Source organism: Crotalus tigris, unplaced genomic scaffold, assembly GCF_016545835.1.
Source record: "Crotalus tigris isolate CLP2741 ecotype Arizona unplaced genomic scaffold, ASM1654583v1 scf7180000024369.3102671, whole genome shotgun sequence".
Classification (NCBI taxonomy): domain Eukaryota; kingdom Metazoa; phylum Chordata; class Lepidosauria; order Squamata; family Viperidae; genus Crotalus; species Crotalus tigris.
Genome location: NW_024100539.1, coordinates 2,051,817 through 2,195,995, shown reverse-complemented (window position 1 = coordinate 2,195,995; position 144,179 = coordinate 2,051,817). Strand labels below are relative to the sequence as shown.

The 144,179-nt window shown below is 39.6% G+C and overlaps 1 protein-coding gene and 1 long non-coding RNA gene across 3 annotated transcripts; both read left to right on the top strand.

Annotated features, from left to right (window-relative positions):
• The first annotated feature begins 63,305 nt into the window (after positions 1 to 63,305).
• On the top strand, positions 63,306 to 135,119 carry ACVR2A (activin A receptor type 2A). 2 transcript variants are annotated; one of them, XM_039327897.1, is made up of 12 exons: positions 63,306 to 65,196; positions 104,106 to 104,313; positions 105,305 to 105,414; positions 107,129 to 107,283; positions 114,863 to 114,886; positions 117,683 to 117,826; positions 121,351 to 121,494; positions 122,929 to 123,074; positions 124,640 to 124,754; positions 127,119 to 127,257; positions 128,980 to 129,110; positions 133,430 to 135,119. In XM_039327897.1, the coding sequence occupies exons 1-12, from the start codon at positions 65,142 to 65,144 to the stop codon at positions 133,622 to 133,624; spliced, it is 1,566 nt and encodes a 521-aa protein (XP_039183831.1). In that variant the 5' UTR covers positions 63,306 to 65,141; the 3' UTR covers positions 133,625 to 135,119. The 2 variants fall into 2 exon arrangements, with proteins under 2 accessions (XP_039183831.1, XP_039183833.1); XM_039327899.1 differs by lacking the exon at positions 114,863 to 114,886 and having other exon boundaries at positions 63,307 to 65,196.
• Positions 135,120 to 135,332: 213 nt separating this feature from the next.
• Positions 135,333 to 137,682, top strand: LOC120301135. The gene is made up of 2 exons (XR_005554813.1): positions 135,333 to 135,391; positions 135,535 to 137,682. It is a non-coding gene; the product is annotated as an uncharacterized LOC120301135 (long non-coding RNA).
• Positions 137,683 to 144,179: the final 6,497 nt, after the last annotated feature.

Here is a 144,179-nt window from a genome sequence, read left to right as displayed (position 1 = left end):
AAGATAGATGTGGCATGGTTGCATTAGTAATTGTGCAAGCAGTAATGGAAGAGTTAGCAAGCCAACACAAGCAACAACCTCTGTAACCCAGTGAAATCATAATGAATTGTGAAAGTGCTTGTGCAGCAGGTAACAGGAGGCTGCATAACAGGATGGAAACCCTGGATCTTAGCTCTGTTGCAAGGTTGAGGTAGAAGCAGAAGGATATGATTTGCATTCATATCTGTATCATGGATGTTTAGTTACACTTCTTAGTCATTAGAGTTTTCCTTGTGGGCAGCAATTGCTAGGCAGATTCCCATTTCCTTATGAAGCTTTTTGGTTTGATTTCTGCAGTTGTGAATTATTTCTGCTCATGCATCCACATGATATTGTGCATGCAAACAGAAACTTTTTTTCTTCCAGAGCAGTGTCAAACATCTAAATGTGCAAGGAAAAAGACACTAAGCTGTTGATACAAATAATTAGTAGTACTTCTATTACAAGATATGACATCAGCTCATGAGAATATTTCCAGATGTAAGTTAACTCAGAATTTAATCTACATATTTAATTCACCTTTACTTTCCATACGTTATGTTCCTATTATGAAAATATCATTGTACATTTCTTCCTGGTTTTGTTGCTTATTATTAATTCACTTTTTATACTGGCCTTCCTCTTTATAAAAAGCCCTGAATAGTACACAAAACAATTAGAATTCAACGCTGTATTACACCAGCTAAAAATTTCAGCTAGGAAAAGTATACATAACTAAACATTTATCCACTCACTATTTAATATCCTCATATTTTTTAGTCTTATTGGTGCCTGTTCGTGAAGTTTTCTTTATGGTTAACTCTGCATGACAAACTTATACAGTAAATCAAGAAGTAAATATACTGTAGTATAATATTACTCATGTATACACGCGCAAACACACAGAGAGTGGAAAAATGCATAGTCTTCTGCTATAAGAATAATAGAAAGCTGTGCTGAAGTAAAAGCATGGGCTCACATTTGTCAGGAAAAAAAATGCACGAACAGTCAAGACAAACTTGATCAGACTAATTATTTCAATAGAAAAACCTGGCCTGATATAGTTAAGTGAAAAATTGACATATCGTGATGGTGTCCTGTGGATTTTAAATCTAATAAATAAATAAATGCAAGCAAGCTGGCTCAGCCTACTCTGTTAAACAACAGGTGTGTTTACAGATTAGATCGTGTTTCTCAACCTTGGCAACTTGAGGAGGTATGGACTTCAACTCCCAGAATTCCCTAGCCAGCTGGCTAGGGAATTCTGGGAGTTGAAGTCCATACCTCTTCAAGTTGCCAAGGTTGAGAAACACTGGATTAGATGTAATTCACTTCTTCAGTTCAGAGCTGAAGAAGCTTCTTGGATGGGAAGCAAAACATCTTCAAAGAAAAACAAGAAAATCTAGTTGCCTCATGAAAAAGCAACTTGGGGACACAGAGAGGATCATGAAGCCTCACAAAGTTTCACACTCCCTATTTATTTATTTTTTCCTGGAACAGGCCAACCACAGGATGATTGAGACAGCTTCTGATTCATAATTAAGCCCAAAACTGGCCTGAAATCGATCGAGAAATTTTTTTAGAGTTGATCAACTATTACTCACTCAAGTAACTTGCCTAGGAAAGGAATATTAGCCACCGGCTTAAACTGGGTTCCACGTTCTGGGTCCAGATTTGGCTTTTTCAGAAGCAACCTGATGACTGATTCTTTGAAAAGGGGTGGGAACACCTTTTGACAAGGTGTTCCCACCCTTGGGAATGAGGAATTTATGTCCTCCTGAACCCATTCAAATAGCCTCCCCGCTAGATTTGATAAGCCAAGAAGGGAAGACCAAACATATCCAAGTATCTTTATTCTGCTGCAGTGATATTTTTAAAAAAGGCTAGAATAACCAAAGGCTATTCCTTTTACTAATTAATTATTCATAGCATTGTTTCCTGTTCTCTGGAAAGCTCCATGCCTTTTTGATATATACATAGATATAAAAAATGAAAATTGTTCCTTATTATTCCTTAATCAGTGGAACAGCCTGCCTCCAGAAGAAGTAAATGCTCAAACACTGGAAGTTTTTAAGAAGAGACTGGACAGCCATTTGTCCGAAATGGTGTAGGGTTTCCTGCCTGAGCAGGGGGTTGGACTAGATGACCTCCAAGGTCCCTTCCAACTTTACTACTATTACTATTTATGTTTCTTCTTTTTTGGGCCTACCTTCTGCTTAGTTTTCACCAATAAAGTATTGTTTACCTTTGTTGATATTTAATAAATAAACATCATGCTTTATTTTTTTGCTAGCTGAAGTGAGTGATGTGTTTGCTTGCTCTGATCTGAATATAGGAGTTGATTGAGAGAGTGTTGGGTGCAAATAAGCTGGAAGTTACCCCTCATTTCCCAACAAAAAGTGGTTATGGGTCTAGCAGGGAACCAGAAACAAACTCTGAGTGCATGGGGGCACCTCAAAGCATGCCAGTCACAAAAAAAAAAAAAAAATTCCCTCTTTATTTCCAGGTGTGTGTGATAGATAAGATTTATGGTAATTCAGTGTGTTCTATAGTTTCATAGATATTAGAAAGTAGTTTGGTAACTTAAATCCTTATGAAGGTCACTTCAACAATCTCATTTCACAGATGTTAGCTCTAGGAGCTGATTGGTAGAGATCTGGTGATACATCAGGGAATGTGTGGAGATACATTCCCTGGGATGATCTTTTTACTGAGCTAACTAGATAGTAATCCCATTAGCGAGATAAAAATGCATAAAAAGTATAACTTTTTACCTCCAGAGAGATTTTTTTAAAACTTACAAAATGGGATGGTAACAACTAAAATGTGAAAAATCCTCTTTTAAAATGAAAAATGGAAGTAAGAGAGATTCATTATGATTTCAAATGACCGTTTTTCTTTCTTTGAAAGAATCAGGGATGTTTTAATTTGATCAGACGTGGGGGGCTTTTCATTTTTTTTCTCCTTTTTTTCTTATTCCCCCAGTCCAAATCACTTCCTTCTAATCTAACCAGTCCTGGTGCAAGAAGACAGAAATTAGAAAGGGTTTAAGATCAGTAGATATTGTAGCCCTCCTGCTCTCTATAAAGGCAGTTTTCCAATCAAATTAGCTGTCCCCTGAATCAAATTTTATATTACATCAGTTTTAATGATAGCAAATTCTTGTAATGTGGACAACTGAAGAAAAAATGTGGGTTTTGAAGAACCCACATTTTACTTCTCTCCAACTATATGACCCTTGTCTCTGAACATTTATTTTTGATTTTTTAAAAAAAAAAAGGAAGGAAGGAAAAGCGAAGTACTGCAACCATTTCTGATATATAGTACTTTGTAGATAAAATTGTTTTTATTGGGTTTTTTTTTCTACAAAGGAGAGAAAGAGAACTATCATTAAATCTGCAGGCATAACCTCTACCATTGTTAATTCTTCTACTGTTCCCCTGGCATGAAGTTAAATGCATTCCATTGTTGAGAAAATGTCGGGGAGTTGTTTGCCCAAGACTTACAAAGGCAGATGTACAAAAAAAAATCATGGAAGCGCTTGAGAAACATATGCCCTCTTCAGTTCAAATTATACATTGTGCCAGACAATAATTTCTTATACCTACTTGACTACATTGAAACGGAAGAATGAAGTCTGTGTTGTGTGAGCTGAATTCTTGTGCTTGTATGGCCATTGGCAACAAAAGAAGACCGTTATAAGAAGAAACTCTTCCTGCCGTTAACATGTTTGAGAGAAATAGGCTCACCCAAATATCCACTCTCCCTCCTGGATGAAATATCTGTTGAAATATAGGACGGGAAGCTATGTGCATTATCTAATCAAATGTCTGTGAAATCTCTTCCTTAGTTTTGCCTTTCCAATGTGGCAGAGATAACAGGGATTCTGGACAGGAACTCTGGACAGGAACTTTGCTTTCTCTCATTCTGGATTTTGACAAAACAGAAGAGGCAAGACAGACATAAGATGCTTGTTTTCCCCTCTGCTCCTAGATAAAATTGTCGGAAATTCCCCAGATAATGCCATGAGCAAGACCCATTGACGTCACAAAGTTGCCAACTTTTGTGGGGCCATCTCTTGCTAGGGGCAGAATCTAATGGGGAAAAAATGTCAGTGATGGAAAACTTGAGAAACTTAGGGGAAGGAGGAACATCATGAACTATTCCTTTCCCTAGGCTTGGAAATTAATCTTTGAAGTCTTTTTAGGGAATATCATTACAGCAAATTACATTGCTGGAATAACAGCAGCCTTTCTTGACCTGGTGATGTTCAGTTTGTGGACCTTTGGACCACATGTTCCAGAATTTCTAACCAGCATGGCGGGAATATGGTAATCCAATATACTGTTATGTGGAGAACACCAATTGGGGATTCAAAGTCGATAATGTAAATAACAATAATTTTGATGGCATATTTGCTTAGTTTATTAAACTCTATGCACCTGAATTTCACAGAGAATTGATGTAATATTTTGATGATCTTTGCTTAAACTTCCCAGTCTTCCATCATTTGCTTGAGTGTTCTCCAGTCTAAGTCCCTTCCATAGTGAGTGGACTTTATTTTTTCAGAATTCCCAAAAATGGTCATGCTGCCTGAGGAATTCTAAAAGCTGAGGTCCACTCATATGGAGGATCTCCAGGGTTAGAAGCTTAGTTCATTCTGCATGTTCTAGAACATATTTCCTTGACACAATTGGCAGTGTTGCATTGGACTAGTGTAAAATGTGACTTACTGCATAGTATATGAACCCAGCCAATATATCACTTTATGGTTTGGTGAGTTATACAGGCTCAGACAACCAGATTAACTGAGCAACAGTGACTAAGTAAACCATGGGTTTGCGTGCTGTAAGAAGACCAAAGCCTCACAATGATTTAGGTTGCAGCCTTCTGCCAACGTAGCAGAAACTTTCACAGTATGTGCAGAATGTTTTAGCCATCCCAGTTTCTTGTTATGTCTTTGTTTCACATCTTTTACCAAATTATATTTTTTGAGGTCAAGAAACGTGCAAGTCCTAAGAATTTCCAGCTGGAGATTGCTGGAAAGGCCCAAGGCCTAATGGTGTAATGTTTATCCCCATTTTGCAGCCTACAATTGATGGGACAATGTATTTGACCTATCCAAGAATACAGTTGGCTTCTGTCTTAATTTTTAAATTATTTAATGTAGCATTGGGACCGTGAAGATTAATATTTTATCTTGTTAATTAGTGTTGCTATTGGTATTCGCTATTGTAGCTATAGTACTGTACTATATTGTATAGCTGTTATAAATCTGTTTATAACATTAATCTGAAAACTACTCAGTATTTCCTTTTTGTATCTCAGCCTGGCTGTCAATAGCTCGAGAGAAGGGTGGTCTATAGATACTGCAGGGGCTTTCCTTTATGCATTTTCAGAGTAAAGAACTACTAGGTCTTGTAATAGAGTCTCCCTCAAGGTGGGTTCTTAAAGCTAAGGTGACCAATCGCCCTCCTTTAGGGAGGACACTCCTTTTATAAGTTCTGCCCTCTCTCAAAAAGTGTCCTCCTACATGTCCTCCTTTTCTATATTTGAAGACTAATTTGTAAATCTCCGTATTCGATTGATATTGAGCCGATCCATTGCGTGTGATATGACGTATTTGTATTTGACATGACGATTCGTCAAGGCTCGGTACAGTGCGGCAAGACGCGATTATGAGATGCATGTGCTCCGCACAGGAGAATTGTTTTGAGAGAGTGCGCCACGCACAAGAGTGCGCTGCGCGCAAGTGCTTTGTTTACTTCTTACCGAAACACGACACAGCATACACGCACGCATTAGACTCACTTCTTTCTCAGTGAATATTCAATCATAAATAGGTGAGCACAATAATTCACATCTTATTAATTCATTATCTATTTAATAATTTCCAAATATGTATAATTTTATTTACAAGTTTATTCGTTTATGTTATTGTTTCAGTTTTAATAATTAATTTTATTTATTCGTATTTTTTTTCCTTCAATTTATTTGTGTCCTCCTTCTCCTTGTAAAAAAGTTGGTCACTTTATTAAAGCTTGTAGTCAGAGACCCAATCTCTCTCTCCTCTAAGTGTACATAAAGGAAGAGAACCTTCTATAGCACCAATTATATATTTATTGGTTCAAGTATGGTTTGATATGTAGTATATCTAGATCTCTAGATAGTAATCACTTTGGATATCCTCCTTCTCCCCCGCTTCCCTGGGCTGTGATTGTTTTAAGCACTGACTCTGACTTTTTAAAATTTTATTTGCATTAATCAGACATCTCTTTACCCTTTTCTAGAAGTTGGTCATTGGCCTGATTTGATCACACAATTTATTTCTGACCTTACTAACCCGAGCACACCACAGCATATTATCAATAAAGCTGGTATCTTATACCTACTTGCCTGAGAGTTCATGTACTTAAACTTGGTGGAATTTATTTCTAAGTCGGCCTTCAGGGGATTGCATTATTATATCCACTTTCAGAAAAAGCAAGCCTGATTGAACTTATTGGAACTTTATCTCTGAGAAGACAAGCATGGGATTGCATTATGCCTTCATTTCCATATATTCTTAATTAGAATATAAATTCATTAAGGGGAAAACCCTCGCCCTTTCCAGGCATTCTAATCATGATTTGGGCTTTTCGCAAGAACAGGCCTCCTTTTGCCAGACAAAGGCTGAACTTCACAGTTTCGGAGGATGAGCTTAGAAGAATGTTCTTGACATTTTTAAAATTCTGACTGCATTCAGAAGCTCTGGTATTAGAGCTTATGTTACAGTTTTCATTTATTTCTTAATTCAGAGCATCCAGAAACTGTCCTGTCAATTTTCAGCTGTCATGGTGAGGAGAGAGCTCTGATTCAAAGAAGACTTTGAAGCTGCAGGCTGTTCATCTGGAGAATACCTTATTCTTCCTGTAATCAGTATATTTCTTTTCCTTTTGTTTTAGCTATGGCTGTTCTTAAGAGAGGATTTGCTACTTGATAGCTTAATTTAAATATGAATGTTTTACTATGAATTGCCCCTTTGCCCAAACCAAAGTCATAAAGACACTCTATGTCATTTGTATTGCAAGGAGATACCCTGCCATATAAAGTAGTTAGAACCAAACTACAACAGCTGTCCACTGTCTCCAAAAAGAATTATGGGGTATGTCCTGAATGTGTGGCATTGCTTTGTGAGGATTTGCTGAACTACAGTTTAGTCACAACAAAGAATGCTGAGAGTTATCTGTACAACTAGTTGCTCTACAGGCCAAGATTTCTGCCCACAGTCAATATACTTTCTTCTTCTCCCTGACTGTTCAGATCCGGTTTAATTCCTCACCTACGTTATATAAATAATTATTTTTGCCTACCATATAGGAAAGACATTTATTTACTCCTATATTTAAGAAACAATTACACACAGTAAAACTGAAAACCCAATCTGTCAGAATTGCCAGATTGTTCTCCAAAAATTTACATGCAGACAGACAAAAACATATAATCATTTAACTCTAAAAAGAGCAGTACTCGAGAGTATTTTATTGTTTATAGGATGCATCACAGTTAAAAACAGTGCCAAATTGAACAGCGTAGCAAATGTCATAGTGGTGAACATAATGCATTAATTTTTTAAAAAAAATGAAAATACAATTAGTGGATTATTACAAAGCATACAGTGTATTTAATGCTTGAAAATTATTACAGGCTAGGGCTGGACATATGGGTTCTAATATCTAGAGATACTGAATGATAGTTTAGCTTCCTACCAATTTAAAACCTAAAATGATTCCATGTATCTCTGATGCCCCAAACAGGCACCTGAGACAGATTTACCTTGGGCTTGCTACAAACATATTTGTGCCAGTCACTGTAGAACTGTACTAGAAACTCAAGGTATTCAGAGCCAATGGAGTGTTGGTTGAAGGTATCGGGCTTCCAACCCTCGACTTGAACTTGCTTTTTATTTGACTTGAGATCAGTTTTCTTCCTCCGTTCTGAGGAAGAAATTAGAGGTCCTTAATTTATTATTATTAAATTTGTTTGCCACCCATCTCACTGCAAGGCAACTCTATGCTACTCTAAACGCTGAGAAAAAAAAACTCAGAATATTCATGGACTAGATCAGACATGTCAAACACAAGGCCCGGGGGCTGAATGAGGCCTGCGAAGTGGTTTCATCTGGCCCGCGAAGCCATCCTGAAAATAGTGAGGGAACAGCCCCTCTGCTTTGGCCCTGGCCCAGGCCAGCCGGCCGGGAGCCAATGTACAATTTTGTGGTGGCCATCTATGCTGAAACGCATTCAGACTCCCTCTGACTTTGCCCTGGTACCCATCATGAACAACCTGGCTAAGGAGAGCAAACACAGCAGCAGCAGCCTTGAGGAGGAGGTAAGTGCAGCTGGGCACCCCCTTGGGGAAGTGAGGCTGGGCTTGGTGCCACGGGTGCTCAAGGGCCAGGCTGGGCATTTGACCTCTGCTGTCCTGGGCTCCAGGCAGCCCGCACCACCATCCAACCTCCCCCCCCCCACATGGCCTGAGAGGAACAGTCAGGTTCCTCCAGTGGGCCATGCCTTGGCACTTGCCCTGGCCCCACCCCCTTCTGCCAGAGACCCTCAGATCTGTCCCATTTCTGCCCAGGCCCCCACAGGCACCATTGACATGAACAATGTAGAGCTGGCCATGCCCACCCAGTAGGCCACACCCACTCCCTCCACGCCCACCCAGTAGGCCACACTCACCCTGGCCATACCCACCCAGCCCCCCAAGGGCAACTGCAATGCTGATGCAGCCCTCAGTGAAATTGAGTTTGACACCCCTGGACTAGATTAATTAACCCCAGTATTCTCATTCCTTATCACAACTAATTTGTTGGAATTCTCATCCTCACAGAATCTCTATACTTATGTACACTATATAGAACCTTAAAAATGGAATACTCATGGCATTTTGTATGCAGTTGCCGCCTTTTTCTCCCACAACGCAAAGTAGTATTTCCGCACTGAACAACAACTGGCAACTGTTCTCCAGTGAGGGATCATTAAGACCAGCAAGACTACTGTACTAAGTTGTTTTCTTTCTGGTTCTCTAGTAGCAATTATTTTTGCAATGATGCAAAATAAGAGTATAAACCCTGACTAATCACTGCATGCAGGATGGGAGTGAGACAGGTGGAGAGAAGTAACAAACCTGCTAGTTGATATGACTGTGGAAGGTAGGGAGATGCCACCTTGCCTTCTGGCAGGAGGAGAGAAACCATGGGTGATGGGAGGACTCCTAGCAATATCTCCACAATGTTTCCTCTGGAATGGAAGCTTAGCCTATGCTGAAGGAGCTCAGCTTCCTGAACTACTCAAAAACCCAGCAGTGCTTGTGTGTGGAAATTGCTTTTGTTTGTGAAACAAGTTTACATGTACTGTGAACAGATGATACAGGGAGATGATGGTGAAGATTCTGTATGGCTTTTCAGATATTGTTGAGCTGCAGCTCGCAGCCGCCTGAAACCCAAAGTATTTCCTCCGGGAAATAAATCTTATGTTTGGAAATGTCAACTAGAATGCAACTGAAGGAGGAGATTTCTACGGAGTCTGTGATGGCAAAAAAATCTGATAACACTTTTCCCTCCCAACAACTTTTATGAAAAGACATAAGCTTTTGTGAGCCACAGCTCAGTTCATCACATATTGTATGTATATATGTATGTATGTCTGTGTGTGTGTGTGTGTGTGTGTGTATGATTCTGTTAGTTGCTTCATAATTATTAATGAAGCAAGAATATATGCCTTAATGAGTTCAATCAAATTTCAAATACCTGAAGAAATGCAAAATCTATCTGCATGCATTTCAAAATGTCTGCCTATGTACACGTTAGAATAGAACTGTTATACTTTTTTTTACAACAGGGTTGGACTTTGATATTCCACAGTTATAATTCATGTATTATATGTCTTGCACTGTCCAATATGCCAGAAAAAAGTGTTGAGTTTTATTTTATTTTTTTTTAAAAAAAGAAAGAGATAGAATTAATCTGAAATATGACCCCTTAGTATATCCAGGAAACCAACAATGGATATAAACTTTAGCTGAGAACTTGGGTGCTTTGACTGTCACATAACATTGCTTAGATGATGCTGGACAAGGCATCTAATTGTATAAATTACGGTAGCTCCAAAATTTTGTTTTAGATTGAAATCCAAAGCAGGTGGTAGAGATGTTTGGCTGTTTAGTGTTGTTTTTTCCCTCTCATGTCTGACACTTTTCTGAAATGTAAGATAATAAGAAACACAGACTGACGCATTGCAGTCAACAAAGGACCAATGTTTGCTTACAAAGATTGCATTCATTAATGTCCTAAAATAATGGAGATACTATTTCCAACCACTTAAAAATAACTCATGGAGCAGTTTTTTCTTGTTCCTGTTGTTGAACAAATATAGACTCTCAAAGGAAAGCTTGTCATCAGACCAGTATGCTACATTATTTTTAAAATTCATGACAAACCTGTCCAGGTCATCTGAAGGAAACTTCAGCAACCCAAGAAAATGACTACCAGTGCACAATAGGGAAGATACCTATTTCTATTAATAGTATTAAAATTCACATCAGACTTCCAAGAAGAAGCTTGATCATCTGAGAAATGCTTGTGATAAGGATGAAAGATAAGTACATAGATACAAATACCAAATTACTAATCAAATAGAACTTAAACATTCAAATTCAGTACAAAAGCAAAGAGAGAGAAGGAGAGAGAGCAATTTGCTGTGTTTAAATAACGTCCTATCAAACAGGGCCAGTTTTAGGCTAAGGCCCAGCAGGCACTAGCCAAGGGCACAAAGCTTAGGAGACACCAATGCCATCCCTCCTTCTGAAAGCAAAGGCTATTCTATAAATGTAAATCATTGCATTAACAGGTGGTGGTTCCATCAGTCAATGTGGCCTAGTGCACCATGTACCCATGAGCTGACACCACCTTAAGGTACAGACTTCGTAGTCTACAGCTCTTTCACTGAAAGCACATAGTGGTTAAACTCTTGTAGGATTTAAATTGGGATTAGGTAGGGAGAGAAGGAAGAAGACAGGAAGGTTATGCAAGTTACATGTGATCCAGATTGCAAGTATGTTATCAATTAAACTTATTCGTCAATAGCTCTAATGCAGACATGTCAAACTTGCGACATCACGTGATGTCGCACAATGTATCGGGCCGGTTTTGCCATTGCCAGCAATGGGGTGGGCATGGCTTCCACATGACACGTCCGGCCCATGGGCCGGCAGTTTGACACCCCCTGCTCTAATGTATTAAAAACCCATTGTGCTTGCTGATCTTTTGAGATGGCCTGAAACCTTTTGATATATATGAGTTCAGCAATGTCTTGCTCAATTGGGCTGGTAAAATTTCTCTGTTCCCAAATAGCTACTCTGAGATTGATAATAGAATATATAGTATAGTATAGTATAGTATAGTATAGTATAGTATAGTATAGTATAGTATAGTATAGTATAGTATAGTATAGTATAGTATTGGTATAGTACAGTACACTACAGTACAGTAATATAATGTAATATAACATAATGTAACATAATGTAAAATATAAAATAAATATCAGTTTGGTGTAGTGGTTAAAGTGCTGATTAGAAAATGAGAGATCATGAATCCTAGTCCCCTTATAGACTTGGAAGCCAGCTGGTTGATTTAGGGGCAGTCACTTTCTTAGCCAGCTAGCCAACCACCCTCACAGGTGTGTTGCTGTGGGAAAAGAGAAGGAGGTAGCATTATGCACACCTTGAATCATACAAAATAAAAGTGGCACCAGACATCTTCTGATATCTGGCAATCACCCACTAATCAGCTTGTCTCCTACAATGTCTTTAAAGTGTTTTCATATGTTGCTGTGCCCTATTTTCAATTGTATTCAATGAATTTTCAACACATTTCAGTTTTATTTTTGCATTTGAATACTGTATTGACATTTGCAGGTAAGATGCCAATGCTTCAAAGAACTCCAAACATCTCGCTTTTAAAAAGTCACATCCACAATTTAATTATTTAACTGAGTTATTGCCTTGCATCACAGGAGATATTACAGAGTTAGTTGAGCATCGTTAAATCTTGTTGAATTCCTAGTGAATTTATGCACAGATCCTCATCACCTTTAGCATTACAATAAGTGGCAGCTCTGCTATTATTTAGTTTTTCTAAAACAATGTTATAGGGCAGTGGTTCTCAACCTGTGGGTCAGGACCCCATTTGAGGTCGAACGACCATTTCACGGGGGTCACCAAACAACACAGTCTGCCATTTTTTTCCCCTTTTCCTTAGCTGTGCTACTCCCTTTTATTCTATTGGCTTTTGAAAGCCAATAGAATAGACTCTCTTGAATAGAGTCTAATTCTATTGGCTTTCAAAAGCCAATAGGAATTGTCCAGGCTGTCTCTGCCCTGCTGAGCCCGGCAAAAGTCCCGTTCTGCAAACGGTGCTGCACCAGTTGAGTAGTCCTCGACTTACGACCAGTTGAGTAGTCCTCGACTTACGACCGGTTGGGGGGTTGCGGCATTAAAAAGGTTGAGAACCACTGTTATAGGGTAAAATGATAGCCACTCTACTTTTTAACAGAATAATAGAGTTCTGTAAAATCGCAGATATTTCGTAAGTAGGGGATGGATGGATGGATGGATGGATGAACAGATAATTTTCTACTGGTTGAGACTCCTATTAATCAGCCATGAAAATCCCATCTTAATGATAATGATGCTCCCCTGAGTGACTGCTGGCCGTCATTCATTCACTCCATTTTTGGAGGGTTCTGTTTGTGTCTATGAGATAAATAGCATAGTATGCACAATTTAAACTCTCTTCTTGGGTTAAAGGATTTAAACTAGGACAGCAGCAAAATGCAGTAAACAACCGATCACATGGCGGCACACTGTAAACTCAGAGGTCATTTCTAGAGGGAGAGTGCAAAGCTTTAAAAAGATCTGAGAAGAAATGAGAGACTGAACCAATCTCAAATGCAAGGATGATCTCATCCCTCATTTTGAGCCACCGACTGTAGTAGAGGGGGAAAAAAGGAGCATGGAGACTATTTTGGCTGCAGGTATGCTCACATGATTGGCTCCCTGTCTATAGAGGAATGTGCTTCTTTTATAAATGGCCACCCGGCTTTTGAAGTGAAATTATATCATAGGCAGCAAGTGACTAGGCTTACCCAGATCCCATATTTCAGGTTTCTGAGCTTCCACTCCACATTGTATTTGAAATGGAGCACATGCCAAGCATTTATGAGCAGGCAAGTGACTTGGAAAGGCGTGTGTCTCTTCACTCTAGCAAAGGGTCCAACTAGTTGCAAAATACTGTAGCCCAGGGATGCAGCTAAACAATTTTGAAAATTGGACTTGATATAACTTGGATGTGTATACATACAAGCACACACTCTTGAGTTGCTTAATTCACACAACTTTCATTTCTTGCTTGTCCCGTGCCCCTATGATCCCATTTTATAACTGGTTCACATACCCACAGGATTGCATGCCCTAGTTTAAAGCAAAAAGGAAACATTCAGAAGAAAAAATATATACAGCAGAATAGGATAAATAGGGCAGTTCTTAATTCATCATCTGTGGAACTTCAGCAGAAAAGACACTCAAGATGCTGACAGTTTTAAGGTTGCAAGACTGAACCACAACTGGTTGGTGTTCATACCACATAACTCCAATTTATATATTCAGAAATATATTTCAGACTTTTTGTTCATTATTAAAGATATACCTTCACTCCTCTGCATGCATTTATCAGATGCACTCAAGGTCAGACTACCTTAATTCAAAACTATTATATCCGTCCCCTTTCTCTTAGGTTCATCGACATGCAACATATCTATTTTTATTTCATTGATTATTTTCTGCTTTTTCCCACTTCCCACTCCTATAGTCCAAGTCACAATATCCCATGTGCCATAGTGGGTACCAAATGAACCATATAGATTTCCTTATACCTCCCATCATGGCTTTGGTTAATTGTGGGTTTTACATTATACATTTTAATAAGAATATAGAGCAGACTTGGTTTCTGGCATCAGTAACACTTTGTAATCAGTAATCTCTGCTAATGGTATCAACAGTATTTATGTATTTATTTAATATGGCCAGCATCTATCTACTGAAACTCTGGGCCAAGGGCCTATCAGATGTCACTGTTTCAGCAAAGAGACTTTGAACATGCCCACTATGCCAGATCCGGTGGGACACTAGTACCAATCTCCTTTAATACATTTTGACCAGTATGGTGAAACACAACCAAAGTCCTATGTTTCCCCCCCAGCATGCTTTCTTGCTATTCTATACAAGATACAATCTCCAATTTGAAGATGGTCTTGCAGATCTACATCTACGTACTGTCTGATCAACTAACCAGTACGTGCAATGTATTAACACACATCTTTGCTAATGGAGGCTTTTCTGCTGTAGTTGAATCCAATCCTAACATTAAAAAAGAAATGAAATGATGGCCGTTCTCAAAAGAAAATATATATATCCCCATACACATAAATGCATGTACATATACAGTATATATGTGTGTGTGTGTAGATATAGAGATACACGCACGCGCGCGCACACACACACACACACACACATGTAAATCAATCTGTTCTGAATACATAGCAGAAAAAAGGGTCTTGAGAGTTAACAAGATTGATAGTACATGGTACAAAGCTATTACAGAATCAATCCATTTTGCTTCGGATACTGTGAAGCCACCTCCCAGAAGGTAACAAACGATGAGTCTGTATTTGTATGTCTGTGTGTATGTGTAAGGTGACCAACTTTTTTACAATGAAAAGGAGGACACAAATAAATTGAAGAAAAAAATATCGTAAAAGTTGGCTTGGCCCACGGAAGGTCAACCGCCCGCCGCGCCCCCGCCCGCAGCTGCCCTGCCAGCACCGCTCCCCACTGTGTGGAGCGGGCCCCATGGCTCCCAAAGCACCAGCCACGCCAGCTCCGGCCCTGGGGGGCAGCCCGCCGTCGACACACTCCGCCTGCAGCCACTCCGCCAGCACCACTGCCCATCCTGCGCAGCCCCGTGTAGAGAGCGCCCCGCGGCTCCCACAGCACGGTATCTTCGGAACTACGAGATGGTGTAGTTGGTTAGCAGGCGGGGTGCTAAGTTCCTGCCAATTCGCCTTCGCTGCAGACAACTTGCATGTGCAAAGTTTGCCGGTTGGGTGTTTTGGTGCGCTCAGCAGCAATTCCTATTGGCTTTCGAAAGCCAATAGTGGGAGTAGCACAGCTCATGCAAAAGTTGGGGAAAAAAAACATCAAAAAAAGGTGCCGGAACGCCGTTCTGAGCGTTCTATGAGGGGGAAAAAAAAGCCCTGCAGATTAGTCTTCAAATATCGAAAAGGAGGACATGAAGGAGGACACTTTTTGAGGGAGGACAGAACTCACAAAAGGAGGACTGTCCTCCCTAAAGGAGGACGGTTGGTCACCTTAGTATGTGTGTGTTTACATATATTTACATACACATTCACCAAAAGCCACAACCGCCTCAAAAAATCGCAAGATCAAGATAAAAAATAATTGAAGTAATAACAACGGATTAATGTTATATGCATATTAAAAAAGCTGTGCCCTTTATAACATTATTTCTGTTGGTACAGTACAGTATGTACCAAAAACTCTTCTCTCACACATACACAAACCACTCTGTTATCTATAAGTTCGCACAAACAGATCCTCCCTCCTTTCAGCAGAAATAGGAAAAGAACAGGATGAACAACACAATCAGGATGAAGACAGAGTTAAGAGAATAAACAGCAGTTCCAGAAGGACAGGAGAAGGGGACCAAAAAAAAAAAAAAAAATGGATGGAGAGGAAGCAAGGGTTCCAGATTAAAGGGGCAGTTACATAAACAGCAAGCGGTAAGCATTTCCATTCTCACCTAAAAGACCTGCCTCCCTGCTGGCTACTTAAAAGACTATTAGAAAACAAAGGAAACATTTCTCAGCCCTAATATATATTGAAATATTTTGGTTCTAAACAGGAAGTAATTTAGTTACTAGACTTTGTACCCGCATTCCTTCTATCTCAATAAATCTTCCTAAAGAAACTCAGTGAAATCAGGCTGAGAATTATTTCAGTTTCAGGCGGCTTCCAAAGTGCCTGAGACCAGAAGGAACAAAAGGAGATCTGGCTTGCCTTCAGGGCTTGCAGGAGAAGTGCCTGAAATGAAGAGAGGGGCGGAACCTCTGCCCTCTCTTCTGCCTCCCTCTAAGGCAGGAATAGGAAACCTTGGCTCTTTTATGAGTCGTGGACTTCAACTCCCAGAATTCCTGAGCCAGCATAGCAGGTGAAATTAAAAAAAAAAAGTTCTGATTATTCCAGCAGTCTGGAGCAAAATGGTAGTGGAAAGAAGAGACATTCCTTCCGCAGTGCAGAGCAGTCAATTGGGCACAGGTCTTTGCCGAAACTGTGATACTGTGCATTTCATCCTTCAAGAAATCGTTACTGTCCCATTCTATCATTGAGACCATCTAAACCTTATCCACCCTTTAAACCCTAGGGCAGGGGTAGGCAATCTTGGCTCTCTTATGACTCGTGGACTTCAACTCCCAGAATTCCTGAGCAACCATGGCTCAGCATGGAAACCTCTCTCTTTCCCCTCAGCGTGGCTGGCTCAGGAATTCTGGGAGTTGAAGTCCACGAGTCATAAAAGAGCCAAGGTTGCCTACCCCTACTCTAAGGACTCTTCTTGATGCTTTCCTCCAGGCCTTGAGGTAACAAAAAGATATGATGGTATATTTCCACCTCACCGCCATGTCTTATTCTGTCCTGTAAGTAGAGCTGCCCTGAGAGGAGAGAACGTGAGGAGAAAAGGCAGCTGGCTTGCTGTTGGCCAAGCTAGTAATTTTATTTATTTATCCACTTTTAAAATGTTTAAAAAATATTTAGTAGATTCTACACATCACAAGTGAGCCAAAAATTTTGGTTGCTAAGCAGGACATTTGTTGTGTGAATTTTGCCCCGTTTTACAAGATTTTTGGGGGGCATAGTTGTTAAGTGAGTCACTGCAGTTGTTCTGTTAGTAACGCGGTTGTTAAGTCAATATGGCTTCCCCATTGACTTTGCTTGTCAGAAGTTTGCAAAAGGGGATCCTGTGACCCCGCGACACTGCAACCATCATAAATACATGCCAGTTGCCAAGCGTCTGAATTTTGATCACATGACCATGGGGATGCGGCAGTGGTCGCTAAGTGTGAAAAATGGCACTTTTTTCAGTGCTGTTGTAACTTTGAACGGTCATTAAATGAACTGTTGTAAGTCAAGGACTACCTGTATTTCATGGTGGGTATAGCCTTGGGGAAGTAAACCTGCTGATTATGTTGATATACTTAAGTTGTCCTAGGTCCAAAACCCAGGCCTGAGCCCAACAGAAAACAGATACGTCGGAATCAAAGGAAACCTGGCTTATTCAGGCACACTTTGGCGTACGAGATGCAAATTTCATTTCCATCCCTGCCTACAAGGTTTCTCAATTAAAATTGAAGAAGGAGGGAGGGAGGAAGGGAGGGAGGTAGATCATAACAATATTTATTTCATTTATTTTTCCTGAAGAATTATTGCATATTATAAATGAATTATGATTGTAGCACTTTGATGTAGGATCCATCTCCGGCCCAGTAATTACTAATGGGTTAAATATTAGACCTGCTAATTATGAACTGTAATGATATCATTAGTGATACATGAAATATCAATATGGCTTCCAGGTTTGTAAAATTCTTATAGTACATTCCAAAGTCAGCAGAATTCTAATGCACAAAATTACTCATGATACTGTATATTGTATACTTACTTACAATATTCAATATACTTACTTTCCAGCACTGAAGTATAACAAAGCATCCCCCCCCACCAAAGGAAGATAAATTATTAGGCTGTCAAATATTTGTTGCTGCTAACACCTGTTGGCTGCTATTTTTGGCAACAGGCAGAAGAATCTGATTTAAGAGCATATTTTACTTCTGTTGCCTGGATGGTAAGCTCAGTCAGAACAAGCCTAACTAAGTTTAGAATCCTGATATTACACTTTGGGAAATGCATTACACAAATGTGGACAACATCATAAGCCAGTGATGGCAAACCTTTTAGAGACTGAGTGCCCAAACTGCAACCCAAAACCCACTTATGCATCATTGAGTGCCAGGTGGGCGTGGTCCATTGGCTGGGTGTGGCCCATTGGGTAGGCATGGCCAATTGGATGGGCATGGCTGCAGTGGTAACGGCAGACTGGGTGGGACTAAAAAGTTCAATCAATCAATCCCAACTTTGCAAGAACTTTTGTTTTCCTGCGAGAAGTTGAAATTGACTGATTGAACCTTTTTTTTTTTTTACACGGCGGTGGAGGCCTAAAGCGAAAAGGTTTTATAAAACCCAGCTGAAGGCCTAAGACTGGGTCGACGACGCGCATGCCCACAGAGAGGGCTCTGAGTGCCGCCTCTGGCACCCGTGCCATAGGTTCGCCACCACTGTCATAAGCCATCACAGTGCTACTGCTGAAGCAACTGTTCTTTTAACTGAATTCTGTGACAGAAAAAGGTGGTTTGTATCTGTAGTTAATTTCTCTGCACTTCCTGAAATGTGTCTTGCAACCCAAGAGATCTATAACAGGGGTCTTCAAACTCAGCCCTTTTATGACTCGTGGATTTCAACTCCCAGAATTCCTCAGCCAGCGTGCCTGGCTGAGGAATTCTGGGAGTTGAAGTCCACGAGTCATAAAAGGCCTGGGTTTGAAGACCCCTGTTCTAGAATATTTCTTAACATGACCTCACATATTATAAAGGAATGTGTTACAATATATTTACAACTTTTTGTTTAGAGACCATTCAAAGTTACAACAGCATTGAAAAAAAAAATGACTTATCACAATTTTTCACACTTACGACCTTTGCAGCATCCCCATGTCACGTGATCAGAATTTGGACCCTTGACAACTGATTCATATTTATGAATGGTTGCAATGTCCTGGGGTCATGTGTGATCTCCTTTTGCAACTTTCTGACAAGCAAAATCAGTGGGGAAGCCAGATTCACTTAACAACTGGGTGATTACCTCAACAATTGCAGTGATTCACTTAACAACTGTGGCAAAACAGGATGTAAAATGGGGTAAAACTCACTTAACAAATGTCTTACTTAGCAGCAGAAATTTTGGACAATTGTGGTCATAAGACGAGGACTACCAGCATGAGCTTGAAGTCTTCTAACTGAAAAATGCTTTTTTGATAGGCCTGTCTGAGAACTAATGGGAGCAAAGCATAGCAGGCGGGGAAAACAAGCTGTTCAAAAAGGGAAAAATAATAATAATAGAAGGAATAAAAAAAGACAGTGGGGAGCTCAAGAGTGAGCAAACAGGAAGGCAAAGAGGAATAGGAGGTTTTGCGGCAAACCTTAGTAGGAAACCATGCATGAAAAAGATCTACATTAACCATTCATCTGCAGACACCATGTATCAAGGATATATCTACTGAATGAAGTAGGCAAGGCTCCCCACTCTGTAAAAGCACAAAGCCATATCGCGTTCAACAATTCCTAAAGAAGAAAAAATGCGAAGTTACCAACCATAGCTTTGTAAGCCGCCCAGAGTCGCCTTGTGGCGAGGTGGACAGCAAACAAATTTAATAAATAAATAAAAATAAGTTGGAAGGTGGAAAGAAAACAGGGCAACGGTGTTTTCTAGTTCACTGCATACAACACCAAATGGACAATTAGCTATTTCTTGGACATAAAAGGTGAAAAGATGAAAAGTAAAACCATTGAAGCGGCAGGCATAGCCCGGAGGTTCAGGGAGGGTGCTGAAGCGAGTGGGCGTCCTGCCTGCAGTGTCCATGCTGGCTGCCCCTTCCCCGTCAGAGGGAAGAAGACCCCCCAGCATCCCTGGGGCAAAGGCCCCCCGCTCTGCCCAGAGGAGTATTGGCCTGGCCTCCCCTGCTTCATTGCCCTTCCTGCCGCTGCCCAGCATGGCTGCCCCAGAGCTGCAGGGGCTGGCCTGGCATAGGAAGGTATGTGTGTCCCCACGCACCTTTAGTTATACCTTTAGTTGGTCTGCCCCCCATGCTCTGAGGTTGGCCCTTTGTTGCCGCACTTCGAAGCTCTACATCTCCATCCCATGTGCAGGCCACGCCATGTCCCCACACACTCACTGCCTGCTGTAGGTAAGACATTCCCTGAAAATAAGACCTAATGGGTCTTTTGGTCCAAATATATATATATATAAGACCAGGACTTATTTTCCGGGAAACACAATACAAGGAACAAATGATAAATCATGATCATAATCATAAAACACAATCATCATAAATCATACAATACAACACTCAGTGATCACCACAGGACACTAAATAATCAACATAAATCATAATAAGATACTAAACAAAACCAATCAACATAAATCATGAGATACAACAAAATTAAAGTCATAACTTTGTTTGATTCATTATGCTCACTGCAATAAATTTTTGGCTGTCAAGAAACAAGTCTATTTCCTTGAAACCATGGTGGCTTCAGTTGAGATATCCAGACTGGCAACTATGTAGATCAGTGTTTCCCAAACTTGACAATTTTAAGGCATGAGGACTTCAACCCCCAGAATTCCACAGCCAGCAACGCTGGCTGTGGAATTCTGGGAGTTGAAGTCCACATGCCTTAAAATTGTCAAGTTTGGGAAACACTGATGTAGATCATGGCTAACTGGTAAATTCTGGGAGTTGAAGTTTACAGGTCTTAAGACTCCCACGTTTGGAAACCCCTGGTGTAGAGGAAGCCTTCTTTGTCCCACTCAGAGGATGACACCTTCTGTAGGAGAGGACGGGCTTCTTTTTGAAGGAGAGATTCATTTTGAGAACAGGGAGATGTTCCCATAGGAAGGACCAAGCTCTTGTGTCATGAATCCACATCTTATGCCCAGTGCTGTTCTTCTGAGTGATGTAAAACTTTTAATTATAAATGATGCAATCATTAGAAACACAGACTGTAGGTGGTAATGGGCATGTAGATCTCATGTTGATTTGCTTATGTAATGGAAAGGATCCAGATTAAGCACACCCTCTAGATAAGCTGTTAGATAGCGTTGGGGAAGAGGCAGAAGGCACGGTTCATATGGGCACCAAATGAATCATCCTCTTTAGGACTGTAGTCAGCCAGTCCTGGAAACCAAATTTATTTAGCAGGCTGAAATCCAGAATGGTCAAGGTAGCATTCTCAGAAAAGCTAGGCACAGAAAGGGATGAAAATAACTAAATCAAATCAAAATGAAATATATAGCTAGGAGAGACACATAGTTTGAAAACAATATACTGTATGTAAAAGTATATGTATGAGAGGGACCTTGGAGTCCTATTGGACAATCACTTAAATATGAGCCAGCAGTGTGCGGCGGCAGCCAAAACAGCTAATACAATCCTTGGTTGTATAAACGGAGGCATAGAATCAATATCATGTGAAGTATTAGTACCACTTTATAAAACCTTAGTAAGACCACACCTGGAATACTGCATCCAGTTTTGGTCACCACATTATAAAAAAGATGTTGGGCCTTTGGGAAAAGTGCAGAGAAGGGCAACTAAGATGATTGAGGGCCTGGAGACTAGAACATATGAAGAATGGTTACAGGATTTGAGTATGGCCAGTCCAGAGAAAAGAAGGACTAGGAGTGACATGATAGCAGTATTCCAGTATTTGAGAGGCTGCCACAAAGAAGAGAGGGTCAGCTTATTTTCTAAAACACCAGAAGGCGGGACAAGAAACAATGGATGGAAACTAATCAAGGAGAGAAGCAACCTGGAATTAAGGAGAAACTTCTTAACAGTGAGAACAATTAACCAGTGGAACAGCTTGCCTTCAGAAGTTGTGGGTGCTTCATCACTGGAAGTTTTTTAAAAAAAACACTGGACAGCAACCTATCTAAAAGGGTATAGGATCTCCTGCTTGAGCAAGGGGTTGGACTAGAACACGGGTCCCCAACCTATGATCCGTGGCCTGGTACCAGGCCGGTGGCCTGTTGGGAATAGCCTGGTGAGCCCCCCCCCCACTTGCAGAAGCGCTGCTGCATGGGTACTAGCAGCCCCGTTTGCGCATATGCGGATGCGCTAGCACCGTCACCAGCATCATGCAGGCACTAGTGGTCCATTTGCGCATGTGCGCGGGTGCCAGCACACTGCCGGGGGGCACACAGCCTGCTCGCACATGCTCCTCCCTTTCCTTCCAGGCCACCAAGCTGGAAAGGTTGGGGAGCTCTGGACTACAACACCTCCAAGGTCCCTTCCAGCTCTATTCTGAATTAATTTAAAAAAGGATCTTAAAATAATATTTAATCAGTAACTGAATATAAATAGTTTATGTGGTATGAGTGCTAAAACGGCAACTGCATTACAAGCAGCATACAGGTAGACCTCAACTTACAACCACCATTTGGACCAGAATTTCCACTGCTAAGCTTATTTTATGACTTGGCACGGTTGTTAAACAAAAGCTGTGAACTGAATCATGCCTGCATGAAGTGCGTCCGGCTTGCCCCGTTGACTTTGCTTATCAAAAGTTGATTGGGAAGATCGTCAATGGCAGCCACATGACCCCAGGGACACTGCAACCACCCTAAACACATGCCAGTTGCCAAGCATCTGAAATTTTGGTCACCTGACCATGGGGATGCTGCAACAGTCACCAATGTAAGGACCAGTCGTAAGTCTCTTTTTTTTAATTTTCATTGTAATTTTGAATAGTCGCTAAACAAGTTTATAATTTCCAGTTCTAGACTCTAGTATCTTTTGTACTGGCTGGAAGCCAGCTTCAGAACTTTGTTCAATTCTTGGCAGCATATTTTAAAAAAGATGGGCAGAGAAACATGGGCAGAGAAAAAGGAGGACAAAATTGACTAGAAACTAAGCTTGCTGGGAGAGATTGAGGGGATTGAGTAGGCTTAGCGATAAGAAAAGTTGACCGATACAGTAGTGCTTTTCAAGTTTCTGATGTCATACAAAAGAAGGTCAAGACCCATCCTCCATCATTCAGGAATGCAGGACATGGAACAATAGTTTTAAGTTACAGGAAGGCAGATTCCAATTGAACGTTAAATAAAACTTCCTGACAGTAAGAACAAGTTGACAGCGGAACTAATTATCTAGAGAGGTGATATGCTTCCTTTCACTGGATGTGTTGAAGCAGAGACTGAATGACCCCTTTATTGGAGGTGCCTTAATATGAATTTGTGCGTGAAGCAGGTGACTGGATTTGATGGACCAATAGCTTATTGAAACTCGATGATTCTTTTAAAACACGAGGAATTGCTCAGCCAAAAAACTCCCTTGCCTTCAAAACTTAACCTAGTATGAAGATCCTCATCATGTAGGAACATGATGTGCTGGGAGTTCAGGCCTACCGGACCTGCATTCCAATAATAGCACAGCTCAAACTGAAGGCTGGGAGAGACTGCAGCTCTTTCAGTGGCATTCACTGCCAGAAATTAGGAAACTCTCCATAGAGCAGACATGTCAAACTCGTGACATCACATGACATCACATGACGTATCAGAGCTTTTTTCCCATTGCCAGCAATGGGGTGGGCGTGGTTTTCTGATGACGCATCCAGCCCGCGGGCCAGCAATTTGATACCCCTGCCATAGAGGCAGGCCAGAGAATATCTGGATGGTAAGTAACCATTCGTGATGTGATGTGATCAGTAGGGAACTCATCTTAAACCTTTATCCTATTTGTATCACGCCTTGTTAACTGACTTAAGAACTGCAGTGATTCACTTCACAACGGTGACAAGAAAGGTCACGAAATGGGGCAAAACTCACTTAACAACTGCCTTGCGTAGCAACGGACATTTTGGGCTCGGCTGTATAGCTAGAAAAGGTCTCTCTGAGCAAATAGCTCTAAGCAATTTTCAGACCTTTTGTCTTGATTAGTAGCCTTTCTGACGGATTAGAAATCATTTTAAGGCCTTACAAGGGTTTGTTTTGGGTTTTGATGCAGGTGTGAATACAACCCAAGAAAGGAACCCTGAATAGAACCATGGTTTACAGAACACTGGGGAGAAATTCACATAAAAATATAATCATAAATAAGATTCATTGGAGAGTATTCCTGAAATAGCAATTGTTAAGAGATCTGTGTTTTTGGCTGGAGTTTAAATTAGGAGAGGCTGCTGCATGCAGTTTCATGAAGGCAGCGATTTCAGTAGGCCTTTGTTTTGAAGAAACCTGATTGCACTGAAAATAAAATTCTATTTGATCAATGTTTATTATGCCAATTTATATCACTACCACCTCCACCCCTTTTATACCCGGGCTGCTTGAGTTGGCTAAGAATCAATAATAACCCAACAGAAATAGCTAAATCAATTATGAATGCAACTCATAAAGGTCTTAGTTCCGTGGTGGCGAGCCTATGGCACACATGTCAAAGTAGTACGCAGAGTCCTCTCTGTGGGCACACGCACCATCGCCCCAATCCTAGGCCTTCAGCTGGGTTTTATAAAACCTTTTCACTTTAGGCTTCCACCTCTGTGTACAAAAAAAAAAGTTCAATAAATCAATCAATCAGTTTCAACTTCTTTTTTTTTTTTAAATTTTTATTTTTAACCAACAAGACAAAACAGAACAAAGCAAAGCATAACACACATACACACACAATATATATTCCTCTTTGAAGAGTTTCATCTGTCGGAACCATGACAGGGGGATGCTGCAACAGTCGTGTGAAAAATGCATGTCACTTTTTTCAGTGCAGTTGTAACTTCGAAAAGTCACTAAATGAATTGTTGTACATCAAGACTACCTGTAGGATCCCAAAACAGGAAAAACTTCAGAGCAGTGCTTCCGGTTTAGGATTTAATGGGATGAATGCCTAACCTAATTCTTCAGCAATGATGCCAGCATTTATTTCACCCCTTAAAACTCCCAATGGAGGGAATCTTTTGGCCTTAACCACTCCAGAGTTACGCTGAGGGTACTAGGAATTTTTTTTTTTTTAATTGAAAATTTTTTACATTTTACAAAAACAAATCCCCTTCCCATACCCCCCCCCCAACCCTACCTCACCCCCCCCCTTCCCAACCTCCCAAACCCTCCCCTGGACTTCCCAGAGCTGAGTACAGGCTTAATTAAAAAAAAAACTTAAAACACTTTTAAAACCTAAACAAATTTAAATACAATCATCATTCTATATAAACTCCCTCCAAAAACACAAATTTAAACATTACTTTCTTTGAATATCTATATCTATAGTGTAAAATCTAATTTCTCCCTCTTTCTTTATCCTAAAACGAAAAAATAAACATATAAACCTTTGTTATACCATTAAAACTAAATACTCTTAAAAAACTTAAAGTAAATACATATTTCCTTCAATCTTCATAATCTTCTCTCCTATCCAAAAAGAAAAAACTTAAAAAACCTATAAGTCCTAAACAAATCTAAGCACATTTAATTAAACAAATTATTTTCTCTTAAAAATATTAATAATAATATTTAAAAACTAGAAACACTTTTAAATCCTAAAAAAATCTAAATACAATCATCATTCTATATAAACTCCCTCCAAAAACACAAATTTAAACATTACTTTCTTTCCTAAACAAATCTAGACATTTAATTAAACAAATTATTTTCTCTTAAAAATATTAATAATATTTAAAAACCAAATTTAAGCATACTTAAAACTTAAAAAAAAAAGGGAGAAGAAAAAAAAATAATTAAATAGAAAAAGTCCGTTCCAAAAAAATACTTAGAAATACCAAAAACAACCATTCCAATCATAAGAAAATAAAAAGGGAAAGGGAAAGGAAAGAAAGAGAAACACCAAAAAGCCTGCCGGTCAGCATTCTAACTTCCAGAAAAAAAACACCGAGAGATTTGCCGATCGCCATTTTACTTTCCCTTTCAACAAAGAAAGAAAAATAAAAAGAGAGAATAAAAATAGAAACAAGTCTTAAAACTTAAAATCCAAATAAGTCAAAGAAAGCAAAAACTAAATCCTCTACTCAGCTCTGTCCGTTTATAAAAAAAAAAACTCACCAGTTCTCTTTAAGCACGGAGGTGTTTGCAGCGGCTCGTTTTGTCCCTGAGGACAAAAACAGCTGGGAAGCGGAGACAAGTCTGAACTCCGTGGGAGCACTCCTTTCACCCCCCCAAAAAAAACTTGGGGGGTGCAAAAGAGGCTCTACCACTATTCAGACACTCTCTACCCCCCCCCTTTGCCCGGGAGGGGGATTTTGAACCGCTGAACAGCTGATGTCTGCTGTTCATAGCGGTTCTTACACTTACCCAGGAGGACGGCTACAAAGTAGCCGCCATCGCGCGCGCAAAATCCACCGGAAGTCCCAGTTTCAACTTCTTGTGGGAAGAAAAAAGATCTCACAAAGTTGGAATTGATTGATTGAACTTTTTAGTCCCACCCAGTCTGCCGCTACCACCGCAGCTATGCCCACCCAATGGGCCATGCCCACCCAATGGGCCACGCCCACCCAATGGGCCATGCCCACCCGGCACCCGACAGTACATAAGTGGGTTTTGGGTTGCAGTTTGGGCACTTGGTCTCTAAAAGGTTTGCCATCACTGGCTTAGTTGAAACAAAGTTTTAACTTCACAGAAATTCTCTTTAGAGAATAAGAAAAATAAAATGAGGTTTAGGGGATACATTGCATTTGATATGCAGTCAGGATCAAAGGTTTTCTTCTCCTTTAGTCTAGCATTGAAGTACAGGTGATGCTCAACTTATCACCACAACTGAGCCTCAAAATTTTTGTCGCTCAGCAAGACAGTTGTGAAGTAAGCTTTGCCCCATTTTACAATCTTTCTTACCACAGTTATTAAGTGAACCACTGCAGTTGTTAAGTTAGTCACATGGTTATTAAGTGGAACTGGCTTCCCCCATTGATTTTGCTTGTCAGAAGGTCGCAAAAGGGGATCATGTGATCCCTGGGATGCTCAACTGTCATAAATACGAGTCAGTTGCCAAGCATCCCAATCCTGATCACATGACCAGAGGGATGTTGCAATGGACGTAATTGTGAAAAATGATGATAACTCATTTTTCCTCCATGCTGTCGTAACTTTGAACAGTCACTAAACAAAAAAAAATGTAAAATCAATCAAACACCATCTTGGAAGGCCTCCAGAAAAAGAGGGAATCTCTTGATAAGGCAGTAGAACTATACATGTTTCCTCAGGGTAAGCTCTATGGGATGTATTTGTACCTAGCACTGAGCCATGAATATTAAAGATGGTTTATTAAATAAATCATAATTGGGTAGAATGTCACAAGGTAAGGCTGGTTTGTCTGGTTTTGGCTTATCATGCTATATGATAGAACCACTATATTCAAAAACACTGCCTAATAGTAAAGTATGGAACTATGGCCTAGATCTGATTAGGCTAATTTTACATTGATTTACATTTTACATTTACATTATGCTAATTATACAAGACAGAAAGCCACTTTGGTGTCGCAATTAAAGGCACCAGGCTAGAAACCTAGAGATTGTGAGTTCCAATTCTGCCTTAGGCAAAAAGCCCGCTCGGTAACTTTGGACCCGTCATTCTCTCCCAAACCTAAGAAGGATAAACCACTTCCTAAAAACTTGCAAGAAAACCACAGGGACCAATTCAGGGTGTTTTCCAGGAGTCAAGACTGACTCAAAGGCACGCGCTCATATAAGCTGTAATAAACCATGCTCCAAAAGAAAGTACAGCATAGGGCTAATCTGGGAAAGTGAAGAGTATCTGCTAAGATGATATTCTCCAAATGTGTTGGACTAAAACTCATGTAGTGTGCAATCATCTGATTTTGACTTTCAGTTCTGGCATTTTAGCCCTGGACCAGATCCAGAGACCATCAGGGTGGGAAAAGGAGTTGGAGGTTATCCCAGGTATGCACAGAAAGTAGCACAAAAAACCTTGGCAGACTGGGAAGTTCAGTCACTTTCCCTTTGACATGTTTATTTTTTTTTAAAGGAGATCATCTAATTAAAACTCCCACTTTGTTGTATTTTCCCAGAGAAAAGCGTAGGTGAACGACATTTGCAGCTCTGCCTAGTTTTCCAGAACAAACAAATATTCAGACCATTTGGAGGAATCTAATGATGTGATTGCCTAGAACAGGGGTGTCCAACATGCTGGCTGGGGAATTCTGGGAGATGAAGTCCATAAATCTTAAAATTGCCAAGGTTGGACATCTTTGCCCTAGAAGAAACAGGGGTTGAAAACAATCCCGAATTTCCAAAACAATCATGCCAGGAATAATGATAGGACCAGATACAAAGAAAAGCTCTCTGACTTTGGGGAAGGGCAGGAAGAGGAGCTTTCCTAGGCATGGGAACCAGGGTATAAAGGAAACCTTCCCTTTGGGTGAGTGCATCTACCAAAGATCAATCTGCAGCAAGCTGCTTATGTAGGCAAAGTAACCTGCTGTCAAACGGAGAGTACAAGCCTCACGTGGCAACACCATTTTAGAGAATCGCCTGGGAAGAGAAGCCTGTGGAATAACACTAAAGAGAGAAATGTTAAATTCAGTGTGGGAGCAAAATCAGCAGAGGAGATAAAAATCAATCCTACTTCAGCCCCTGTATATGAAGGCCATCCATCTTTTATAAGTAAGGCTCAAGAATAGCACATTATAGGTACATGATATCCAGAGTTAAAGTTAGCTTGCAAATCAATCCTCTGAAGCTATAAACAAAGATGAAGATAAAATGGAAAGGATGCTTGCAAAACCAAGCAAGGAAGACAATTAAATTTCGTGGAAGTCTAACTGGATTTAGAAAAATATAGTTATATTTTTGCAACATCTTAATAACCGTACTTAAAACAGGAGGAAAGATAAATCTATTTTATGCTTTTCTTATGGCTATAATCCCCCCCAAAAATAAATATTATCAGCACAATTTGAATGGTTTCATTACTAGGAAAAGAATGGGGTGCATTTTTTTTTCTTTTTTCTTTTGGGCAATAAGATGTACCTATATGGGTACCTTTTGGAGTGTATAGGTAGATACCTCTTTGATTTTGCTGCCTCATAGACATCAACATTTGAATTTAGGCTAACAGCTGCACACGACTGACTCATATTTGTGACGGTTGCAGTATGCAGGGGATCATGTGATCACTTTTTGCAACCTTCTGACAAACAAAGTCAACGGGGAAGCAGGAGTCACTTAACGGCGTGACTACCTGAACAATTGCAGTGATTCACTTAACAACTGTGGCAAGAGAGGTCGTAAAGTGGGGCAAAATCCACTTAGCAAATGTCTCACTTAGCAACAAAAAATTGGGGCTCATTATGGTCACAAGCTGAGAACTACCTGTATAGCTTTTTTTTAGTTATAATTGGGAGTCCCATCTAAAGAAAACCAGTTGTAGGTCTTGTGCTATTTCTGGCTTCAGGCGGTAGATACTGATTTTGCTGATTCCATGGTACTGCCAAAATCAGGGATCTCATTATTCTGATACTATTAATGGTATCTATTACAATCAAGTAGTCCTTCCACATTTCTTATCTTAGAAAACTTAACTCAATCAACCAGTTTGTTGGAAGTAAAAAGAAAGAGACAAGGGATGCTCTGTTGTTATTCATTCTCCCAATTGAAGAAGGTTCTAACACAAAGGGGATTTCTGAAAGCAGTGGGGATTATAGCTTGCCAGTTTATAATGGAAATTGCTTTATGCTAACTTTCCTACCTCAGGAAAATGGCTTTAGTATTCACTGGGGTTAATTTGGAAGTACAAAACCTGAAGATAAAATCTTCCTTAATTATTTAATCCAGGATTATAGTCTTTGTTCTTTTGAAAGGGCAGTGGATCAGCCTTAACTCTCAATTGCACGTTGAAAACCAGATTGGTCTAGTGCAGTGTTTCTCAACCTTGACAATTTTAAGACATGTGGACTTCAACTCATTGCTGGCTGTGGAATTCTGGGAGTTGAAGTCCACATGTCTTAAAATTGTCAAGGTTGAGAAACACTGGTCTAATGGTTAAGGCATTGAATGGGAGGAAGAAAATTTTCTAGTGCAGCCTTAGGCACCGGGCCAGCTGGGTGACTTTGGGCCAATCGTTCTCTCTCAACCCTAGGAAATAGGTAATGGCAAACCACTTCCAAAGCAACCTTGCCAGGAAAACTACAGGGACTTGTCTACACAGGAATCAAGACTGATTCCCCACCCAAAAGGGATGGGAGGGTGGAAGAGAGAGAAAGCAAGTTTAGAATCATTTTTGGCTGCTTTTCTGAATTCACCACCAACTTGCTATTTGTAGTGGAAATTTTAAAAAAAATATTTAAAAACCTGCAATCCAAAAGGTGGCTTGCCTAAACTATTGAAATGAAAAGCTTGAGGAAGCAAAGCTTTGTCAAGTAGTAGAGCATGAGGGGCTGCTTGTAAATGTATGTGGGGATCACCCTAGGAGACAGGAGGAAGAGCTATAGATTAGACAAAGATTAGATAAGAGGCAGATTAGCCCAGAGAAACAATGCAGGAATGGGAAACAGCTCAGAAGGGACTTTCCCTAGTTTTTTTGGACTGTAAAGGGGAAGGAGGAGGGAGATACTTTCAGACTTGCAAGATTCTGTTAATATAGCCATACAAAAAAATTACAATTAGTAGTTCTAGGTGTGCTTCTTGTCAGGGCTATCTTGCCAGGATAATACTGTTAATGATTAAGTCTCTCTTGTATACTTACAGGCAGTGCTTTTTTTCTAAAAAAAAAAAAAAAAGGGGGGGGGGGTGCCGGAACTCACACACGTCATACAACCTGCCTTGCCTACCCTACAAGGTTTCATCCAAAAAAGGTGCTGGAACTCCATTTTGGGCATTCTATGACAAAAAAAGCCCTGCTTACAGGAATGCTTAAACCATGGTTATCTTAAATCCATGTGCCAAGGTTATCTCTTCACGCCAAACCATAAATTACTTAGATGTTCTGAGTTGGTACTATACACTAGGCTAAAATGTAGATGGCTAATTTATAATTTTATTGGGAACTGCAGTTCTGTCTCTCTCAGAATGTGCTTCATTTAATAGCTGAAAAATCTTTCCCTAGAGCAGGGGTAGGCATAGCTGGCTCAGGAATTCTGGGAGTTGAAGTCCATGAGTCATAAAAGAGCCGAGGTTGCCTACCCCTGCCCTAGAGGGATTCAAAGAACAATCAGAGCGAAGGCTTAGGGAAGTAAGAAGACAACATGTAATATAAAGTAAAGACAAGTAAGCAAGAGATGTTACAAAGCTGCAGTGATTGACCCCCAAATGCTCAGTCATCAAAGTCAGCTGATAAGGATGATAAGGATACTTAGCTGCTTAAGTTCAGCCCAGGAATAGTGGCTGAAGTTGATCAGGCCCATCAACATGAGATTTGAGCAGGAAACCACATTTTTGCCTGCTATATCACAGATGCGATTCTGTATGTTGCAATCCAGATTTCAGCAGAAGTTAATTAGATTGTAAAATAAAAGCATTCATATTCGCTTCTCTCTAAACTCCATACAGTCTAACAGCAATATTCTTAAGGACCTGCTTTTAAAGGGAAATAATAATTTCAAAATGGGCTTCTTGCAATTAACTATGCAATTTACCAATGTTTTTTAAAAATATATATTTTAGAACCTTATCATGAATCTTAACCTTTTGCAGAAACACAGGCCCTGAACAGTGAAATCACTTCACAGTGGTAGAACGATCCAAAAAATGTTTGGAATATCACCTGCTTTTTAGTTTGGTCTGGCTTACGTTCTGAATTCCACTGTTATTTTTGCAATATGTCCGTATTATGCAACAGTAATTAATGTAGCAATTTTTGTCTGTTTATTTTGACAAAATGTGGTATCACCTAGCACAAATTTAATTCTGAACTGTTATGTTTTTTTGCTAAATTATTATCTTATTTCTTAGCACTTCCAACAAGTGCTAGATTTGTAAGAAGGCTGGTTTTATTCTTTCTGTGTTGCTGCAGAATATAATCTTAGAGGCTGACTCTGAACCAAGATTCAGAATGTGCTATTCTGCTAACATAACCTTCTATATATAAAAAAAGTTATTGTACAACCATTTCCTCTTCCAGATGATCACAGACTTGACCATTTACGTGGGAAAATTGGTGTTTCATTGATAGTCCTCACATATTAACATACTAAACACAGATGGCATACACACATCTCTGAGCATATTTTCATCTCTTTAAACATATGCATGACAGCTGTAAAATTTGAATGTTAAAATCAAATATATTTTACAAGACTATATACACCTTAGAATGGGTCAACAATCCATACTTTTAGAAGCTGCTGCCTCTAAAATATATTTCAATTCCTGGTGTACTTCTTAACCACATATTAAATAAGAAACTGTAGATGAAATTCCATGTATTTATCTCCAGTCTACTGACTCTATAAATAAGTGCAGGTATCCTTGACTTATAACCACAATTAAGCCCAAAATTTCCATTACTAAGCAAGACTAAGGTGACCAACTTTTTTACAATGAAAAGGAGGACACAAATAAATTGAAGAAAAAAATATCGTAAATAAAAGAAACATTTTATTCATTGCAACAATAATACAGACAACTTGCATGTGAAAAGTTTGTCGGCCGGGTGTTTTGGCGCGCTCAGTAGCAATTCCTATTGGCTTTCGAAAGCCAATAGGGGGTGTAGCACAGCTCATGCAAAAGTTGAAAAAAAAAACCATCCAAAAAAGATGCCAGAATGCCGTTCTGAGCGTTCTATGAGGGGAAAAAAAGCCCTGCAGATTAGTCTTCAAATATCGAAAAGGAGGACATGAAGGAGGACACTTTTTGAGGGAGGACAGAACTCACAAAAGGAGGACTGTCCTCCCTGAAGGAGGACGGTTGGTCACCTTAAGCAAGACAGATATTAAGTGAGTTTTGCCCCATTATATGACCTTTCTTGTTGTTGTTAAGTGAACTACTGCAGTTGTTAGGTTAGTAACACGGTTGTTAGGTGAAATTGGCTTCCCCATTGACTTTGCTTGTCAGCATTCAAATTTTGATCGCATGACCAAGGATTCCACATCAGTCATTAAGCATGAAAAATGGTCATAAGTCACTTTTTTTCAGTGCTGTTGTAACTTTGAACAGTAACTAAATGAATGATTATACACTGAGGATTATCTGTAGATATATTTTAAAATTTTGTTTAAAAACCTGTCCTGTATTCCTCCATCGCTCTGAAAGTTTGGGGGGGATATTTTCATAGTTCAAAAGAACAGAATGAGATTATGCTGGGAGCCAGCAAATCAACCCAACAGATATTTTAAATTCTAATTAGAAAATGTCATTGTTATTAGGTTTCCATGTTTGTAATAAATTTGGAATGCATTATTTTTCTTCCTACATCAGCAAGATAATTAACTTTTTTCAGCATATATTTCACAATGATAACAATTAAAAATTACAATAGTTAAAGAACCGTAGAGACAGCCTACCCTAAAGTTCTTCATAGCAGCATCTAATTATGTGAGCGAGTTCAAAAATTATTCATTAAAATATATACCGCAATGATTTACAAGTAACCAAGAGGGCATTAATTTATTTATGTTTTCTAGCTCAAAATGACTTCTTGATTAGGGTTAGGAAATTTGATGAGGGTTTTCTGTCTGTTTGCTCCTGGAGTAGATCAATAAGTGATAGAAAAGGTAAATCTCTTTAGTAATATGACTAAACATTGATACATACAGGCTAAGAAAGAAAGAAAAAAGATTGAGATATTTAATCAGAATCTATGTTTCTGTGCTCATAACAGGCAGGAACCGTTGGCAAATTTAACAGAGCCATGTTCTGAAACCTTGTTTTTAAAGACGCCCCTGTCACTTGATCCTTAGATCCATGGGGCTTTGACTCAATAAGAATGTACCAAATACAAAAAAATGGAAGGACATAATTTCACATAAACAGACATTACGGGCAAATAGCAGCATTTCAGATAATGCCTACGAAGAGAAAAAGTAAATTAAAACTTGATCTACCATAGAGACTAAAGGTTATTCTTGATCATATTGATACACAAGATGCTTGACCACGTGAGTTGAAAGTCTACCAGCCTCAAGCACACATGTGAAGCTTACTTAATTTTAACCTTAAATGTGTGTGTGTGTGTGTGTGAATTAGCAAGTTATGTGAGCCCTATTAATTTATGGCAAAATTAATTAATTTATCCATATACCTTATAACAAGGTGGAAAACCAGAAAAACAAGCTAATTTGATATAAAAAAAGGCTGTGCTGCATGAAAACAATCATAAACATTTAAGGGTTAATATTCCATATGCAAAACTAGATTTCCTTGGCTGTATTCACAGGACATGCTGACAACCTGCAAGCTTTCCAGCTTTACCGGATCCTCCTGCATTGTAGTGAGTAGAAACCAAGTGATGAATTAATGTCAACACGGCAATTGTGTTAATGTGCAGATATGGTAAATGTTGAAATACCACCCACTCTATGAAGGGGAAACTAACAGATGACTTCTGAAATTATTAAAAAGAAGAATATTTACTGAGGGGGCTCACCTCGGTTCCAGACCTAATTATTAGCTATTTGGTATGCATGTTACTTATCAGTTCAATGGGCTCAAGCCAGCTGGCTTTTCTGATCTTGTATGCTGTATAAAGTACAGGTAGTCCTCGACTTACGACAATTGAGCCCAAAACTGATGTTGCTAAGTGAGACAGCTGTTAAGTAAGGTTTGCCCCATTTTACGACCTTTCTCGCCACAGTTGTTAAGTGAATCACTGCAGTAGTTAAGTTAGCAACATCATTGTTAAGTAAATCTGGCTTCCCCGTTGACTTGGCTTGTCAGGTCGCAAAAGGTGACCACATGATCCCGGGACACTGCAACCATCATAAATATGAGTCAGTTGCCAAGCGTCTGAATTTTGATCACATATGCTGCAATGGTTGCAAGTGTGAAAAGTGATTGTTAAGTCCCTTTTTTCGGTGCCATTGTAACTTTGAACGGTCACTAAACGAACTGTTGTAAATTGAGGACTACCTGTATGTGGTGCAGGCTGAAGGCTAGCGAATTACAGAGGGGTGTTATTTGAAAGATTGCGTTTTTGGTACGTATTCAACCTGGGTATTTTTCTGAATGTTCCCTAAATTATTACTTTACAGCAGTGGTTCTCAACCTGTGGGTCGGGACCGCATTTGGGGTCGAACGACCATTTCACGGGGGTCGTCAAACAACGCAGTCCGCCATTTTTTTCCCCCTTTTCCTTAGCTGTGCTACTCCCTTTTATTCTATTGGCTTTTGAAAGCCAATAGAATAGACTCTCTTGAATAGAGTCTAATTCTATTGGCTTTCAAAAGCCAATAGGAATTGTCCAGGCTGTCTCTGCCCTGCTGAGCCCGCCAAAAGTCCCATTCTGCAAACGGTGCTGCACCAGTTGAGTAGTCCTCGACTTACGACCGGTTGAGTAGTCCTCGACTTAAGACCGGTTGGGGGTCGCGGCATTAAAAAGGTTGAGAACCACTGCTTTACAGGATTCATTCCGTTGCATTTAACATGCTCTTTCCACATTAAAATACGGTGTGTTCTTTGTTGCCCCAGAATAAAGGACCCAGAGCAATGGACTTCCATCTGACTGGAAGGGAGATAGTGACTGAATTTTAGGAGCGGGGGGAGGAAACCCTGCCCAGCCACAAGAGCCACGTGACAGAATTTATGGGTTCCCTTTCATGCAGTGGTTCAATAGCCATCTATCTGGGATGTTATAATCTGGATTTCTGTACTGAGCAGGGGATTGGACAAAATAGTGGTCCCATTCAGCTCAAGGATTCTGTGACCTAGCATGCAAAGAGGTGTTGGGCATTTCTTCCTTCAGATAAAAACGAAATCATCATTTGGCAAGGAAAACATGGGGCTCTCAGACATTTCAAGTGATTTTAAGAGAATAACAGAGTCAGGCAGGAAGTCCTATATCAGGGGTTCTCAACCTTGGCAACTTTAAGACTTGTGGACTTCAACTCCCAGAATTCCTCAGCCAGCAAAGCCAAGGTTGAGAACCCCTGCCCTATATCTTTCCTTACAAATGGTTGTCCAATCTCCTCTTAAAAACTTCCAGTGTTGGAGCATTCACAACTTCTGGAGGCAGGTTGTTCCACTGATTAATTGTTCTAATTGTCAGGAAATTTCTCCTTAGTTCTAGGTTGCTTCTCTCCTTGACTAGTTTCCATCCATTGTTTCTTGCCCTGCTTTCAGGTCCTTTGGAGAATAGCTTGACTCCCTCTTCTTCTTGGCAAGATATTGGAACACTGCTATCGTGTCATCCCTAGTCCTTCTTTTCATTAAACAATTCCTGCAACCCGTTCTTCATACGGTGTTTAGCCTCTGATCCCCTAATCATCTTTGTTGCTCTTCTCTGCCCTCTTTCTAGTCTCAACGTATTTTTTACATCGTGGCGACCAAAACTGGATGCAGTATTCCAAGTGTGGTCTTACCAAGACATTATAAAGTGGTATTGACACTTCACGTGACCAGATGACTCTATTTATTTGTTTGTTTGTTTGTTTGTTTGCTGATCAAAGGTATGTTGTAGTGAGTCTTCTGAAGACTGGTTGGTATCCTGGAGTGATTTTCTGACTCTGTCAGTGCTGATTTAATTTCTGCCTTTTCTCCCACAGGCTGTTGTTCTTCAGGGAGTGATTTGGCAAATCCTTTCAGATACTAACACGTGGTTTCAGAGGTGTGTCCAGCTTCCATGGAAAAGTGGAAGCACTCAGCAGTAACTAAATAACACAGTAATTGCATGCTGTAATTAGGGCAGAGAGTTCAACCCGTTTGTGTTGGAATTTAATACAGTATAGTAAAAGGAATGTATTCATAAGACAAGAGCATTTGCATTTTTGCAATATATGAGTTTCTCTCCCAATGTGTTTTTGCTTTTTCCCAGAACAATGGAAACAACATTACAGATGGTTATGCAATGCTCAAAGTTCTAGCTGATCTAGCAAAAACCAGAAGAACAGAAATGAGGATTTGATGTAAAAAGGCTACATCAGTGAAGCAGTATGAAAATAGGAATGTGTGCTCTGATTAATCAGGTTTCATGTGTAATCTTTTTATTCCATGACTGTGTCATGAACTTTGATTTGACTGACATGGGATGGAGGGGGTGGGAAAGAGAGAAAGAGAGAGAGAGAGCATTTTGGGGCAAAAATCTAATAAAGGCAATCACATTTCTTAAGATAGCCCGTTTCAATCTAATTCTTAACAGTTAGCAAGCTATACTAAGGGTTAAGTAAGAATGTCTCAATGTAAAGTAACAGCTCTGTGTGTGCATATGTGTGTGTGTGTGTGTGTGTGTGTGTGTGTGTGTGAGAGAGAGAGAGAGAGAGAGAGAGAGAGAGAGAGAGAGAGAGAGAGAGAGAGATGCACTAGGTTGGAGCTTGACTATAGCTCAGGGGTCTTCAAACTTGGCCCTTTTATGACCTAGCTGAGGAATTCTGGGAGTTGAAGTCCACAAGTCATAAAAGAGCCAAGTTTGAAGACCCCTGCCATAGCCAGTAAATAAGTGAAGTTTATCCTCAATGGATTGTATAATTCAGCAGCCAAGTATATATAACATTCATATCAATGATGGTTAATATATTGTCCTTACTGCATTATTTCTGCTCACCTTTGTATCATTTTTCATTAATAGCATGCTTGCACATCAAGGCTTGCATTCATTCAGCCTTCAGGACTCTCTCCATATCTTAAGCCTTCAGTTCTTAATATGGTGTCAGGGATGAAATACATTCACTAAGTTCCCTGCTCTAACTGTACTTTTATTTATTTTTTTTTAATTTAAAAGTAATGATAGGAAGCTAGCACACATTAAAGCAAAGCAGCAGCATCAAGCCTAATCAATACTTCCCAAAACACCTTGGTGGTTGCAGCACAATACTTTGCTTGCCTTCTGCTGTGTGAGCCTTTTGTGATTGGCCACATCCACTAGGATAATCATTTGGAGACAATGCATATAACATATCTGCAGAACTCCAAATGTGCTCACTGACCCTAAATCCTTGAAGATTCCTGATCTTACGTCATAGGACTGACGGCGTTTTATATGAATGAAATGTTGCTGAGTCAAGGTAGTCCTTGAATTAGTGACCATTGAAAAAGGTGACTTATGACTGTTTTTCACACTTACGACCATTAAGCTTCTCCATGGTCACGTGATCCAAATTGGAGCACTTGGCAACTGGCATGTATTTGTGACAGTTGCACTGTCCCGGCGTCACGTGATCATCCTCCAGTCCAAGCTATCTTCCCACAAGTCAAGTTCATTGGTGAATTCAGATTCACCTAATGACTCACTTAACAACTGCAGTCATTGACTTGACTTTACCTGTGGCTGAAAAGGTTGCAAAATAAGGCGCAACTCCCTTAGCAACCTGCCTTGCTTAGCAGCGGAAATTTTGGACTCAACTGGGATCGTAAGTCAAGGGCTACCTGTCATTAGAATCTATGATCTCCCCAGCAATATCCAGGCTCAATTTCTGGAATCTCCAGACAGAGACTGAGAAAGTCTCCATGCAGAATCTGCAAGGCAATGAATCCGGTATTGTGTTTGTATGTTCAATTGTACGATTCAGCGAATGGAAAGTTTCTCATTTTCTGAAGTAGAACTTTTGTAAGACGGTTTTGTGCTTGGATCAAAAAGAGATGAAAATGTTGGCTATTTTGGAATAAATTGTTGTTGTTGTTGTTTTTAAAAAGAGTTGTTGTCTTCTAGTAATGACCCTGTTCCATTAGCAGTGGCAGTTAGGGGAAATGATAAGTAGCAATGGGTATGAGTTCACTCTAAGAATCTATAGGGTTGAAGGCCATGACACAAGAAGAATGATGCATTTATGTTTCAAGGACAGAGTGAAATAGCTTGGAAACCTGACTTGGGCTATTTTTCCATTTGTGGCATGTGTCTCCACAACATCACCCAGCCAAGTGGCATTAAAGCCTGTCCTCCTTACTATTATCTGACACATGGGTGCTTGGATGACTGTAGACAATGCTGTGCTTCTGGCGAAGAATTGACCTTGGATTCAGCACACACGTATTCAGTGACAGTTCTGACAAAGCAAAGTTATGCAATCTCACTGTTCTCTAATCCACTCCCTCTGAAGCACTGGCCACTTCTATGCAACTACAGCCTTCAGTGCTGTGTACTTGCTCATCTCTTTCTTTCGGAAGAAACTGTGGATGAACCTTAAAGAAATATTTAGAACTAAATTGCACTGAGCCAAAGGACAAGAGTTTATGTATTATTTTCTGTCATTTTAACAAAAAAATAAAATATGATTTTTTTCTTCTTCTAGAACCGGTACCCAGCCATTTGATAGGAGGCTTTTTAATATACTCCTGAATAAGGGGGGGGGGAGAGAGAAAGATTGTTATAGTGACAATAATTGCATTTCAGCAAATGTATCTATTATAGTAATTTTCTCCAGAAAAGAGACAACTTAACTTAAAATGCTTTTTGTTCTTAACACATTAACTTTGACAAATTTAACATAAAGATATTTTTGTGTGATCCACAGTTCAGTTTTAAAAGTGTGTTTATGCTGTGTTTCCTATGAAAGTATAAATCGATTTTCAGTACACATAGTTCTTGATGTACAATCTTCGTTTAGTGACCATTCCAGTGGCGTGAAAAAAGTGACTTATGACCATTGTCCACACTTACGACCGTTAGAGCATCTCCACGGTGATCAAAATTCAGATTCTTGGTAACTGGTTCATATTTATGACGATTGCGGTGTCCCGGGGTCATGTGATCACCTTTTGTGACCTTCTGACAAGCAAAGTCAAGGAGGAAACTAGTTTCACTTAACAACCAGGTAACAACTGTGGCAAGAAAGGTCATAAAATGGGGCAAAACTCAATAACTGTCTTGTTTAACAATAGAAATGTTGGGCTTAATTGTGGTTGTAAATCAAGGGCTACCTGCACACAGTGATCTCCTGGCAAGAGTAAGGCCATTGGGTGGTGTGAGATTATTTTAAAGCCAAAGTGGTAAATGCACAGCTATGGACCTACTGGAAGTTGTTGCTGTTGTTGTTGTTAGTTGCGAAGTTGTGTCCGACCCATTGCGACCCCATGGACAACTTCCTCCAGGCCTTCCTGTCCTCTACCATCTTCTGGAGTCCATTTAAGCTCATGCCTACTGCTTCAGTGACTCCATCCAGCCATCTCATTCTCTGTCGTCCCCTTCTTCTATTGCCCTCAATCTTTCCCAGCATTAGGCTCTTCTCCAGTGAGAAGTACAGAACACAAATTCTTGGGTGTTTATCTTTATGAGAGCTTCTCAATCAGTCACTAGTTGGATCTTCATCTGGCCACAGTGTGGAGTCCATACTGTTGCTACTCTTCTTTGCCTTCCTATTGTACCCACTGTATTTCCTAATACACCTGTCAGCTATAATTATTCTATCTGCTTTGAGAGCTGGGAGTTTCACTCTTTCAGAATGATACTAAAACTCATTCAAAAGACCAAAACTTTAACGGTCTTCTGGATGAACGGCAAATCCACCTTCAAAAACAGCTCAAGCAACAGCTGGCAGGCAAGGGTCATTTTGCTGTGAAGTGGCAGAGAGCCAGCTATATGCAATTCTCCAACCATGTCAGCTGTTGTTCGGGCTTTCAACTCTTCAACCTGATCCAGGGGGCTAAACAGCTTCTTCTCCCCCTCTTGCCTGTCACTTCCTGGCCTGGCAGCAGAATCAAGGCTGGAAGAAATGGTAGATGTGGCGGATTGCTTCTGACATGTGATTAAATCCAGGGGTCTGGCCACTTGTCAAAACGTTTTTACAGCACAGCTGAGGATGGCAAGTGTTGCACCGAAAAGCATAAGGAGGGCAGCCTTCTCTGCAGATGAAGTGAAGAAAGCCAGTGTCTGGCCAACTGGGGTTGACAATGGGGACAGTGAATCTACCTTGGTTTTAGCTTTTTGCTGGAAAAAAGAAGAGCACTTTAACTGAGTCATGGCAAAGAGCTCTAACACTTCTACACTCCAGCCTAGAAGAGAAGAACATTTGTGCTTTCCATAAGAACAAGACATAAGGAAAGTGAAAAGCCTATCTGACCCCAAAAGGACCAATGGTTCCAACTGTAACCCACAGCATGAAGTTTCACTGCATAGGAAAGCAGCGGGAAAAGAATTTTTAAACAAAAGTTTAAAAGTTGAATGAATCGGTAAGAAACCCATCTGCCTGTGACAGCCTTTCTTTTCAGTTTGCAGTCTCTGCAACTGAACTGTTAAAAAAAAAAAACATCCATGTTTAAGTAGTGGTCTCTCTTAGGATGTTCTCCTTCACAACTGGGTGCTTCCAGCCTTCAGCACGCCATCTCCAAGAACTTAAAGTTTCCTGTGTTCAATAAACGTTATTGGGTTTCGTTTTGGTTTGTACATCTTCTAGCCCATTATGGAGGCTATTTCAGAGTTAAATTGAGTTCTGATTGCCTTTTCAGAAGTAAACTGTTAAGTGAAAATTCACTTTTGAGCATCCATTCTCTCAGAGAATGTTTCTGAATACTCCAAAATATTACCATACAGAATCTTTTCTTCAGTGCAAGATTCTTTAGAAGAGTATTATCTGTCAACCAGCATTCCACCTAGGGAATTCTGGGAGATGAGGTTCACACAGCTTAAAGCTGCCAAGCCTACAAATCACTACTCTATAGTCTCTTTTGAGTGCTTTTTAAGCAGAAAAGCAGATGAAGATATGTCACATAAACCATGGTATTAGGCCCCCTAAACATGATAAAACAAATATGTTACCTCCATAAACCACCGGACAAATTCTGCCATACTGACTCTAGTCTAGCATTCAACTTTGAAAACACTAGTTGGTTCACTCCAGTAGAGCTAGCTAATTTGATCCAGTGATTAAGGCACCAAGCTAGACACCAGGAGACTGGGAGTTCTAGTTCTGACTCTAGTTCTGCCTTAAGCATGAAAGCTGGCTGGGTGATGCTCTCTCAGTCCAACCCACCTCTGGGAAGAACAGGTAGGAGAAAGGGATTTTCACTGAGTTATTTATAAAAAAAAATAATGGAGATAAACAAATAAACAAAAATAAAACAAATGGTTCTATTTTTCCTTGTCATTAGATGAGGGGTGCTCAAATATCTTGATGCTGAATAAGAGCCAATAAATGGATGTTGAATCTCAGAAAAATGGATTGAGCTCCAAATTAGGAAGATCTCCAATTCTAGTTTCAGTGACCTTCACCCTGAAGAAGCAGACACTCAGCTTTGGTATATTCCTATATTTATTTTCGTTATTATTTGAGGCACAGTTAAATACCAGTGCCCTGGTATCTGATGACTATGACTCTTTCTGGAGTGGAATGGGCTGACCAGAACATCCTCTTCTTCCTAACATCTGATTTTGCCAAGATAGACTCTACATGAGTCTGTCTTTGAAGGCAACTCTGAAATTACATCTAGAGTAGAACACAGCAGTTACACTGTTATACAAGACATTTTCAGAAAATATGACACTGATAATAGAAGAACTGGCCTGACTGGCTTACATTATCAGCTGAACTTCTATATTATGCTTAAGGTCCATAGCAGTTTAGGATCCTGCTCCTGGAGACAGTTCCTATCCTAAGGTTAACATCTGCAGGAGGATCTCCTCAATGAACGATGGTTGGCAATGCTCATTATATGGAAGTGCAAGAAAAATCTTCTATGGTATGGCCACAATTTTAGGAATGGACACCAGGATGATGCAACCTTACCTGCATGGAACTTTTACATATGGAACTTAATATCCATAGCCTGACCATTCTTTTTGTCTTTTAATCATATCTCTCATACAAGGGGGGACATGATAGCAGTGTTCCAATATCTCAGGGGCTGCCACAAAGAAGAGAGAGTCAAGCTATTTTCCAAGGCGCCTGAAGGCAGGACAAGAAGCAATGGGTGGAAGCAACCTAGAACTAAGGAGAAACTTCCTGACAGTTAGAACAATTAACCAGTGGAACAACCTGCCTCCAGAAGTGATGAATGTTCCAACACTGGAAGTTTTTAAGAAGAAACTGGAGAGCCATTTGTCTGAAATGGTGTAGGGTTTCCTGCCTGAGCAGGGGGTTGGACTCGATGACCTCCAAGGTCCCTTCCAACTTTATTATTATTTTCTCTCTTACTGTTTTACTTGCTTTCTCTTGTTTTCTGCTTTTTCGGGTAGCAACCCACCACAAGGCTCTGTGGACATATTAAAAGAAATGCACCCAGCATGTAGTAAGAATGGGAGGGGCATGGACTTAAAAAAGAAATCTTCCCAGTTTAAGTAGGGTGAAGGTGAAGGGATTTTTGTTTTTCTAGGATCTGAGGCAGATTGGGATCAGCAGAGATTCTCTACCGTCACTTCTGTCTGTTGAGGGCAGTGACAGTTCTTCTTTGGAGGACTTGAGAAGTCGGGGTGGAAAGGACAGAGTGGTAGAAATGCCTCTGGAGTTGCCAATTAAAGTTTCTACTCCACTGAAGGAACATGAGAAACAAGAGAAAAATTGCAGGCATCCTTTTGAAGACATATCTTATTTCATCCCCTTTTCCCTTCTTTTGTGACCTTCAGCCTATTGTGAAGCAAGAGCATAAGGAAAAGTGAACACAGATACAGCCAGTTGTCATACATAGACAATCGTTCCGGTGATGGACTGCACAATATGTCATAATGATGTTCATGAGATAGCAACGAAGGTGCATTAGCATTTAATTTCATGTATTGCTTCTGGGCATCACCTGAATACTAATGATCAAGTAACCCATTGAAAGAGACGTGAGGCTACACATCTTGAGCAAATCTGCCCTAGCTGCGTTCTGGAAACATCAATAATACAATTTGCAAGGCAAGGATACGTAATGTACTTTTAAACGAGAGTATCTGTCAGAAGTGTTTTAATGGATACGTTTCGAGGGTGAGGGAAGAGAGAAAGGGTTAGATCTGTGCGTGGATTTCAGATTACTTGGGGGTAGGAATCAGGTTTGATATTGGAAGGACATAACTTAAGTGAAATTAGTCAATGAGATGTCCCTAATTCTTCATTTTCAGTTTTTCAGGCAAAGCCTGGAAGCCCTGATCTATAATTTATAAACAACTTGCATATTTATTTATTTGAAATGAAGCACCAGCTCTGATGGTTCAATGAAACCTCTTTCTTCCTCCTTTTAGTAAAGGAAACAATATAGCAGTGGTGATTGTTGAAGTAGACTTTTAAACTACACTTTGAAACTACATATATGGCTGCTCTTCTTTCTTGCAAGCGGTAAATAGGTTAGATGTACTACTAGATATAATATGAGTATTTTTATTTTTTATTTTTTTTATTTCTCTTTTACCATGCCTGTGGCTTCACTGGTGTTCACTTTGCATAAAGGAGAACTGGATGAGAATTAAAAAAATGCGAAGGAATCTTTTCTAACCTGTTCTCTCTCAAAAACAACCAGGTGTGGAACGAATCATTAGTTTGCATAGCCTTGCTAAAAGATTAGGAGAAAATAGGACACAAATTTCTATTTTAATGAAAGGTAAATAATGAATAGCTTCTCTTCTAAAGGGGGGGGGGAAATGGCCAAACATTTTGGCTACAGTATATAAATGGAACAGTGGGAGAATATATGGTTGAAAGGACTGCAATGTTATAATCTTAAAGAGAATTTTATAAAATGATGTATTATTGGTATGTCACCAGAGAAATTACCTAGATTGTATAAAGGCACTTCAAATATACATTGGAAATGTGCAAATAAAAACAACAAGAAGGAACATTTTATCATGACTGATGTATAAGTAAAAAAGCCAGAAAGTTTTGGATTCTAATTCATACACTAATTCAGAAGATTTTAAAGATTAATATATAGTTAACGCCAGAGGATGGAAAAACTGATGGAAAAAAAGTCATGGAACTTTGTTTTTATACATGAAAATGCAATAAGATTAATATATGCACAACAGTGGAAAGATTCAACGCTATCCTCAATGGATGAATGGATTGTAAAGATGTAGGAATTGGCTAATACAGTCAAGTGTGACTTCTTTGATTCAAGAAAAGACATTTTCTATGTTTATTGCTGACTGGAAAACATTTATAGATTTCTTTTTTCTTTTTGCATGAAACAGAAAAAAAAACTTCTGATTGATGGATTTAATGATTTAAAAAGCAGATTATAGAAAAAAGTGAGTTATGTTATAGCCATAGAATAAGAATAAATTTAGACTTACAACTGCTGGAAAGAAAATTGGAAGCTGCTACTTTACATTTTCTTTTTCCTGCACTGTTGACTTCCATCTTTTTTTCTGTCTTGCTTTTATTCTATATAAATTTCTGTTAGTTTTTTATCTTTCTTATAAAAACTTTTAATAAAAATTATATATCTATGTAAAAAAGTTTAAACTATCATATAAATATTTGTTTTCTGAAGTTTTCATGGGTGTTTGTATGTAGGTCTTTGGTTATTTGGGTTTTCTCCCGCGTAAAATTGGAAGTATCTTGGCGACGTTTCGACGAAGTCCCATTCATCATCTTCAGGCTGGTGTTTTCGACTTCGTGCTTCTAGGAGCATATAAATAGTACCTATAAAGTATAATTTTTCTTTCACATTAATTATGTATGAAATAGATAAGTAAGCTTTTTTGCTTGTATATCTGATTTTAACATGCATTTGGATCTTTCAAGTTGTAATCTTATTAGATCCAGTGTAAGGTTGGATCCTTTTTTTTTTTTTCGTCCTGTAGGGAATCTCCATGATTAAAGAGGCAAACCTTAATTTATCTTATATTCTGATATGACAGGGTGTGTTTCTGTTTCACACTCCATCCAGGCATCCTGACAAACTAACTGATAGTAGTCTTTTTCCTGATATGCTTGAAAATATGGCGAGTCTAGTTAAATCCATTGTTGTCTTTCCATGGGGTAGAGTACTTTCAATTTGCACCTTTCTTTTCCCTACTGATTTTATTCCAAACCCTTATTTTTCTTCTCTTCTTCCAGTAAAAGAGAAAATAGTTTATCTAATTAGTTATCTAGTTGTCAGGCAAAACTGTTTGACTCTGTATTGGAAAAAATAATTTTACAGATTAATCTGGTTTATTAAATAATTTAAATCTGGTATTTTTTTTTTAAAAAAAAGAGTAACTGTAGCATGCCTAAAAATTGGAAAAACGTTCAGAAAACTTTAGCAGAGTCTTACTTGTTATTTTATTTTATTGGTTAAATCTCCAAATTCTTCATTTTCAGTTGGGTTACTTTTTGAAGTTTTAGTTTGCCTTTGATGGTTAATTTTGGATATTTGCAAACCAAAACAATGTACAGTCTACAGACCAAATGGAAGAATTTATATGGTCAGTGGGGAAAAAACAGGAGAAATTAGCTTCTGGATGTATTAAAAGCATTCACCAGAAAAAATGAAAGTGGAATTAAAATATTATTTAGGGATATGATCAGCAGACTATTTCTCTATGAAGGAATCTTTAGGAAGTCACATAGAAATAACTGAGGTATAATATTATTTTTTAAGTTTTGTATATGAACTTCTGGCCTCATAGGAAGGGAGGACTAACAGTAATAATTAAAAATGGTTAGATCATGAAAAGTGGATGATTGAGATATGTGATGGAAAGTTAAAACTATTTTTCTTCTAGCTGTCTTGACCAGAATCCTCTTTTGTTGAGATCAAACATATTAGAATCATGCTTATACTGGTATCTTTTCCACCTTGGAGCCCATTGCAGTTTACAGAGAGGGAAAACAATGACTTAAAACCCTTTTTTAAAATTATGCCACATCTATTCTGCCCAGAAAATATTGTGCCAAGTCCATTCTGTTTGGGACTGGGGCAGCAGACAGTTGTTTTCATGCACCACATTCAATAATTTTAAACAAAATGTATAAACCTTTATTTAAACAAAACTTATAAAACATTATTTAAAGAAAACTCGTAAAACACGTTGGCTGGGGAGTTCTGGGAGTTGAAGTTCACAAGTCTTAAAGTTGCCAAGTTTAGAGACCCCTGTACTTGTTAAGGGGAAATTACACTTTGGCTTATAACGTTTAGGAACCTGGTAGCTAGCCTATCATATATTTGACATATAATGCCTCTTCCAATGTTTGCCTGTCTTAGTCATGGGTTTCATCCATTCTTTGGCCAGATTTTTAGGAGAGTGGCCCTATTCATTCAACCCAAATTGAAAGCAAGCAACTGCTTAGTTGGAATGAACTCTTCGAACTATGAGATTTTTCTCTCCTGAGAGCTGCATAAGCTTTCCTAATACACTTTAATCCAGCTTGATATTGAAACACTAGACACTCTGGCACCCTTCTTCTGATTGCCAAATAAGATAAATAGTTGTTTTAAATGGCTGAGTGCACATGTTAAGATAAAGCTATCATCAGGCAATGAAAAAACATTGTTCAACCCGAGTGTCATTTCTACACCTCAGATTGAGGAAATATGAAGGAGTCTTCAGGCAGCTGAGATCCTGGCTTTGTGAGAAAAAGAGCATCTGTCTGCCAAAATAACATCGGGATCTAATGAGTTGCTAATTAACTTCCAGGAAAATCCAGATTATCAGGAATCTGAGGATTCTTGTCCATGTTGTTGTTACAGGGTGGGAACTTCATTGCCGAATAGACTGTTTGTGTTTTAGAGAGTGTTACCATTTCAATTATATAATTGTTTGCTTATGAGTTGGAAGATGTTACTCTATACCTCTTTTTGGTTGTGGGAAAGAATTATCCTCACAATGGCTTTAAAACATTGAAAGATTTGTAAGTATTCTAAACAAAAGCTTTCCAACAGTCCTAAAGCTGGTTCCAATTCCATTCTTTAGATAACCAATTCCATTCTTATTTTCCATAGAACTTCAGAGTAGACCTAAAGAGCTTTTATAACAAATTGTGGGACGTACTAGCTTAGATACAGAAAGTTGTTTTGAACTAACAAATTTCCTAAATGTCTATTTGCGTACTGCCCAGAGTTGCTTTATGAGGGACATGGGCAGTTTCTAAATGTGAAAGAAAGAAAGAAAGAAAGAAAGAAAGAAAGAAAGAAAGAAAGAAAGAAAGAAAGAAAGAAAGAAAGAAAGAAAGAAAGAAAGAAAGAAAGAAAGAGAAAGAAAATCTTTTCCTTGGTATATGATGTGATTTATGTCAAGGTTAGCTTTTTATTGTGAGCAAGGCACGTGACCCAATGTGTATAAATAATTGAGTCTAAAGGATGGGTCTGATTCAACCACTTGCATTATTCAGCTACCATATGTAAAATACACAGATACATACCCACAAACCCACTAGTGTAGCCTATGTGAAATACCTCAATTATTTATTGTAAAATAGATATGTTTACTGTGTGGTGATAATTATATTTAACACAATACTCATCAGTAAAAAGAATTACACAGAATCCTTAGTAAGCTTATGTCATAATATTTGTTAAGAGGATGTTGATAAAGATATCCCAAATGTAAGGATATTTCAATCAGGGGTAGCAAGCCTGTATGTCATATGGCCACACCCAATTTTGTGGAGCAAGATTTAAAGTCCTGTTTTGTCCTTCAACTTCCTCATCTAGATTCAAAAAATGTAAGAGAAGGGTTGAAGGCATGCCACACACTTTTTCTGTCTTACCCGTTTATGGTATCATCTAAAATTCTGCTAAGAAGAAGTCTATCAAGACTCTGGTTAAATTTCACTTTCAAAAAGACAAAGCAAATCTAAAGTATAATTACACTGTGAAGATGCTATCTTTCAGTGATGTTTTGTCATTTTAAGGTCACATTTTGCTGATTATATTCTAGCGCCAAAGTAAAAGTCTTCGTACCTTTCAGTTTTCCGTATGATCAATATTTCATTCTGTTCACTGAGATACTGTGGACAGACATGCATTATTCAAACATGCAGGATTCTCTTGGTTTTTGATGAAGATTATCACATTTGCTTCATTCACTTGCATGAGTTACTTGTTTGCCCCTAAGGATTATTATGCCATTAAAAAAACCTTTGTCATTGCCATCCTGTTTTTTAAATATTACATTTAACTTCCACGGCAGCGAACTTTTGAGAAAGTAACCAGGAAAAAGGGTGGGGGAACCAACATCAACACATTGAGAGATGCTTCCAGGAAAAAAAGACTCAAACGTTCCATGTTCACAAATGCTTATTTTTGTTGTTTCTGCTTTTGCTTAAAGGTGATTTCTTAATAAGGACATACCTGTGGGCATTGCAGCATTTTTTTTCTTACAGAAGCCCCCTGCTCTTTTGTCTCTTATTCCCCACTACCCATTTATGAGCATGTACATCCCACAATGGATTTGTCTACTGAAATCCAATAAACAGTGAGGAATGACAACACTACTGTGTACTCATGTTTGTTCCTATAAATCAGTGATGGTGAACCTTTTAGAGACCGAGTGCCCCAAAACTGGCCATGCCCCTGCTCCACGCCCTGCCCACCCCGCCTGCCCACAGGACCATTCACCTCCTCCAGGGCCCGCCACAGATTGCCAAGGCAGCCCAGCAGCACTATGGCAGCCACACCCTCTGCCTGCGCAGAGGGTGTGAGGGCAGAGTCTTGTCTACGCTGCCTGGCTGCCTTGTCCTTGGCTGCGCTGCTCCGTGTGGGCCACGTTCAAGGGTGAGTCTCCTTCAGGGGGGCTGCTGGAGAAGAGGGGGTCATGGGGGGAGGCAAGGCTGGGGCAACAACATGTGTGCCCACAGGGAGGCTCCGAGTGCCACCTCTGGCACCCGTGCCATAGGTTCACCACCACTGCTATAAATGGTTGGCCAGACTACTGCCAGACTAGACCAAAAGTCACGGAGCAGTTTCTGGGGGAACGAAATGAGTGCTGCACATACAGTCTCCATAGCAGGGATCAGAAAGGGCTGTCCAACATCTCATGTTTTCAGCAGTTTTGTTGTTGAATGAATAATCTTCTTGGCTTTTGTTGGGGAAAATGTTCTAATAGAATGATAAGACATTCTGATAAGAAAGTTAGGGAAGCAGGCAGACATACATAAGAGTATGTATTTTTTATAGATTTTCTTGTGATTGAAACAAAACTTGGAATAAACTGCTTATTCCTGTCCATGTACCTTCCCAGCTTCAGGGTTGCCACTGTTTCAGGAGCCATGGTGGCACAGTGGTTAGAATGGAGTGTTGCAGGCTAGCTTTGTCCATTGCCACTAGTCAAGTAATTTACTTAATTCATTTTCTTCTATGATTTATTACCAATTAGAGTAAGTAGTAAACTATTTGAACTATACCCCTTTTTTTCTTAAGCAGCCTAACATCTTGCAACTATTTTCGTGGTAATCCAAAATTAGATTTATTATTGGATTATTTGAGCTGTGGTAGTGCAGTGAATACAAGTGAATGCAGTATTGCAGGTGACTCTGCTCATTGCCAGCACTTCGATCCTGACTGGCTCAAGGTTGACTCACAGTGAATACAAGTGACTGCAGTATTGCAGGTGACTCTGCTTATTGCCAGCAGTTCGATCCTGACTGGCTCAAGGTTGACTCAGCCTTCCATCCTTCCAAGGTCAGTAAAATGGGGACCCAGATTGTTGGTGGCCACAGGCTGACTCTGTAAGCCACTTAGGGAGGGCTGTAAAGTGGTATATAAGTAAGTATTATTGCAATTTCTATTGGGCTTATGCTCTTCCTTGTTGGAATTGCAAAAAAAGCCAGAAAGTTTGAGATAATTTTTAATATGCTGATCACCCATCAAACCTTCTGTACAGAAGTCTTGAATTTGAGGTTTGCTTCTCAGTTGGCCTTTGCTGGGCAGTGTTGTTTTTTTTTCCTTCTTTGTAAACTTTTGTTTTGTTCCAAACAATAACTACCTTAAATACCTTTCCAACCGCCATTTTAACTAGTTTCTCAGCAGCACTCTTATTCTCTTCATTCACCAATAAATAAATAAATAAATAAATAAATAAGGGTTGCAAATCAGTTTGTGATTATTAGTGATAAGCCTTATCACTAGGGAAGGGGAAGGGTTTATTATTATTATTATTATTTGAGAAGCATTATTTTTAAACCAGAAGCTATGCTTCTGAAAATTCTGCAGCTAAATTCCTTGTCCTGAGGATTAGTCTACCTAATTGTCCGTTAAAAAAAGGTCAGAGGTGATAAATGTCACACACCTTTCTCAGTAAAGAACTGTTTCCCGATCTGTTTTAAGGAAGGGTAAAGATTAGTTGGGCTCCATCTACAGTAACTTCACTCTACTGTGACTTCACAGTTCTACCTGTTAAAGAACTATCTTCTGCCCACCAGGGACATTGGGCACTAGTCATCAATGGGGATAAAGCTGTACTTTCCCCCAACATCCCTGGCCTTCTTTATTCTCTCCAGTCTTTTTTCCTTCCTCTCCACTCTGCTGGCGGGCTCACGGAGCTCCTAACAACTGACATGGATTGGAAAGTGAAGTGATAGCCAAGGCTATTGCTGTGAGCCACGTTCACTGATTTTCCCCATAGCGAGAATAGTTCATTGTAGCTTCTCTCTTATATTTGTCATCTTCCCCTCTCTGCAATCAGTCCTGTGAAATCTCCAGTCTATTTCAAAGGAAACAGCACTCTTGCCTTTTGTCATTAGATGCTTGTGAGAGAAGGAAAACGGGAATGGACATGCATGCATGCATGCAGTTTATTGCTCAGTGAACAAGTCCTTCTGTTCAGTTCAAAGTTTATTACAAAGACCATTATAGAACAAAACAATCGGCAGATTGCTTAAAAGTAGAGAGAGGAAGGTCAGACATGAAACACAACAAAAAGGGTAAAACAGAATATTATTATCACCATTGTTAGCAGTATAAATTAACTAGCAAACAGAGTGTCACTTCTTCACGTAAAACTAAGATTGAAAGACAAAACATTGGAAGAAAGTAAAATCTATCTAATGTTGCTCTCTGCTGCAGAAGTGGATCAGTTAAGATCCAATTCAAGATCTGGCTATTCTTCTTTACATACTGGTTGAAGGTATATTTTCCCCAGACTGTTGAGACCTTCTCTCTGACCTAGCAGATAGTTTTAATGCTACATGGAAGAAATATCTTCTAGACAAATTGTACTTTTATGGACTTTTGCACAAGGCCCTCTTCCCCTAGGGCAGTGTTTCTCAACCTTGACCATTTTATGACATGTGGACTTCAACTCCCAGAATTCCACAGCCAGCAACGCTGGCTGTGGAATTCTGGGAGTTGAAGTCCACATGCCTTAAAATTGTCAAGTTTGGGAAACACTGCCCTAGGGATACGAACAAGCCAACAGTATTCTGATACAATGCAGTCTGGACATGGGAAGACCACAAAACCACTCTCTCCTGCCCAGGAAGATTTTTCCAAGCAGTGAACAATTCTCGTTCGTATGTGGTGGGAACGTAAGGATAAAACCTCAGACCTGCATTCACTTCCTCAAATTTTCAACATGAATCATGAGCTGGTGGGTGTAAACAGTTATGCAATATCCATGCTGCCTGTCGTAAGTTCTCCCTTAATTCAGTGTTGAGCAAATCACACAAATCCAGGTATCCAAATTAACAAATTGGTTCATGTCACCTGAATTAGAATAGGTACGTCAGCATTGCCTTTTGTTTTCTATTATGCAATTCTCCTCTAGAATTTGAATTCTAATGAACTTGAAGGAACACCTCAAAAATTGCTGTCCAATTATTCAAATCATCTTCAGATGTTCTTCTGAAAGTAAACTCCTATTTTTTATCTTTACAGAAGACAATAGGCAGATTCCAACTTAATATTATTGAAAAGGTCCTAACAATAAAAACTGTTCAATATTGAAGACAATTATTCTGGGAAGTGTTAATTTCCTTCACTGATTATGCCCAAGCAGAGGCTTGATATCTTTTGGGGATGCTTTTGAGTTCATGCACTGAGCAGAAAATGGCCTAAGATGACCCTTTTCCAATTCTGTCATTTTTGAGTATTACACAATCACACAAAGAACATTATCTAGTTTCTTCCTCTCTACAGAATAGCCTCCTTATGGAAATTGACTTAACCTCACCTATGCAGACAGGTACACATTTTTCTAACAGGTATTACAAACCAGTATTGTGCAGAAATGACAGTCCCGTTTGTGACTATTGCTGTTAGAACAAGGTGAAATGAACTAAATAAATTGTACGGATTATTATACTATTTAAAGCAAGTAGTTCGTAAATTGTTGATTTTATAATTTGTGAGCTAGAAGAGTATTATGTTGACGCTTGCTTTTTGAGTTTTTAGTTTTGGCTGAAAAAAGAATGTTGCTCTATTATTGTCTAAATTTTTAATTGTTTTTTTTTCCGGCAAACATTCCAAGGGCATTTGCTAGTTGGGTGATATAAAAGATTGGCTAAAATATGAAGTAGGAACACAGATATGAATTTAATCTAGTGCAAGCTAAAGAAATTGTGTATTTATCCTCTGATTGTAGGACATCAGAAATAATATGTAAAATACTTTTCTTCTAATGGTCTCTTTTAAGTGTGGGTAAGTTATCAATCTCAAAAACAGACAACAGTGGGTATACATCAATCAAGGAACTAGACGTAATGAGAAAGATTCTTGGAGCTCATGCATATAAAGTGTGCTGTTCAATGTATCACTGAATCATGGGTCCTTATTGGGCAAGTTAATGTTATTAGCAATTAAGATACTCCAAAATACATTGAAAAAAGCCTGGAAAACTATCTTAGTCCTCTTCCTTCACTGCCTATTTGTGCAACAAAAATGTATATTAAATATACACATGAAATATGCACTGGTTTTCTCCATCCCAGAAATGTTGAGAACATTGATTTCATCAAAATACTATCAATAGATTCATTAGCAAGGAAGCAGTTTAAAAACTAAGCCTATTTAAATACATCAATAGACAAAATATAAATTTGTTTAGAGATTCAAGGTATTGATTACCTCTGTTCCAAGAACAGATTGGACATAAGATTTTAGTTTTTAAAAACAAGTGGGTAACTGCACGACTGAGTACTACATTCAATGTATTCTTTGCACATTCAGTGTAAGGAAAGCAACAGACTTTACAGTACCAAATAACAGTACACATAGCTGTTACATGAGGCAATTGTGTGTCTATTTTAAACAATCCCCCCTTTTACATTGTTTAAATACTATGTCACTGCACATTTTTATGCATTTCACTATTAACAAAAAGATGTACAGAAGAGGGCCATTCATTATGTTGTAACATAGGAATATAGATAAATGATTCTAAATGTTACAGTGAATTGGAAGTAGATGCATATCTACTATTTCTCCATTTCCCTGAGTTGAGAGTTGGGCAGTATACAAACTGAATAAAATAAATACATTTTTCTTTAGCAATTCCATACAAAACAGCCTTGTCATGATAGAGAATACACGTACCTCTGGATTCGACTGTTGGGTTGCAGGAATTCTGTTGGCTTGGTTTGGCATTTGCAGATTATTTCATTACCTGCATAGGTAAGATCTTCTGGACTATAGCTATAGTGCACTGTAATGAAATGTCAGCAAATGAAATCAAGCACACAGATAACACTTACAATCCTACATATGTCTTTCCAAATCACTGCTCTATGTGTCTTAGCTAAAATCGCCAGAATTCCTGCCAAACATGATAAAAAAAAAATTAACCAAATGGTATTAAGATTGGGAAAGCTATTATAACTTCTACTTCAGCCTTCTTCCATTCTAATGCTCTTTAGGATTATGGTGTATATCCTGCCAAGTGATACATTTTAAAAACTATGCATTCATATTTGCCAATATTACAAATCATTATGAGCAGTAAACAAAGTCTATAAAAAAAAAACCAATGTGGTATCTGTAAAAGTCTTTTACAATAATTTCTTAACAATTTAAAGAGGGTCTGCGTTCAAATTTCCTTCAAACAGAAATGAACACACAGTGAAGCCACCTTTATTGAAAACAGTTTGTCGTTATTTAAATGCTGCAGGCAAATACATACATACCTCTTTTTAGGCAAAAAGAAATCAATCCTGCAAATAAGCAATCCTCTTAGAATTAAACCACAGAAAAATCTGCCTGGTGGAAAGTTAATATTTACAAGTTTTCCTGAATGTAATCAGACCGCATGTACACTGAAGGCGTTTTACACTAAATTTGGCAATTAAAGTGGTCACTCACTACAAGAAAATCAGTTAACCTGGCAGTTAACTCCATCCCACATTGGCAACCCTCTGGAGTCCAGGGATGTGTAGCTATTTGAATTTAACACAGAAATGAGCCTTTGGAATGGCCGCAGATGTCCTTGCTGTATCTTTTAGCATGTCTTTTAAAAAGCTGCACCTTTATTGTTGCTCTGAAGAGAACAAGTAATAGTATTTCTGATTCATTATTGTAACAACTATCTTTTAAGCAAAAATACAGGGTTTAAATCCAATAAATAAATAAGATACGGCTTTGAAATATCTAAAGCGTGGCTTTTAAAACTTGTTTTGAAACTTCTTCATTAATACAATATTCATCCAGAGGTATCATAACAAGACAGATATCTCATCCAATCATAGTGCCTTCCAGATGTGCCAAAATTACAGCTCTCAATAGTCGCAAGAATTGTGAATTGCAGTCCTAACACATTTTGGAGGGTAGGAGAAGGTAAGCTAATCAAAAATAATTTGTGATTTTTCCGAGAGAGGACACAAATGTAAACACCATTCTGATGTTTAGGGTTATTTTTTCCCCCTCTGATTTTACTACTGCTGGAAGACCCTTTTCCAGCTCATTGGAACAAGATTGTTTTTAGATGTCACATTTTATCTGCCTTGGTTAAATTCTTGCATCAATCCATGTACGTCACGTTTCTCAAATCAACTTTTTTTTTAACCAGACAGAAAATAACTGCCATTTTTTTTTTCATCATGTGCCAGAAAAATGTTCTTCTTTTTAATTGCTCAGGAACAAAATGTAAGCACAGAGTAAAATCTGGCAGCATTTTCTTTTTTTTGTTCAGGCAGATCTAAAACTCTGTGCGCCCACGTGTGTGTCTGCGTGTGATAATGTTTATTCTTCTAGTGTCTTCCCTGTGACCAGAAGCCGGATCTGAACAACAGGAGGGTTCAAGATAATTGGTAAGGAAGGTGAGAATTTTATGGTTACGGTTATTGCAAGAAGCTGCTCAGCAAGGCTGTGTTGACATTACATTCCTATCTTCAGTGTCCTCGGGCCTTTTCTTTCTCATGGGGAAATCAGTTCTAATGGCCTCTGTGAGATGGGCATACCCAATAAAAGTTATGGCTGTTTGCAGTTTCGCATGGTCACGTGATTTATAACATTTTTGTCAGAAACTGGAATTTACTTTGATTTTTCTGGCAAAAACCACCCCCCATAGTGAAGAATAGATTCATTTAATTAATGCCACAAAAAGGTCATAAAATCGGGTATGGTCATGTGATATCCCGCTTAATGACCTTGACTTACAACCATAAGTGCAAACTCAGCAAGGTACTGCCACTTCCCACCACAGACTTTTAATTAAAGTTGAAAGTGACAAAATATATTTATTTGAAATGCAAATCCAAAACTCTCATTTAGAAAGTGGCTGGAGTTATTTTCCCTTAACCCAAAGATACACTGGAACAATGGTTGAAATTGAAATGCAAAGCATACGATCACGCTAGGCTTCAACTAATTCAGGGGGAGGAGAAAGAGAGACCAAGAGAGAAATTGAACTATCTTAAGCAAGATCAAATATAAATATTGCATTTCCAGGAAGGAAAAAAAAAGATGTGGATGGACTCAGTGTCCATCAAAAATTAAATACATGATCTCTTAAATAATGAAGCTAATTATTACACCAACTCTCAGCAGAAATTACTTAAGAATGAGATCATAAACCACATTTCTCCCATACTGCACATGGGTTTGCAATCTGATGATGACATGTTACCTGAATGTCCCCCCACCATTATTTATTTTTAAATAGACATTACTATTTAGCAGCTATTTGGCACCAGCAGTTGATATTCAGCAAATTTGCAATACTGTTTTGCACTGTCTGACCGCAGATAGAATAGCAACTTTTTAAGGGGAAAAGATCCACTCAGAGTTGCATAATATGTTGTGAACAACTACAAAACAGTAGCTGACACTTGGTAATTTCTGTTTATGACCATGAAATGCTATCCAACAGATACTCTGCCAGGCATCTGAGAATATCTGCTATGGCCATATAGTAGCAATCAAGTTTACCTTACACGATAGCTGGTTTGTGAAAGAATTCACTGTGCCTGTTCATTACCAAACGAAACCATTTTATTTAAAAATGTATTTCCTTGGGTTTAGATAGATTTATTCTAATAATGGAAAATTATGTCTACATCTACAGGCGGACATACTGTACATATGAAAAGAAAATGCAGATATTCATGCATGCAGCCATTGGTTATATGATCTATGTTTCAGCATCTTTTAAAGAGACAGGAATAGCTGAAATGTGAGGGGGGAGGAAATCAAGGTGCAGATGTGGCAAAAAATATTAAGACAGAAAAATCCAATTCCTATTGGAGACAATGAAAATAAGCAAGAATTTAATACTTTATTACGCTATACATATGGATGGCATGCAATTCGTTGTATGCCATCTCCATGACATACAGGAAATCCTTATTGCACAATCATTTACACAACTGCTTAGAATTAGATCTTTAATCATAATATTTACTATTGCTAAAGAAAGTATTTCCATTAAAATAGATTTGAATACATTTTAATTTACTGAAGGTATCTTATATATAACACAACCAGTTTGGTGTAGTGGTTAAGGCATCAGATTAGAAACTGGAGGATAGTGAGTTCTAGCTGCACTTTGAACACAGCTGAATGTTCTTAGGCCAGGCACTTTTACTTAGCCCTAAGAAGGATACAATGGTAAACTATTTTTGAAAAACTTGCCAAGAAAACTGCAGAGATTTGTCCAGTCTCTGAGATTTGAACAAGACTGAATGGAAAGCAAAAAAAGTGTTTTGATTTACAGAACATACGTTATATAAAATATTGTTTCTGCAACACAAATATCAGATACTCTTATAACGAGCATATATTTTATATTGGCAGCAACTAAAAAACCGAGTTTATTTACAAGAATGAATTGTGAAAAAGCCAAGCTTTGCTTTTTTAGGATCCAGAATAAGTCTGTTTCAGTATAATTCAAATACATCATACCTATTTTTAAACTGCATCTTCACTTTTTCTTTTTAATACATGTGTACCAAACAGACATTAAAGGGATCAAAATACTATATGGCAAAAATAATATATGGCAGCTGAGGCTTCCTCAATATGTTACTCTCTAAATGTAAAAAAAAAAAAATTCTAATCTGTGTAAGCCATGTTCTGACCATGCAGGCTGAAGATCTCCCAGGATTTCCACAGTATTTGGAAAGTATAGGAGTTTAAGTTAATATGTTTAGAGCATACTGGGATTGATAATAACTGATATAAATCTGTTTGTAATTTTAACTGTGTGATGGTTATTCAGAAGTAGCTGGACCTGATGTAGTTATACATAAACTTGTAGAACATGTTGGGATAAAGTATATTAAAATTGCAGGTTAAACAAGGTGTTGCAAGATTTAATTAATATTTATAACTCAATTCAAATTAGCTGGCACAAACAGCAGCTGCCAAAGTATTTCAGTATATCCTATCATTTTTTGTACTATATAACAAAATGACAAATATCCCAAGTTAAAGGAAAGTGAAGGTACAGCTTTTAAAACTTGGCCAACCTGGGATTGCAGAATATTTTCTTTATTTATTACATACATTTTAATTAAGAAGAAATGACCAGTATTTGATATGTTCATTTGTTCTGAGCATGATCGTGGTTTAAAATACTATTGTGCCATTAACACGCGCTAATGCTTGTGATTAGAGGCACAAAAAGATAAAAATTCCATTTTATATTAACACATTCCAAGGACAGATTTAATAGTGATAAAATGGGAAAAAAGCCTGTGAATTGCTTGACATTTTGATTTTCACTAGATCAAGTACAGGATGTTATATTTACAGTGTAATAAAGTTAAAGCCTTCAAGCAAAATTTTGTAGCAAAACCCAGAATTAAGGCATAAAGGTAGACCAACTTCATAACAAGAAACAAAAAAGAAAAAAAAAAACCTAGTGAAATATTCCTACTACTGACCCAATTCTTCACTAAAGTGACTTTGCTGTCACTTTAAACCCTACACTAAAAAAATCCAATTGCAAATAATAGGAAAAGGGTTGGGTTTTTTTTTTTTTTTTAGAGCTTTTGGAAATATGGCTGCATTCCAAGTTTGGAATACTCCGATAGAGAAAAAGGAGTGCCATGCCCAAATCCTTAATATTTGAAATCTTGTGACATGTTTGCAAATGTGAATGCAAACATCACGTTTAAATTATTTTAACTGCAATAAAGGTATAGTACTTAATGTTGCATTTTAAAAAATTCTTAAGTTGTTTTGAACCAGTTCTGACAAGTCTAAACATATACAATATAAGTTAACATCTTCCTATATATTTTCTAGCCTTCCCTTCCTTTTTACACAGACTTTTTCCTCAGAGATATTCTTTAGTCTGGCATCCTTCCCCCCTCCCCCCCATCGTAATACCTCACTATCCACAGCTTCTAATCCGTCTTTCAACATATGTCAATACTTTGGAGGCAAGCATCTATATTTTAAAAACACACACAAACACAGTAATGATGGATTCTATTCTGTTTTCACAAGGTCACAGTTAGGAACATTATTTTGTCGAAGGAGAAAAGATATTTTTTTCATGATACATAAGTATATAGATATCCAAAGCAAATGCAGGTGTCAAGATGATATATGTATGGTGACAGCACAGTACAATCTCTCTGTTACATACTTGCACCTCAGTGTCTGACTAAATACATAAATTTGCTTTTTCCATTTCATGGTGCATCTTTTGTAATGCACTCCCACCCACAATATGCCTATAGAAATTGCAATTAAGTCTGATTTTTGCCCCATTTGATCATTGAAGTTTATTGTTTGTTTGTTTTGGCCAAGCTTATATTTGTGTTGCAACATCCATGTAAGATTGTCAAAAGCTTTTTAGATTAAAATTAATTTTCTGATGCACTATTTCTGAAATATTGTACTGTGTGTTCTATCATAAAAATGAATGCTGTAGGAAAAGGGAAAGTCAGCTGAAAATAATTAGTATTTTGTGTTGTGGTTGATTCTTTGAGGTATTTGTCAAGACATCAACCACTGTTCAGTGTGGATATTTACTTTGCACTAACACATGGAAAGTTTATGAGTCCTTGTTGAACCTTTTAAAGGACTTATATGAAATCGCTATTCCATCTGGTTTTATTATTTGCTCTATTCACCTGATGAATAACTCACATTACTTAGCAAGTTTCCGTAGTATTTTCATATGCCTTCATATAAAATACAGTTCTCAAAAGTAATGTTGTGACTGACACCAACCAGAACATCTCCAGGGTATTGATTACATCTGCAGCAAAGTACAGAATGGACTTTTCATTTGTCATTATTTAGCTGGAAAAGGCCATAACCATTTTTCAAGTAATGGTCTCAAAAACAAAAGGTTCAACAAGGACTCAAACTTTCAACACAAGTGCAGTTGAAGAGGAAAGATAATTTGGAGTTCACATTTCAAATTCAGGAAACCTTGTCTTTGCTGTCAATTTCTTGTTTGGAATGGGTCTCTTAGTCTATTGTCACAACAACATTATAATCTTGGATGTTCATGGAGGTGGTAATAATGTAAACGTGGTTAGAAATATTGACTATATATTACTTGATTTTTTTCCTTAAGAGCAGTTGTAAAATGATTTGAAAATCTATGTGCCAGTTCAAAAGCTTAGGCATAGCTTCAAAAGCCCAATTCAGAAGTCATGTGCCAGAAGGGCATTTTGTTTATAAAAGACTCTAGGTAAGATTATACATTTAGCTCAGATATGTCAAACTTGCGATGTCCCGCAACGTATTGGAGCTTTTTCTCCATTACTGGCAAGGGGGTGGGCGTGGTTTCCTGGTGATGTGTCCAGTCCGCTGCGGGCTGGCAGTTTGACACCCCTGAATTTTTAGCTCCTCCCTAAGATTGCATAACATCTCAGGTTACTTTATATTCAGAATGAAAACCTCTGTCTTGGGATTTATTTCTACTTACTGAGGTTTACCCCCATGATGTAATACTCTTGACATGAAGATATAGACAAAAGATCTACAATCACACAGAATACTGAAACTAAGAGTTCTTCTTTTACTCTTAAAGGTATGACATTACAAATCAGACAAATGGATCTTGTTCTGTAACTTTGTTTATTCTACTTTTCTTGATTATTTTTTGTTGTTGCTGGAAAAAAAATCAGTGTATTAATGATTGATTTTATGGTTACAAGGGGAAAAGGTGTTATTTCTGTCTTAGTTCAAATCTTAAAGAAAAAAAATAGATTTAATGCATATAATAGTGGGAAGAAAGCATTTTGATCCTTAATCATATAAGGAAGTTAATGAAGATTCTGAGTTCAATGACAGATTATTAGAGCTGTTTTGTACTTGTTAATTGCATACCAAGTGCAAACAGATGTTTGATCACAGATTATCTTTATAAAAAACATGAAATGGTTCTCTAAACAGAGAACCATTCTATAGCAAAACATTACAGTCCAATCCCATCAACTATTAGGGTTGAACCCAATTATTCTAATTTAATAGGCATAATATCAAATAATGGCCTGCTGGATATATTTATTCAGTCTCAATGCTTTAAAAAAAATCACTCTTGAAATTATGCTCTAATCTTATTGTCTAGTAGTTGAAAAGTGTAACAAAGTTTAGCACTTTTCAAAACTGTAAGCTTAATTTATAAAAGTCACACACTGAATATATTAAAATTCTGATGATATATTAAAATTCTGATAAAATACAGGTTAAGGAATAATAGTAATCTATACAGGCCTGGGTCCATCACCATAGTAACTTGGACATTCATTTATATTGTAGCATTTGCATTAATCAACCCAGAACATTCTGGACTTCCCCCTTACAAGCAGATTTAAGCACCTAATAGGACTTGTGGCTATATCCAAAAGGTACATCTGCTTCCCTTTCATATTGTAATCTCAGTTTTCAAAACACTGAGTATCCCCACCAGCACCACTCATGCCAAGATAAAAGCTCTGTTGGAACAAAACAAATCCTGAGAGCATGCACTGTTTTTTTTTAATGCACCCGTATTTCATATTTCAAATAATGTAAGCAGACAAGCCTGTTTTCACTTCCAATTAATTGAGCCAAATGAAGTAGCATTGAATGACCCAACTGTTTCTCTATTTCTTGGTTGGGACGACTTCTTGCAAGAGTAAAAAAATAAATAAATCACAATTCGACCTTCTCAAGCGACCTGCGTTCTCGGAAGCCCTTCCCAAGGAACTCAAAGACGATGTACTTTCTAAGGAAGTGGTCCCAAAGGTGTTTTTTTTGTTTTTTTTTCAAAAGGCAACTGGACTTTCTTAGTTGAACTGAAGACGCTTCTTGGATGCGAAGCTAAAAGTTTAAAAACCAAGAAAGTCTAGTTGCTTTTTGGGGGGGGGGGGAAACACCTTTCAGACAACCATGACCTGGATGATTGAGAATCTCCACGACATTCCAAGGAAGTGTGAGGAGCAATTTCCCCCTTCCCCCGATTCCCCCAGCAAGACTAAACGTCATACCTATCGCATGCATGTCTCTGTGTATAAACACATATGTTCACACAGACGCACACATGCACATATGTATCTGTGTGTGAGTGCGAGCGTACGCATACACACATGCACCACACCTTTAAGAGGGTCCGCTCTGCTCTTAAGGCTAAAATATGCAGATTGTTGCTCTGACGGAAAGATCCAAAAGAGTTCAAATCGCGTTTGCACTGCGCACAAAACCTGGCAGCTCAGCTACGCGCTCGACCCGCCCTTCACCACACCTGGAACGTCGTACAAGCGGGAGAATCGCGTCCCCTAAACCCCGCGAGGCGCGGGAAAGGCCCTGAGCGAAACCCCACCCACCATTCGGCCCCGTCCTCGTTTCAAATGGCTTGGCGCAGCCTGCCAATCAAGAGAAATCCCGGCCCACAAACGCGCGCACGCCCCTGGAAGGGCAGCGGTTAAGATTAGCGGACTGGGATGTGGGGGGGAGGAGGAGGAGGAGGAGTGGGTCCGCGCGTGCGCTAGGAGGGAGCTGTTGGGGGTGGGGGCAGATTAAAAAAAAAAAAAAGGGGGAGGTGGAGAAGAAACAAAAACAATCGCTCGAGCGCCGCCATCTTGGCTCGCTTCTCTGCACCACGCAAGTGAATGGGTAGCTATGAAATTACCACAGGGGAGCAGCAAGGTACGGAGGGCTACTCAGCGCTACCAGCCGGGCCTGCGCGACGATAAAAGCGGTGCTTTCCCTTTCCTTCTGTTCTTCGGTTTCCGCCGCCGCCTCGAGGGAAAATCTCGGCAGGGCCCTTTCTCTTTCTCGCCGTCGGCTCTTCAACTTCGCTACCCAGAGCTCAAAGTTGGGCTTAGCCGCCTTTTCGCCGCCGCCATCCAAGAGACCGGAGAGTTGGACCTCGGAGCAGCAGGCTTTTCGCAGTCTGGGAGGAAGAGTTAGGAGGAGAAAAAAGGCGAGGGGGCTCCTCGACCGCCCGCCTTCCCTTGTTCTCGCTGCACAGGCTCCTCTGGTCTACGCTGCATGGAAGGCACAACAAGAGGAGAGAAAAAGGCGAGCAAGGATTGACCGGGCTCCGTGCCCTCACCCGCCCCATTCTCATCCACTCGCTGCGGGCGTGAGGAAAAGGGAGGAGGAGGAGGAGGAGGAAGAGGAGAAGGAGAAGGGGAAAAAAAGGGAGGAGAAGCAAACAAAAGCCAAATTGGACCGCGGACGAAAAAAACAAAACCAAGCCCGCCTGGCTCCAAACCGATCGAAGGGGTAAAACCCGATGGTAAACGGTGAATTGGTGACAGTTGAGAGCGGAGGGCAAAACAAGAGGTGCCCGCCGACAAACGCCTCGAAGAGCTTGAAGCGGGTTTTGTTGCTCCAAGAGAAAAGATCTTTCTTTACCCGCCAGCCCGGCCGCTTATAAAGACCGATATACCCGTATTTGACTCCGTGTTAGAGCATCGCTTCACCTATTTTATTTGAGACCTTTTTATGCTACTACTTCAGCAAACCTCTCGGAAGGCTCTTGAGTCTTTTTTTTTTAAAAAAAAAAAATAAGATTTTTTTAGAATCGTGAAGAAAAATCACCTTTTAATATCTGGAAAGAGCATCGTCTCCTTCCCACCCTCATTTTCATGTGATTTCAGATACCAAATACAAAGGCGGTTTTTAAGTATAGTCTGGGCACTTGAATGGGGGACTTCTTGTCAGAGTTGGGCAAATGGGAAAAACAAACGGATGGAATAAACAAGTGGAAGTATTTTTCTTGTCTAGATAAGGACTCTCCATTCCTTCCTTAGATGTGTGATTTTACAGAGGACTGATTACCTCTTGTTTGCTCTCCACATTTGTTAATAGGAAACACCAGTGTTTTACGAATTGGTTTCCTATTGGTTGTTACATCGAAGGCATATTTATTTTGACACTTTGAAACGAAGACGAAACTGTTTTCTCATCCAGATACTACATTGTGTAAAAGCAGTGTGAAGACAGTATTGTTTACTAATATTTGTGCGTTTTGCCTGTTTCCAGGGCATATGGGAAATACCATTTGACATTGAAGAAAATACATTGTGCTTCGGGACAGTTATTAGTTTAACATTCAGCTGCTTCGTTGTTAAATGTTAATTGTTCATCTTTTAACAGTTAACATCCTCTTATGAATTGGATTTTTTGCCATTGTTAGGACAGAAGCCAAATGATGTGTGTGTTTCCAAATGTACTGGAGGGTCAATTGAAAAAGAGCTAGAGAGACTATATTATAGAAGCTGGATTTTATTCTTATGGATGCGTTATTTTCCAAATACATTATTATCACTTTGAGGAAGTGAGGGACGGATTTTTGTGTTTGTAAGATCTCAGAAGGTGGATATAGCATTTTTTCCCCTGTTGATTCTAACTATTTGGAAAATGGGAGCTGCTACAAAGCTGGTGTTTGCTGTTTTTCTTATATCTTGTTCTTCAGGCAAGTATATGCTTTTTCACTATTAGTTCATAACAATATAATGATTCAAATGCAGATTTACATTTTTCATAGTACTTTTAACAAAGTAATTATTGTTGAAATATAATTAAGTTGAGTATTACTTCAAGCAAAGTATTGAAACAGGGTGTTTAAGCCACCTTTGCAACCTAGTAATTGGGAGGATTATAAAATAAAGCCAAAATGTTTTCAGTTTTATAATAATTAAAATATTTTTTTATATTTATAAAATTTTTAAATAAAATATGAATGTGTAACATTAGAATAGTTTCATTTAGGTTTAGAATTTTTTAAAAGCCTCTTTAATATTGGGAAGTGTATATAGTAATAAACGCTGAGTTGTGCAGCAGAAAATCCGCATTTTAAATAAATTTGTCGTTTCAGGGAAGTACTGGAATGCAACTAGTTGTTAGACTTACTGTTATCTGGACAAAGCTATTCAGGGATATGATCACCTGGGTTGTCTCTTCGTTATTTAGAATGTAATATATGTTCTGATTTTATTTCATTTCCAGAACATTTCTGAGATAATAGAAAATTATAAATGAATTGATATGCAGAGTTATGGTTTCATATTACGTATCTACTAGTGAAAGCTCTGTAAGATTCTGCTGAATGGTACACTTTTCTTGTGGTTATTAAATGGATGCAGTCTAGTCTTGTGTCTGTAATGTTATTGATTTGTTCTGTGTGGGCTGACTGCTGTGAAATGGCGATCACTAAGAGATTGAACAGGCTGAAGTTTGCTTAAAAGAGAAAAACGGGTAATCTTGGTTTTGGATAATAATTGTGACACAGTTATAATGGATTTTAAATAAGTGCTATTAGTAACTGTGATGGTAGTAAACTTGCAACTCTCTGATATTAGTAAACTTGTAACCATTTTACCTTTCTGATAAAATATCTGTTGGGTTATACAGTACTGTATTTAGAGTCTTCGGTTGCTTTTTGCCAGTAAGATTTGAAGAGGTTTTCCTATGTACTTTCTTATCTTTGCATTTTATTAATTTCAGTCAAGATCTACTCTTAAAATGTGTTTTTAACCATTGACAATGCAGTTCAAGCCGATTAGGAATTTTAAGTTGTTTCTAAAAGATTGATAGCAAAAATAATTATCAGAGAGATGATACTTAAAGATAATAAGTACCTTTAAATATACCTTACAAGCTTTTATAACTCGTATGGAAACTCATACATTTACACAAACAATAAAATATATTCATATTAGCTTTATTATAAAGTTAGTCATACGTTAATGTAGTGATGATAAAGTTGCAGGGAGTAAATAATACTTCAATACTTATTCAGTAAGCTTGTTGTATATGTCTCAGACCTCTTCCATGCAAGCTGAAATTTAGGCAAAGATATTACATTCTTTGCAGTGTTTTAATTTTTTATTTTTGCAGAAATGAACATTGAAAAGTCCTATAGAGAAATACCTTTTAAATGAGCTCCTGGGATGATTTCAATATTTTTCCCTGTTGTGTTGCTGTAGTAATGGAATTGTATAAAGACAAAGAAAAACATCTTGCACTGCTGTTCTAACTTTTAAGTAGTAATGGAAACTTGATCTCATGCCACAATAGGTTGATTTCACATATTATGCCTAAACTGATATTTTTCTGATCATATCTAGTGAATAAGTCATTGTCTAGTTAACATGAATTTTGCACATTCCCAAGTCAAAAACAAATAACATGGGTTAGAAACTAACAAAGAAAAACATCTTGCACTGCTGTTCTAACTTTTAAGTAGTAATGGAAACTTGATCTCATGCCACAATAGGTTGATTTCACATATTATGCCTAAACTGATATTTTTCTGATCATATCTAGTGAACAAGTCATTGTCTAGTTAACATGAATTTTGCACATTCCCAAGTCAAAAACAAATAACATGGGTTATAAACTAAAAATCTAGTAAATAAAGTTTACTTTTGAGTAAATATAATTTTCAGAAAACTAAATTATGAACTTGAAAAATCACTATAAAATTATCACTAATATTTTTAAAATAAAGTTACCAATAATTTCTGCAGTATTCAAAAAATGACTTACTGAAAACATATAACATACTGAGAAACTATGAAAAAGTATAAATGCTCATTTACAGTAGCAAAATAAGGGGAAAATATTGGGAGTGGTCACAGTATGAGGTATCAATAGTACATTATGTAATTAGCTTTAATTTCAGAAGGTTTAATTTAATAAAATGCTTGTATCTAAACATCAACTATAGAATTTTTCTTATAAAATCTTATAATTGTTTGTTGGCTTGAAATATGTAAGCATAAAACTTTTCACAAAATTCCATAGGCAATAGTCTTATAACCTAGGCCTTGTTCTGTTTTTCAGAATATCAGTCAAAAGCTTCTAACAACTTCTTTCTATATAATTCCTTAGGCACTAAACTGTTTTGGCAGATAACCTATTTGCATTTCACCAGAGTTAGAGAAACATTCCTAAGAATGTCTTGTGTATGGATAAAAAATATTATAGGAAAGCCAATTGCTTCTTGCAGTATATTGTTTAGTTTTGATATAACATAGTGGGTAATGAATATGCTGTTGCTACAGAAACAGTGGTTGGGTATATGAATTGATATAATGTTTCAATCCAGTCAAACTGATCAATCTAAGAAAAGAAAGCAGATGGAATCATGTTTCCCTCTCCTTGGAATATTTATTAAAGCTATTTGTGTACTTTGTCAGTAATTAAGATTTATATCAGAAGCCCTAGAGCATAGGTTACTTGGCTATAATTGTCATGAACTTCAAAGGTATGCCTAATATTGCAAGTTATTAATTGTAGGATCTCCATACAACTTGAAGTTGATGAACACAAAGACTGTCAAATCCAGTTTACAGTAATTGAACTATTATTTGTATGCATTTAGGACAAATAAATAGTATTATCTTTTTTTCTATTTTTATCCTGAACAACTTAAAGGATTGTGATACATTTGATAGTTTTCAACTATAATAAATGATTTCCATGTAATGATGCTTTGATTTTTTTTCATGAGCACTTTCAATGTTTTTATGCTCAAAATATGCTGATTTTAATGAAAATGAAATATGCTTAATAAAATGATGAATATGACTATAATTGGAATAGCTTCTCCTTTGCTGTGTCTATCAATATATTGATTGTAGTTTAAGGGGGGGAGTAAGATTTATATGAAATATTACATTTGATCTTTCTAGAAAGCTATGATTTTACATTTAATTCTATAGATTTGGGATCCAGATATTTTTTATTGAATATTAATGAATATTACTATCACTGATAATTATATTGTTGCTGAATAACTTATTAAATAACTTACATTGAAATATTGAGTTATTTTCATTGAAATATTTGAGAAGATCTATCTGCTTTGAGAAAATTCTTGTGATAAAGATGCCTGTCTTTTCGAACTAACTGTAAAAAGCTGATATGATAAGGAAGTAACCTGGCAGCAAATAACTCTTAAGTTCTTTTAGACCCCAATTATCATGATTTTAGAGGAATTACATAAAATAATGAAGCATTATTCTGAGAGACATTGGTGTTTTTAAAGAAAGTATAAGATCATCACAGAATTTGCCCCCCATCTATTGGTTCTATTATATACTTAGTCATGAAATGTTTTCTTGTATATAAGAAAGATAGCTTTATGTTTTCTTAGATTGGTCACTGGGAATAGCTGTTACTGTCCTGTTACTGTTGATGTATTTGAGTTAAACAAGATGTTTGCTTTCCTCAGATACATCTCTCTTAGTAACTGCTAGAAAGCATACAATTGTTTTGGGAATAAATCTGGAAGATTTTAGAAGTTTTAGAAGTTTAGAAGCTCTCTGTGAGCTTCACTTTTAATAGAATTATGATTTAGTGGTTTTTAAAAATTCTATATGCTATATATGACATATGACAAAACCCCTACAACATTATTTGGCATTAAGTCATGGATGGATTTGGATAATGTTAATAGTATAATGTTAATATCAATACTATTTTATTTACTAAATATTATATTAAATACTACCAATACTAATCTTGACCTTGGAGTCTCCTACAATCCTTATAGATGTTATGGAACATCTTACTTTTGGGCTACTTCATGCAGTCCTGACTATTCAGTTCCAAACTTTTTAATACTGTTTAAATCATACTTGGTTTTTTCTTTACTGATTCCTGGGAAGAGTTGTGAGGACTCAGTTAAATAGGAATAAAAAGAGTTGTGAGGACTCAGTTAAATAGGAATAAAATCTGCCTTGTGGCTTTAGACTACAGCTGTATGTGTCAGCACAACTTGGGGCTATTTGGAATTTTTTTTTTTAATTCAGAGCAGATGTTGCATTGCCATAGTATTCTTACCACTTGCTTATGTGCCTGTTGAGATCATTTGACATCATTAACTGTTGTACAGCACTTTTGCATTCAGTCTCAAAAAAAGTGCTTCAGAGTATATGGGAGCATGAATGTAGCACCTGTTTTATTTCCTCAGCACAGCCTAATTACATGTTGCAGTTAAGCACTAATCCACACTCCCAAGTTTCTTTGGGGAATTAAATCTGAAATGCTGCAAGGTCTTAGTGATCATACTGATGCTAACTGCTAACCAAGAAATGTAGGATTATTGATTCAGAATGAATGCCTAAATATTGTTATAGACTGGTTAAGGGTTAAGTATGAAGTGATATTGTAGCTTCAGGACTTATCAGATCAAATTTATAATCTAAACAGATTAAACTGGTTTTCCTTTATTCTTTACCCACAGGTGTTACTTGCCTTAGAAGGCTTTAACATTGTATTTGAGAGCATGGTTCTAGGATGCCTTATTGCATTGTTTTTTGGGGGGTTGTTCCTATGTCTAGGTGTGGAAGACAGTGTTGAGAGACAGACTTCATTTTTAATATATTTGTTTCATAACTTCTATAAAATTTTATCTTGTACGATTTCATCCACATGAAACTGTTGGGTGAGACTGTTGGGATGGTCTTATATGCAAGCTACAGTGGTAAACACTGAAGTTCTCAGTTCCTCTTAAAGAATTCAGTTCAAATGCTCTCTGTGGTTAGCTTTGGTTTGTATGCAAATTAAGATGATTCATTGTACTGCTATTGAAATTGATAAGGAGTTTTTCTGAAAATTGTAACTAAAACTTAGCTAATTAAAATAAAACTGCATATTTGTCATTATTATGGTTCAATATGGTAGTGATTTTGAGGTAGTACAGCATAGGTGGGCTACTGTACATTCAGAAACATGGTGGAATATCCCAACAGTTCATTCTGCAGACTTTGGATGATACACAGAGGCACTCCTATTTAGGGTTGTATTAACATTTTAAATAAATGACACTATCAGTTCCAGTTTAGGAAAGAAAAATTGCTTATCTCTGATCCTTAGTGAGGTGGGCACTTCAAGGGCCAGAAGTTTTGACAATTTCAGGAACAAGATTCAATCTCAGAAATAGTCTTATTTTCTACTAACTGCAGTGCAAGCCCTTCTGTGAATCCACATCCAGTCTCTAGGTCCAAGTACATAATTAGAAGAGTTGTGACAAATGGTGCAGAACAAGTTAAATTATGCTAAATTCACAAATTGCTTAGATCAGTGGATCTCAACATTTTTAATGCCAACCGGTCGTAAGTCGAGGACTACCCAACCGGTCGTAAGTTGAGGACTTTCCCTGCCAGGGAGCGCCACGCATGCGTGGTGCCGCCCCCTGTGCCGGCCGAGGCGTAGCTGGCAAGCGGCAGAGACTGAGCAGGCCGACCACCGGCTGGGCCACCAGCTGGCCCAGCCCAAGGGAGGTAAGGCACCTGCCGGGCTCCACGCGTGCCAGCAACCCTCCCTGCGCCCACCGGCCTCCCACCTCCCACCCCGGCCCTCTTTTACTTACATTTTTAGTAGTTGCTCAGCAGGGAGGGGTGGAAATTTCCAGACAGCTCGCCTTCGCTGCAGACAACTTGCAGCACCGTTTGCAGAATGGGACTTTTGGCGGGCTCAGCAGGGCAGAGACAGCCTGGACAATTCCTATTGGCTTTTGAAAGCCAATAGAATTGGACTCTATTCAAGAGAGTCTATTCTGTTGGCTTTCAAAAGCCAATAGAATAAAAGGGAGTAGCACAGCTAAGGAAAAGTGGAAATAAATGGCAGACTGCGTTGTTTGGCGACCCCCGTGAAATGGTCATTCGACCCCAAATGGGGTCGCGACCCACAGGTTGAGAACCACTGGCTTAGATCTAGATCGCTTAAATACAAGCAGCAAGTAGGCTTGCTGTAGTAACATTATATAGACTTTACATTTCTTATAAGCCCCTTCCTTTGCCATTCTTTACAGCAGCAGTTCCCAACTTTTTCTATACCCCGCACCTGTAGAACGCTTCTGATATATTCTTGCACCCCTCACAAAAGTAATACCTGGTTATGCATATTTTGAAATTTCTAAACTCAAGTTTTCGCACCCCCTGGAATATCATCTCCCACCCCCAGTTGGGAGCCCCTGTTTTACAGAGTTCTGACTTTTTTTTTTCTTCATGTTCCTGAGCAAGTCGGAAAAATAGTTGTGGATGCATTGTAAATGGATTTCTTAAAGCTTAACATCTTTTTCAGGTTCATAAGAAGTCTTTTTTAAAAAGGTGTCCTGCTTTACTGAATAATAAAGAGATATGTTACTTGTACAAGAGCCAAAACACTTCCAATCATTTTCAGAGTACGTACAGCTCCAGAACATACTGATACGAAACTGAAGGCTTATGAACCAAGAAGAGCTCTTATTATCTTCTATGCATCCCTCCCTGGTATAAATATAACTACTAAAGTTTTGATCTAGGACCATAATAAAGTACTTTACTTACTAATGCCTAGTCTGCTCTTTAGTAGTATTTATACTACTATGGGAATAAATCTCAATGAGGAAAACAACTTTTTTCTCCAGCACTGGAGATGGATAATCCACGCAGTGGGTTGAGACTGTATTCCTGGCCAATCAGATCAGTCAGCCAAAGTTGCCACGCCCCGTCTTGGACCATGATCCTCCAGTCTTGACTGATCTCGCCATGAAGACACATCTAATGATTACACTAATAAAATTGGTGTACAAATTCTTAGTCATGCAGGCTGCCTGTCCTGTCATGCACTGGCCTGAAAATGTATTTGTACTATTGAGAACAAAATATTTTATATTTGCAGGTAATAGAGTAATTGTTCTACAGAATTATATTTACAATGTGCACTGACAATAACATTTTTGCCCTTTGTTTTAGTTTAGAAAAGCAAAAATTATTTCAAATTTTGCTAGAAATGTATAGTTTGACATAATACCAAATATGAGATTTTTAAAAAATAGCCTTGAATCATTTGTTTACCTACAATTCAGAAAACAGTTTGAAGAAAACTTGCACTCATTTTGTACAGCCTTTCTTCTGCAAAACCTATTACACATTGGACATATTAGTGAACATAGTAATATGAACCTTGAAAGAAAACAAAAACAGGTCTAAACCTGTTGTATTTTTAGAAGCTTGAAGATTTGGCATGATCTCAGAACTGAATCTTTGTTTGATAAATGGTTGTGGACTCAATTCTAAGGTATTATGAGTATAGACTTTGAAAGCTAGTTGTTTATTGCTTCGCATTAAAACTTACTATACAAATAAGGTACAATAGAATAACATGATAGATACGAATGAGAGGACATGGGTAAAATTGGTTTCAGAAATCATTTATATACACCAGGGATGCCAAACTCAATTTCATTGAGGGCCGCATCAGCATTGCGATTGCCCTTGGGGGCCGGGTGGGTGTGGCCAGGTGGGTGCGGCCCACTGGATGGGTGTGGATGGAGTGGGTATGGCCTATTGTGTGGGCATGGCCAGCTTTACATCATTCACATCAAGTGTGACTGTAGGTCTCTGGCAGAAGGGGATGGGACCAGAGCAAATGCCAAAGCATAGTCCACTGGAGGAGCCTCACTGTTCCTCTCAGGCGATGCGGGGTGGGGCTGGATGGTGGTACGGGCTGCCCAGAGCCCTAGGCAGCAGAGATCAAACACCCAGCCTGGCCCTCGAGCACCCATAGCACCAAGCCCAGCCCCACTTCCCCAAGGGGGCACCCAGATGCACTTACCTCCTCCTCAAGGCTGCTGCTGCTGTGCTTGTTCTCCTTAGCCAGGTTGCTCATGATGGGTACGAGGGCAAAGTCAGAGGGAGGCCCATTCCTTCTCCATGGGAGGAGACCCAGCTTTGTATCCAAAGCTTCCTTAGCAATAGAATGGGAGACCCCCAGGATAGGCCAGGAAGAGAGGACAAGGGGATGGTAAAAGGGCAGCAGGGCAGAACTAAGGCAGGACTTCCCTCAGACCCTCCCTCTCTTTTCCTTCCTTCCTTCCTTCCTAAGTACAGAGTGGTGGGAAAATATTTGAGATGAGGGAGGGAGAAAAATAGGCAAGAAACGCAGCTGGGGAGGTGTCACCCTTCGTGAGGAATGAAGAAATGCACCATCGCCTGGAAGTGGCCAGCACATGGCCCTCACCTACTTCACATATCTGGCTTGGTGGGCTCTGGGGGAGGGGATGCAATAAGCAGCATGAGAGTCAACATTACTTGCACAATGCCGCCCAGCCCCCAGCCCAGTCTCAGCAGGCAGCAGGTCACTCTCCTCACAGCGCCAAGAGGTTGAGCCCGGCGGTGTAAAGTTCGCCAGCTTTGCACCTTGCTGCCTGCTGAAACTGGGCAGGCTAGGGGCTAGGCAGATTGCACTTCTCATCAGTTTCGCACCACCCAGCTCAGCTTTTGGCGCTGAGCAACCCGCTGCCTGCCGAAACCAGGCAGGGTGGGGGCTGGGCGTCGCCAGGCTTTTTGAATTTGCACCGCCTGGCTCAGCCTCTCAGCACTGTGAGGACAGCGCCCCGCTGCCTGCTAAAACCCCTCCCCCGGAGCCCATCAAACCGGATCTGTGAAGTAGGTAAGGGCCATTTGCTGGCCACTTCCAGGCAATGGTGCATTTTTTCATTCCTCACAAAGGGTGACACCTCCCCAGCATGCACCCAGGATGTGGGGCCGATGCAGCAGGGGCTGGTTCCTCGCTGTTTCCAGTTGGTTTTGTGGAGTTAAGACTGAATGCGTTTCAGCATAGATGGCCACCACAAAATTGTACATTGGCTCCCAGCCGGCCAGGGCCAAGGCAGCGGGGCCCGTTCCCTCACTGTTTCCAGGATGGTTTCACGGGCCACATGAAACCACTTCGCGGGCCACATCTGGCCCCCGGGCCTTGTGTTTGACATGTTTGATATACTACACCTTCCTTGTGTATATGTCTCTGTCCATTGTTTCCAAACCATTTTCATAGTAGATTGCCTCAGGATGAAAAAAATTATGAACTACAGATTTGACTGCACAATATCTAGAATGCAAATATTTTTAATTTTTTAATTAGATTTTTATCATGCATTTATTACTTTATAAGTAACACAAAGTGGCAAACATACCTAATATGCCTTGTTCCTATTTTCTCATAGCGGCAACCCTATGAGGTGAGTTGGGTTGATAGAGTGACTGGTACCAAGCTAGCTTTCATACCTAAGGCAGGGACCAAAACCCATAGTCTCTGTGTTTCTAGGCCAGTTCCTTAATCACTATACAAAACTTTCTATATTTACAAATATATTAGTTGATAAATAATCTGTAACCTCCAGATAGCTTACTGGATGGAGGAGCTGTTAGAGGTTTTAGATAGATTGATTTAAAGTAAGTATATCCTGAATGAATCCATCATGAATTATAGCAGTTAAAGAATCAAGTTTCCCATTAGTAGTTAAAAATGTAACTTTATTTTCCAATTAAAATTTATTAATTTATAAGTATAAAGAGTTTACTGTATTAATAGGTAATAGTTCAACCTGCAAGTTACAACTCAGAGAAAACAAATGGCCAAAAGTTTCCAGAGAACTAATGGTTATTGACTAAAGCAGCTTACTTACGGATAAAAGTAATGTTTATTTAGAGGACATATTTCTAATTTTATAGATTTCACATTTGTAGTTGTTGGAAGATCTTTGAGGAACAATAAAATGTAAAAATAAATTCCAAATGTGCATTGTGCTTAAATTTATTAGTGATGTATAGGATAAATCTTTCAAACAAGGCTAGATCCCAATGCCTGAGATGGCTTGCTAGCCTCTAACTCTGCATAAAGTCGAAGTGCATGTGTTTCTATGTGGGATTCTACTCTGAATCATAATTGGAAATCTGCATGTTGTGGCTGTCATAAGTAGTAGTAAAAAATGCTTGCTGACAAGGCTGTACCTTTGTTTGGTTGCAATCTCACCCATGTGTCTTTTGTACTCAAAAATAAATCCTATTTTCATCTATAGAATAGGAAAAATGGGAATAGTTTATGCAATGAACACATTTTCAGGGAAATCCTCTCACCTAGTTGCTTCTTTGGTTGAAACTAGGAGGATGAAAACCTTATAGCTTGAACTGAGCATCTGAAGCCTTTGTAGTTTCATCACTTTCAAATTCAAGCAGGAGGATAAGTTATGTTCTCATGTACTAACAGAAAAAAAACCAAGAAAGAAATGGTTGAAAGCTGTTTGAAACAGTTGCCTTAAAATGCTTTCTTCTGGCTTTTTGATAGAATCTCTTAATTCATCTCTTGAACATACAGGATGAACAGGCTTCTGCTGCCACCATAACTCTTGATGATTCATCACAAAGTGCAACAATAAAATCTCCGCAGTGCCCTGGAATTAAAATTAAGTTAAAGTCACAGAGCATATTACCTTGTGATATCACAGATCATCCCCAATCCCTCCATAATAACTTGGTTTTAACAAGTTTCTGAAACTATTATTGATGGGGCCAGTCTCACCTCTATGGGGTGGATTCTGTTCTTGAGACTTGAGATCATCATGGAAAAACAGCCTCTGAGCCTCAGCTCTCCGCCTGAAAGTGGGGCACTACTAAAAGGTTCTTCCGTCTCTCAGATGGGTCAACTTTAATTTGAGGATGGAGTCCTGAAGGCACCATTCTATATACAAATTTATATATCTGAACAAGTTAGGTTAAGCTTCATAACACATTTTAAAAAATGCTGTCTTATTATCCTCAACTTTTATTTTAATCTCTAAGAAAGCATCAGCCATCCTAGATGTGCAAAGAGCGGAAACCTTAAGTTTATGAGAAGATTAACTAGACTGCAAACAATGGCATCACAAAAACATTAAAAGCTAGCACAATTGGGAATGACTGACACCACCACAAGAGTAGCTGGACTGTCCCCTCTCAATCATACTACAGGCTTACTTAAAGAAAAAATTCTTGCAGGCTTCAGATGTTACAAAAGCTCTCAACTCAACTTGGAATGTGTAAGAATTTTTTAATAAATCAAACTGGCAGAAAATTTGGATAATAGTGTAAAACAAATTGGCCAGAGTGGGGAACATTTAATTGTTGTCAAGTGAAATTTTGATTTTTTTTTCTATGTGTACATGTGAGAAGAAGATAAAATTGGAACCCTTGTATTGCTGGGCACAACTTTCAGATGAAATCTATCCCTGTAGTTCAGCCGATTGTAACACTGTCTTGAGATTAACCCTATTAAGAAGAAGAAATACCAAACTCTGATGAAACTCATGATGCATTTTACAGTAGGCATTGAAAGAACTTTGAAGTATGCGCAGCTTATTACTAAAAATAAATCAATATTTTAAAGCTATAGTAGTTTTCTTTTTGTGAATTAATTTGCCACTGACATTTACAATTAGGGCGATCATTGCAAGTCTGTAATTTAAAAGTATCAAAGCTAATAGCAGATTTGGTAACTAGACAAATACTACTACTATGCCATTACAATCAGAATAAGCAGCCTTTGTTTTATTTATGAATATGTAAGTAATAGAATAATATTTTTTTTGCTTACTTGTCTCCCTGTCAAATGGTTCGATTGGAGGTTCGATTGGATTCCACATGTACCATTTCTTTCTCCCAGCTGAGAAGGAGGAATAATTCCTGTATCTCTACAGGGCTTTGATAGACTACATGCAAGATAGCAGGGAGATGTTTTTGTTAAATTGTCAGTGTTAAGGCACCAGTGTAATTTATGTGCATGAAACAAAATGTTAGGTTGAGAAACTGTTGAGTTGCACAGAAAAGGCTGGAAATTATGTGTGTCCCTTTAAAACATGCATTGTGGGCGTATCGGGACTTATTTTGCCTTTGCGGGGCCAGGGTGGGCGTGGCCTGTGCAGAATGCAGCCAGCCCAGAGGCCACGTGTTTGACATGCCTGCTTTAAAAGCTGAATGTCTTTGTGGTGAATGCAGACTCTGTGCCATCTTGTGCATATTTTGTACATCATGATTTGTGTAAGTTACATATATATTAGAAGAAAATTGAGAGGTTTGTGTTAATTCTCTGCCATTTATTCTTCATTGTTTGATGTATGAGGGGTTTTTCCCCCTATTTGTCTTACCCTCATCCAGACTCAGTCTCACTCCTTCAGCCTGCCTTTGCTTGTTACATTGCAGGTCAAAGGAGAAGGAGGAGAAGACAGGGAACTGCCTATATACAATACAGTGCTTGCATAGGAAATTGCTGGAGGCTGAAAACACCTTTCTCCAGCACCGGAGATGGAGAATCCACCAATGAGTTAACTCTGCCTTCCTGCCCATTAGACCAAGTCAGCCAAATTTGCCACACCTGTCCTTGGGTAGCCACTCCCAGTCTTGACTTGGTCTTCAGCCCAGACGGACGTGACAAATCTGGCTCCTGGTCTAAGGCAGGTAGCAAAGAATAATACATTGGTGGATTCTGTTCTCCTCATTCACAGCCTATTCAGCAGCGCTGGGATCAGCGCTGGATGAAATAGGCAGCAGAAGGCAAGGGAGAGGGGGTTCTCCCTTTCCAATCTAAACTTCTACCGAGATTCAGCCTTTCTCAAAAAGGGGGAAAACCCTGATCAGCTGTTCAGCGCTGGGATCAGTGCGAGAGCAGGTTTCAATTCCCAGGGAAGGAGAAAGCCCTGATCAGCTGCTGAGCTGAGCGGCAGCCAGCCCTTCAGGTCCCTGAGGGGGAGGGGGGAATTCCCTCCGTCTCTTTGTTACCGGGCAAAATCAGCTGGCAACCTTCTTGCGTTCCTTCTACTGGGGGGGGGAACACCTAACAGACAAAGAAAGCTCCGTGTTTTTTCCTTGCGAAATCTGATCTGAGCTAGCGCTGGGCTAACTTTGACCGATCGCTTCATCGCTGCGTTCGCTTACATTTTGGATGCCGGAACACGTTACAGCTATAGGAGGGAATTCCTTTCTTCTCCAGCTTTCAATTTCCCACCGCAAGGGCGGACATCCTACAGGCGACCGCCCTTTCCTTAAGAGAAACCATTTCGGTTGCCATTTTTGGATGCCGGAACAAGCGTAGCAGCCGATCCTTGTTGTTTAAGGCTTTTAATTCTGACGGAGTTCTTTCTGAGCCTCCCAAGCAGGAAAGAGCGAAGATCGTCTCCTCTATTTTTCCCCTGAAGTAGGGGAGTGCCACACAACTACGAAACCAACCGCTTTCTCCCTCAGTCAACCAACCAACCCCCACTTTCAACCCCCACCCCCTTTTTTTTCAATTGTACAACCAAGGATAAATAGACAAATAAAGAAATAAATAAATAACCAATTTTTTTTAAAAAAGGGTCAATAATAATAATAGCTAAGAAGATAAATAATTACTGACACAAAATTATTACACCATCTTAGTAGCCCCTGCGCAACGAATCTGGTGCGATTTATGCCCTGACCCCATTGAGACATTAACAACTGCTCTTCGAGCGAGCACGGTTTGCTGCAACCGTAGATAGACCGGACCCTCGAAGGGAATTATTTTGCCTGCACCGGTCGGGGGGTCAGGAGAGCAGGACGACTAATTCCCTGCTTTACCTGCTCAGCCTATCGCCAACTGATCCCCTGTCAGAACTCCCTCTCGGCATCGCTGAGATAGTTCACTTCAAGATGGAGAAGTCCACGATGTCTCAACCCAAGAGCATCGCCTCCCCCCCCACCAGCCGCAAAAAGCAGAAATCCTCCAAGCAGGAAGCGGCAGGCAGGATCAAAGCCAAGGCTAAGACCATTTCTGGAAGGAATCCTTCCAAGTTGGTGGAGAAACAGGCGAGCAGAAGGCACCAGGCTTTGGAGAAAGAATTTTCCAAAGCGCAAAAGCAGGCCAGAGTAAAAGTGGAGCAAATAGAGGAGGCACCCTTCGATCTCCCCTTGGGACCCTCTACCCAAGGAGTATGGTTTCCGGAGGGGTCTCCCCAGGTTGCTGAGGTGGGATCAGGCCCAAGCGATCCACCAACTATGGTTGACATCGCAGGCCACGCACTCCATGCCAGAGGCCACCTTCACCCCCACAGCAGCAAGACTCGGGGTGGAGCCCGAGGGTTCTTCCTCCAAGGACTGTCTCCAAACCCTCATTGAACAGGCAGTCAACAGGGCGCTGGCTGCCAGGGCTAACCACGGGTCAAGACCTGAATCCGTGATTGCCATACCCCCACCCTGCTTCCAGCCAGGGGCAATCAGATACCAGGATCCCTCCTCTCCATCATGGTCCTTTCACAGCAGGGGCTCTTCTCCTATGGAGGATGACCGATATGACATGTCATGGTGGGAGGAGGAAGACCCTCCTCCAGATACTCCCCCATTTGGAGAGGTAGTTAACCCTTCTTTCTTTCTGCCCCTGCTCCGCAGAGCCAGTTCCATGGCCAACATCGGACCGGATCATGTTCCACAGCCAGACCCACTGCCCAGTTCAAATCCGGTGTTCTTCGAGCCTGTTGTGGCTCAGCACCCTGTCCCTTATCTGGCACTCTTTCAGAATGCCATCAGGAAACAATGGACATCACTGGGCACTTTCCCTCCCCTGGGGGGAATGGATAGGAAGCTATTTAGCAGAGCCCCAGAACAGCAGAGGATCTTGAGGTACCAAAGATAGGCGAACCCTTCGGCTTCCTCTTCTCCCCGACTACAGTGTCAGGAGATATGACAGAGGTATTAAAGTCTGATGACAGGAGATGGGAACTCACATTCTGCAGAACTCATCAGGCGACGGCATGGGCGGTAAGAGCCACTACCTGTGCTTCCTTCTTTGCAAGAACCTCCTTACTCTGGATTCACCAACTACAAGCCAGGCTTCCTCAGGAGGAGGTACGTACCCAACAAGACCTGAGCAAACTTGCAGCTGCATCAGAGTAGGTCTCGGATGCCATACTACATGCAGCCAGGTTCTCATCCAGAGCGATAGCATTCAATGTCTCAGCACGCAGGATGTTATGGCTCAAACATTGGCAAACTGACCCAAAGGCCAAGTGGCGCCTAGCCATGGCCCCTTATCAGGGTGGTCAGCTGTTCGGAGAGGCGCTGAACCCTTGACCAAAAATAAAGACAAGCGGAAGGTTTTGGCCTACTCTAGCAGATGGGCCGACAGGCGCCCAAACGCGTACACCTGTAGGCAGTCCTTTTGGATGGGAACTGGCACGGCTTTCTCCCAGCCATCCTGACCCTTCACACCTAGATAGGACCGCCAACCAGACAGGACCTGCCCCAGAGCCAGGCAACAAGCCCAGAGCAAATGGCTCTTTCAGGGGGGCATCCCTACAGAAGGTTCAAGTGACTCTCGAGCTCCCCCCATAGGTGGCAGACTGGCGTTCTTCACCCGCCAGTGGGAAGCCACCACCACGAATTCCTGGGTTCGCCAAACCATCCGTTACGGCTTGTCCCTGGAACTGTATCCAGTCCCCCAGATCGCTTCATCTCTTGTCCCCAATCAAGGAATCCCGTCAAAAGCAACCTCATGCGAGAGGCCATCCAGACTTATTCGTGGAAATAGCGCAGAAGTTTGGGCAGCCAGTTGTAGACCTGTTAAACGCCCAACTCCCGAGGTTCTTCTCCAGGTTCCCATCGCTGGGAGCAGAGGGGGTGGACGTTCCGCATTGCCCATGGCCGGGGAGTCTACTTTACGCATTTCCTCCTCTTCCGCTGATTCCGGCAACCATTCGCAAGATGTTGCAGGAATGAGCGGGGGTCATTCTTATGGCCCTGTATTGGCCATGAAGACCATGGTTCGCAGACCTGGTGAATCTCTCCAGGTTTCCCCCATGGAAGATTCCCCCGGGCCTAGTGTCATTCAGCCAGGGAGCTCTGCAACACCCAGAACCCCAATGGCTTCAGTCAGCCACCTGGCACTTGAACGCTGGATCTTGAGAGGGGAATCATACCTGGCAAGAGTAATTTCCATGATTCAGGCATCCCGCCAACCGGCAACAAATTGCATTTATGACTTCACATGGAGGAACTTATGCAATTGGTGCAAGAGGCGACTACTTGACACCTTGGATCTGACAGCTCCAAACATCCTAGAATATTTGCTCGAAGGCCTCGACAGGGGTCTAACACCTAATATCATCCGCAGACAGGTTGCGGCTCTATCCACTGTCAGACCCAGCATGAGACCTACCTGCGTGTGGAAGATGCACGGTACCCGAATCTCCGTACAGCGCTCTAAGCAGCCCTGTGGGAGCCGAGCACCGGCGACGTGAATGAACTGCTGCCGGCGCTTACACAGTGACGAACGGCCCATATGACTAATTACCATGCCGACGGAGAGGACGGGATAGACCGGCATTATGCAAGATGGACATATAAATATAGGACGCTGGGTCTGACAAGTGGTGGTTGCTGGGAAGGGGGCGGGGTGGAGACGCGGTACAGGTGGGGGCTGTAATCTACGGGGATAATCAGGGTGATTGGGGCGTACACAGTGGGTGTGGTGATCGGGTTATTTAGGACGCAGGGCAGGGGTGTGTCCCAGAGCTGGTTTTGTTTTCAACGGAGAAATAAACCTTTGTTGACTACCGCAACGTACCTGGTGGATCGTTTGTTTCGCGCGCCGGCAGGACGTTCTTATATCCACCTTATTCTCCTGCGCCAATTCAGTCCCCTTGGCACAATATCCCAGGATTCGCGCCTTCCTTAAGGGCGCCACCAATACAAAACCACCTGTGGTCCACAGGTACCCTTCCTGGGGATTACCACGGGTCTTTCAGGCCCTCACCAAGGCACCGTTCGAACCTATCAAGTCTTGTACTCTGAGGGCCTTGTCCCTCAAAGTCACCTTCCTGGTCGCTATCACTTCGGCCAGACGCATCTCTGAATTCGCGGCACTGTCAGTCAGGGAGGACCTCTGCACCTTTTATCAAAACTGGGTGGTCCTTCGCTTGGATCCAACCTTCGTTCCCAAGGTCAACACCCTGTTTCATAGGGCCCAAGAAATCGACTTACCGGATTTTTGCCACAATCCGTCCCATGCTATGGAACGACAGTGGCACACACTGGATGTTCGTAGGGCATTGAGACACTACATCAAGTGAACGATGCCCTTCCGCCTCAATCATAGGCAGGTGGATCAGGGCTCGCATTGCAGAAGCATATCAATCACTTTCCCTACCAGCACCAGGGCAGATCACAGCACATTCTACCCGCAGTGCTGCGGCCTCCGCAACATGGGCCACACAGGCCTCCATTGAGGAGGTCTGCAGGGAGGTGACATGGTCCTCGCCCTCGCCGTTCATCCGACACTACAAGATAGACCGTTTTGCATCCGCGGATGCCTCCTTTGGAAGGAGGGTGCTCCAGCAGGTAATCACTAGGGATGCAGCTTTGACCTCTCCTGTTTCCCTCCCATTGGGACAGTGAGGCTTTGGTATGTCCCATTGGTGGATTCTCCATCTCTGGTGCTGGAGAAGGGGCATTGTCTTACCTGAACGTCTTTTCTCAGCACGGTGATGAAGAATAAACTCCCACTCTTAAGGAAACAATTAGAAAACAATTAATACATATTAGGGAACCGGGAGCCAACACGTCGTGTTATAGTCAGCTGCTTCGCCTTCATCAAGACTGGGAGTGGCTACCCAAGGACAGGCGTGGCTAATTTGGCTGACTTGGTCTAATGGGCAGGAAGGCAGAGTTAACCCATTGGTGGTTTCTCCCTCTCCGTACTGAGAAAATGCGTTCAGGTAAGACAACGTCCCTCTTACAGGGTAGTTGCAATATGTTCAAGCACATCAAGCTCACTACTTTATGTTTGCACCAAGATTTCACTGTGTCTCTCTATACAGACAAAGAGAACATTGAGAGTGCCTAGTCAGGTTACATTAAAAAAAACTACCAAACTTTATTTATCATTGCTAGCTCTTCTGATGCATCACTTTCTTGTTAACCAGATAAATATATGGAAAGAAAAGGATTAGTTAATAAATTTTGCCAACTGCAGATTCTGATAGAGGTTAGCCTTATGTTACATTACAAATTGTAGGAAATCCCTGCTGAGGGAAAATATTGCAGATGTTTGCTTTTGGACAGATTGATTGAAAGTAAGGATATCCTGAATCTTTTCTTGTTTCCTGTTGGCTAGCACCTGGGGAAAGTTGATTTTGAATTGAGAGATTAGGAAAGATAGAGGGAATTCTCGATTTACTACCACAACTGAGACTGGAGTTTTGGTCATTAAATCATGCAGACATTAAATGTCTCATTATGTGACCCGACCCGACCATAACTCATGGTTATTAAGCAAATTGCTGGTCTTTAAGTAAATCACTTGGTCATTAAGCAAGTCAATAAAGAGAATATTTGTATCTCAGGGTTGAAATGATGCTCTCTGACCTTGGTTGGTTTTTTTTAAACAGATGTTTGATTACCCAAACTAGATAATATCAGTGCTAGTGATGATATTACTTAGTTTGGGCAATGAAACATCTGTAAGAAATCAACCAAGCTCAGAGAGTTTCAAGGACCCCTCATTAAGCAAATCCTGCTTCTTCAATTGATTTTGCTTACTGGCTTCGAAAGATGCAGATCACAATCACATGATTGCAAGACTGCAATTATCATAAATGTGAGCTGATTGCCAAGCACCCAAATTGCAACCATGTGACCACACTTTTGAGGATGGGTTGTAGTTTTTTTCCCAAGACCATTGTAACTTTGAACCATTATTAAACAAATGGTTGTAATAGAGATTGGAGGAAAATGGATTTGATGTTGAGATAATCTATGTATTAAAACAACTATTGGGAAATTGTTTTTAAAGCATGCCTTTTCTTCTACCTGACAAGTTTGTAAAGGGAGAGCCATCAACCACAGTATTCTAGATCAGAGCTTTTCAACCGGTGGTACGTGTACGACGGGTTGAACAGCACTGTAAAAAAAAAAAGTTAAAAAAAGTGTAAAAGTGGGTGAGGTGAAGCGGCAGCAGCACCGCACAGCCTTGTGGGAAAGTCAGCTGGAACTGCATGTTGCCTGGGTCCTACTGAGAGCCCAGAATCAAAGCGCGCAGCTCCAGTTTATTGGCGGCGGCCTTGGTGATTGCAGGCAGCCTCGTGCAGTCTTTGGGTGGAGATTCAGCTGGAGCTGCACAACACATTGCCTGGGTCCTGCTGAGAGCCCAGGATCAGCGCGTGCAGCTCCAGCTGATTGGGGTGGCAGGCAGCCTCATGCAGTCTTCAGGCAGAAATTCAGCTGGAGCTGTGAAAGGCATTGCCTGCCTGGGTTCTGCGGGAACTTCAGCAGGATCAGTGTGCGCAGCTCCAACTAATTGGGAGTGGCAAGCAGCCTCATGCAATTTTCAGGCAGAGATTCAGCTGGAGCTGCGCGAAGTATTGCTTGGGTCCTGCTGAAGGAGAGAGAAGAGAGGATATTAAAGGGGTGAGGGAAGAGATGATATTAAAGGGGGTGAGGGAAGAGGATATTAGGGGGTGAGAGAAGAGAGGATATTAAAGGGGGATGAGGACTACCTGTACTTTTTCCTTTTTTTTTTTTGGTCATAAAGTTTTTGACACCTTGCTAGGCGACTGGTGGTATTTCAATATTGCCATATTCTAAAAGTGGTACAATCAGTGAAAAGATTGAAAAGCCCTGTTCTAGATAGACTAAACTTTTTACCATCAGGCATATCTGTTGATTTCTCTGTATACATTGCCAGTAGTCTTTTCCATTACCTCTCAGCTCGCAGATTTTCCTGTATTACTCTGGGGTTGGTGCTCTACTGATTTTACATTTTTAAAACCTTCTGATTCATACCTCAAAGATCCAAAAACTTACTCCTTAGTTTCATAGAATGGGACCACGAGGCTTATCAGCCAAAGTACAGTTTTGTTTGCCTAGAGTTGCTTTCCTGGACTATATTATACATCTGGGTACAAGAAAAATTTTCCCTGGCAGAGTAGGTGTTATTCTTCAATGTCTACTATATTAAGCACCAAGTGAGAGCCTTACTTGAAACTCTAGATTTCTGTAAGATTTGGATACCAGCATTTGGCAGGCTAGCTAAACTTTTTGTGACTACTAAAGAGTGACCCGTAGCCCGTTGTTCTGAACTGTACAGTAGGATATCTGAGAGCTTTGGCTGCTACTGTCTTTATTCAAATATAAAAGACTGGGTTATGGGTTTTCCGTTGACCATGATTTTGTTCCTCGTGAGGATCCAGCCATTCTCAAATGTCAAACTCAAGCTCAGACACCAGCATTTAGCTGCTTATGAAGCAGAGCTTCTAGCTCAGGGGTGTCAAACTTGCAGCATCACATGACGTGTCGCGATGTATCGTCACTTTTTTCCCATTGCAATGGGGCGGGTGCGGTTTCGTTATGACGCATTTGACCCACGGGCCAGCAGTTTGACACCCCTATTCTAGCTACTCCAAAAGCGACTTTGAAGTAACTTTGAATCCTGTAATTCTTCTTCCTGAGATTACAGATGGAAGTTACCAACATGATTGTTTGCAAACCGTAATAATTGATTTATTTGGTATACTGCCTTTATTATTTTACAAATAACTCAAGGCAGTTAACATATCCCACATACCATCCTCCTCCTATTTTTCCCACAGCAACAACAATACTGTGAGGTGGATTACGCTGAGAGAGAGTGACTGGCCCAAAGTCACCCAGCTGGCTTTCATGTCTAAGATTTGAACTCAGTCTCCTACTTTCTAGTCTGGTGCCTTAACCAGTAGAGAAAGCTCATTCAGATCTTACTAATGTGCCCCTACAAAATACTGACTTTTGAATTCTTTTCAGATGGGTCTTCGTTTGTGGTTAACTCTGTTTAAGAGGGACAGTTTTCTTTTTCATGCTTATGTATTACAAAAGCCAAAACTCTTAATATTTTCACTGCCTTGCCTGTAAAATAAAATTGTTAGATTTTGGAGGTAAGGGATATCCTCTTTTTTTCAACACTCTTAAGTACTGATTGGTGGGCATCACATTATTGCATTTGATTTCACTATTAAATACGAACACTTCCAATGGCCCAATTATTTTGAGACGACATTAATTGCCCAAATATGCAAGTGGTGTTTCTGAAATACTTGTATTAATTTAATTAATTATGAAGCTGTTTGGGATGTTAAAATGCAGACCTGCACAGGGCAAATAGCCAAACATAACAGCATGTAAAAGAATGCTGCCAAGGCCTTGATGTAACACTGAAGGCACTAGATTACCTCTTAGATTGTGGTGGACTTGCTGCATTTGCGGCAAAGAATTTGTTACAATGGTACTAAAAAAAGCGACTTACAACCATTTTTCACTCTTACGCCATTGCAGCATCCCTATGGTCACATGATCAGAATTCAGACACTTAGTAACTGGGATGTATTTATGACAATTGCAGTATTCTAAAGTCATGTGATCAACCTTTGCAACCTTCTGATAAGCAAATACATTGGGAAGCCAACTCACTTAACAGCTGTGTTACTAAATAAGTGCAGTGATTCAATTAACAACTATGGCTAGGAAGGTTGTAAAATGGGGTAAAACGTATCTATCTCAGCAACAGAAATTTTGGGCTCAATTGTTATAAGTCAAGGACTATCTGTAATCAATGTTTGATCATGTTCTGATGTATCACATATACTGAATGTATCATTTGTTTCTGTACACAATATAAAGACTTGATCCCCCTTTAAAAAAGTGAGTTTTTTGGCTTGAATAACTTGGTGATTCATATTTTCAGATACGCAAAAAAGCTACTTTGCAAAGGTAAAAGTATTTGTTTTCCCATAATCAGGGAATAAGTCTTCACCTCCTTGCAAACCCAGGATGCCTGAGTTTCAAGGCAGCACAACTGAAATGATTAATCTTCACGTATTAGATGGGGGTCCCCAACCTCTGGGTTGTGGCCCATTAGTGGGCTGTGAACTGTGTGCAGCCTGGCTGTGGAAATGGAAGGTGAGTGTGCGCATGCACATCCCCACTTGCACGAGCAGTAGATGAGCATGTGCATACATGCCTCGTTTGCATGTAGTGGGTGTGCATGCATGCCACCATCCCCAATGGTCCACAAGGCCAGAAGGGTTCAGGAACTCTGTATTAGATTATTCTATTACACTAAAATTGAAATATATTGTCTTGGTGGCAAAATAAAACTGGCTGAATTAGATAATGACAGAAAATGTAAATTCTTGACCTACCAGGTTCTTTTCTACCTATGCATCTGATTGCAAAGATTGGTTGAAATTTTATAAATGAAGATGCAGGACTAGTTTGTGTACTTTCAATTAGTTTATATTAGAATGAGCATTATTTGAGGGGATGGAGGTAGCAGCTCAGCTTCCTGATCTTCTGGAAAGCTATAGGAAGCCACGTTGATATTTTAGAAAGAAATTGCCTAAAAATATTTAGTCCTTTGGGAGGTAATTGGGAGTAGCCTCTTTGTCTACGCCAGTTTGCCTTTATAAAATTATACAGTGGTGAGTGTATAAATCTGCCCTCATTCTATATTCATTAAATTTTGTTTATCTGAATTCAGAATCATTGTAACCTTAATTTATTGCATAAAGTGTTGGTGCGTGATGTATACCCTTTAGTGCATTCAGGAGATGGACAATTGCAGGTAATAGAAATAAACTAGAATAAAATTTTAAATATTTTCATATCCTTCCCTCCCCCAAAGATGTCTATTTAAAATTTGTCAGATTTATTATGTAGTATCAGCTTACATATAAACTGCATAGTTTAGAGAGAAATGACTTCTATGTTGCCTTAAAAGGGCTGACTCTTTGGTAATGCTGACAGTGAAGAAAAGATTTTCTATGTACTTTTCGATGCATCTGCTTAATGTCAGCTAGCAAAAAGCACTGTTGCTAGCTAGGGTTTACTTTTAAATTACTTTACCTAATCAGTTATCCGTTGAAGAACACAAAAGCTTAGGGTGATTATTACAATGATCACAGATGATCATGTTGCATTATATTTTACAGATATGCTCAGGGTTTGTGCCATAGTTTTAACCAAACTTAAATGGATTTTGCCATAATGTAGTTTTATACCAGGGGTGTCAAACTGCCAGCCCATGGGCCGGACGCATCACGAGGAAATCGTACCCACCCCATTGCCGGCAATGGGGAAAAAATTCCAATACGTTGCGCGACGTCATGTGACATTGCAAGTTTGACATCTCTGTTTTATACTAACAGCTTTTACAGTTACAGAGTATTGAACACTACTTGAAGAACTAAGACTCACTATGTTAGTTTGTTTATGTTAATGTTTCTGAATGGGATTTGTTAATTTCATAAAATAACTTTTAGACATCAGTTCTTGTTCCTTTTTAAAAAATGTTTATTGGTATTAACAAGTGCTTTTTTTGAAAAAAAAAAAAGGTGCCGGAACTCACACATGTCATACAACCCGCCTTGCCTATCCTACAAGGTTTCATACAAAAAGGATGCCGGAACTCCGTTCTGGGTGTTCTATCTGAAAAAAAACCCTGGTATTAACCATGCAGATAGAACTTCTTTGTAATTTCTTTCTGTATAACAGCTCTAAATGATGCCAATTGATGCTTAGGTTGAGTCCTGCTTCAGGTCTCAATTAGACGCTTGCATACTTGAGATGATAGTTGACAAGGAATGCAAACCCAAACAGTGGCCAAAAAAGGGAGCTTGCCTGAACGATTCTGCTTTTAACAAGAGCACATAAAAGAATAGTTCAAAGTTCCAAAAGCTAATCAGAGTTTCACAAGTGGAATCCACACAAACATCATGTAAATATCAGATAGTTGAATCCAACAAAAGAATTATGAAGTAGGTCTGCATTTTAAATTAGGCTGCACTCAGCTCTTTTTAGTCAAGAAATTTACTCTCTTGTAAGCAAAGAGCCTCCTAGAGCAGGGGTCTTCAAACTTGGTCCTTTTATGACTTGTGGACTTCAACTCCCAGAATTCCTCAGCCAGGTGGTCCACAAGTCATAAAAGGGCCAAGTTTGAAGACCCCTGTCCTAGAACATCTTTGTTCTACTCACTAGGGGTGTGTGTGTGTGTGTGTGTGTGTGTGTGTGTGTGTGTGAGGCCCTACACCCGTGGTGGTGAACCTATGGCACGCATGCCATAGATGGCATGCACAGCCCTCTCCGTGGGCACGCGCGCTGTCGCCCCAGTCCTAGGCCTTTCAGCTAGGTTTTATAAAACCTTTTCACTTTAGGCCTCCGCCACCGTGTGCAAAAAAGAAAGGTTCAATCAATCAATTTCAACTTCTCACGGAAAAAAAAAGATCTCACAAAGTTGGAATTGATTGATTGAACTTTTTAGTCCCACCCAGTCTGCCATTACCATTGCAGCCACACCCACCCAATGGGTCACACCTACCCGGCACACAATGATACATAAGTGGGTTTTGGGTTGCAGTTTGGGCACTCAGTCTCTAAAAGGTTCGCCATCACTGCCCTACATCATTATCACCTGACCATTCCAGCTGTTCTGGTGGTGCCTGTTGAGCCTCAGGTGATTCTTAGTTTTGTGTCTCCTGAGGCTGACATTTTTGGGGAGGAATTTTTCAGTCAGTTTCCTGAGCCATGACAGTTGCATAGTCAACCAGATGTTTAGCCTGCATTTGGCATTTTTATCCATCTGTTTTGTTAGAATGGCAACCTTTAATAGAGCTTTGAAATTTCCTTTTAATAGGTTATCAATTTAATGTTAAAGTGTATTTTAATTTTAAAATAAAACCAGTCACCAGGGAGGTAGTAGGCTCCCCATTATTCTAAGTGTTTCAATAGAGGCTGTGTTGCTATTTGTCAGGGATTCTTTTTACTTTGGATTTCCTTCAGAGCAAGGAATTATATCTTATGTAGTAATAGTCCATTAGAACTATGATCTGTGAATGCTAGTTCTTCCTCATGCAATTCTTGGCACAGCCTCAAAATTTCCTTTAAGGTTTTTAAGAACTTGCTGGGGCAGAATAATGACTCTTGAAGGAATATATATTGGGGATAGATTGCTCACTTCTCCAGCAGGATGGCTGTAGAGTCCAATGGATGGGTTCTATGACAGCCTTCCTGCCTGGCAGACTGGGTAAAAACTTTGGCCACACCCCTTCCTCTGGGCGTGACCCCAGTTTTGACTCAGTCTCGAAGCCTGGTAGAAGTGCGAGAGCAGCTCTTGAGAAAGAAAGGAAATTCCGCAAAGAGAAAATCCTCTTCCAGTTTTTTTCTTGTTTTGTTGGTATTAGCAAGCAGGGATCTCTGGCAGCTGATTAGGACCTAGACGGACTCCCAACCAGGATCGTCGGAGTGGTGAGAAGGTCGTCAGGGAGGCTAGCCAGGGGGGGGCTCGGGTCACCGGTTTCCCCGCGGATTCCCCAAGCAGCTGTTTGGCGCGGGGACATTTTCCGGATCGCTCGCCGTTCTCCGGCCCGCCGAGCAAGCTGAGGGCACGGGGACCGCACTCCGTCCGGATTGAGCAGCCGGGACGCCGCTCAGCGCCAAGCAGCTGAGCGGCGCGGGGAATACCAACCCGGCGATCAACAGAGCCGCTGCGCAGCTCGCTCTTGATCAGCTGAGCGGCGTGAGAAACTAGGCGCGCACTAACCGGCCGGCAGAGCCTCAGCGCCGTTTCCCCCCCCCCCCCAGGGAGAGGCGCAGCCCCTTAAGGCCAAAAGGCCACTTTAAGCCGGTAATTACCCTATTGCTGGCTAGTAGAGATCCGCCATTGCTGGAGCCTCGTGGCTCTCCTGACTACTGTTGGGAGGCGGGGCTTCCTCCCATTCGCCATTTTAAACGAGCGGTTAGCCCGCCGTTTTTTCCTTTGTGGGTGGGCCTACCATCCGGAGCTCATTTCCCTGCATATAGAGAAAGGAATTTTCGATGCAAGTTGCCCGACAGAGGTTACATTAACACAGTGGGGCAAAAGAGGGGAAGAGGAATAAAAGAAGAGACCTGCTATCAGTTCTGATCGTGGTCTGGTACCACAGCCACAGATTGGGGAAAAAAAAACGTATTAACCAGATTGAGTCTGGACCTCAGTGAGGAGGGGAGGAGGAATATTTTTATCTGACTGTTTCTATTGTGACCTTTAGTCACCGCCTTACAGGATCTTCTGGTCCAAAAGATTCTGTCAGTCCGGCCATTGTTTATCTGCGCAGAGGAGGACTTTTAGTCCCAATTATCTGCGACTGATCTGCGTAACCTAATTCCCCACTCCAGGTATTGCCTACTCGGGGTACCTGGCACAATGGCAGACAATGTCTCGTATTCAGTCACACAGGTCCCTCAATTGTCCCCCCCACAGCAGCAACAAAAGCGCAGATCCTCTGAAACAGAGGTGGGGGGGAAGAAGAAGGCTAAAACAAAACACCTTACTCAGAAGGGACAATCTAAAACGGCTGAGCGAGAGGCTTTGAGGAGACATTTGGCTTTAGAAAGACAAATTAGCAGGGCACAGAGAACCGATTCTAATGGGACAAGTATGGTTTCCCCTGTCCCAGTGGTGACTCCCATCTCAGAGCCTACTGCCCAGGAATTCTCAAAACTTGGTCTCCTCCTGGGGAAACTGAACAGTTAGATTCCTCCAATCCCTCCTCACCAGCTTCTTCGCCCGACCATACTCCAGCGTGTCACCCCAACGACAAAGCGCAGGAGAACATATGGTCAGCACGATTTCAGGCATTCATGCAGGATGCCTTTTCCCAGTTCATGGCTTCTAAGGGGCAAGTGGCCTTTCACACTCCCCATAAGGGACGAACTAGGCCACCCCCTACCAACATTTCTGAGACCTCCTCTCAATTAGGAGAGGGCGACTCATTAGACCTTGATATGTCAGACATGCCCCTGTCGGAGGATGAGGAGACCGCACCTGAGCAGGCGACGAGCTCTGGCCTCTTTAACCCAGCGCTCCTAAAATCACTCCTGATAAAGGCAGTCTCCACGGTCAGCCTGACATCAGTACAGGAGGAGAAGCCCTCTACAAGCAAGGAGGCCAATCCTTTATTTGCCAAAAAGGTCCCACAGGATAAGTACATTCCATGTCCCGAGGTCTTCATGACCACGGTAGAGGAACAATGGTCCTCACTTGCAAGTCCACCGGCGCCCAATAGCGTGGAAAGAAAGCTTTTCAATCTCTCTCCCTCCTTCTCGAGCATGTTAGAGGTTCCCACGGTAGATAACCCTTTGATCTCATTATTTTCTACCTCCGCGATTCCAGGAGACATGGCGGAGGTCTTGAAACCTGAGGAAAAGAAATTTGAACACTCCCTCCGCCGCTCCCATATGGCTGCAGCCTGGGCGGCCAAAGCAGCCACTTCATCATCATTCTTCGCGAGGGCCTGTATTATGTGGCTGAGGGAACTGCAAAGCACGGTGCCTCCAGATCAGGTCAGAGTACACCAGACATTGGCCAAGCTCCTCGCGGCCTCTCAGTTCACAGCTGATGCTTCGCTGTATGCAACAAAGTACGCGGCAAGATCCATTGCGGCCACAGTGGCCTCGCGTAGACTACTGTGGCTCAAAAATTGGAAGACAGACCTGAGGTCCAAGTGGCGTCTCTCGATGTCCAAATACAGCGGGGCATCCCTATTTGGGTCCATACTGGACCCGGATGTCAGTGAAGGCAGAGACAAGAGGAAGATATTAGTACACCCATCAAAGAAATTTGATAGGAGAATCAGTCAGGACTTCCGGAGACAGGGCTCCCGCCCAGGAAGCCCCTGGGAATGGAGGCAGCCCTTTCGGTCAGGGCAATCCTGGGACTGGCCCAGAGGCTCGCGGTCCTTCTACCCGAGACAGGATCGACCCCAGGATCGCCAAAGCACAGGAGCCAGAGGCCAGTTTCAGTCCAGACGACCATATAGGGGATCGGGAGGCAGGTCCTTTAAGCGCACCAAGTGACGCCAAACAGGACACTCCCATAGGGGGTCGGTTAGGAAATTTCATCGAGGTCTGGGAGCAGACCACTACCGACTCCTGGGTCTTGGAAACGATCAGCCATCCTGCTGGAGAAGGGGCGTGGACTTACCTGAACGCCTTTTCTCAGCAGGATGATGTAGAGTCCAAGCCCACCCAAGGGTTAGGTCTAGGCAGGTAGATAATAAAGAGCTGCAATATTAATTCCAACAAAGTTTCTCACCTAAGTCAAAACTGGGGTCACGCCCAGAGGAAGGGGTGTGGCCAAAGTTTTTACCCAGTCTGCCAGGCAGGAAGGCTGTCATAGAACCCATCCATTGGACTCTACATCATCCTGCTGAGAAAAGGCGTTCAGGTAAGTCAACGCCCCGTTTCATTCTGTTAACCGAGAATGGCAACACTGAGTATTTGTCAAATTTGTTAAATTGCTGAATAAACATTAGAGATAAGGAAGTAGATGAATCTCTAAAGGTCCAAAATAGTGACAGAATATTACTATTATGAATAAGCATCAAATATTTTTTAAAAAATATTTTAGAGTTTTACATTATTTTGTTGAAGAAAGCAATTGACAAGTTTATATAGAGTAAAAAAGTATATACTTTAGTGATACTAAATATTTTCTCTTTTTAAATATCACAATAGCTCAACAAGTAAACATTCTCCAGCATGAGGATGGAGAATCCACGAATGGGTTTACTTCATCTTCCTGCCCAATAGACTAAATCTAACAAAGTTGCCACGCCTTCTGCTGGGCTAGTACTACCCAGTTACGACTTAGTCTCATGCCCAGCAGGATGCAATAGTTGTTGGCTCCATTGTCAGACTTTAGCAGGTTGTATTAACTTCCCATTCGTGGACTCTCCAAATTTCTTCATCGCAGCACTGCAATCAGCGCTGCGATAATCCTCCCAGCAGCATTCTTCCCCACCCCAACTCATTGCAATTTGAGACCATAAGTGCCCCAGGCCATTGTCGGGGCTAATTTTCGAGCCGCACTGACGAACATCAGCTATCTGGCCGAATGCCGACTCCAGGAAAGCACATGGAGGGCCGTCCGCAGCACAGCTGAGCGGCGGGCTCCATGGGGCGCGCTTGCGGCCATCTGCAGGACAGCCTCAGACACCGTCCTAATTTTGGCGCACTCGTTGCGGCCGCCATTTTGCATGCTGCGAGGACAGCCGCCCTGTTCAATTTAAAGCCGAATTTCTCTTTTTTTCCTTACTCCACCGGCAGCTTAATTAAGGCCAAGGTTCCTCAGGTTCTGCTACTGCCTATCGCATTAGGTGTTCTCTTATCGCTTAAACCCTGATTGACAAGAGCTCCAGGCCATGATCATTCCTGAGGAGTCAGGGCGCTCCTAAAAGCCCTCAGTAGGTGGATGCCATTTTAGGTCATTGGTTTGCTCCACGATTTTACAACAGAGGGATTCAATTTCCCTTCCAGACTACAGCAAACCTTATTCCTCAGAGAGTCCAGGCCTACAGTTGCCCAGAGAAATACATAGGAAATTGAGCCCAGAGGCCTCTCTCTCTTTTTCCCTTTACTCTTTTTGCCTTGTACTACAATCCTTAGCCCATGCCCCACCCGGGTCCCTTCCTCAATTTTCACAATATTAAAGTGTGCTGGCCTGCCTTTTGGCCCTGCCGCCACCACCTAGGTTTAGTGCGCAGGCAGTTATCACTAAGGTGATTTGCCACCACTGTGTGAGATAGGTGTGTGCTGGCATTGACCAATTGTGGTTTTGCCGCCACCGTACGCCTGACCACTACGCCGTGAGGGCATTTTCAGGCATTTCACAGCCATTAGGAGCATTACAGGTACGCAAGAGTCCATTGAGTTGGTTTAGCGGCTACCTTGGTCTAGAGCAGTGGTTCTCAACCTTTTTAATGCCGCGACCCCCCCCCCAACCGGTCGTAAGTCGAGGACTAAACCAGTCGTAAATCGATTACCCAACCGGTCAGAACTTTCCCTGCCCGGGAGTGCCGCACATGCATGGTGCCACCCCCTGCGCCAGCCGAGGCGTAGCTGGCAAGCGGCAGAGATGGAGCAGGCCGACCACCTGCTGGGCCACCAGCTGGCCCAGCCCAAGAGAGGTAAGGCACCCGCCGGAAAAGGGGGAAAATGGTGGACAGCCTTGCTTGGCGACCCCCGTGAAATGGTCGATCGACCCCAAATGAGGTCATGACCCATAGGTTGAGAACTGCTGGTCTAGAGCAATTGCTGGATTTTCTCAGCATCTGGGCACACAGTAACAGCCAGCACTCCGCTCCCATACCTTGAGATCCTTCTCAGAACAACATGGAGAGAACTCTATTGTGATGGCAGATAACGCAGCACCTCAGACTGCGCACGGTGCTCCTGTCGCTCCCGCCAAAAGGAAGCACAAGTCCTCCAAACTAGAAGCAGCAGAGATGCTTAAGGCCAAAGCCAAGGCTATCTCGAGCAAAACACCCTTTAGGTGGCTGAGAAGGAGGCCAGTAGGAGGCACCTTGCCTTGGAAAGGCAGTTCTCCAAGGCTCAAAAACAAAACGCAAGCAGAATGGTCCAGGCTTCCCCGGCACTGGCCGAGGGTTCACTCTTTAATCCACAACTCCCCCCCTCGAGTTCCCTAGTCCAACAAGCATGGTCTCCAGAAGGGGAGGCCGGACAGGGGGAGGTGACGCCCCTCAACCTGGGACCATGCCCTCAATGGGTGTCTCCTTCACCTAGGACTCAGCCAGGGCCGGAGGCCACATTCACGCCCACAGTGGCTGGACTCCATCCCATTGACTCTGACACGGTGTGGCCAGAGCAGTTTCAAGCCTTAATCGCCCAAGCATTTGCCCAGGGCATGGCCTCCTCATTTCACCAGAGGCCCGGGCCTGAATCTGTGGCACCAATGACAACATCTTACTTCCAAACAGACCCCATTCCAGAATATCCGTCTTCTGTTTCCTCTGACTGGTCCTCTCAGGACAGAGAGGCATACTCCGAGTAATATGGGTCAAGGGACATACAATTATCAGAAGATGAATAATCATCTCCGGACTCTTCCCCCTTCATAGCCTTATTTGACCCAACGTTGTTTAAGTCACTATTGCTCAAGGCAACCATTTCTGCCAAGATTAACCCTGATCAGGAGTCTCCACCAGTTCCTTCCACCAGCCAAGACCCAAATACACTGTTCTCCGAGCCTACGGTTACCCAGATGCACATCCCTTGCCCTCCTTTTTTCTAAATACCATTAAGAAATAGTGGGGAACTCTTGGCACACACCCCCTGCACTGGGGAACAGACAAAAAACTCTTCAATGTTGCTCTTGCCTTATCCAAACTCCTAGAGATTCCAGTTGTGGATGAATCCCTAACACCGCTCTTTTCCTCCTCCACCGTGTCAAGGGACATGGCTGAAACCTTAAGAGCGGAGGACAGAAAATCTGAGTTTTTCCTACGCAGGTCTTACCAAGCCTCGGCATGGTCGATGAAGGCATCCACATCCACCTCTTTCTTCGCCAGAACCTCCATCATATGGTTCCGAGAGCTCCAGGCCATGATTCCCCAGGAACAGGTATGCGCCCACCAGAACCTGGGTAAGTTAGTGGCGACATCGGAATACATGGCGGATGCATCACTACACGCCGCCAGGATCTCATCCCGAGCAATAGCCTCAAACGTAACAGCTCGCAGGCTCCTATGGCTCAAGCAATGGCGAGCGGACCTAAAGTCGAAGTGGCGCTTGGTTACTGCCCCTTACACTGGCAGACAATTGTTTGTTGAGGTCCTCAACCCTTACCTAGTGGAGAACCGAGACAAGAGTAAGGTGATGTCCCACCTTATCAGACGGGCGGACAGAAGGTCTAACCCGTACTCCCGCAGACAGCCATTTTGTTCGGGATCAGGATCGGAGTGGACTCAGCCTCCCCGCTCCTTTCCTCCCAGGCCTGACCACCAATCGGAACACTCCGGCCATAGGCCCAGACAATAGTTCCAGTCCAAGCGGCTCTTTTGAGGCATGGAAGACCGTCCCTTCAGAAGAAATAAGTGACTTCAGAGAGGGGCCCCCCATAGGTGGCAGACTGTCTCTCTTCATCCACAAATGGGAGGCCACCACTACAGACGCTTGGGTACTCAACACCATCAGGTGCGGCTTGACTTTAGAATTTTTGTCCAGACCCCCAGAAAGTTTTATTTATTGCCCAGCTCCACAAAATCCAGCCAAGATGAAACATCGGAGGTTCCTCAGGTTCTGCTACACAAACCATCACTATCTACCTCTACCATTCGGCCTTTCATCCGCTCCAAGAGTATTCACAAAGATCTTGGCAGCACTGGCCGCCCATCTCAGATTAGTTCCGATACGGATCCAGTGCTACCTGGACGACATCCTCATCCAGTTCATCTCCATTCAGGCGGCTCAGTCAGACCTGACTTTGTCCATCAGGGCCCTCCAGGACCACGAGTTCTCAGTGAACTTCCTGAAGAGCCAGATAGTTCCCTCCACTCGCCTCCTCCACCTGGGAGTGGTCATAGATACAAGGCAGTGCATGGTCTATCTGTCGCAGGAATGCCAGAACAGTATCCAAAACCGTAGTTTTCTCTAGCCATCCTTTCCCAATTGTTAGGGAAGATGGTTTCTTGCATGTCCATAGTGCCATGGGCCAGTGATCCAGCCGGACCTACAGCACAACATAAACTGGTTAGAGCTCAGAGCCATACATCTCACCCTATGCCAATTCAAAAACAAGGTAGCGGGTCAACACATTCTAATCCTCACGGACAATGTGGCCAAAGCCCATGTGAACTGGCAGGGGGGTACCCAGTCTGAGTCCCTCATGACCGAGGCCCAGTTGTTGAGCTCCTTGGCAGAGGCCAACCTCTCCTCCCTCAAAGCAGAGCACATTTCGGGAAAGACAAATCGACAGGCGGACTTTTTAAGCAGGTCGACAATAGATCACTCCAAGTGGTGCCTGCATCCTGACCTATTCATGAAGATAGTGGAGAAGTTCGGTCACCCGATACTGGACTTGTTCGCCTCTCCAACGAATTCCCAGCTCCCGAGATTTTTCTCCTCGTTCCCTTCTCCAGGAGCGGAAAGGGCAGACGCCCTCCGCAGTCTATAGCCCGAGGGTCTGCTCTATGCCTTTCCTCCTCTCCCTCTGATCCCGGCAGTCATCCAGAAAATATTGCAGGAACAGGCAGAGGTGATATTGATTGCTCCACACTGGCCGAGATGGCTGTGGTTTGCCGACCTTGTGGGCCTTTCCATCTCTCCTCAGTGGAGGATTCCCCCAGATCTCATTGCACTCAGCCAGGAAGCCCTGCAACATCCAGAACCCCAGTGGCTCCAGTTAACCGCCTGGCACTTGAGTGGCGACTCCTGATCCAGGAGTCCTATTCGACGGGAGTAATCACCATGATTCAGGCATCCAGACACCCCTCTACGAACAGAATCTACGATGCCACATGGAAAAACTTTTGTCTCTGGTGCATCAGAAACCAATTTGATCTCTCGTCCATCACCATCCCGAGAATCCTGGAATATTTGTTGGAGGGGCTCATCAAAGGCTTAGCGCCCAATACGATCCGCAGGCAGGTGGCGGCTCTGTCAACGGTGCTTGCATGTGACAATTCAACTCTTTAGCTCAGCATCCCATGGTGCGCTCCATCAAGGGGGCGACTAACACCAAACCGTCTGCAGTCCATTGATATCCCTCTTGGGATCTGTTGCAGGTCTTACAGGCCCTTACCTCACCGCCATTTGAGCCCATGAAGACTTGTACACTGTGGCTCTTAAGCATGAAAGTAGCCTTCCTAATAGCCATCACGTCAGCCAGACGCATATCGGAACTGGCAGCTCTCTCTGTCAGAGAGGACCTATGTATTTTTCACAATGACAGGGTGGTCCTTCGATTGGATCCATCATTTGTTCCCAAAGTAAATACCTTGTTCCACAGGTCGCAGGAGGTGATACTGCCAGACTTTTGCCCTCGTCAGTCTCATAGCTTAGAACATCAGTGGCACGCTCTGGACGTACTCAGGGCACTATGCCAGTACATCAAGTGGACTTCTGCCTTTTGCAAGTCAGAGGCACTATTTATCTCCTTTCAACCTTCTTCCATGGGGCAGAAGGTTTCGTCATCAACTACATGCAGGTGGATCAAAGCTTGCATTGCAAGGGCATACCAATCGCACTCCTTATCCGTTCCAAGCCGTATCACCACTCATTCCACCCGGAGCACCACCACATCAGCAGCTTGGGTAACACAGGCATCCATTGGAGAGATCTGTAGGGCGGCGACTTGGTCTTTGCCTTCCCCATTCGTGAGGCACTACAACATAGACAGGTTTGCCTCCGCGGACGCCTCATTTGGCCGGAGGGTACTACAACAAGTACTGTTATCAAGTGGGACACAGCCCCTGACTGTTTTCCCTCCCATAGGAACAGGGCAGCTTTGGTATGTCCCATTCGTGGATTCTCCATCCTAATGCTGGAGAAGGGGCGTTGTCTTACCTGAACACCTTTTCTCAACATGATGATGGAGAATCCACATCCACCCCTTCAGTGTCCATCGGGTCCTGTGTTGGGTAGTAGGAGCCAACACATCAGACTATCGTCTGTTGCTTCGCCTTCATTGTAACTGGGTGGTACTAGCCCAGCAGGAGGCGTGGCAACTTTGTCAGACTTAGTCTATTGGGCAGGAAGATGAAGTAAACCCATTCGTGGATTCTCCATCATCATGCTGAGAAAAGACGTTCAGGTAAGACAACACCTCTTTTAGGTTTTATCCAATGTAGCAGGACTTTCTTTTTGTAAATCCCCAATTTTCTTTCAAATGTACTTAATGTTTTATTTAATTTACATGCTGGTCATGCAATATTTGCACAGTGGAACTAAGAGCTAAACAAAATGATTTATGAAAATGATTTAAATTTTCTTGAAGTAGAATTCAGCATGCTATATTATTTTGCCTGCTTATAAAATCCATTTTGTTTGAAATAGACATTTTAAAAGGCCATGAAGCAGATAACTATTATTTGGGGAAATGCATATAAAAAAACTGGTTTTCTGGGAAAAAAGCAAACAGAAGTAACAAGAAATTGAGAGTTGAAAGTAAAAAACTCAGGGGCAGAAAATCAATATTTGCATATATAATTTACTTGTATGTATACATGATCTATAACAATAAAATATAAACATTGAAGAAAATCATGAATAATTAAGGCACTTAAAAAGCATTTAAAAATAACAAATTGACAGGTTTTTAGCTAGGGATGAAAGTGGGAGAGGGCATTAGGCTATAACCTGTTAAGAAATTTAAAACTACTCATCTGTTATACTAAAAGTAATTTATTTGAAATATATTATGTCATTCTTCAAGGATCTGGAATAAATATGGGCTTTCTTAATTCTATAAAATAAACTACACTTTCAGTTTTTAAAATATAATTGAAATGATGACAAATCTATGCTTTTTTCATTAATCTATATTTCCATCCTTGGAATGACAAAACAAAGAACAATTTCCCCCTTCCCTCGAGGTAGTGGGTAAACATGAAGCAAGATTCATGGAAAATAGATGAGAGAATAGTGTTCATAAAATACAAAAGTAAAAAAAGATGGGATTTAGATACATCCGTGCAGAGATTTTTAATAGTCTTGAGTGATGCTACAGATGTATAATGACCATTTGTTCTGAGTTGCCCTAGCTGAAAAAAGTGATATAGGACCTCAAAGTTCTGGCTGTCCCATTATACCTATGGTCATCTGATCATGATTTGTGCACTTAGCAACAGCTCACATTTAGAAACACCGCATCCATCTTGCAGTCATGTGATAACAATTTGCAACCTTTCCAGCCATCTTCCAACAACCAAAGTCAATGAGGGGAAGCCATCACAAATTGTAATTACATGATGTCTCGCTTAATGACCATGATAACTCGCTTAAAGATTGTGGCAAAAAGGCAATACAATTTGGTGCAGTCGTGTGATGCCTCACTTAACATTCACCTTGCTTAACAATGAATTTTCCTGTCCCAATTTTGGTCATAAGTCAAGGGCAACCTATATCTGCATAGCAAAGAGTTGAATTTCTGGGTGGTTATTACTAAAGGATAATCTAGCTACAGTAGTTCATGTTGTAGAAGCTTGCTTTATATATTGCTGTAAGGTATACTAAATGAAGGTGCCCTTAAAGATGACTTGGGAATTGCACCTAAACAGAGTGTGGCAGGTCCTATTAGATAACAGAGAATATAGGTAATTCTTGACTTATGACCACAATTGAGGCCAACATTTCTGTTGTTAAGTGAGTTTTGCCCCATTTTACGACCTTTCTTGCCACAGTTTTTAAGTGAATCCCTGCAGTTGTTAAGTTAGTAACATGGTTATTAAGTAAATCTCAAGTACTTTGGCCACCTAATGAGAAGGAAGGACTCACTGGAAAAGGGCCTAATGCTGGGAAAGATTGAGGGCAATAGAAGAAAGGGACGACAGAGAATGAGATGGCTGGATGGAGTCACTGAAGCAGTAGGTGTGAATTTAAATGGACTCCAGAAGATGGTAGAGGACAGGAAGACCTGGAGGAACGTTGTCCATGGGGTCGCGATGGGTCGGACACGACTTCGCAATTAACAACAACAACAACAAAGTAAATCTGGTTTCCCTATTGATTTTGCTTGTCAGAAGGTCGCAAAGGTGATCACATGACCCCAGGATACGGCAACTGTCATAAATATCCAGGCGTCTGATTTTGATCACATGACCATGGGGTTGCTGCAACAGTCATAAGTGTGAAAAATGGTCATAAGTCACTTTTTCAGAGCCATTGTAACTTCAAATGATCACTAAATAAACTGTTGTAAGTTGAAATAATATAATAACCTGTAGAAATAATATAACATTGGTTTTGCATGAACTATATTGGCTTCCATTGTTTCTGGACACACTACAAGATAGTGTAGGACTAATACTGTTGAGAAATCTTGTCACTGACACAAATTTTTATTCCTATCTTTTGTTCCCTGTTTAATTAGTAATTGTTTAATTGTTACATTGCCATATTTTGTTTGCTCTTTCTGTTGGAAAAGAGAGAAGAACCTGTGTATATTCATGGATTTACAAGTGTGCTTAAATGTCATACATTTCTAATTTCTTATTTTTATGTTTTTGCCTGGTTGAGCATGTTCCTTTTTTAAAAAAAAAAATCTATTTAAAAATTATTAAGCCATATGGAATTGAGTACCTCAAATCCAATAAATAATACAAATCCACAGCCCATGTTAGTCTATTTTTCCACTTTTGGTTTATTTTGGGAAGGGTTATGCTAAAAATTTAAAAAAAAATTGGAGACTATTAGTTGTTTAAAGTCCATACCAAACCAAAAAGTGGAAATGACTCTTGATATGACTAAGTTCCACTGAAATCTGTGCAAGTTTTCAGAAATTCAGTTTATAAAGTACTTTTCCTTAATTGCAAAAAAATTTAAAAGTATTTGAGTCTTCATATATAAGGACTGTAATATTTTTTTTAAAAAAAAATACATTTAGGATTTGAAATTAGAACTTTTGCTCTTATAGTAACCTAAATATAGATTGTTATCACTTAATTAGGTTATGCCAATAAAATTGCATTATTCCTATTTGCAGCACATCTACTACTGCATTTTGTGGGTTTTATTAAATAGAAAATGAATCACTTGCACCTGTTTAATTTGTGTCCTGTCTTTGCTTCTTCCTCTTGACTATTCCTTCTCTTCTTTTCTCTAGTCTAGCATAATAACAGTATGCCTGCAGTAATTCTATCTGGGTATGAAATACAGTGTGCTAATGACATTTTATGTTAGAAATATGAAGTCTAGTCAAACATGCTTAAATGACTTTCAAATAAAAATATGAATTCAGATAACTCGACAATCAGTATTTATAAGACATTGTCCATACATATGTAAAGGTTATAGGAGAGATTGGCTGTTTGTCCTTCCTACCTGCCTGAAATGAAAGAAAATTGATGGCTAGAAACCTAAATGGAATATCTGAAAGAAATGCGCTTTAATGAAAAATGTAAAGACAGATAGAAGATAGAAACATAGAAAGATTTAATACAGATTATTGGACATAATATCATAGTTTAGATTCAGTATTAAAGAGCTGCCAACCATTTTAAGCTTATGCCTGCATTTATAGATGTTTATTGATTTTATGCTAGAATTTCAGAGGACAAGAAATACAACATACATTTTCTTTTCTGTTTTAGATGGCATGGGGTATTATTAGAATGTCTCAGTATCTTACAGGAAAACTAGGAGGTGATATTTTGTATAAAATCATATTCTTCCATCAAAAAGTAATAACATCCTTTATGGGAAAGAGATTTCACTAGATTGGCAAGTGACAAGTAATTTTTAGAGATAGGATTGTATTTCTTTGTTTCTTAAGAGAGAGATTATTATTATCTTTGCTGTGAGTACCAGAAAACAATGAGTTTTGACATCCGAAAAAATTGCATTACTAAATTAAAAACAGTAAATAAAAGCAACTATTGTTCTGCCCAAAGGAAAAAAAATGCAATGCATGCCAGACTTGAAATGCAAACATAATATTTATGTAGTAAAGATTACAAGACTTTTTAAATATAGCTTTTGTTTTTAGTATTTAATTATTTTTCCAAGGTTATCCAGAATTTAATTCTTAAAAACCAATTCCTTGCAGGTGCCATACTAGGCAGATCAGAGACGCAGGAGTGCATCTTCTACAATGCTAATTGGGAAAATGATAAGACAAATCGTAGTGGCATTGAACTATGCTATGGTGACAAAGATAAAAGAAAACACTGCTTTGCAACATGGAAGAATATTTCTGGATCTATTGAAATTGTGAAAAAGGGTTGCTGGTTGGATGATATTAATTGTTATGACAGGCAAGCAAACACAACTATTTTTATATTTCCTGTTTTGTAAAATGTAATCTGTTTCTAAAGTCTAGAAACTTCATGATGTGTATAAGCATAGACTATTACACAAGATTTATGCAGACTAAGATATCAAACAAATCCTTAAGGTAAGTGACAGAATAATCCTTCATTGTTTGGGGATACTGCCACATTACTTTTTAGATATTTTTATTTTAATACCAGATTTGTTTGTTCATTCTTCTGTGTAGAAATTGGCTAGTTACTTTTATGTATATTTTGTGAGGCTTTGTTGATAAATAATAGCCAAAACTACATTGGAGGATGAGCAGGGTTCCCTCCCCATAATAAGTAAAGATAGGGTAAAGGTCCATTTTTCCAAACCTGCTTTTGATTTGGTAATCAAATTGGAACAGACTAGTGCTGAGCTAATCTGGTGTGGAGAAAACTCTTCAGATCCACCAGTCTGACTGGTGAGATGGTCTCTGCATAATTGCATGAACTGCTGGTTGCAGCTAATGCAGTATTAAGTTTAGGCTAAAATGCTGTTGGAATTCATAATTTAAATTGGGAGTGAGCTGAAACATCAGTAATTTTTCCCTGTCAATTTCCTGCAGACCTTTTCTCAAAGCAAAAAGCAAGAAGCTTACATGTTAGATGGGTAGAAGACTTGTACTGTTATTTTAAGAGATGCCTCAAATTAGCATGATTAGCAACCACTTTATAGGAAGCAATAGGCAGTTTGATGTCTGCTGGTATCATTCTTTTGATGCAACGTGTGTGATTTGTGCTGCTTTTTATGTAGTACCTTCTGTATTGTTCCCTTTCATTATGGAAGCCAAATGAAAGTTTGATGTACTTTTGCACAAAATGGTAATTACTCAGATATTCAAATGTAGATTCCAGATTCTGTATTAATTTACTACTAGCAATTTTGTTGGGTGTTTTCTTTAATATAGTTGTAATATTTTAATATTTAACTGATATTAATCTCTTACAGGACCGACTGTATAGAAAAGAAAGATAGCCCTGAAGTGTTTTTCTGCTGCTGTGAGGGCAACATGTGCAATGAACATTTTTTCTACTTTCCAGAGATGGAGGTCACACAACGTATGTGATATAACTTTTCCTAAAAAGAGTCCTGCAGAGACATTTGTTTAGAATTTAAAACCTCTATTAAATATTAAACTTGCTTGTAGATAACATGTATTTTTCTGTTATCCTCATTGGATGATAATAATTGTAAATGAGGAAATGTAGGAAGGATTCTGGACACAGCAGCCTTGGTTAAATATAATACTAAACAATACGGGTAGCCCTTGACTTACAATCACATTTGGTATCAGAATTTCCATTGAAGGTTGATCTGATCATAAATTAAGGCATCACGTAACTCCACCCAACTTCAGAACTATTTTTACCATAGTTGTTAAAGGAATCACCAGCGTCATTAAACAAATCCCATATTTGTTAAGCGAATGACACAATTGTTCAGTAACTCTGTCTTTTTCAATTGACTTTGCTTGTTGGAAGCCAGAGGTCATGATCATATGACTGCAAGACACTGCAACCATCATAAATGTGAGCTGGTTGCCAAGCACCCAAATAGCAATCATGTGACTGCAGAGGTGGTGTAGGGGTCTTCAGGGATGGATGATAAGTCACTGTTTCCTGAGCTTGTCATAATTTTGAATCTGTCAGGCCCAAACCGAAAGGCCACACAGCGAAATCCAATCAAGTCCAATATATAATTTGTTTACACTGCCAAGTACAGAATCTTGTGAAACTAAAGCTATATCTCTCTTCTCTAATAGATATATCCTGAGAGATTCTAAGGTGTGACTGCTCTGAAGTTCTTACACCCCCACCCTGCCATGTAGTTTGGGAATTTGCAGTCTCTTAATTTGGGCTTCTCTCCGGAATATACTGCCTCCTCACTGGGAAATCTCTGTGTCACCAAGATTCCTCTCTATTGCTTCTCCAGATGCATATTCCCTCACCAAAGTGTCATTAAATGAATGGTTGTAATAAAAGGACTGCCTGTAGTTGGATTAGATTGGGAAAAGCCTTGCTGAATTTTGACCTTATAATATTTCCCTTTTATCCCAACAATAATCTGTATCAGTGGTCCCCAACCTTTGTGGCTTGGTGGGGGGAGAAAGGAATTGGGCTGCGGTGAGGCAGCAAGCGGTGAGGCAGCAAGCGGTGAGGCGCAAGCGGTGAGGCAGCACATATGCGTGCGCATGCAGCCCTTGCGTGAGTGGCGGGCCAGTGCGCATGCTCCAGCCAGCCACTCGTGGCCCAATTCCAAATAAACCAAGGCCTGGTAGTGGGCCACGGCCCGGCGGTTGGGGGACTCCTGATCTATATGGTTGCATCCAAGAAAGACTAGTACTAAATTACAGTAAATACAATTGTCAGGTGCAAAGAAGTGAGAACATTCACTGAGTCCAAAGCACTGATGAGATTATTATTGCTACATATACACAAGAATCTGGTCAACTAAAGGTCAAAGCTAAATTGGTGCTAGATAAGGGACAATGGAATTCCAGGGAGCTGGATTTGAGTCTCTTGTGGCTGCACAATGATTCCAAGCTGATGATATAGTTAACCCTGCCTTCCAGCTCATTGTGCTCCTCTCCTACAACAATAGGCAAAATAATATGATCTTAAATACAAATCTAAAATTTAAACGTTTAAGCTTCAGATGTATCATCATAGATAACTTTTAGTGTATAGATAACTTAAATTTCCTCAGTTTTTAAGAATTGCTTATATTTTCTGTGTTAATATTGAATTATAAAAAAACTTTTTCCCCCTGCAGCTACTTCGAATCCTGTGACAACTAAACCACCTCTGTTTAGTACCTTGCTTTACTCTCTTGGACCTATAATGGGAATAGCAGTGATTGTACTCTTTTCATTTTGGATGTACAGACACCACAAATTAGCATATCCTCCAGTACTTGTACCAACCCAGGTAAGTGGATTATTTTGAATGGAAGTAGATTTGTTTCTTTGTCAGATTTATATCCCATCTTTTTGTTAGCTTTCTCGAATTAATATAGATTTGTTACTTTTGACAGTTGCTATTTGAACTTTTTAAGATTTTTGGAAAACTGTTGGCATATGATCTAAGAGTCTGTAGCTAGAGGAAGAAATTAGTTTCCCTCTTCCACAATTCATCAAAAGATTGTCAGTATCCTACATCAGACATTTTGCAAAAGGCACAGCTTAAAAGTAAATGTTTGTGTATATTCCATAATGGTAATTTTGATAATACCATTTTGTTAGTACTATTAATCATGAGTATTTGTAAAAACACGGTGTATTCAGAGTACGATCTAAAAGAGTTTGAGCAAAAAATCATGATCTGACTAGACATGGAACTTCTAATATATACCTATGAATATAGAGCAGTGGTTCTCAACCTTTCTAATGCCGTGACCCCATAATACAGTTCCCCATGTTGTGGTGACCCCCAAGTGGGTGTGGCCACCAATAAGAGGGAGTAGGACAGCAAGGGAAAAGGGAAAAAAATGGCGGACAGCCTTGTTTGGCGACCCCCGTGAAATGGTCGTTCGACCCCAAATGGGGTCCCGACCCACAGGTTGAGAACCACTGATATAGAGTATAAACCAGATTATCAACATATTTCCAGTAGATACAGTCAGTGATACATATGTTTGATTGTAAGGACATTTCTTCATGCTATAAGCAACCAGTATGTATTTATTTATTTATTTATTTATTTATTTATTTATTTATTTATTTATTTATGAAACTTATATACCGCTTTAAGTGCAAGCACTCTCTAAGCGGTGTACACCAGTAAGCAATGTATATGTATATTTACATTGCCCCCAACAATCTGGGTCCTCATTTTACCTACCTCGGAAGGATGGAAGGCTGAGTCAATCTTGAGCCGGTGAGATTTGAACCGCTGACCTGCTGAACAGTCAGCTAAAGTGGCCTGCAGTACTGCACTCTAACTGCTGCGCCACCTTCAGTAGCTGAAAAAAATCCCTTAAAAATCAGCAAAGGCTCATTTTATGAAATTGAAAAAGCTGATTCATTCAGTATAATTTGAATTATTTATAAACAGATTTATATCATCTTTAGAAAGAATATCCAAAGTAATTTGTAATAAAAGATCAATACAATTTAAAAAAGGAAAAGCAAAGTAAAACTGATATATCAGTCTAGTGAAATCAAGTCTCAAATAAATTCACCTGAGGATGACATTGTTTAGATTAAGACATTTTCAGTTTATTTAAATGCCCTTTAAAAATCCTGATTCCTTCTACTTGCCCAATATTATTTTAAGTTGCCATTTTGATGTCAGATATGCACTTCCTCATTTTTCTAAATTGTGGCATTAACTCTTCTATCATCATCCCACTCTCAGACTTGTTAAATGAATTGCCATCTCTCCTCCAAGCAGCTTCCCACAAACACATTTCTAATGTTGTGAATCCTTTTATCCAACAAACTCCACATAAGAAAAACATTTTCATGGTAGAACTGTTTTAAGAATTATTTTTATAGTAGATTATATAGTTTTATTACACATTTATTGTCAACCTTAATTCTGCATGCTTACTTGGTGTATTTGAACTAATTTGGTTATGATCATTGTCCTCTTCACAAACAAGTAGCATTGGTTAATATATTATTAATATTTAGAAAGTATATATAGAATTTAAAACAGGTGGATTTGCATAGCAGTATCTGGTTAGCTCCTCAGAAAATGGTACCGTTATGCTGAAGTTTGCAAGATATGCATTGAAAAGCAGTATCTTCCAAATTAAAAGTGTAATTATTGCAGTGCTTAATAACTTTTTTATTGCCAAATTAGATGAATTCAGTACTTCTTGATCATCCGTTTGTATTTGGAGCAGTTAGCACAGTTACTCAGCTTCTATTTAATTTTACACCTATATTTTGAATACCATATTTTATTAGCCATATTCCCACAAATGCAAATCCTTTACTTCGCTGATTTTTTGTGTATTTTTGTGTCAGATGTTCCTGACATCAAGAAGTTGATAAGCACTGGAAATAATTTCTTTTCACTTTCAATGAGATCATACATGCTGAGCTGCTAAGCACTACCTTGTGTTTTACTGTACAATAAGGCTATGAAATGCCTTTGAAAGGGGACGATAATTCCTCTTCAAATTATCAAAACCAGTGCATCAGAAACTGCTCCTGCCCAATGTAGCCTGGTGTAACTATTTCACTTTGCAAATTGGCAGGCATATGTGAATAAAGCTTGATGGGAGCAGCTTTCAAAGCAGCCAGGCATACCTGCAAAAAGATGTGGTCGCTTATGATTCAAAGGCCTTTGTATGCTAAATTCTGTTTCTGAAAGAATTTCAGCAGGCTTTGCTGTCAGGACAGTTTATTATATGGTCAACACTGTTTCAGTTATTTCTGTGATCCAATTACCAATAAGAATCATTAGAATAAAATTGACATTTTAATCCAGATGTTTGCACATGTGAAGTAAAGCAGGATTTCTTTCTCTCATTTTGCATATTTTTCCTCCTCTACCTTCATAAAGCTGAAGATTTCTGATTTTGCATAGTATTAACATAAAGGATTAAGGAAACTCCTCATTCTGAGTGACCTGCTGTCTGTCTGGTTGGACCTTTAAATATTCTTTTATTTGGGAGGAGGAGATTCAAGAGAAGAGAATATCCGAAGTTTCTTTGTTATTTATTAGCATCTTGGAAGAATAGAAACTACAGTAGTCAGATTGACAGGGAATGTTTATCATATGAGCGATGATTTTTCCCAATCCATCCCCATAATTTTTGCTCAATGAGGCACACATGATTGGGAAATAATTTTGTATCTGTTCCAGTTGTCTTTATTTTTGCTTGCTTTGAGTCTGTATTTTTGCTTGCTGTGAATTTTAAACACAAGTCTCTGCCTTGTGCAGAAAGAACAATTTAAATTTTTCTTTCATGCTTTTATTAAAATAAAAAATCTTTCTTGATGACTACCTTGTTGGTTTAAAGGGAAAATCTGGAGCCATTTATTTTAGAGGAAGGGAAGGGAAATGTTCTGTTTAGCCCATCCCAATTCCTGATAAATGGGAAAGGTCCCTGTTCTAGAAAAAGTGGTGGCAGCAGTAGAATTACTTGCCTGAGTAGTTTTCATCTGGGAAAGAAGTACACTTAGAACTCAGAGGGTTGGGTTGTGAGAGTGGAATCACAGACTGGAATGAATGCTGATGATAGAAACCTTTCCTCGTGTTTTCTTTTTGCAGTTGGTTTTTAGTGGATTTTATATTAGTTTATAAAACATCTCCCTCAATTTATCAGTAATTTACATTTTGCATATTTTAATAATGCCTTCACTTTTAAAAAATTAAAAAAATTGAGATGTTTCATCAGTGTTAAAATAAATGTTAGTTAAATGTTAATTTATATACGGATATTTCCAAATGGAAGCAGCTGATCAAAAAGAAGGAAGAGTGATATTTCTAAAATTAATTAGCTACCAAAAATATTGAAAAGTAAACTATGTTTAGCAAGTTTAATGGTTAAATGAAGTAAGATTTGGATGAAGGTAGTGTCTGCCTGCCTTTTGTTTCATAGTTATGCTTTGTAGTTTGTAGGTTAGATGATTCAACACTGCCCTCTTGTGTAATGTACCGACTTATATTTTGTGCACAGAATATAACCAATATCTTAACTAAATTACATTTCCCTGCATCTTCTAACTACCGTATATTCCGGCGTATAAGACGACTGGGCGTATAAGACGACCCCCAACTTTTCCAGTTAAAATATAGAGTTTGGGCTATACTCGCCGTATAAGACTACCCCTCTTTCAACGCACACCAAATAAAAATTAAAAAACATCAGATTTGATTTCAATATGGTAATTTTAATTCAAATGCTTATGGCATAAAGGTACTTAGCAGGAAAACTGTCACTTATAAACATAAGGCTGTTTGTCATCAAACATGTAAACATAAAACAGTGCAAGTGATTAAACTTTTCCTAATTCACTCTAAAGCTGAAAGGAAGGATAAGACAATAAACCCATGGGAGCTGCCATGCTATTTGTTTTCTAAGCTGTCAACCAAACTGGAACTGATGATGATAGGAGGAAGATAACAAACAATAGAGAGAGCAAGTGCCGGGCAAGTCCCTGGCGAGTCAGCAACGCCCATCATAACTGCAAGCTATTTTTATAGGTTTTGCTGGCATGATACTTTCCCTTTAAAAGCCTTTAAAATCATCCTGTTCATCATCTGATATCATAAAAATATCAATGACATCTTGTGATACATTTGCAAGGCAGTCATCGTATGGATCGAATTCCGTATCAGATGGTGTGGTCTCAGCTTCGGCTTCCTCTTCATCTTGCCACAAGTAGTCGTCCTCCATACCATCTAATGAATTTGATATGCCACACTTCTTGAAAGACTTGATTATTGTTTCTGCATCAATATCATTCCAGGCTTTTATGACAAACTTGCACAAAACATCCAATTGTGGAGCACGCATGTTTCCTCCTTTTGTGAATGACTTTTCGCCACTAACCATCCATTCATTCCACTGTTCTCGAATGCGATCTTTAAATGGCTTGTTTAGGCATACATCCAGTGGCTGTACTAACGATGTTAATCCTGCAGGAATAACTGCCACATCTGTGTTTAGTCTTGCAAGCTTTTGCTTGGTGCTGGGAGTTAAATGAGCCCTGAACATATCCCACACCAGTAGACTACGTTTTTGAATAAGTCCACCTGGTCGCCTGCTCCATACATTATCAAGCCATAGCTTTACCCCTTCTTCATCCATCCAGCCTTTTTCATTCACATGTACAAAACAACCAACAGGGAACTTGAGTTTTGGCATTGTTTTTCTTTTAAAAATAATCATTGGTCTCAGTTTGGCACCATCAGCTGTGCATGCTAGTACCACTGTAAAACTGGACTTCTCATGTCCTGTTGTTTTAATTAAAATTGTTTTTTCACCTTTCTGATGGACAGTTTTATTTCCAACCATATCAAAATTCATTGGAGTTTCATCCATATTTCCAATACTACTTAATGCATAGCCATGTTTAATGCGCTGTTGTATTATGTATTGATGGAAACTAATTACTTTGCTATCAAGATCTGCAGGTAATTTTTGTGCAATTTTCGTCTTTTGCCTCAGTACCATATTATGCCTTTCCAAGAATCTAGTACACCAGGATGCAGTGGCCTTAAATCTGTTGCTGTGATCTGGGTTAGATTTGGCCCACTGAAGTGCAAACAAACGTATTTTATTTCGTGTCACTACATAACCGTTTTGGCGATGCTCATTCACCATGTCTGCTACATGTTTTTCAAGTTCTGGCCAATGTGGGGTGCCTCTTCTTAATGCACACTTACCCCTTGGCATACTCTTTAATGCTTTTTCATTTGCCTTCCAGTCCCGAACCATCTTTTCTGTTACTCCATATTGTCTTGCAGCAGCGCAGTTATTATGTTCCATGGCAAAGTTTACAACTTTAAGTTTGAAACTGGCTTCATATTTCCTTCTTCTTGCTGGTGGAGCCATGATAGGGTCTTGACTATTGGACATTTGTATACTGTACTGTATGTATTGGTGCTGTACTGTATGAACTGGTACAGATACTGGTGCTGTACTGTATGTACCCAGTATACAACAACCAGCCAATCACAGCAAGCGATGAACCTTAGCTGGTTGTTGTATACAAAGCCTGCTTGGATTGGGTGGATCAGCTCTCCCTGCCTGCCCAACCCTTCCTGTCATCTTATAGGCCAGGGGTAGGCAACCTTGGCTCTTTTATGACTCATGGACTTCAACTTCCAGAATTCCTGAGCCAGCTATGCTGGCTCAGGAATTCTGGGAGTTGAAGTCCATGAGTCATAAAAGAGCCAAGGTTGCCTACTCCTGTATAGGCCCTAGGGAAAAAATGGACAAGCTAATTCCATGAGGGAGGGGGAAAGGGAGCACAGTTTCTGAGTTCTCATTGGCCACCTGTAAGTCCAAATGAGTAGCTCAGGGTGTGTGCGTGCACATGTAGGCATGCGTGTGACTCCCTGGGTCCCTTCCATTGCCCTCCCCCCAGTAGCAAGCTTTGGCTTGGAGCAAACAGGCTGCACACAGGGATCTCCTCCTCTCAGTCTTCCACCCTGCGAATACTCCACAGCCTCTCCAAGCTGAGTGAGCAGAAAGCCTGCCTGTTTTCAAAGGCTCTGCCTTGTCAATCGCACACACACCTTGATGAAAATTGCCCTGCCTGCAAAAGGACTTCTCAGCAGTTTTTTAAAGCAACACTACCAAGAATGAAATTGGAGACAGCCAGAATGTTTAGGGAAGAAGGAAAGGAAGCAGTTAATAAGCTAAGTAAGAAAGGCATTCGCCCTTCGAAAACTTGCATTTCCATAAATGTGATAAGTTGCCCCCTTTTCAGGTAATGGGGGGGGGAGTAAATGCTTTCCTTTTAATTTGTTATTAAAACTCAGTGCACTACAGTACTTATAGATGGGAGCCAGATTGACCAGCCAGGATCTGTCATAAATAACACCACAAATGCACCATGCAAGTTTATTTAGGCAGGGGGGGGAGAAACTGCTTGCATAAGCTCGGGCAAAAGGATTGTGTAGCTGTTTTCTGTCCCCACTCCATTCCTGCTTCTTAACTCCGAGAGGAATTTAGCTGACACCCCTCCCCTTCCAGACCCATAAGCTCCGCCTCCCCCAAGCTACTCTCACCGGCAGTGAGAGGTAAACGCTGAAAAGCTTGCATGAAGAAGCACTGAAAAGTGCCTCGAATGGACGCAGATGCTTAGGTTTGTTTTCATTATATAAAAAAACCACCCTACAATTCTTTTCCCCCCTTCCCCATTACATGGGCCATCCCTTTCTACTTCCTTTGAATGAATTAATCAGGGGATGGCCACTACCAATCCGCAGTTCTGGAGGGGTGGGCAAGGAATTGGGATGCAAAAGGGAGGGAAGAAGAGAGGAGACGGTTTGCAATGTAGCATTATAGAATGGGGATTAAACCTCCAGGAAATCTTACCGTCACAACAGCCAGATAATGCCTATCGTACTCTCAGAGATATCTTTAGTTGATCGGCTGGTTTTAATAATAACCCTAGGACTCTTTTTGAGTGAGAGAGAGGGGGGGGGGAAGAGAAAACTTGCTGAGTAATATTTTTCCGGCGTATAAGACGACCCCCCACTTTTGCGAAGATTTTAAGTGTTTAGAAAGTCGTCTTATACGCCGGAATATACGGTAGTTACATCATACTTATGGATCAGTTTTTGAAAACTTCAATACTATGTTGAGATTTGGTAACAAAATGTTAATGTGTCAAATAAGTCAATTACATTATTGCTGTCTTTTATTGTCAATAAAGAGGATCAATGCAGTACACATTTGAGAATTTAATGCATTCTGAATTTTATCTATAACTTTTAGTTACTGACAACTCTCACTTTTTCTAAAATGCACTTATATCTGCTTTGTATTATATGAAATAATTCCCTTTTGCCTGTGTGTGTCTTTTTTTTTTACAAGCATGCCTTTCATATAATGATAGAGGTAAGATGCACTGTTTTATTTGTAGTCATACATTTGTGGAGTCACAAATTACCTTTAGGAGTAACATTTGGAAAAACATGTGTATTTGTATCCAAAAATATTGGATTCTTCATTTGTTGAATTTTCTACAGTGTAACATGTCAGTATAGCAGTATAGCAAACATTGTGATATTGCATTATACAGTGCCTAGGATATTCATATGATACTGGATTTCATATAAACAAATTGACATAAAAAACTTCATAGCCATCATGGGATATCTGCTAAGATGAAGAATCTGCATATGCAAGAGAAAATGTTTTTTACATTTTGTTTTGGAAATTTGAATGGTGTTTCAAAATCAGTATTCTCCTTCTCAAAATATAATGCATTTGTAAGATTCAGAGAGTTACTTCAGGCATATTTAAGAACCTGAGAATATCAGGGGATATTAATAGCAAACCTGCATGCTCTATCAGTTTATTTCTGAGAGTTTCCTTAAAATCAGAAGTGATAGACATGGTAGAGTTCATTTTAGGAACCAGATCGTGAAGACCCACTACGTACATGGAGTTCATCAAGCAGTGTTCATTTAGTATTTTCTCTGTTGCTTTGTTAAATACATATTTTCTACTAATATTTCACATTACTTTTTGGAATGGTGGGATTAAGTTGGCATATGCAAGATTATAGATCAGTGATGGCGAACCTTTTAGAGACCGAGTGCCCAAAAACTGGCCCCGCCCCGCTCCACCCCCCTGCCTGCCCCTGCTCTGCCCCCCATCCCCCGCCCCGCCTGCCCACAGGACTACTCACCACCTCCAGGGCCCACCGCAGATCGCCCTGGCAGCCCAGCAGTGCTATGGTGGCCACACCCTCTGTCCATGCCCTGCAGCATCAACTGCATGATAGGGTGTGAAAGCAGAGTCTTGTCTACGCTGCCTGGCTGCCATGTCCTTGGCTGCGCTGCTCCGTGTGGGCCACACTCAAGGGCGAGTCTCCTTCAGGGGGGCTGCTGGAGAGGAGGGGGTGGTGGGGGGAGGCAAGGCTGGGGCAATGGCACGTGTGCTCACAAAGAGGGCTCCGAGTGCCGCCTCTGGCACCCATGCCATAGGTTCGCCACCACTGTTATAGATAATCCTTGTTTAGCTATTTAGTGAGCGTTCTCAGTTATAACTATGATGAAAAAATAACTTTGTATCCAATCCTCACATAACCGTTGCAGATATGTAAAGCAAAAGAAAATTGGAGTTAAAATTTGATGTTTGACATAGCAACTGCTTCATTTAGTGACTGGGACACCAGGGTAATTGGTACAGAAGGCTGTAAGTTGCCTGGCAGTAGCCATCTTGTGCCACACAAGCCAGCCATGAACCTGGCAGGAGCCAGCCCTGCTGTGCTATTCCTGCCAGTTTGCTTGCTACCTAGTTGCCTGAGACTTTCTAAACACCCATGATATTCACTTAACAATGGAAATTCCAGCCCCAATTACCATTGTTAATCAAGGGCTACTTGTATAAGCAATACTGTAGCATGCTTAGGAGAAAAAGACAAAAGGAGGCAAAGTTTGATTAGATAGCTTGTACAAAAGCAAAGGAAAAGAAAAGTGGCACTCTTCCAGTGAATATGAGAAGCAACATATAATCTTATCCCTTGCTTATGGTTGAGAATTAATGAAAATACACACTTTTTGAGCCCTTTCCTGTGTATGGTAAAGATGAATCTTCGTAATATTTTAATTATGTTGCATGACGGATCCACATAGATTAAAAAGTGATTCCTTTGTTGTAAACTTTATTATCATTTCATTATAAAACTATTTACCACTTCTTTTGATCTGTTCTCCCAATCCATCTATTGTTACACCACAGCATATGTATAAAATTTCTCGGTAAGAAAGATTTCTCATTGTATTTTCAAGCAAGAAATATAGAACTATGTATCTTTAGAATAATTTATTTGTTACAAAGGGAAACATATCGTTCTGTAATTATATCTAATTAGTGTATAGTCAGTTTATATCATACCCTGACACATGCAACTTATAACTGAGGCCAGTTCATCATAGTTCATTTCATGTATACCAAAACATTGATTCTTTTTACATCATACAGGTCACTTAGTATTGATGAAAGTAGAATAAGTAGTGAGGACCAGGTAATACAACCACACATAAGTATCTTTGAGGTCCCAATCAGCATTGCCATAATAGATGACTTTAAACCTTTCTTATAATGCTTATAATAAATGCTAATAAAGATAAGTAGTTCTTAACTACAAAAATTGATTTCCCCATCTTTCAAGTGATATTTGGTCAGTAACTGGGTTGATAAAGTAGGACTGGATCCTCAAGAATTCTGTATATGAGCAGGAAATAACCACAGGCTGCATGAAGCATATAGATTTCCTATACAAGAATTATAATTCCATTAAAAATAGAACATTTAATAACCCTTTTTACAATTTCTTCATTTAGGTATTTTTCATAAAATTTTAGTAGAAATATGTTGCAGAAACTGTTTTTTATTGACCATATGTAGATACTAAAGATATTGGATCAGTTTAAAGAAATTTTATTCCTTCCATATTTTGTTTGCATGCGTTTGTTTGGAATCATATAAATTTAAGTGTTAGATTTACTCATTTTTGCTGAGAAAAAGTTGAAAATTAATAAAAAAATTGTGAAACATTAACACTTTTGTTTGCATTCTTGTAAGATTTGTTGATGTAATTTGCTTCCTAAATTGTTGTCTTCAAATTGGTGAATGAGATTATACTAAAAAAAATGAACGTTTGTTGACTGTTATTATTTTTAGGACCCTGGACCACCACCTCCATCACCATTGATGGGCCTAAAGCCATTGCAATTACTAGAGATCAGAGCTAGAGGAAGGTTTGGCTGTGTCTGGAAAGCTCAGTTGTTAAATGAATACGTTGCTGTGAAAATATTCCCCGTGCAGGTATGTATACAAACAACAAAATATTGTACTATAAAAGACAGATTTTTTAAAATGTTTTTTTTTTACAAAATACTGTTATAAAAAGAAAATCAGGTGATATCTCAAAATATGTCTAAATGTCATATGATTGCTTAATAAAACACTCCAGTGGTTTTGAGACCAAGTAAAATGTGAAAGGAAATAAAGGATATCTTATAATGATCCAGTGAGACATCCTGATGGATGAAGAAATAATTCCATCTGTAATAACAGGCTTGGGATTTAAATACTGATTAAAAAAAATCAGAGGGAATCCTATTTTCTCAAAATATGTTCAAATCAAATAATTTATTTACAAACTCAGACCAATAAAAAATCGTCCTCACGTACTATTCTATTTAGTGATTGTTTGAAATTATAATGGTGCTGAAAAATAACTTTTATGAGCCAGTTACAACTTTTGCAATCTTTCTGAGTCTCATGATTGCCATTGCAGCCAGTACACATTGTCCTGTGCCTGACCTGTGATTGTTTTTTTCCCCTTTCTTTCTCCCCTTGTGGAGCAGAGAGGTTGTGAAGAGAGGAATTGTAAATAAGCTGTTGTTCTTCTACATCAGGGCTTTTCAACCTTTTCACCCATTGTACCACTTTTAGGATATGTCAATATCCAAGTACCACCAGTCACCTAGCAAGGTGTCAAAAACTTGATGATCCCCCCCAAAAGGAAAAAAGTGATAAAGTACAGGTAGTCCTCAACTTACAATAGTTCACTTAGTGACTGTTCGAAGTTACAGTGGCACTGAAAAAAGTGCCCCCCAAGCCACAGCCGAGCAAGACACCTGCCTGCCCACCCGGCCGCACTCTTCCTCCTGTCCGAGGTTTTCATTGTTGTGAGCATTTCTGTTGAGGATTGGCAATGGAGGTGGGGTGGGGGGGTGTTTGGTTTTTATTCCCCCCGTCTGCTGGGTGGTTGCAGCAGGTTTTGGTCACTTGACATGACCCTGGGACACTGTGACCGTCATAAATATGAATCAGTTGTCAAGCATCTGAATGTAAATCACAAGAATCTGGAGATGCTGCAACATTCCAGCTGATTGGTGCTTCTTCAGGGCTCAGCAGAAGCACCAGGATCAGTGCTGCTTTCCAGCTGGAGCCTGGTGCTGATCCTGGTGCTTCCGCTGAGCCCTGACAGCCCTGCAGCTCCAGCCGCCTCTCGGTCAGGCTTGTGCAGTGCTGCCACTAGTTCAGCTCATTCCCCTCCCCGCTATCACTTTTCTAGGATGGTCATGTACCACCTGCCAGGTGCCAATGTACCACAGGTGGTACCTGTACCACATCTCCAAAGCAATATTATGGCACCAGCAGCAGGAAAGGGTCAGGCAAAAGAGAGATTGCCTACAGAAATTGCTCACTTTTTTCTTCAACACCCCCCCCCCTCCTTGCAGAACAGGGGGATTGGAGACAAAGGGATTTCAGTAGAGCAACCTGTTTACTTCTGTGAGTCCCAGCCTCAGGTTGCTATATGATCACATTGCTTTTAATATGTATAAGACAGTAAACAAGCATTGAGCATTCCAGAGGGCAGGAGAGAGGTTAGGAGGCAAAAGGAAGCCAAGGGTATAAAACCAAGTAGTTACTTGTCTCTCTCTAGCCAGAAAGCACAGTCATGGTCATGTGCTTTCCCATTTAGCAACCGCTTCACTTAGTGGTATTACTGGTCCTAATCGTGTGCTTTCCCATTTAGCAACCGCTTCACTTAGTAATAGTCCTAATCGCTAAATGGGGATTATCTATAAGCTACATTCCAGAAATTTAACCTGCACCATACCATAATAAAAAGCTTTTTCTATATCCTGTAGAGAGACTGCTGCCAGTTCAGGTTTATTTTACTGTGTTTCTAAAATACAATGCACATACGAATCTTATCCAAACCTCGACACTCTTTTGAAAAATCAGTATGAATTATTAAAATAGTATAACTTTCAGCCTCAGGTCTAAAGTTGTCAGTTTTTTTGTATCAATATTTAACATAGAATTTTTGGAGTGAGAAAAACATAGTGATAGCTTACCTATTTCAGTATAACTGTTACATAAGCCTTTTGAAAACAGGAAGGAAAAAGCTTGCTTAATATGCCTCAATCAGTATAGCAGCAAAAAAAAAAGCCTTCATATAATATCATTCTATATTAAAATAATACAAGCCAATGATCTTCTCTGTGGTCATTGGTTTAATGTTATTTATTTCTAAGTTAATGGTGCTATCAAATCACCAATTTGATTTTGGAGATCTCTTTCCTGTGCAAAATATCTTTGATTTATTCATCAGAAGTCATTCAATTAATGCTACAAACTTTGAATGAAGGAATAGTATATTTTTGCTGTTATTTCAATCTTAATGTCTGCTAGTCTAACCGAGTTTTTTACTTTGTTCTCAGTTCTGTTATATATAATTCCAAAAGGCTCTTCAGATAAGGTTTTCCAGTTAGCCTGGGGATCCTAGATTAATATGGCTTGTTTGAATGCTGTCACCAGAGGGTTTTTTTTTTTTTTTAATTAAAAGTTTTATAAATTTTACAAAAAAGGAAAAATAATACAAAACAAGAGACAACATATACAGAAAAATAAAACTAAACAATACATATATTAAAAAAAAAAAACCCCATCCCCCAACCCTCACAAAAAAAAAAAACCCTCCCTTCCCCCCCCCCTGAGCTTCCCAGAGCAGAATATAGGCTTAAAAAATAAAAATAAAAATTAAATTAAAAACTTTATATTTATATATGTAAAATAAAAATTAAATTAAAAACTTTATATTTATATATGTAAAAGGGGATTGTCACCAGAGGGTTTTATTATGTTTTGTACTTGGGGTTTTATTCCTGTCAGCCATCCAGAGTAACTGTGAGTTGGGCGACCATATAAATGTTCTTATTAGTAAACACAATACAATGCAGAACTAAATAATTATAATCCTTATTTAAACACACTGTAATTTATGTTTATGAATTATATACCAACTATTTACCAGCAGCCTAAAAAACATTCTAGAACCTGGGGGAAAATAACCAGATAAAGAAGAAGAAAACTGCTGATTTAATTCTGTCTTACTGTCTAATGAACTTCATTGAATTGTTAACCTCACTTCATTGTCTATATTTATCTGAAGAAGCAAACCAGAAAAAAATCTTTATCTTTAGGCCAGAGAACTCCAGAGAACTTGCTTGGCAAATATTATTAATTGTTGATCTAAGAGATTTATCTAAACCTATCTAGCCTCAATTTAATAATCTGTTTGACAAAATTTCTAAAGATTTGTGTACAGTTTAGAAATTGCTAGAAGCAAGAGTTCTCTCTTAATGTGAATTTGTCAAACTAAACCAAGACACGTGTATTCCCCATCTTTTTTTTTTTTGCCCATCACCCCATACATTTGGGCAAATTTCAGGCATAGCATATCAGATATGATTTTGTTATTTGAAATATTTTTGAATATATAGATATTTATTATTTTTTAAAATTTATTAATCTGGTTCTTTTTGTTCCAGGATAAAGAATCATGGCAAAATGAATATGAAATATATAGCTTGCCAGGAATGAAGCATGAAAATATATTACAGTTCATTGGTGCTGAAAAACGAGGCACTAGTATTGATGTTGATTTGTGGCTAATAACAGCGTTTCATGAAAAGGTGATGGTCTTAATTGTGATAGCTCATGTGATAATGGTTAGAAGTTTTCATTGTGTACAGATATATTTTCCAAGCAAATTTTGAGGCAAATGTTTAAGCTTGTGAACTTTAGTAGAGTCATTTTTAAGATCAATGTTAAATTTTAAAGGGGAAGAATTCAACACAAAAGAGTGATTTCAGACCATTTTTCAGAGTGGGGGTGGGAGTGATTTGGCTCCCAGAGGCCTTCCTCTTCCAAGTCCACCTGTAAAACTTTCTTTTGGGGGGAGGGAGGTAAATCAAGAGACAGAAATAATTGCCATTGTCTCTTATGATAGCACAGCACTAGATAACTGTAGTCCCAAAGTCCTCAATCATTGTTTAAAAGGATGCCCACTGAATTATTTCTACCTGGGTAATGATAATGTTACTTTGAATTCTTTTTTAATTGATATTGGAGTTATGTGAAACCTATTCCTGTATTTTCATTCTTCTCCTCCAAGCTCAGATTGCAAAAAGATTTCAATAAATTTTGGATATTCTAGATTCTAGAATAGCAAATGGGATATTCTTTCCAAGTGTGTGTTTTCTCTATTTAGGCTGTGTACCAATGTATATTCCTAGTTCTAAAATTTTGGTTAAATATGTCAGTGGCTAGAGAAGCAAATTCCTACACAAAATTTTTCATAATGTAATAAGTAGGAAATTTAGTCTAGGATAGGCACAGGATAATTGTGTATATCACAATTGGAAATTTTTACAGTTTTGTAATCTAGTTCACTTAAATCACAATTATTATACACAATATGTGATCATATATTTATAATATTGGGGGGAAATGTTTCCCCCCCCCCGAGATACAATCCAGTCAAAATGAAAATTAACAAGTAAGAATTAAACAGAGTTAACATTTACAAAGAAAGAACATATTTACTATAATAATGAAAATAATAAAATTATAAAAGCCTAAATTTACACATGTAATTTTATTGATGTGATGTAAAGTGGATCAGCCCTACGTTCATTCTCTGCATTTGCTCACAACATTTCCATAAGTCAATTGCATTTATTGAATAAGTAGATCTTTATATCCTTTTTAAACATATGCAAGGATATGTGGCTCTGGTGATAGTTGGGGAACAGAATTCCTTGTTTGAGGATGCAAAACCTAAACTGCCTGCAAATGATATTGAGCAAGATACAAAAAGCACATTGAAAGAAGCCTGTTATAGCAAGTTGTAGAAACAGGATCATGCCAAGACCAAAGTTCTATTTTGTCCATGCATCCTAAATATTCCTATGACACTCTTTTGACACTATATGTAGTAAATACAGAAGTCTTGTACGACCTAGAAAATGTATTATATAAATATATTTAAATTTCCTGGGAGTTTTTGAAGTTTTTAAGGAGAGTAAATTGTAATTGTTTTAAAAAATATATTATTTATTGTTTAGGGTTCACTTACTGACTTCCTGAAGGCTAATATAGTTTCATGGAATGAACTCTGTCATATAGCTGAAACTATGGCAAGAGGTTTGGCCTATCTCCATGAAGACATTCCTGGTCTAAAAGAAGGGCATAAACCAGCTATATCCCACAGGTACCCCCGCATCACCCTCACCCCCTATCTGCCTGCCTGTCTATCTTTCTATCTATCTATCCATCCATCCAATTTACCATCTGATCTTTAAAGGTAACATACACTTCAGAGTTACAATACTTAATTGTAATAAGAGGTTTAAAAAGTGTATAATGGCTCCTTGATGAGCCATTATAATGTATCCCAGGCCAGTTGTATGACAAGGAACAGAGAAAGCTGGACTCTTAAGGGAAAAAAGCTATAGCTCTGATTTTAATTGCTTTCCCAGGGATCTCATACTCTTTTGGAGTCTTTTCCAATCCTCCAGGGCAGCCTTTTAGGTGCTTGCAAGACTGGTTGAGAGCAGTCTTATCAAAACCACAGCTCTGCTATATTGAAATGTGGATGCAACCCAATTTGTAGAAGTAAGAACAAGTCATCAGTGATTAGAATGCAAAATTAATTTGTAATACAGTTTTGATTATAGAAATAATGCAATGACACATTAGAAACCAATACCAATTTTGATTGATTCCTATTCAGATGTCATTCACAAAGGCACTTATTCTCTATTTGTTACAATCTTTCACAATTTTTTGTCCTCTTCTCAATTTCTGCAGTATGAAACAAAACCAATAACTCAATCTCTGTTTGAAATGCATCTGCTATACTACTTAATTTTTATTCTCCCTCCCTTTACCTACAGTAGATCAAATAAAACGTTGCTTTATACCAGTGTTTCTCAACCTTGACAATTTTAAGGCATGTGGACTTCAACTCCCAGAATTCCACAGCAATGCTGGCTGTGGAATTCTGGGAGTTGAAGTCCACATGCCTTAAAATTGTCAAGGTTGAGAAACACTGCTTTATACAGTGGCATGAAGTGAACACAAGTACAGATTTACTTGTTGGTTTATATACGGAACTTCAGTAGCGCACTTGTTTTATCTATGTGACATAAAAAGCAGTCACTGTCCTTTGACATTGACTTTCCCAGCAGTGACAATTCTTTCCTGTACATTGTGTGGCTTTGGGAAAGAATGTACCCCTCTTTTATTGTTATACTGTGGAGAGGCAACAAATTGGTTTTATCTGAAAGCTTGGGTTTTGCAAGGGACTCCACCATTCTACATCCTCCTGCAAAAATTATGTTATTTCATTCACGTCAGGAAGAGAGCAATGATGATTTTGTCTGATGCAGCAGCAACCTCAAAATCACTTTTCTACTCATATTTCCTTCTCCACAGAGCATTGTGAAGAAAGGTATTTTGCATTCTATTGTTATTTTATAAGAGGCAACATTAGAGGTTCAAATGACCTATCTAATTAGGTAAATCTTTTTAGTCAGTCGTTTACCTCTTTTCCTCCATTAGCTAAGCACTCTGATTGTGTTGTATATCTGTGTGAATAGTAATGGTCATTGTTTTAATTATAAATAGTTGCTATGCCCAGTCACCAAGCAAAATTACTTCACCTCTGCAGCTATAATCAAATAATAAATTATACTGTCAGTTAAACACGTCCAATATTATTCTGATCCCTTTTAAATATGGCAGTTTTCAATTTTGTACTTCCTTTTTTTTAAGGGACATCAAGAGCAAGAATGTGTTATTGAAAAATAATCTTACGGCATGTATCGCAGATTTTGGACTTGCTTTAAAATTTGAGGCTGGGAAGTCAGCTGGTGATACCCATGGTCAGGTAAGTTTAAACTAAATAAAAATTAAGATATCTTATTTTATTATGTTGCCATGTTTTCCTTGCCAGTAAAATCCCAAAAGCACTTTTGTAAAATGGCTACTTCATCATCATGAAGGGAATTTTTTTCTATAATTAATCATATGATATTTGAAGTTATATACACTAGATCTGTACCAGCACAAATTAGCATTTCAAAAATTTAAATCTTCAGCAGCCCCTACTCTGGCACAGATCCTGAGCATAATAAAATCAAACAGAAAATTTAACATTCACTTGTCTAATACTATAATTATATGTATTATAACTATAGATACTATAGATCATTTCAAAAGCTACAATTTTGTCTTTATGTAGTTTCATATTTGAAAAAGTAACAGGTTGGTCACTTCAACATGTGTGAATATATCAGCTAAAAGTTCTATGAGATATCAGCCATGAAATTATTTATATTCCCCCTGTAGTATCTAAAATCATGCAAGCTCATAGGGAGAGTCCATGCTACCTATGGATAAGTTGAACAAAGAAAATGATAATTAATGAGTAAGCTGATAAATAAAAACTGGAATTGATTGATTAAAAATGTTGTGGCAACAGGCACCTAGCAAATAAAATGTTGAAAGTTTCCACCTGAGTCTTGAGAAAAAATTTAGTAAACCCAGAATATTCTAGGATAAGATATATTTAATCAATCTAATAAATGAAGAAATTATGATAATAATATGAGTCCTTAAAGGGCACAGAGTATCCAGTATGGATAGTAGAAATGTGATTCCTGATTAAAGATAATCTGTTTTACTGCTTATTAATTTGTATGTGTCTGTGTATGCACAGGTATGGATAGACACATACTCTATTATGTACAGTATGCAGCTGGATGATATTCAGTAGTGCGGATTTGTTCACCTTTCCTTGAACAGTTTTGGGAGGGCTGATTGTGAGATGCAAGAACAAAAGAAAATACTGTACAGAAAACCCCCAGTAGGTGTACAATGTATACCTACTGAAAGGTTTTGATTGATTGATTATATGCCATTGACTCCTACCAACCATATGCATAGAAAATATACTGAAAGGAGGTGAGTATAATTAGGCAGATTTGAATATGGAGCATATTACAGACAAATAGGTTCAGAAGAACCCTGAAAATTATTTAGTGCTTTGGATCCTTCAGGCCAGAAGATCAACATACTTGAAATGATGTGGCAATTGAGGGAGATGAAGACAAGAAAACAAATTTGATAGTCCATAAATACACTCAAGGAATTGTTAGCACTGGGTAGGACAGTGGAAGCTACTGTATTCCAGTAGCATACAGGCTGGGCTGATTTGACACAGACATCAGTTATTACTATTTGTTAGATTAATATTCATTCGAGATCTCAAAGTGACAAATATAAAACACTCTAATTTTTACTGAAGTATCCTGTGAGGTAACATAGATGAGATTGAGGGAGAGTGACAACCCCATTCATCTTGTGAGCTTCTCCCATTCCCAGTCAATATTGAGATCACTATATATACAAGTAGTTGCACTTATTCAAAATTAATTAATGCATATTGAGTGAAGGGCAACATTGACATGCTTTCAGTCCATTTATCAAATCTCAGAACTTACATTTTAAAGTGACTGAAATCAAGCAAACTAAAATCTGAGGTAAAATATCAGTTAAGGACGATGCAGTAAAGAAGAAATCTCATTATCCTGCAATTCAGAAACTATTCAGGAAGGTGGACTTGGACCTGCCCCTCTGTTACTTAATGATAAGAGTGGCAAATTCTAATGAGCATTCAAAGTTTTGAAAATGTGCTTATGTGCAGATGAGGATCCCATTACTTCAAGGACTATGAGGTGCATATTATTATACAGGGTATTATAAACATTTTAAATTACAGAACTGTAGGACAAGAAGCAAAAATATTACTGAGTATGAAACTTGTCATGAGAGTTTGTGTTTTGTATTTATTTTGCAATGTGATTCATAGACAGTGAATGCTAACTTCAGTCATTGAAAGCACATCTCTATGTCAAATTTGAGTTGTTGCTAATAATTTTCATTCTTTTTAGTTCCTTGGTCATTTCAAAATAATGAAAGCTATTGAAATTATTGTATAAAGAGTTTTTTAATGTTTTTTTAATAGGTAATGTTCCAAAGGCTACCTACTTCTTTAAGAAATATTTTCTCAGTGTATTTTTGGATTTGATGGTAAGCTATTCCAAAATAAATTATAGGACTCTCAAGTTCTAAGTACCAAGTGATTTTGACAGCTGTTACTTATTTCTCTAGAATATATGGTGAGCATCTAATTAGTTTAAACTTCTGAATGTTCATATCTGTAAACCTAATGATTATTCTTATTTTCAAGGTTGGTACCCGAAGATACATGGCTCCTGAAGTGTTAGAAGGTGCTATAAACTTCCAGCGGGATGCATTTTTGAGAATAGACATGTATGCGATGGGATTAGTTCTGTGGGAATTGGCATCACGATGTACGGCATCCGATGGTAAGCAGTTGACAGTGGCAGTGTAAGGACTGTAACAGCCACTACGTAGGACAGATAGGCAGAAGAGTAGTGGAGCACATCCATGAATATCAACTAGCAGTCAGAAGACTCAATGAAATATCTTTAATTTCACAACATGAAGACATATTCAATCACAGTTTCACCTGGGAAACTGTTAGCATCTTAGACCAAGCCAAATCCATAAATACTTGGCAGTTTCTGAAAGCTTGGCATTCAGATAGCTCAGTCACCAGTAGACACATAATGATAAACCATATTTACACACCATTCAAAAGAGACAACAAAAAATCTAAGAAGGAAACAAAAAGACTAAAACATATCCTTTCCAGTAGTTAATATCCAGATAAGTAGGGATTACCAGGCAAACTATCAGTCAGAAAACAATCTCCCATTAATGAACTAGCAAGGGGAATACCATGCCCCAGCAAAACTAGCAGAGCAAGCTACTGTTTATAAATGGGCAACAACCCCCCCTCCCCCCACTTACATTGATGATATTCTTACTTGGATAATGAAATGTCTGCAAGCAAACAACCAAACCAAAAGAGCACCAAGGACTCTACATATTGCTAAGTTATTTCTATGGTTTTCATTATCTCTACTCTAAGGCAGGTCCTCTTGCTTAGAGATTGCCTCTCATGAACCATTGCACTTCACCTCCTAATGGAATATATGAGGGCAATTCAGAAATAAACCTCTGGTTATCAATGACAGACACTCGCAGATACAGAATTTTTATTATGTACATTAGAAAACTACAACATTACATTACTTTTTGACATAATCGCCACTCAAATTGAGTCACTTATAACATCTTACAAGGTTTGAAATTCCTTAGTAGTAGCCGCTCAGCGACAAATCTGGACCATGGGAGGGGTTGATCAAAAACATCCCAACGGAACTGCCTCAAAAGTTCTTGGTTGCGTCTAGCGGTGTGCGAGCGAGCATTACCATGAACCAACACCACACCAGAAGTCAGCATGCCCCGACGCTTGTTATGGATGGCCCTTCTGAGTAATTTGCTCTTTTTTATACTAAAGAAATTGCTACTGATGCCTCTGTTTATTTGATTTCTTCAGTACTGTCACCAAAATTAAGCATTTAGCTCTTCTTTGTAAGGCATTAGCTCTTCCAATGTATAGATTGGAATGATGGTTCATTTTCTTGAATTGGAGCAGGGAATTCAGCTATCTCCTCAGATAGTTGAGATGCAGTGTCCTAATTAGTTCAGTGTATACTGCTTTACTAGCTCTCCATACGATATGTTTTTCACTTTGGACTTTCTCCAAAATATCCCTTACCAGAACTATGCTGGGTAATTATATACGCGCAGCCTTCCAGGTTCATTCAGTTTTAGAGACGGCATTTTATGCCCAGAGAAAACGCAACTTTTAGAAGATGAGTTGTCTCTGGTCACTTGCAATGATTACAGTATCCTTTAAGTTTGTCATCTAGATGTGAATCACACAAAACATGAAACACACAAAACTTTACCTGTAATTGCAGCTATTCAAGTAGCGACCTGACTTACAGGAAAACAAATCAAATATGCTAGATGTGTCCCAATATCTGACCCTTGTTCAATATAATCTAGTTGGACAGTCATAAACCAGTTACCACCTTTCATTCTAGTCTCTTAATCTGATTAGCATGATACTAGAAATTAACAGAATTTATGTAACATTATTTCTTTCAACGCAGGACCCGTGGATGAGTATATGTTACCTTTTGAGGAAGAAGTGGGTCAGCATCCTTCTCTTGAAGATATGCAGGAGGTTGTAGTACATAAAAAGAAGAGGCCTGTTCTGAGAGAGTGTTGGCAGAAACATGCTGTAAGTGACAAATAATGTGGCCAGTACTGAAACTTTCCTTCAGAAGATAAAACTTTTTTTAATCTATAAAATATATTTAAAATACAATGGTGAAATTGAACTTCAGTATCATGCTATTTAGAAATATTATATTTTAAAAATATTAATATAATCTGGCAAGCCTATTTGCGCTTCAGTCTTACGTGGGTATGAAGAATTGGAATTGGGGAAAACTGCTTCCTTCTATGATATACCAAACTCCACAAGAAGTGTGAAGAGTGACCTTCTAAGAATATTCCTCCCTTATTTTCCCCCAGTGGTTTATGTCAGGGCTTTTCAACCAGTGGTACGTGTACCACCTGTGGTACATTGGTACCTGGCAGGTGGTATGCAACCATCCTAGAAAAGTGGTAGTGGGGGAGGGGAATGAGCTGAACCAGTGGCAGCACCACACAAGCCTGAGTGAGAGATGGCTGGAGCTGCAGGGCTGTCAGGGCTCAGCGGAAGCGCCAGGATCAGCACTAGGCTCCAGTTGGAGCTCGGCGCTGATCCTGGTGCTTCTGCTGAGCCCAGAAGAAGCGCCAATCAGCTGGAATGTTGCAGCATCTCCAGGGTCTTGTGATTTACATTCAGATGCTTGGCAACTGATTCATATTTATGATGGTCACAGTGTCCCAGGGTCAGGTGAAGTGACCAAAACCTGCTGCAACCACTCAGCAGATGGGGGGAGTAAAAACCAAACACCCCCCCCACCCCACCTCCGCTGCCAATCCCCAACAGAAATGCTCACAACAATGAAAACCTCGGATAGGAGGAAGAGTGCCGCCGGGTGGGCAGGCAGGTGTCTTGTTCGGCTGTGGCTTGGGGGGCACTTTTTCCAGTGCCATTGTAACTTCGAACAGTCATTAAGCGAACTGTTGTAAGTTGAGGACTACCTGTACTTTATCACTTTTTTCCTTTTTTTTGTCATCAAGTTTTTGACACCTTGCTAGGCGACTGGTGGTACTCGGATGTTGCCATATCCTAAAAGTGGTACAATGGGTGCAAAGGTTGAAAAGCCCTGGTTTATGTTACCTCTTTCCATTAATTCCTGTAGCTTTGCTACCAATGAGAAGTACATTGGCAGAATGGGAGGTGATTCAGTCCAAGAATACTTCCATTCTGATCCCAAAAGATACCCAAGCTATGGATTTTTCTAGTACGGCGATTCTGTTAGCTCAAAGCAACCTTTTGAATTGTGGGAAGATCTTTCTTTCAATGAACAGGAAAATTGCATCTTCATTAAAATAATGAACAGAATATTGCCATAGGTAACTTAAAAATCCTTTTTTATTTCAATATAATTGCTTTTTTTCAGATGAGGAAAACTCAATAGTTGAATTCTCTTAAGAGCAATTGGAATTGCAGAGGTCAAAGTATAAAAAAGGTCTAAATGGATGTTCCAAATATTGGAAATAGTATTGTCATCTTGGAATTTTATTTTACTTTAGCTCTTTACTTTTCTGTTGTCCAAAAAGAGAAAACTTTTATGGCATAAAATAGAAATCGCTTTTCCTAAGAGATACTTTTTCAGGAAGTTAAAAGATTAGTTGTTTATTACTCCATTGTTTGATTTAAAGAATTACAAATGTACATAAATCATTTAATATATTTCTTGAAAAGCTTTTAGTGGTGACTGCATTCAGTAGTGGAATGTGAGGAATTTTACTGCTTATGAAATCAGTGGAAATGTAGCATTGATAATTTTTCAGTTATTTTATTTGAAATTGATGATAGTGATATCATTGGTGATAAATCTAGCTAAATGAAAATAAACTTTTCAAAAGTGATAAGTTTATAGTCTTCAGGCACTTTCTAGAGTTTGTTTTTTCCACATTTGTCATTTGTTACTAAATATATAAATATATAATTAGTTGTTGTTGTTGTTAGTTGCGAAGTCGTGTCCAACCCATCGCGACCCCATGGGCAACGTTCCTCCAGGTCTTCCTGTCCTCTACCATCTTCTGGAGTCCATTTAAGCTCATGCCTACTGTTTCAGTGACTCCATCAGCCACCTCATTCTCTGTCCCCTTCTTCTATTGCCCTCAATCTTTCCCAGCATTAGGCTCTTCTCCAGTGAGTCCTTCCTTCTCATTAGATGGCCAAAGTACTTGAGTTTCAACTTCAGGATCTGGCCTTCTAAAGAGCAGTCAGGGTTGATCTCCTCTAGGACTGACCGGTTTGATCGCCTTGCAGTCCAGGGGACTCTCCAGCACCATAGTTCAAAGGCCTCAAAGGCTCAACCTTTCTTACGGTCTTTCACAGCCATACATTGCAACTGGGAAAACCATGGCCTTGACTATACGTACTTTTGTTGGCAGGGTGATGTCTCTGCTTTTTAATATGCTGTCTAGATTTGCCACAGCTTTCCTCCCCAGGAGCAAGCGTCTTTTAATTTCTTGGCTGCAATCCCCATCTGTGGTGATCTTGGAGCCCAGGAAGATAAAATCTGTCACTAATATAATTAGTTACCTGTGTTCATAATTATTATTCACAGGAAGATTAATGAATGGCCATATAATTCATGTACTACTTCTAATAGTTAAGTTATTCTATTTAGCAAAAGGTTAATACTTATTTGCAGTCACTAAAGAGAGGTTGTTTAATATTAAGAGCTGTGGTGCCATGGTGGTTTAAATGCAGTACTGCAGGCTACTTCTGCTGACTGCCAGCACTACAGCAGTTTGATCCTGACCAGGACTCAAGGTTGACTCAGCTTTCCATCCTTCCGAGGTCGGTAAAATGAGGACCCAGATTGTTGGGAGCAATAGGTTGACTCTGTAAGCCACTTAGAGAGTTTCTAAAGCCCTGTGAAGCAGTATATAAGTCTAAGTGCTATTGCTATTAATCCCGTTTAATATTCTGTGTAAAAATATAAGTTAATATGTTATAGCTTGACACATTTCTGTGTACTCCAGTGTTAAGTTTGAACACAGATTCCATTAATAAAAATTAAAATTGTTCTGAACAGATTTTTTTTATTCATATTATTCTCTAGTTTACACATAGGAAAGATATCCTAATTTAACTTTCATTTCTCCAGTTTCACTTCAGATAGTTATCTCCATAATGTAATAGAATTGATATGCCCTTAATATCACAAGACTGCTGAAAACAGAATATTTCATATATAGTGAACTCTGGTTCTAAAATTAGGATATTTTTGCAACCAAATCATTTTTCTAGTCTTTTTATATTGGGTGGAAATTCAATCACTCAATACAGACTCCTATAAATCCTTGAGGTGATCTATTCCTGTTCATCTTAGTTTTGTACTGCTTCTGTTTGAGGTGGTAAACATTAGATCATTAAAAAAAGATAAAAAAACATTTAATGCAGATGGAGTTAGCTGCTTTTTCCATGCTTTCTGAGATTTAACAGGACTAAATACTTTCTTATTTGCCTTCCACCTATAAAAATAGGATAGCTGATGTAATTGTTACAGGCCATTACTTGATGGGCATGGTAATTGTCTGTAAAAGTATTTTTTTTCCCCATATGTACTCAGAACAAGGAGAAATTAATATCAGACCATTTCAGCCTCCCAGGACATCCCATGGCAGGCATCGGTGACCTTTTTAGAAAAAGTCTAAGCACAATTGAGAGAGATTGCTAAAATCACATTTATCAAAAGGTTTCAGGCAATCTCGGAGGCTCTCAACAGCACAATGGCTTTCTAACACATTACAGTTGCTAGCCAATAAAGCTGTTTTAATCTGTCTCACATTTAACCTGTATCTGCACAGCCAATCTGTCTCCCTCTCCTCACCTCCCCCATCTGACCCCATTAAATCCTCCACCAGTGGAGGACTGGAAAGAATTATAAAATGTAGCTAGATGAAAGTCTCCTGGCAGAAGGAAGAGCAGGATCAACCCTCGTTACAAAACCCTCATTTGAAACCCTCATTTGAAATTGCATCAGTTCAATTTTTGAAAAGGAGAAGAAACTGAAACGATATCATAGTAGCTTTTCAGATATACAGGAACCAGTATTAGAAAGGTAATCAATCACGAACCTAAGTTATATATTTGGGCTGATAGTTAAAGCAGATAAACAGTAAGTATTATACGGTGGTCTTTTCTCATGCTGAATTGATTCTGGATTTCAGAATTAGGCACTCGCTGCAGTTCCTCAATGTCAATGTCGCATGGAAGGTGTTAATATCACCAGATGTTTTTATTGCCATTGTTTGAATGCGGATATAACTTAGATGCTGTTTATGTATTTCAGGACAGTGTTTTATGTTCTGTCTGTTGTATAAGAATCCCAAAACCGAATCCTTTCTTCTCATTATTTTTAGGGAATGGCAATGCTCTGTGAAACAATAGAAGAGTGTTGGGATCATGATGCAGAAGCTCGATTATCAGCAGGTTGTGTAGAGGAAAGGATTATCCAAATGCAAAGACTAACAAACATTATAACAACAGAAGACATTGTGACTGTGGTCACCATGGTGACAAATGTGGATTTTCCTCCCAAAGAATCCAGTCTATGATAGTAGCAGGGTCACACTTCTTGACCAATAAGACTCAGCACTGAGACTGCCAAGTCAACTGGCCTGTTTCTGGCCAGTAATTTTCAGCATGGAATAATGGTAAGTCTGTCTCTGAAGCATCAATAGGAAGATTCCTCTTTGTTCTTCTCCAGACTTGGATCCAGAAGACTTACAGCATATGCCGGAGAAAATGGCAAGATAATGTTAAACGTATTTGAAGAACATGGACCTATCTCGGCTTGTCAGACATTTTAAAAACTGACATTGTATTTCTTAACATGTCAGACTAATTCCTTAAAATGAACTACTGCTATTTTTTTTAAATCAGACATTTCATTTCAGATTTAAGAAAAAGGGTAACTTGTTTTTATTGCATTTGCTGTTGTGTTTATATAAATGACTATTGTAATGCCAATATGACACAGCTTGTGAATGTTTAGTGTGCTGCTGTTCTATGTAATCAAAGTGGGATCTAGCAAAAAGGCTTCCAAGCATTACTTAACCTCCCTCAACAAGGTATACCTCAGTTCCACCTATGCTAAATTGAATTGACAACACTAATAAAACTGAAATAATAAATTGATCCAGATTTTGTAAATGATGCATTAAAAGATTCATGGTGTATTTTTAAAGGTTATAAGCTGTGCTTTATGCCAACAGTCCATGGCCATTCCTAAATGGTGTATTAGTCTTTCCTTGTTCTAGCTTATGTATAAAAAAATGTATTGCCTTTTCAATGACGACTTCCCCAATTAGTTAAAAGCTTTATCTCCAGTTCCCAAATTAGTGTATACGTTTATTTTACTAAATATTTAGGTTTGCTGTGTCTGATGGGAATTTGAAAATTTAAGCATGAATTTTTTATTATTATTATTTTATTGAGCTCTGGCACTGGAAAGCTCTTAACCTCAATTCTTTCAAAGAAGCTTTTGCTGTTCCATGTATATTTTGTCTAGTGTTATTTTCTATTTCACTAAACGGGACACAGTGGGTCGATCCAGACAGAGACACATGCAACAAGATGGTGGAAGCTACCCTTCCTTCCATTCCCCTTCCCAGCAACCAGGCCCCTGCCCCATCAAAAGGGGTACTGAAGCACCTCTAGCTATTGAGGGCTGCTGTGGGAGGAAGGTGGGAGGAGGAATATTTCCAACCACCCAGTGCACGGGTCTAGCCCTGGACATAACTCTATTTCCACTGTGTCGTTGTTTCAGGATCACCTCAGGAAGCTTCATGACCTTGAACTCCGCACACTTTATATGTGTTGCCTTTTGTAGTTTCACATCACTTGATATTTTTTTTTGGGGGGGGGGTGCCGGCTTGTCAGAGGAACATTGATCAGTGATACATAGGTTTAACTTGTGGTCACTAAAAAATTTAAAAATGCAGACTCTTTTTTTAAAAAAAAAAAACCTTTACCATCAAATATGCAATTATTTCAATGGAAATGATAATGTAGCATAGTCTAGCAAAAAAAAAAAAAAAACCCAAACCCTACAACTTTAAACTACTGTACTGAATTAAAGGAGTTATAGGGATTGATGTTGAGCCTATCCACTAAGAAGACTCTAGCACAGTGATCCTCAACCTTTCTAATGCCATGACCCCATAATACAGTTCCCCATGTTGTGGTGACCCCCAAGTGGGTGTGGCCACCAATAAGAGGGAGTAGGACAGCTAGGGAAAAGGGAAAAAAATGGCGGACAGCATGGTTTGGTGACCCCCGTGAAATGGTCATTCGACCCCAAATGGGGTCCCGACCCACAGGTTGAGAACCACTGCTCTAGCACAGTGTTTCTCAACCTTGACCATTTTAAGGCATGTGGACTTCAACTCCCAGAATTCCACAGCCAGCAATGCTGGCTGTGGAATTCTGGGAGTTGAAGTCCACATGCCTTAAAATGGTCAAGGTTGAGAAACACTGCGAGTCTAGCAAAAGGGGCAGAAAGTAGACAGGTGCCAAAGTATTTGTAAAAGACAGTAATTATTTGACTAGTTATATGTATACAAGCCAAAGGGAAGTAAGTCTCAGAATGAAAGTACTGAACCAACAGTAGCCAGTATTATCAGATTCTAGGCAGTTTTATATTTAAATAATACATTAGATTCATAAAGGAAAAGGTGATCATAGTTAAATGTTCACCGTGAATGTTCTCTTGTAAAGATCTATGAAATCACAGTGAGGTTTTTTTTTTTTTTAATTTTGTACTAGTCTCCAAAAATGTAGAGGAAATAGTTATAAACAAGATTTTGGACATCCTGTTCTAAACAGAGACGAGTATTAGAGGATTTCTCCTCTGTCTCACAGTTACCAAATCCGATGCCATAATTTGATTATGGATGTTGCTGGGCATAACTTGCTACTTTTGTTAACAAACGTAACATTCGTTCTTCAGATGTATTTTTGAATAAAAAGATGATTTGCTTGGTTCTACTTTTAGGAGTTGATTTGCAACAGCATCGTCTAAAATAGTATGAATGATTGGCACGTACGTTTTCCCCTCAAAATGAAAATATTCATATTAAGAAAATGTAATTTTATCAGTCTTCCTCTTAAAAAGCACATGCCTACAAACATCATTTCTGGTTGCAAATCTCCCACCACAGCTTCATGGAGCAGAGTTGGTTTGTTTTTTTAATCAAATAGACTTCCACCAATATGACTCAAGCCAAGTAAGGCCTTTTCACGTATGTTTTTTGCAAATGCATTTGGAATTGCAGGTCACATAGGAGAAATATCAAAACTGACAATCAAGCAGAACAATGTCTACGTGAGAAGAGTTTTTTAAAAAGTATTTTCCAAAACTTCCCTTCTTTGCTTCCCCCTAACTAGTCTTTGTTTTTCAAGATGCCTCTTATCACGAAAATACGTTTTTTGGTAGACTCTGTCAAATTATTAAAACCCACCAAAAAAAAAAAAAAATCCACCATAAAATAGCCCTGCATGAAATTTTGACTTCTTTGTAAGGGTGGACAATTCTTTCAAAATGCTTAAGCCAAGATCTAGCCTAGGAAATTAACCCATTCATGTCTGAGCTAGGAAAAGTGCTCTGCTTTCTGGCCGATATTGTGGCTGTTGTTGCTTTTTGTACTTGAACCATTCAGCTTGTATTGATCTGGCCAGCTCTGGTGATTTACCTTGTATCTTTGACTTGTGAAGGAAAGCCCGAGTTGAGACTGGAGCTTTCATCGTCCTTTGGTTTGCCTGTGACTACTTAGTTGGCTGCCTATATAATTGCCACAGGATTTAACTGATCAGTTTTGTGAACAACTTCAAAGTCTAAACTTTGCAATACCTTTTCAGTTTGTGTTAGATGCGAAGAACTTTATATCACATGATGCATGACTACTCTTTGTACAGTTGCTAAATATACCTTAGCATTTTGGAACAGATTGTGCCTCGTAATTGTTGGAGTTCTTTGACCTAGTGTTCTCATTCATGGTGGTATTCTGAAAATGAGTCTGGATTAAAATACACAACTTTATACTTTCTTTGATAGCAAAAATCCATGTGGAGTAGCTCTTGCATAACTAAGGTGTAATCAGATGTAGTAATAAATAGTGTTCATACTACTGTTCTACAGAATAAAATTGCTGATCGTAGTTTAACAAAGTGAGGTGACTGATTGGTTGACCTTTTTCCAATTCTCTTTTTAAACTTTTTAATGCATTTTTATTAGGAATATTTGGTATAAAATTCAGCAAGCTATGTACAGATTACAAACAAGGGATAAAAATAGTATCCTTGTTGGAACACCATTTACCTCAATATATTCAACCAGCAGTACTTTTTTTTTTTAATGCACACCACTCAAGCCCATATAAGATGTTACCTCTCAAAATATTGGTAAGCAATTATTTTAGCTTTACTTGGTACTTGTCAGTGTTCTAGGCACAGGTTGTTGTACTACTGTCAAATTGCTCTTGCTATTTTTCGGCAAGTATTTAAGAATAACCCCATCCTGGATAAAAGTGATTGTGAAATATTGTATAAATGTATGCTTCTCTTTCCCTATTCCCACAGAACAATAAATAAAAAAATTAAGTGACTACTATGACTTGCACACTGTTCTGATTCGTTCTTTAAAATGAAGTATCTTTTATATTGCATATAACAATCTTCTCTCAGATTCTGTTTTGCCAATTTGGAAACAGTGAATTATAATTGTATTTCAGCAATCACAAATGAAATGCCCTTTGGCAGAAAGTCAGTCTTAAGAGCAGCATTTCAATTTGTTTTTGTTTGTTTTTTTGCTACTAGAAATAATTAAAACTGAAAATATCTTTACATTGGAAATGGCTTTGTCCAATATTAGGAGCAACTCTTTACAATCACATCTACCTTGTAGAAGTAGACTGTACATCACCTAGAACAAAATAGATAGGTGCCACTGAGGGAATTACATTTAAGCTATGGGAAATCAGGAATTAAAGTCTATATTTAAAGAAATTCTCCCTTCTCTTTTTATTGTTTGATATAATTGAACTTTAAAAAGCTTGATAGTTCTATAAACTAGACTGATAATAGTTTGACTGAATAAATAATTGCAAACTATGTAGCTCAATTTGTGTGATTCCCAGTGTACAACAGTCTATATGAAAAAAGTTATTGAGGGGACAAGGTGTCCTAATGACTGAAGACAGTGCTGCAAATGATGATCCTATGATTACAAATTTCATATTTTTAGATATAACACAGGAAGCTCTATTATAGTTGAGTACTGCTTGTTCTAAGAATGAGGTCCAAATTATGACTTACCTTCCAAATGTGTGGCTTCAAGGAAACCCAGGGCTTCTAGATACTGTTGAACAATTATGAGTACGTATTATTTTTCCCTATTTTACATGCTAACCTGGGCAACTGACAGCCTGTGATGACAGCCAGGGCACAACACAGAGGCAATGCAGTTAGCTGGCAATTCAAACCGCTCTTTAATTGCTCCCAATGTTCCCCAAATGCTCCCATGTTTCTGGCAAGCCTCCAAACAAAGGAAGACACACACACCTCTGGCTACAGTTTCACATACAGTCTGATTAGGAGAGGATTTTACTCAAGGCCACGGAGATAAGAAAGAATGACACGCACATCATAAACCTAATGAGTCTGTGTGAAACATGCTTGCCTGAGCAGTTTCAGAAGGGAAATTCTGGGAGTTGAAGTCCACATGCCTTAAAATTGTCAAGTTTGGGAAACACTGCTGTAACAGAGTTTAGATCTGGCCTATCCAACCCACAGCCCGTGGATCGCATGCAGCCCTGGACAGCAAGTAATTCGGCCACATAAGATTGTAAACAGCATTATTATGTGATGTATATACATACATATTTTATAAGTGACCCAAGACAATTGTTCTTCACTCAATGCGGCCTAGGCAAGCCAAAAAATTGGACACCCATGCTCTAGAGCAGTGGTTCTCAACCTGTGGGTCGGGACCCCATTTGAGGTCGAATGACCATTTCACGGGGGTCGCCAAACCACGCTGTCCGCCATTTTTTTCCCTTTTCCCTAGCTGTCCTACTCCCTCTTATTGGTGGCCACACCCACTTGGGGGTCACCACAACATGGGGAACTGTATTATGGGGTCACGGCATTAGAAAGGTTGAGGATCACTGCTCTAGAGATAGTACTGTTTTCACTCCCTTTCTATGATAACAGAGAGGAAAAGTAGATTTTTTTAGTAAAGTAACATCTCATTTACATTTAAAATTGTATCAAATATGTGAAGTATGGGAAAGGTTTGTATTTCAAGAAATAGTTTTGATGTTAGGTATAATTATGGGCCTTTTTCAATACCATTCATGAATATTCTTGAGGATGAAAGTATGTTCGCTTTTCCAAATCGACCCTATTCTATATTATATTATTAACTCTGTTTTCCCTTAGATAGGGCATAATAAAAATAGTAAAGAATGGTTTTAATTTTTACTGATTAATCTGATGGTCAGGAGACAGTGCCCACTCTATATTTAAAGTTTCTATGATCACGCAAGTCTTCATTCTGATAAAAAGCCTGATTGTTGGAAGCTTTTTATGTCACAAAAGTTTCCGAGAAAGTAACATGCAGAGTAACTTAAGTAGCAGCATTTAAGCGTATAATGAGAGTGATGTAGTCTATTCAACTTTATATGACAAAATGCAAGTGTAGACCCTACACACTTATCTCCCCAACTCTTGCTTGAAGAACTTATAAGTACAATTCTATTAAAAATTTTAAAATCTGATAATTAACATATTCAGGATAGCAATAGCACTTAGACTTATATACCGCTTCACAGTGCTTTACAGCCCTCCCTAAGTGGTTTACAGAGTCAGCCTATGGCCCCCAACAATCTGGGTCTTCATTTTAGTGACCTCGGAAGGATGGAAGGTTGAGTCAACCTTGAGCCGGTCAGGATTGAATTCCAGGCTGTGGGTAGAGTTAGCCTGCAATACTTCATTCTAACCACTGCACCACCACTGGATTTTTATTGGCTGCACAACCATTGCTGAATAAGACTGTTGTTAAAACAGCAAGCTCATTGAGCATGGGTATATTGTCATGATAAATGTTTGAAATATTTGGATATAACAGGTTATTGTATTCATGTGTAATTGAATATGAGATTTCTTTTTTATTTCCTTGAATTATGGACATACTGTTACTTTATCTCACAAGGCCTTAAAGATTTCCTGGAAATACTTCTTAGTAACTTAATTAATTTGATTAAGAACTTGGTTGAATACAACAGTAAAAAAAAACCCCATTATATACAGTGGTCATTTCATTCATGCTTGTACTATGAATTTACTAGGTAGCACTGAATGAAATTCAAAAATGAGTAATAAAGGGATAACGTAGAACAGTGATAGGTAAAAATAACACATGGTATCTCCCGTGCAGATATGGGGAAACAGACACACACAAAGGGAATGAATGATCTTCCTGCTGTGGTTTACAGATGCCGACAGTATATTTGAAGTTCACCACAGATCCATTGCAAAGATTTTCAGACTGAATTTTCATTTAATGAAATGGAATGCTTTGCTTGCAATATTATACTGGTACTTGGTAGAAATGGCAAAGCTGCTTAAAACAAGCATCCTATAACAATTTTAGTAGTCCCATGAACGCATCTGCAAAATAACTTTTTGAATTTTCTCCCAGTCCTTCTGGAGGTTCTATCAAGATTCTAGTAGAGTGGCAGCAATTAAATATCTTGGGTTGATTTCCCTTATCACTTTGAACATGTCAATATTCCCTGGTCTATGAACTCTTTTAAAAAATAATTTTAATCTTAAAGCAACACAAAGAAATGCCACCAAGTCAAAGAACCAGATTCCAGGCAGTGGTGATGCAATATTTTGGAGGTGTAATTACATGATCAGGAAAATAAACAGATAAAAAGCATGCTGCAATAAAAAAAAACTTCACTTGGCTTACATTAAATGGTATATTTGTGACTGTCCATCACATCCATTTGGTGGCTAGAAATGCCTCCTTTTCAGGGCATCTATTGCGATTTTTCCCAATATGTCTGTTGGTCCCAAAATATTATTCTAGTTTCATTAAATAGCTAATGAGAAACACCTCTACTAATTCCTTTTAGCTAGTCCAGGGGTAGGCAACCTTGGCTCTTTTATGGCTCGTGGACTTCAACTCCCAGAATTCCAGAACCAGCTATGCTGGCTCAGAAATCCTGGAAGTTGAAGTCCACGAGTCATAAAAGAGCCAAGGTTGCCTACCTCTGAGCTAGTCCCTAGGAGACTGTGCAAATTCTTGATAAATTTAGTTTATGTATTAATATTCTAAGATGGAGTCCCTAACACTTGCATGAGCAATGGGTGTTTGTGCGCACGCATATGTATTCACCCCCCACAAAACCATCTCTCTTCCCCCCCCCCCGCTCTGGGCCGCCAACCCCAAAAGGTTGGGGAAGTCTGGTATAAGATACAAAAAGAAAATAGTAGGAAAGATAGGAGAGGGAAAATGGAAGGGAAGAGTGTAGGAAAAAGGGGGAAAAGATTTTTATTTTTTACTCCCTTTGGTGCAGTAGAATAACAACATCAAACCTCAGTGTTTTACTTTTACAAAATGGTATCAACTAGCCGTTTCTATAACAACAAACCTAACTAATCAGTAAAACCCAAAATCAAAGTTTCATTTTTTCCCCCCACCTCAAGCACAAAGTCCAGAAGCGGCTTCCAAGTAAAATCACGAGTAGTTGTATTTTTGTCTTTAATCAAAGCAATCAGTTTAGCTGATTCCATCAACTTCTGCAGCCCTTCATCCATTGTGGTAATCAAAGTGTCCTTCCATTTTTGTGCGTAAAGTATTCTTGCTGTCATCAAATATATAGCATCAAAGTTCTAATTTTTTTCTAATAAACCCAAAAGAAAAGTTTCTGGTTTTATCTTTATATTCACTTTGAGAAGCTTCTGTATTTAGATATGAATCCTACTCCAATATTTCTTTGCTTTGTAGCATGTCCACCATAAGTGATGAAAGGTCCCTTCTTTACTTTTACATTTCCAACATTCATTTCAAATACCTTTATACATTCTTGATAACTTATCTGGTGTTAAATATCAACAATTCATCATCTTATAAAACCTTTCTTTTAAGTTATGATTTAATGTGAATTTTAAACCTTTCGTCCACATATTCTCCCATTGTTCAAGCATGACATTATATTCAAAATTCCTTGCCCACTGAATCATGTGCTTTACACGTTCATACTCCAAATTCAATAACAATATGTAAACTTTAGCAATAATGTGTTCATGACCACCACACAGTAGGATTTCCAATTCCTTTTTCACAAAATCAAACCCATAACTCTTTTTGTTTGCTTTAAATCTTTCAATTGTAAATATGTAAACCAATGGCAGACTCATCTTTCTGATTCGAACTCCTCCTTAGATTTAAGGATAGGATCATCAAAATTAAAAGATATTATTTGACTCTAAGTCAGTGGTTCTCAACCTTTTTAATGCCGTGACCCCCAACTGGTTGTAAGTCGAGGACTCCCAACCGGTCGTAAGTCAAGGACTTTCCCTGCCCAGGAGCGCCACGCATGCGTGGTGCTGCCCCCTGTGCCGGCCGAGGCGTAGCTGGCAAGGGGCAGCTACAGCGCAGGTCGACCACCAGCTGGGCCACCAGCTGGCCCAGCCCAAGGGAGGTAAGGCACCCGCCGGGCCCCACATGCGCCAGCAACCCTCTCTGCACTCGCCGGCCTCCCACCTCCCACCCCTGGCCCTCTTTTACTTACATTTTTAGTAGTTGCTCAGCAGGGAGGGGTGGAAACTTCCAGACAACTCGCCTTTGCTGCAGACAACTTGCAGCACCGTTTGCAGAATGGGACTTTTGGCGGGCTCAGCAGGGCAGAGACAGCCTGGACAATTCCTATTGGCTTTTGAAAGCCAATAGAATTAGACTCTATTCAAGAGAGTCTATTCTATTGGCTTTCAAAAGCCAACAGAATAAAAAGGAGTAGCACAGCTAAGGAAAAGGGGGAAAAAATGGCGGACTGCATTGTTTGGCGACCCCCGTGAAATGGTTGTTTGACCCCAAATGGGGTCGTGACCCACAGGTTGAGAACCGCTACTCTAAGTCCACCAGTCTGGCTTCGCCACTATTCCTTTTCTAAAAAAAAGAAGCTTCCTGGGGCGACACCCAGAGAGGCAACTTTACAGAAAGCCTTGTTTTATATTTATTCCAAACTCTTAGGGTGGCATGCCTAACAAAATGGTTATTAAAATCAACATTTACTTTAACTTTGTCATACCATAGGTAACTGTGCCATCCAAATCTTAATTCATGACTTTCTAAACTAATTAGCCTCTTATTTTGGAGGTTCACCCACTCTTTTAGCCAGACCAAACAGCAAGTATCAAAATACAATTTCAAGTCTGGTAAAAACCAAACCTCCTCTCTCCTTAGCATTTTGCAAAAGTTTATATCTAATTCTTGATTTTTTTTTCCTTGCCATATGAACTTGGAAATATCCTTCTGCCATTGTTTAAAAGGAGTATCAGTTGCAAGTACTGATAACATCTGAAACCAAAAAGCATCTTTGATAAAGGTTTCATCTTAATTATAGAAATTCTACCAAATAATGATAAATGCAATTTATCCCATCTTAATAAATCCTTTTTGATATTATTCCAAAGAGGCACATAGTTATTTTGAACAATTTTGCATTGGTATTTGTCAATATAAACCCTAAGTGTTTCACCTTTTTCTCAAGCTTAAAACCAGATTTTTTTGAATCAATATATCACAGTCCTTAGAGGTCATATTCTTAATAAGCACTTTTATTTTCTGTTTGTTTATTTTAAACCCCGCTAAGATTCCAAACTCATTTAATTTTCTCATCAAATATTCCATATTATTTTTGGGGTCTTTCTTGCAAAAATATAACCAGGTCATCGGCAAATGCCCTTAATTTGTGAACTTCCTTTTTGATGTTTATACCTACTATTTTCTCATCTTGCCCAATATCTCTGTTCAGGACTTCCAGTACCAATATAAACAACAAGGGGGATAAGGGGCCTCCCTTGTCATACTCTTGTGGA

Bases quoted from the DNA above. Each gene is read 5' to 3' on its own strand.
- ACVR2A (XM_039327897.1), top strand. From the start codon at position 65,142: ATGGGAGCTGCTACAAAGCTGGTGTTTGCTGTTTTTCTTATATCTTGT. The intron at 104,314-105,304 runs GCAAGCAAACAC...AATCTCTTACAG, and splicing joins GATATTAATTGTTATGACAG to GACCGACTGTATAGAAAAGA. The intron at 129,111-133,429 runs GTAAGTGACAAA...CATTATTTTTAG, and splicing joins AGTGTTGGCAGAAACATGCT to GGAATGGCAATGCTCTGTGA.